Raw genomic sequence first — 112,232 nt, 5'->3', positions numbered from 1 at the left:
GTAGCTTTACCACCCTGGGTTCAGTTTCCAGAGCTATCCTTGAATTTGTAGTTTGTAACTCGTACATTGATTTACATTTATAAATGTATTTTTATATTTGCACATATTTAGACATAGGGTTAGGAAAACCCTAACCCTTTAATCCCATATGTTCCATCTATAGCAAACAATGTTTATGTATTCCAACAAAATCAGTACCTTGGAGCTAATATTTTCCAAATCTGGAGAAGTTGTGAGCAAAAAAAAAAAACGAACGAAACTCAATGCAAAAAGGGTTATACAAACATATTGTGGGCCTACCTCAATGAAAATGTTTGCACGTTCCCCGTTCCACATAATCACTGCTTTATAGTTACACAAGAATACCCACACAGCGTAGTTTCGTTTCCAGAACTCTCTCGATAATAACACGATGCACACATTCATCTTTATTTGTGTTTCACTCTGTTCTGTTTTCTCATACAGAGTGGACGATTAAAGCATTGACTTGCTTACTTCACTTTTATTAACTTCTTAACTTTTGCAGTACAGTACGTTACTTCAGTCTGTTGACATAGGGAAAACGTCACTTCCTCTTTCTTCCGTTCGTCACTGTAATCCGCCCCCTAAGCAACATAACATAACTAAGAATAATATTGTTACAATTTGTAAATGGAGCGTGATATTCAGTCTTCGTGTGAGTGCGTGTGCTTGGGTGTGTGTGTTTTAAAGCACCGCTGCTTTGCTTTTTGTCAGGAGAGGTCATTAGAACCGACGTGTGAAATAATGAACCCAATTCCCAAAACAACAAGCTCAAGTAGTTCAGTGCCTCACAAAAACGTAATTTACCCATCACTACCAATCACCCTTCAGAAATGGTGGAAGGGCTCTAATTGGGTAGCTTGCCGTCTTTGGGTATTGCGCTTATAATTACAAACTTAAGTAGGAAGGTAGCTTTAATGTAAAAATCCACTGTGGTTTTTGTAGGTCTGTATTTAGTAGTTTGTCCTTTTCGATCTGGCTCCATACAAGACGTAAATCCTGTGACTGCGGCATTCTCCTTTAAGCAAGACTGTTTTCCTTAGTTGGCACTATCTGTCTAAGTTTGAGTCCAAAGTCCTGGGATGATATGTGATAATATTGGTATATTGTTATCACACTCACACTTTATTGTCACCGAGTCAGACTCAAGGCAATCTGTTTTGCGTCCACTTCATTCAACATGGATTCTTCTGAGGAAAGCGTGTATGAGAACCCAATGATCATCTACGAGAACCAGACATCGGGCATATATGAGATGCCATACGAGGATCCCTCAAGTCAAACACCAGTGTACCAAAACACCGGTTGGGCCTCTGGAGGAATACCAAACCCACCTGTGGTCCCAGCACCCCCGCTTCCGAGCAAGGAATCCCGCAAAAATTCTTCTTCATCATCATCTTCATCTTCATCATCCTCTTCACATGGGGATGACAAAGGGAATGAGGAAAACACTTTGTCTGGTGAGGAAAAGCCAGAAGTTGTAGCGAGTAGCAAACAGTCCAAATGGGGGAGTGTGTCTCCAAAAATGGTGGTGGACTGTGGCAACTTGGTACGTAGAGCCTCATCATCGTCAACATCATCTTCATCTGCATCCGAGCAAGAGGGACCCAAGTTGAACCTAGTGCCTGAGAAGGACAAAACTAAAGTCACCCTGTTTGCGAAGGTAGGTATGATTTGAGAGGATTTTTGTTGCATGTGTAGGCCGCTGGTAGTGTAGTGCTACACATGGCTGATCAGCTTGCGATTGATTCTCACTTAAGAACTTATTGTAGGCGTGAATGCTTGTTTGTCTATCTATGCACCTTGTGACTGACAAGCTATCAGCTGTATTCACTCCCACAATGGCTCAAATGCCCGTTTGTAGCTGCGCAAGTCTATGAAAATACCGAAAGAAAGAAAACCCCACCTATGTATACATTCTAGCTTGATTTCATGAACCCTTAATAAGTGTTACCAACTATCAAGACCCCCTGTTAACATATTAAACATTATGCTATAACTATATCATAGGGAGTTGCTATGAGTCCAAATATAACTTGAACTGGTGAGAATGTTGTGACTCTTTCAAGGCAGGTTCCTGTCCAGTAGCCACGAGAGCCACGTGATCACGCAATAACGAGGCTAACTGCTGTCATTGCCGCATCAGCCCTTTCTGCACTAAAGTCCAAACGCACCGCCATATACAGGACTTATAAATCTGACACTTTGAACACTCCAGCGTTGTAAATGAAAGTAATATAATGGGAGGTTACATTGCATTGGAGTGAAGATAAGTCATTTGGACTGTTGGTAATACTCATGTTGTAAAAAACAATGAGCTGAGGTCAGCGCATTGTGGAGCAAAATGAGGAGTGTGGTGTGGGTGAACCATAGGTGGGTCTGATGAGGATTCATTTAACTTTGTTGCAGTGACATCTGCTCGTCTTTTGGTGGTTGAGGCCCACCCTGGCCCAACCCAGGGGGCTATTTTTGACCCGTACGTCATGCCCCACTGCTGAGTCCATGGGTACAAACTGAACACCTCTCTCCTTCTCTCTAGCGCATGCACACACACACGCACACCCCCGCACACACCCACATCCACACACACACATACACACGCAAAGAAACCACCCCTCTCTTTGGTTCTGTCACACACACGTCGCTGGCAGTCATCAGCTGACTGTGACAGAGCTACTATAGCACCAAACAGGCGACAATTAATGGACGTGGAGTCCAATTTGCAAACACAAATATACATTTGTGGAGCCGGGACGCACAAGCAGCATTTTTGTGTGTGTGTTTGACTATGACAGATATTCCAGCAGAGGAAGATAAGGACCCAGACATCGAATTGTTCGTCAAGGTGGGGTGTTGATAAGTGTGTGTGCAACGCTGCAAATACAAAGATAATGTAGGCTCTGTACAGGACGTAATTTTGTTGTGTTGATTTGCCCCTGTGTGAACATGACACCCACATGCATGGACAATCACTCTCTTGCCCTCTCACTGAATTATTAGCTGAGTACTTTCCTTGTGGAGCGCTGCAGCTTTAATGGCCTTGGGTTTGGCTTATGAAGATTTTACAAGTGTTTGTTTTCTGACTTCCGACAAATGGATTATGAAAACCGATTAGACCACATCAGACCCACATCACCTCGCACCCTGTTTCTTTCAAGGGATCTTTTCTTTTGGCAACAAATGAGGTACATCTGCATAAGATGAAGGAATCAAATACATAAATGACATAATTTATTCAGTTTTGACATTTTATGAATCTATGTAAGGGGGCAAAATATTATGAAGAGAGCAGCACTTGGTGTAGTGCAGTGCAGTGAAATATTACTGCAAATGACAAAATTATTGGGAAATGACCAAGTATAATAATCAATATTAAGACAGATAACTGATACAGCTCTTGAAATGAATCTCAAGTAATTGTGTGCCTACCGGTGATCTTGGTGTATTTTGTCAGGTGTCCTATGAATATTTCTTGAATCATATTAAGAGTGGATTCTGCTGCTGACAGGAATTTCTCTGGTTTAGCTAAAGGGTCTTGTTTTATTAACCATATTGCAACATATTTACTGCATAACTAAAACAGTAACTCATTTTGTCTTTATTTATGCATCTAGTATGAAGATGATGATAAGATTTTGTTTCTTTCCATTACCTTTTTTACACATGTTTTATTACTACCGACAAATGAGTTACATAATCATTCATGCAGTGCAGTCTATAAAATACACAATACTTAATATTTTGTGTGATAATCAAAGAAACAATGGATGTGGTCGAGTTAAGGCAAAAATAGCTATTTCTCATTAATCGAAAACCGCAGGAAAAAGTGGTAGGTCTCGTTGAGCAGTCAGGCAACTAATGGAAGCAATGTGGATTATTTATGCTGGGTTTAGGCTCGTATTACGTGTCCTATTGCACACACTCCAGCAATGACATGCACGCCACCCCATTTCCCTCGTGCAAAAAAAAAAAAAAGGGCACTGATTCTTTTTCAAAATATTCTGTGTGGCCTGTCAATGCTACACCAATTTGTGAGACAAAAAAAGACACTCCCTGCATTGTGTCTTTCATCTATTACTGTAAAAGCTCAATTGTGTGTATATGTATATGTACAGGCTGGCAGTGATGGGGAGAGCATTGGAAATTGTCCATTCTCACAACGTCTTTTCATGGTCCTTTGGCTGAAGGGTGTGGTCTTCAATGTCACCACAGTTGACCTCAAAAGGTAGGAGTCATGATGGCACACTATCTATCTATTACATCGGTGAACATACCAGAGGTGGGCATCCTCAGTCCATACCTGTCAACTTATACGGTTTCCCCGTATTTTATACGTTTTTTGACAATTTCTAATCACATACGGCATATAACGACTTTTATACGGGAAACCACAAAAAAGTTAAACAAAAAAAAATCCCAATGACGTTTCAGTCCAGACCGATATCGACTCGCCATTCGGATCCAACCGGTATCGACTGACGCTTTTCGGATAAAAAATGTCTCGTCTCGTCTCGTCTCGTCTCGTCTCGCTGGTCCCTGACGACGATTGGCGCAGCGAACCAGCGAAAGTTAACACAGAATTTTGGCCTAAAATCTTTGAGCTGAAAACTGGATTTGGCCAAGAGCGTTTCCCCCTCATCCGACAGCTCTACCAAGTGCTCCTGTGCCTGCCTCATAGCAATGCTGACAGTGAGCGTGTGTTCAGCAACGTCAGAAAGATTCACACCGAATATAGAAAGACAATGGGCACTGACACTCTTACAGCTCTACTCCAGGTGAAGTTAAACTGTGATGACCTATGCTTCAAAGTTAAACCATCTCGGGAGCAGATTATGTCAGCAAAATCATGCACATCGGAATATAATAAAAAACATTAAACGTTAACACTGACTATGAAAATAAAGGTGAAATTGTTTATTTGAATACATGCTGGGCCTGGAAGTACAATGCAAGAATGTTATGCAAACTGCCTTTATTATTTCCATTACATTGTCTTTCTTGCTAAATACTTAATAGTGATAATAAAATATAATTAAAAAACGCCGCGATTGTGTTTATAAGGTTTTTTATCCATTTATAAGGGGAACTACACTGGTTTATAAGGGGAGTCACTGTCCGAGGTTGACAGGTATGTCAGTCTGTCACTAAATTTCCGTCAGTATTTCAATCCGTCCCTCGTCTGCGACAGGCAATCGGCATTGATAACATAATTTCCATGTCTCATGCAGAAACACTTGGAAACAAATGAGATACACGCACACACACGCGCACACGCACACGGGAAAATAGGACCCAGATTGTATTTTTTTTTTGCCCGTATGTGACCTGTATCTTTTTCTTTTTATGGCAGTCTGAACGGCTAAATTTAAAAATGTTCAAATTCGACTTCGGCCACTTTCATATAGGGTCCTAAATTGGAGACGTAGGCTAAGGGATTCTTTTGGGGGACGTAACCACAGCCAAACGGCGCATCCTTCATTGACGTCATCCGTTGCCCAAATTGCGCTCCGCGTGGGCGGAGAGAGAGTGCTGGCAGTAGTTTTGAGCAACGGCATTGACTTTATATTTGACTTTAATTTAAATATCCTCTTGAAACATGAAGAATAAAATGGACTTTTGTGGTGTTCGTAAGAATTCAGACATTATTTTTTTTTCTCACGGCAATGACGAGGCGTCTCCAAGAAATGAAATTGAAAAGCCTGGCCTTATTACAGTGTATTTATATCTCCTATCGAAATGCCCCGACACGCTGGACCACATTTACTTCCGCAAACACCACGTGGTGAGTGACGTAATCTCTTCTGCACACGCGGGTCACTGGGGACGCATATGCAAAGTCGATTTGTAAAGTAAACATAACCCTTTTTCACATGATGGCCCCACTTCTCAGCGGTGTTGATTAGTGCAGTATTTTTTATTTTTATTATTAATTTTATTTTAATAAAATGGAGTATAAAACGTGTATAGATATTTAGAGATTCGGGGAGTAATAAAGGGTTAATTCCATTTTACACGAAAATTCAGGTTACATCGCCAGCAGAGAAACTTAACTCTTTTGTATTATATTGAGTAATATGTGCAATAATACTTTTGTCATGATTGGAAGTCAAATGTAATTACAAAAATGAAAACTGCAGATGCATCGTGATTAAGAACACAGTGTGAAGGAAGTGTCTTCCTCCCCATTAGGAAACCAGCTGACCTTCACAACCTGGCCCCAGGGACACACCCACCCTTCCTCACATTCCAGGGGGAGGTGCTAACTGATGTCAATAAAATAGAGGAGTACTTGGAGGAAATGCTGGCTCCACCAAAGTAGGCCTTGCATAGACACACACACACACACACACACCTACAAACACACTCCCATGCACGCATACATGATATGAAGCAGGACTCCTTGGTCAAAAATGGTTCAAGCATTTCCGTCCTCTTCTCCAGGTATCCCAAACTCGCAGTGAAAAATCGTCTATCCAACACAGCAGGAAACGATGTGTTTGCAAAATTCTCAGCTTATATTAAAAACACAAGTCCGAATAAGAATAAGGGTAAGTTGAACCACTAAGGTTTGTAAGCATTGCCATCCCTGTGCTTCTGTTATCTTTTGACCTTGTTGCCCATGTTTTTTTTCAGCATTAGAGCAGAGTCTCAACAAGGCTCTGGCAAAACTGGATGAGTATCTGTTGAGCCCCCTACCCAACGAGGGTCACCTTGTTGATAGAGAATCTACACGCAAATACCTGGATGGTGATGAGCTGACTCTGGCTGACTGCAACCTCCTTCCCAAACTTCATGTTGTCAAGGTAATTTGTAGCAATTCACCGTCCTTGGTTGCTGCTTTGACTGTTGACCATGGTACTCCAACTAACTCACAGGTTGTGGCGAAGAAATACCGCAATTACGACATCCCCTCCCAGTATAGAGGCGTGTGGCGTTACCTTGGTAACGCATACAGCAGAGAGGAATTCACCAACACATGCGCAGCTGATGTGGAAATCGAGTTAGCGTATAAAGACGTTGCTAAGACACTCGGGAAATGAGCCACAAAATCTCTGTCATACTTTTCAAAATGATAAATTGATTAATTGAGCATCTAACACGATTCAGTGTTGTCATTAACTTTTAACTCTGTCTGTAATCAGACTAACTTGCTAGTGTGATGCCATGCTATTTCTTGGAATAAAATTTGATGAATTCTTGTTTTCCCAAGATTAACTAAAAAAGAACATGCCTCGTAGATTACTTTTGTGACCTAACCCATCATCTCTGGTCTTGTGAAGGTTGCTTTATAACTTTGTAAAATGGAACCATTAATACAAAATGATAACATGTTTGAGCCATCACTTTTGCGGTTAACATACTGTGCTGTAAAAACCACTCCTAAGTTTGTATTTAAACTAAAAAAAAATGGTACAACATTCGCACACGTCCAAATAAACAAGTACATTTAGTGTATGATCTCACAGCATCACATTTTATTGCTTTGTGTCTGGCTGGACATCAAATTTCCCTCTTTCTATTGTACAGCAAATTATTATGTATTGTTACAGTAATGTGAATTTAGCATGCCTGAACTTCTGTGTGACAACAGTACTACAAATGCCTGTGACTAAATGCTTATAAATCCTTTTTCATGAAAACCTCTGAATGCAGTGCGCTGTATGTCTCTTTTTTGAACAATGTAGCTCCAGTATTTTGTCAAAGAGGTTGTAGGTTGTGGTTGTACCCTGGAAACTGGGCCATCTTGGGTATGATGTGATCTAACATGTAAGTACCTACATGTTCTAGGAAAAATACACAATGAGAATGAGCTTTGTCAATGTTTTATTTGTAGAAATTCCTTCCCCCTTACAGTACATCACACTATTCATCCTCTTTTTGAGCCTCTTTGAAATTAGCCAGATGTGAGAGGACTGTCCTGTCTCATGCAAATGACCCAATGCTCACCCTGCAGCCGCTCCACTACGTGGTGTGCCAATTTGAGGATGGCTTTTGTGAACATGGTAACAAAGGGCGTGGCTAGGGGTGGCCACCTGCTGAGGCTGGACTGGTGGCCAACCACTGGCTGGACACACAAAGACAAAGAACCATCCGCAACCATTCTGGTGCAGCACTTAGAAGAAAAAACTCAAAGTAAATTGATTTTCATTATACCTCTCTATCTAAGTCCATCGCTCCTTTAAAGGGCGTCGACAACAGACTACCAGAGTGCTCTGTCTTGCGCTGCACTTTCAAGTTGATTCCATGTCTTTCCCATCCTCTTGAAGATGGCATCGGGGTCGCAGCAACACATGTTTCTTCATTATATCCGAAAAGTTTGTGGCTCCCATAGAATATTTCATAAAACGGTCCCTATGGCAATTTAGTAGCTGACACTAATACAATGCATCCCTCTTCACTTGCCGTACAGTTAAGCATCACAATCAGAATCAGAATCAGAATCAGAAATCCCTTTATTGTCATTGTACTCTAGTGTGCAACGAGATTAGAGAACTCCCCTCTCCAGTGCCTGAATAGAGTATATAAAGTACAGTGGAACCTCGGTTCTCGAACGACTCTGTGGTCGAACAAATCGGAGTTCGAACAAAAAAAAAGAGAAATTCTTGCTTCGCAGTTCGAACAAACCTCGGAGTTCGAACGCCGGTATGACGCGTGAGTGCGCACGCGAGGGTGGGGGCTGAGCGGCGTACGGGTGTAGATCGCTCTCTTTCTCTCTTTATGACCAACTATTGTCGCGTGCGGACGTGCTGCGTTTTGCTCTCGCGTTTTATAGAGGTGTACGAAGTGTTTTAGCCCCTAATCATGCCTCCAAAGAAAGTCAGTGCAAGCAGCAAAGGAATGGTTTCGGTGTTCGAACAATTCGCTTTTCGAACAGGGTTCAGGAACGGATTATGGTCGAGAACCTAGGTTCCACTGTATATAAAAACACATCACGTTGCTGTTCTGCAAGGTAAGGGTGGTCTCGTGTGTGTGTGAGAGTTCAGAATGGAGATGGCTCTCTGAAAGAAACTGTTTCTCAGTCTATTGGTCCTCGATTTGATGCATCTGTAGCGCCTGCCAGAGGGCATCAGGTCGAACAGGTGTGAGTTTGGGTGGGTATTGTCTTTGACGATATTGAGAGCCCTGCTGAGGCACCGGGCGGTGTAGGGGAGAGGGCAGCCAATAATCCTTTGCGCTGTTTTGACTGTCCTCTGGAGCCTCACTCTGTCCGCCTCAGTGCAGCCGCTGTACCAGGTGGAGACACAGTACGTCAACAGGCTCTCGATGGACGAGTGGTAGAAGGCCAGCAGCAGCTTCCTGTCCAGGTTGAATTTCCTGAGGACTCTCAGGAAGTGCAGATGCTGATGGACCTTCTTTACCACTGCTGTGGTGTTGTGTGTCCAAGAAAGGTCATCGGAGATCTGTACTCCCAGAAACTTGAACGTGTGGACCCTCTCCACACACACGCCTTCGATGCAGAGGGGGGGGCGGCACCGTCTTGTTCCTCCTGAAGCCTGCTGCCCGCTGTCAGCCGCCTTCTGCCTCTCGAGAGTTGACCCAACTTTGGCATGGCTAAATGTCCGAAATATAACCAGTCAGGGTTCGTGCGCGCATTCATGCTCTTGTTCGCCTCAACCTGACTAAGTGGAGACTCAATCGTCAAGGTATTTTGCATTTTGTCCAGGTAATCACTTGAGCTCACGTTTGATGTCAATAAATTCTAACTATTGTGCAAAACGCTTTTATACTTTCACAGGTTGACATGGACAATGGTAGCAATTGGTCGCTGTTTTAGACAACAGAAATGGGAAAAAGAAAGCAATATGACCTCGAGTTCCTCCCTGCTGTTGACTCTTGAGACCGGAAAAAAAAATAACAAGCCAAGCAACAAAAGGGGGCATGTCAATTTATGCAAAATTTCGTCACACAAAAAAAATATTAATAATACAATCAGAGCATTTTCGGAGCGGGGGTCATTTTAGTATTGTTGTAATTTTTACATGCAAACCTATTATATACGTGCCATTGTTAAACTAATCCAAATGTTCCTTTCAGGGGAAAAAAGGGGACGGAGGATATTGTCACCCTTCACGTTCCCATATTTTGCAAAGCAGCAAAGAATAGAACAATCCAGACAATATATTTTCCTAATTACAGTAAATATTTGGTCGAAAAAAAATAACTTGTTGGCAATAAATACAACATAATAATGCTGCGTTACAACACTGCGCAAATTAGTCAACTGTGGGCAACCCGCAGTAATTTATTTTAATAGTAGGCCAGAAACCCCCCAACATTCGCCCGTCACACATTTTGGATTCCAACCCACCAATTAAACTTAATTTCTTTATTTGTTTGCTGTCAAACGCAAGAGGGCCCACTTCCCCGCCTGATGCAGGTTGTAGTCTGTTCCCAAGCAGAAGGTGGCAGTAAAAACAATGCATTCATTGAACGGATTCTCAGAGAGCGTCTGGTGTTTTTCGTCGCCATTTTTATGTTTCACAGATTGCATATTTAATGCACAACAATACCAATTATCGTCATAATGCAAGAACCAATAAAATATTTTCAAATAAAAACCTTGCGTAAACATAAGAGAATTCAAAATTTAATTGGTGTCGAATGTCGTTTTACGCTTTAACGGGATGTCGACACTTGCAGACGGTTCCTACACTCGATTTTTTTTTTTGCTCGTGGGCAGAGCGAGCAAGGGAGGCTCGTGCGTTGTATCTGGAATTACAAGCCAGGCAGCCAATTCATGATCCCCTTCGTCCATATTTATGTATGCTTAATCAATTCCCGATCGAGCCGTCTTGCAATAGACTCCCAACAAAAAGTGACACATGGGGTAAGTTCGTGACACTCCTGCTCGTTCTGCGCTTGCTTACTTGTCATTGCGGGGGTTCTCGTTTCGTCATGGAGTGAGTGGTGGTCGACCGAGGCCACTTTCAGCCCCAGACGTTTCTGTTGTCGCCCTAGAAGGCTGCACCGGAGCTGACCTGGCACGCCTTTGCACAACTAAAGGGGCTGCAGACCACTGGCGAGCTAATGTTAACACGAGCTCGTATTCACTGTTTGTTTGGCGTCGCGCGTAAGGGCTCCCATTGTTTTTATACAGCAGGTGTACTAGCTAACGTAGCGTATTTTGAGATTCACCCGCAGTAGCATCTTCCGATGATCTTGTCGCAGGGAACGTCACCGTGCTCATGTCGTTGCCGTTCAAAATTTCTCGTATCATACCGCAACCAACCCTGTTATTCTACGGACACGTTAGTACATCGTTCTTATGACCTCTTGTGCTATTAGATCTCTCCAGCGCGACTTGCTACTTTCCTCTCGTGTTTATGTTGATATTTATGTCCTTTCCCCAACTAGAAACAACGTTCAGATTTTTATGTGCGGTTGCTGTCACCTGCCAGGTGAGCTGTTAGATATGTGGTAGGGCTGGGCGATATGACCTCAAATCCATATCGCGAGAAATTGAGCAATTTTACCTCGATAACGATAAATGCACGATAAACTCCCCCCGTGGACTAAAATCAAAATAAATGCAGGAAATTCATATTGACTGTTGTTTTTATTGACCAACTGGTACACATTACTTTCAATGAAAAATAAAAGTACAAAAATCATTTGTATAAACATTCCAAATGGCTTGCTTTGCATGACTTGAACAATGTCACAAAGAAAAAGGGTACCTCTTGCAAAATCTTTTTCTGCAAATAGATTGCGCCAAGATGCTGTCATGATGTAAATAATGCCAAATTAAAAAAATGCTAAATAAAATGAAAGAAAATGTCAATGCAAGCCAAATAAACAAGTGTGCATCATCTGGGAAAATGTGCCGTCTCGAGTACTCTGGTGCGCAGTCGCCACTTGTCATCTATGTAATGCACAGTCAGGCTCAATCAGGGATCCATGTTGCGACCCGACCACAAGTCGGATGTAGATGCAAAATGCTTGACATGTCTAAGCTCCCGGCCTAATGTAGTCCATATCGGGAAATACGGCTTTCATGAAGCGTTTAAATCCTGTGCGCGCCACTGGAACTAGAGGAGCTTTCTCTTTAGCCATGTGCTAGGCTATCGCGTCCACCTCTGAGATGTTCTCTCGTTTGGTGTCGCCTCCGTTAATGGGCTGTTGTCACTTGTCGAACCTTGCTTCTCACTTTGAACTTTCAGCACAGCATGGTTGTGTTGTGGGTGGTGAAAAAGCTTCTGGATTTGAATCGCCAGCTACGACCGCGTGTCTGTTTTCTTTCTCGATCAGACGGGTGGAGTCACGTGACTAGAGGCGCTGTAGTCGTCTTAAAGGGGCATGAACATTGCCGCAGACAGAAAAGGCTTTTCTTTTTTTTTTTAAACACCGAATTTACCGTCATACCGGCAAAATGATTTCGGTCATTGTAATAAATTTCGGTAACGGTAACTTTTCGGTTTATCGCCCAGCCCTAATATGTGGTCTTATTCCTTGAATTGTCGAACCTGCTTTTTGGGTTTGTGGTAGCCTTTACACTTCTTTTGTTTTGCCGTTTTACGTGCATGCTTCCCATGTGTTGGAGAACACGCAAGACCAGCAAATCACGAAAGTCATATCAGTCTACAAACCGGATAAGACAGATAATTGAACTCATACAACTTTTTTTTGGCATTGTAACAGGAACAATCCCAAAAGCACATTTTTATGTTTTTTAAGAGTTCAGACTTTAAATCACAGGTACTTATTTATATTTGTGTCATTAAACTGCCCCCGCCCCTCAAAATGTTAGTGTAAAGGAGGATCTAAAAATGGCTGGCACTGAAATAGTGATTTACATAGAATTTTTGCATCTCACCCCAACTCGTGGATGGGAGCCGTTTCTAGCATACAGTAGGCTACTATCCATACTAAATTAATGAAACATATTAGACACAAGCGAATGCTACAGTTTATCATGAGCATTTATAGGTTAAATGGTTTGTATTATTGTATCATTCAGCGTCACCAAGCAGAAACCTTAAGCTGCAGGCTGGAAACTGATGCAGAGAGTAATGAACATCCAGAGGTGAGCTGCCATCAACAGCACTCCTGGCTTTACAAAGTGCTCTTTCAGCTGCCGAAGCCCTTGGGATTATAAATCCTGGGGAAAAGGAGCTTTGCTTCAGAGGCATGCCTCACTGGCAAGAAATCATAGCCGGTGTGCATGCGTGTGAGTGTTAGGCTGGGCTAGGTTGGAGAGGCAGAAGAAGCCGTGTGGGTATGAAGATGATGAAACGAGGGGGGGCAGAGGGCTTGGCAGAGCTGATGGAATCCATGCAGGGATGTGGAACACTTGGCTTTTCTTTGATTCAAGGGCTTCTATTCTCTCACGTTTGCTCAGAAATGCACCAATTTTGTCGCTTTTAAAATGAGAGAGGAACTGCTGCACCTTCAAACTAAGTAACTGATCCCTTTACTCAACATTTTATCCCCAGTGTTATCACTGGCAGGGCATTCATACAGTAGTACAAAGGTTCACCCGAGGTATGAAATTAAGAGAGGATTGCATTATCTGTGACGTATTGTAGCTGTAAACCTTCACTCAACTGCTGGTGCTTGAATCTCTGTTTTATCACTCCGGTGTCCTGTATGCTTCTGGGTCCAAATTCAGCTCAGATGAAGTTTAAGATAAGGTAGTGGCCCACCACCTTCCTTTTACATTTTGATTTAAAGTCCCTTTCTGAAGCACCCGTGGTTGTCAAATTAACATGGGGGTATCCTTTCAAAACATGCAGTACATGTATATTTGTTTTGATATGATCGAGAATAGGGCTGGGCGATATGGCTGAAAAGTATACAGTAATCCCTCGCTATATCGCGCTTCACCTATCGCTGCTTCGAATTTTTTTTTTTTTTACAGTGGTATTGTGCTCTGTGTAGCGGCCCCTTGGATTTCGAATAAGGACGCAGAGAGTTTCAAACGGGTGTCGATAATCTTTTATCTCTGAACAAGCATGTTCAGCATTTTGCACCATGAAAACAACAGTAAAACACAAATTGTAATAGTAGTTTCACAAATAATTCACATATCAATCATGTATACACAACACTTTTCTCATAAGCTTCGTTAATCAGTGTGGGCAGTCGAAGTTCGATCTGACTCGTCCGTAGCGGCACATCATTTTATCCACAGCTTTAACGTTCATTCAAGTACTCACACGGACCCAAAGGAACTCTTTCGTCTTCTTGTATTAAAAGTTACACAACCCAGTACAGATCTCGCCACACGCGCATGCGCAGTCAATCACAGATCAGAATTATCAAATTAACTACACCATTATTTACAACACAGTAAATTCTAAATTCTAAATCCCTTAGTTTACCTATAAGCACTAAATCTTTGTAAATTCCTAACATAAATTCCTAAAATAAAATATAGCACAATAAGAACTGGCTCTTACAGCTCCTATCAACTCAATGCAAAGGAATGAAGAAATGCAAATGAATCAAATGACACCATTTCAATTTGTCACCCAACTAATAATTTACATTTGTAATATATTTAACATTTTATACACTACCATACCTCATTGCGCGCTCCAAGGGCGCTAGTTAACAGTTCCGACAGTCAGCTATCTTGCCTTAGCTTGGGATACACATTGAGATTCTGAGCTACGGACAATGTAAAATAACGAAAAATCACAATGTCAATTCTTTCCCAAAACAATCAAATGAATGCTCAATACCTAGTGTGTGTTAATATAGATGGAATTTTTACCGCTCCTCTGTCAACACATGTGCACACGTCTCAAAGTGAAGCAACCCGCAAGTTGAATAACAAAAAAAAAGATAAAAGAAGAAATAACAAGCTTAAAAGGAATGCAGCAATGCCACAAGGTGGCACTGCAGGACCACAACTTCCCATCTACACACACAAACAAACCGCAACAATGCATCAAATCAAATGCATTGTAAAATCATTAAAAAAATGAAGCTGACTACTTGGCGGATTTCACCTATCGCGGGTTACTTTTGGAACGTATCCCCCGCGATAAACGAGGGATTATTGTATAGTGCAGTGATTCTCAAATAGTGGGGCGCGCCCGCCTGGGGGGGCACGATGCGATGCTGAGAGGGGCGCGTGGGACCCTGGGGAACATGTTTTTTTGCATGGTTTTGGTACCGAAAAAGGCGGTCTCAGAGAACCCGAGTTTGAGCTCGTCAAAGCTGTTTGTGCCTTTGTTCACGCAGTACTGGTTTAAAAAAAAGTGTCACCCTGTCACGAAGTACTGATTAAAAAAAAAGCTCGTTGACCCGGAAGTGATTTCTTTCGCCGCTACTTTAATGCACTGCGCCAAGCTATCTTGCGTTGTAGCAGAACAGACTTTATTTGAACTATATGTCAGTCCGCGCACAGCAGAAGCAACAAGCTACGTGATGGCAAATAAACGACTCCGCAAACAAGTAGCGTGCTAAACGAGGAGGCGAGCAAGGTGACGCTAAGTGTGCTAATCGCTAAAATGAATTGCTTCGATGTATGTTCGACTTTTAACAGAAGTCTGACTCGAACCGCGTTTGGGCGGAGAGCCAGCAGCTATGAACAGAAATGTTGTATTGCAACCATTACTTGACTAAACATAAAATAAGACGACGGCTACGTTAGCAATTTAGCAGACGCTCTCAGGCTGGAACACAGAAATGGCTGACGTCATCACAACGAAGAGTTTCGACGTCAAACATATTGTTTACATAAAAAAAACGTACAGTAAACATTAAAACTGTTGCTTTATGTTATTTATAAAGAATTTTTGTTTAAAATACCCCTGGCTCTTTTCGTCTTTTCTATATTACGTACCTATTAATAACTGTTTGGTTTGTTCATGTTAATAAAGTTAAAAAAAAAAAAACATATAGTACTGACTACTGAGTTTCGAGATCCTCACAATAGTCGCTCTCAAAATGATATCTTTTTTCTATAAATTTAGCTTTGTTAAGGGATATTTTATTGACAATCTAACATTAATATACAAAGAACATGTACATTAGTACGAAATGCAAAAAAAAAATTGTGGTGGGGGGCGCGAATTGTTTTCTTTTTGGTATGGGGGGCGTGACAGGAACTAATTGAGAACCACTGGTATCGTGAAACATTTTTCAGCTATAAGTATTTCATATCAGTAAATAAGATAATTATTTTTTTTCCTTACCTTTAACAGTTTTGTGTACATTGTAGTGTAATGTGCAATGTCCACTGTTGCATTAATGCTTTTTTTGCATACGATGCTACTCTAAAACAATATTGTTAATTATCCTTAATTAATGTTCATACAATGTGTAGTGAACTAATCCTCTAGCGGTGCATGCATTAGCATCGACCAACCACCTTAGGACTACTTTTTATTTTTTTTGCGGACGTGTCCGTTCATATTTTACTGCCTTATTTTGACTTATGAGTGGGGCGCCGAGCGTCGGACATGGCTAACACTGGCGCTAGCACGTCGCGATAGGGATTTCCTTTACTTGTACACCACGTCTCCACTCTGTGTTTAGTCGATCGGATTAATGGGCATAATATTATCGTATTGTACCGAGTCGACTGGTCATTTATTCGAATGAAGTTACGCATAGGTTCCACCGGAACTAATTCCCGTGCATCTTCGCCTCCTGTCTCATTTCAAGAAACGCCGAGTCATGGCTGGATGTTACTAGATAAACGTCAAGAGTAATCGTTGACGGCGTCTTTGTGGAGGAGGTCAAGTCTGCGAGGTAAATTTGTGAAATACGTCAGCAAATTGACTTTTACGTACAAGTGTCATTTCTTATACGGGAAATTGACGCTGTTTGAATGACAAGGGCTTAATAAACTACAGTATGCGCCTTTGAGTCGTTTGAATGCGTCGCGCCTTTAAATATGCGCGTGAATGCGTTCATTTGTAATTAAATAACATGGTGTTTGTTTAAATGAATGGCATACGGCAATAATAATATATAATATATATGTACATATGTATAGTTCCCTATAAGACGCGCGCCTGCGCCCTTGATGTGTTATCTGAAAAAAAAATCTTTGTTTTGTCCCATTTCCTGCATTTTCTCCTGATCTCACAAACTCTAATATTAGTTCATTTATTTCTCGTCCTTTTTTCTATGATGATGTTACGAGGGTATCATTTGGTTGTCTTGTAAACAGCCAAATTCATACATTTAAAGAGTTGTGTTGTGAGACGTATATGAGACATTGTGCTTTTGCTAATTTTTTTGATTGTGCTTCTTGATAATTTTCATCTGAATTCCTGTACACCTATACATCAAGTGTCAAGTGATCGTTGTGGGGTATGTAACCAAGTCTATTAAGATACAGGGTCTCCATTGCAACTTAGCATCAGCTGCGTGTCTCCCTAAACCAAAAAGTAAATAAAACAGGCTAAAACTCAAGTCATATCAATTTGCTTATTTTTTTTTTTTCATTTAATTTTTGACTTTTGTTTTTTTGTTTTTGTTTCAATATATAGCTACAACAATGTTACAGCAATTATCTGCACCGATGCCTAACAATCACTGGCTCAATTACCTTGACGTATATATTTGATTGTGTTTCTGGCTGCAAACTGAAACTGGAGAGTTTCGACTGTTTGACAAGACATTTAGTTCATTATTAACAGTCGCCTGTTCTATGAACCCACCTCTCCCGAGGAAGGTGTTGTGAATTCACGTGAGACAGACATCAGCCACTGTGACGGGAAGCCTATTTTATATTGAGGTGAAGAATAGATATTGCTTCATAGCTGCTGCATAATTAATGCAAGAACCTGCACCGAGAGCACTTTTACCGGTAGGGTGGCCGAGAAAGGTCACAGCAGTTGCAAACTCCACAACACAAAGCAACAAACGGAAGTGACCGAGCTTTCAACTGGATGTTGCTCCGAGTTACCGTTGACTTGTGACGTTTGTAATCATGTTGTGTTGTGACTTTTGCAATCGTGCTGGCGTTCAGTGTTGTTGTGCTGTGGAGTTTGAAATTATTGTGACCTTTCTCGGCCACCGTACTTTTAGCTTCTACACGGTGCTGCTCGGCACCAAGCTCTTGATGCAGGCTGTTCTGGTTCATGTGACCGGAGACAGATCTTTTTAATTTTTCTTTTAGTAAAGAATTGAATTGGCCTGATAGGAGTCAGCAGCTTCAAAACTGTTTTCTCAGCCATTAAAATGGACTTGGGCCCTCACTTTCACTCAGCCATCAGGCCTGGTCCTGGGAATTGCGTGAGAGAGAACAATATGATCAGGACTCGACTGGAAAGATCTAAAAGCCTGATCATTTGAACAATGATGCACTTCTCTTTACATGCTCTCAATTCTTTTGACACTAACATGATCCAGTTTTGTTTTCATGTGCGTGTTAACATCCTCAGTTCCATAGTCGTTGCTGCAGGTCAAAATGGATGCCAATCAAAATGCTCATGGCTGAATTTCAGGTTGCCAAGAAGTAGGGAGGTAGTGCTTGGGAGGGAGACTATTATCGTCCATTAATTTGCCCTGTTGTAATTAACGGTGTTGTAATGTGTAGATTTGACTTTAATTTAATCCCACTCAAAACATGATTTATAAAGTGAACATTTGTGGTGACAGTAGTTATTCAGGCATGCGCTAGTGTTCCTTTGACTTACCACATCAACTTGATGTCACATGCATACCCATCATTGTTATTGAAGGATGACAAGATGACAGGAGATGTCCCGCTCATTCATTATTTAGATTTTTACAAAATCAGGGGATATAATTTTCATGTTTTGGGGATTTTTTTTCCTTCAAATGATAATTCTGAGTGTCAGTTATTGGTGGCGTTTTGCTATTTGTGATTGGCCTCTGTCTCTATCCCTGAGAATTGCTGTGACTGATTGACAATAGCGCTGTTTTATCAACGATCAACTAACCTGGCTTCCCTTTTTCTTTTTTGCTGTAGAATGAAGAAGTTTGGATCCTGAGATGCTGCGTTGTCATCAACATGGGCCAAAGAAAGAAATCACATTCGTGAGGACCCGCGCCCAACAAAAAGCACCATTGACTGACAGCCATGCCGTACTGCCCCCCTGAACCCCGTGTGGACCGTTGCAGCTTTCCTGTAGTTTAACAATAGACCCCTCACTTGCTGTCTAGTGAGCATGGCTACACCTTTCTTGTGGAAGTTGTCGTCCCAAAAGCTCGGCTTCTTCCTGGTCAGCTTTGGGTTTATCTGGGGCATGATGCTGTTGCACTTCACCATCCAGCAGCGAGCTAGCCATGAGAACAGCGCTATGCTCCGGCAACAGATCCTGGACCTCAGCAAGCGTTACATCAAGGCACTGGCTGAGGAGAACCAAAGTGTCATGGATGGGCCTTACGTGGGCACCATGACTGCTTATGGTGGGTACTGTCCATAAAAAGAAAATGTCACAGATGATAAGGGTTTATATCAGTTTTATATGACATTGTCCACCCAAATCTTTGGAATGCCAAATTGTACTTTTGGGGCTCTTTACTTCGGTTAAGATTCCAATATTCTTCCAGTGGGGCAACCTTTACAAAGCTTTTGCAAAGGTTTGCGCAGAACTTGATATGGCCGAATATTTGTATCATGGTAAAAAATAAATCACATCACAGTAAATGTATATGGCCCAATTTAAGCTAAAGTGGAAAAATAATGGACATATTCCTGAATGGCTTTTACAGCACAGCTGTTCTCTCTAATTTTACATTCGTCGGAGGATTCACACTCCATGAGCATTCCTTGGTAGAGGTGTCCCAATACAACTTTCTGATACGATACAGATATTGCAGACTAGAGTGGTATCCGATATCAATCTTATTGGTGGGAATGATACATGAAGTTATTTATTTTTTAGTATGAAATGGAAGAGATTCAAGTGATACTATTCAAACAGAGAACAATAATCGGCAAGAGAAGGTTTGAGAAAACATGACCAATTTATTCCAAATATTTGAGTTACATAAATACTTTAAGTAACACAATGTCTCGTGGTGGTACGATAAATTATTATAGCATCTACTATGGATGGATTATGAAGGCATTTGTCAGTGAACTCAATTTTATTTAACAACCAAAACGTAGTTTTTGCTTGCCCGTGGTTGATATCAAACAAGAGCAGCACAGCACACACGCTATCTCAAAGTCTCTCTCCATTCCCACACTCGCAACCAGACTCAAGCTCAGAGTGTCGCGTTTATGAGCTCAATCATTAAGGCATTCAAAGTAATACATGACATATTTGCCACAAGTCCTCAACGGCAACACAATAAAACACAACCCAGATCATTCCAACTTTGCGCGAAATCTGGTTGGGACTTCCAGTATAGTAAAACTGACGTTTTATGTGGAAACTGTAAGTGCAAGTCCACTTTTCACGCCAGTAGCTGCATTTTATAAGAACATTGTTTTTTTAATCCTGCTTCCTGCTAATGTAGCGGTGTAGAAGACGGATATAAAAAAGAGTCCAGCAACATGGTACAGTCACGTTCTAGTTTCTGAACTCTGTTGCTTCAGACGTGAGACAATGAGCAAAAGCTCTGAGGTGTATCAGTGCCTACGCAGTGATGAAGTTGGCCGTGTTTTGTTAAAAGCGCTGTTGTTCACAGTCGCTGTCAAGCCATAATTGTTGATGCAACTGCAGATTTATTTTGGGGAGAAAATTGTCAAATTATTGTTGTCGGAAGGAGATATGATTTATTGCTGCTTTTACTTTTCAAATCTGCTTAATTTCTTATGCGCTTATTATGGTCTCCTTCGTCTCCTTCTTCGTCATTTTTATTCTCCATGATCGTGCCCTATGCAAGTAAGTACGCACTGTTGGTGTTGTAGGAATTGTTGTATTGCCACCCCTCTTGTAATAGTATGCCCCAGTAGCAGGTGGGAGGCACGGGTTTACGTGATGTAAGAATAAGGAAATACAGGCACGCTTGAACACATACTGCTGTCTCACGTCTGTTCATACAAACACAGTTGGTAGTGGCGCTTCTGACACAATCGTAGGCAATTTTTTTGCCATATGTTTCGCAAGTAGCTTCATCACATGCACAAGGGCTGCATCATGGGCCAGACTAAAATCAACCCCCGGCCTTTGTTAATCAAACCCTTTTTTTAAATTTGTCACACACACCCCAACCCAAAAATGGGCATCTGGCCGGGCTGGATGATGGTATTCATATATTATTATTCCATATATTTGAATAATGTCAGCATGTATCATAAAATAAACTAAGAGAAAAGTATTTAAATGGGGAAGCTTGTGGGCTTTGTCTTAACAATTTTTTTTTCCCCCAAAAAAGTTCCCACGTCTTTAATTTCAGTCTGTTGCGTTTTTTGCGCGCAATTTCCCCTGCTGTAGAGAACACACGCTCACATGGCACTGGTCTCATTAGACCTCAATCAATTCCGTGAACCCTTCACTCTCCACAATGCTGAGGGCCTGGCGGTCCTTAAGTAAGAAGTTCAGCAGTGCCTGTTCAAGCAACTGCCTCCTAGAAGCTTGATTGTCGAACATGAAGTGGAGAATAAATCAATAATTACTGATTCCCAATTAATTATCAACAAAGCAACTATGAGAAAGTAAGAGAATGGCTGCTTACCTGATGTTATCCTGAGTGTATCTGGAACTTTTTTTCATTCTTGGCTTGATAATACCTCAGCATTGAGGAGGCGCTTCTGTTGGCAGATGATAATTCTGTGAAACAAATGCAAACATTCCAGATGCAAAAAAATGCGATGAGTAAACTAAGTTACCTTGAAATTAATTTGAATTAGAATGAAACAAAACAAGTCAAAAATCGTGATAGAAATAAATGCCTTATTAGGAGAGAGAACGTACCCCCTGGAGCTGCTCCATGTTACACTTGTATGTCCTCAAGGGAGCGTGAGATTTGGATTCTTTACTACGTGTACACTTCAATGATGACCGTACAGTGTAGTGTAAGGATTTGGCCTATGCCTTATAAAAAAAATAAAAAATAAATATATATATACCGTATTTTCCAAAGCGCCTTGTAAAGCGACGCGCCCATTATATGGACTGCACCACTCTCGACCATCAACCCTTTTACTCATTGGGCTGTACGGAGTGCATGTTAGCACACCCTGCTGGTCAAAGTCTATGCTTCAAATTGACCGTGACTTATACATTATGTGACTATGGTGTTTGGGTGATGGTGTAGGAGAAAGCTGGACAAAAGGGCAGCTGTCCACAATGTTGTAGTCTGTCTTATCATTTATGTTATTGCAAGCAAGAAACGTCCCAGGTTTAGACAACAGACTGCAAAAAGCCCAAAGCACAACAGCACATCTCTCTAAACAGCCATGTGATTGGCTGAGTCTGAGTGGCTCCCAAGAAGCCATTGCTATAATCTTTTTGTGTTATTTTTATTTCTTTTGGGTATATAAATGGCATGAGAGATACATGTTTTGTGTTAATCTTATTTCTTTGTTTCATTGTTTGCTGTATGCTGAGTTTTATTTTTCGGTTTTGATTTGAAACCGTGACTCTGAGGAGTGTGGTGAAGTCCCTCCCCTGACGTTGTCTCGTAGATTATTGCCATGACACCTTTTATTGGTTAGAGTCAGTGTTGACAGTGATTCCTTATAGTTTCAGGACATCTGTCATTGAAACAGAGTGCTACCTTTGGCAGCGATCCCTTAGGGGATTGAGTCCTGGTGAGCTGGCATCAGCTAGCGCGAGCAGCTAGCGCGAGCAGCTAGCGCGAGCAGTTGAGCTAGCGCGAGCAGTTCGCTGAGCTAGCGCGAGCAGCTGAGCTAGCGTGAGCAGCTCGCGAGCAGCTGAGCTAGCGCGAGCAGCTCGCGAGCAGCTGAGCTAGCGCGAGCAGTTCGCGAGCAGCTGAGCTAGCGCAAGCAGCTAAGAGCAGATGAGCTAGCGCGAGCAGCTGAGCTAGCGCGAGCAGCTGAGCTAGCGCGAGCAGCTGAGCTAGCGCCTTGTAGTGCGGCGCGCCTAGTATATTCATAAAATACGGAAGTAGCACCCTCAACTAGTGCTTTGATGCAGCGCGTCTTATGGCCGTAAAAATACGGTGTGTGTGTGTATATATATATATATATACATATATATATATATATATATATATACATATACATATACATACACAGTGAACCCCCGGTTATCGCGGTTAATGGGGACCGAGACCACCCGCGAAAACTGAAAATCCGCGAAGTAGCGTCGCACCTTCAAAAAAAAAAAAACCAAAAAAAAAAACACCGTGTGTGTATATATATATGTATATATATATATATATATATATAGGTGCAAAGTAGCGGCACACCTTCAAAAATGCTTAAAAAAAAAAAGAAATATATATATATATATATATATATATATATATATATATATATATATATATATATATATATATATATATATATATATTCTGGTAGAGAGAGACAGAGTGAAATTCATGTTATAACAAAAAAACAAATTATTATTAAAACTTATTATTTTTTTATTCCCCAGCCATTATCTTTGTATTTATTCAATTACTTCTTTTTGTATTTATTTAATTACTTCGACTTTTACCTGCTGGTACGCCGTCCGGTGTGCCCTGTGAATGTTATGATCCTCCAGCAGAACTGGAGGATTGAACAGGACTCTCCAAACGCAGACCCGGGAAAAAAGGTGGTGATACAAAGATATTTATTATAATCACAATATAGTCAGTGTAATCAGCGCGTCTCGCAGCAGCTGACGGCATGGCGCGAGACGATCGCTGGAGGAACGCCCACACAGCTGAAAAAACAAAAACACACGCGGCATGACAGGCACGGATCATGACAGTGAAATGAAAGGTGGCATTCTTCATTTATTCATTTATTCATTCATAACTGACAGCCTCGCGCTCCGCCGGTGCCCGGGCGGAAGTTGTTTCTCTTCGGCTTGACAGCCACACACGCCGGCCGGTCTCCTTCGGAGCTCACGCACGGTCCCGAACGAAGTAAAAATGTCGCCGCGCGAGTGCCCGGGCGGAAGTTGTTTCTCTTCGGCTTAACTGCCACGCACGCCGGCCGCAGCTCTGAGACGGTCCTAACCGCGCGAAACGTCGCCCCCGATCGTGTCCGTCGCCACCAATCGTGTCCGGGGGAACCTGCTCTTCTTCGTCCACTCTCTTCTTCGTCCACTATCCTCTTCGGCGCACGCCGGCCGTCTAACCGCTTCAGCGCCCCCTTGTGCCGCTCGGCGAAACTACAATGCCCCCGAATATTTTTTAGACCCGCGAAGCACTGAACCCGCGAAAGGTGAACCGCGAAGTAGCGGGGGTTCACTGTATATATATATATATTTCCTGCGCTTGACTTGACTTGCTTGATTAACTATGTGTTAAGTTCCATGTTTGGTCATTGTTATGTCTTTACTAGGAATGTAATGATTAATCGGAAATCAATTTAAACTGCTTAAAATATGCATCGATGTATAGAATAAAAAAATCGATATGGGAATTTTGATCACAAAAGGATTTGTAATAACAGTCGTATCTATTGTACATTTATTTCTTTTCATTTTTAGTTCTGGCACTAACAAAATGATAAAAATGTAGTTAAACGGTCACAATTATTCATTCATATTCAAGTTTTTTTTAATTACAAAAACAGATTTTTGTTTTAAAATTACATATTCGTTAAAAAAATCTAATCGGATCAAAATGGGGAACTGAAAATCTAATTGATTTAGAGTTTGAGTTTTGAGTTACATCCCTAATCTTAATTGAACATCTACAAAACAAATCAGCGCAACATAGGCAGTAGAAGATTTCGTTCTTTACACCAAGTGTACATGTTCAGTTGGAGTTTGTAAAAAAAATAAATAAAAAAAAACTTTGCTGGAGGAAACATACTGACAGCTGGTCACAAAGTAATCCACCTTCTATGGCAAGCATATCATCGCCCAGCTGTAGTTCACTGTCTACGTTTTTGTTGACTCTGACATGACTGCTTGCAGTGTTCCACTGGATGTGACGAGTCACCTGTCCTGCATTCCTTTTTTTCTGTGGTGCGCAGCAGCAGTTGCGCGTCTCTTGTGACTTGGATGCTTTTGTGCCTGTTGTAGCCTCAAGAATTTACATCATAATTGAAAGAGCTTTTTCAACAGGGCATTGCACGGTGTAAACCTGTATTACTGCTCCCGTGTTGTGATGAGGAACATTATCTTGTCTTTGTAATGATGTATGGCTGCAATAGGGAGGTCACTATCGGGCAAGATGGTGTTACAGATAAAACAATGAATTTCTAGGTACTATGTCCCTTCGTCAAGGGTCAAGGAGGCATTTTGCAACTGTTGAGAACAAAAGTTTCTGTTAGTCTGTTAGTATAATGTGTCATTTTACTTGGCAGGAGTGTGCACAAAGACAAATGGAAGAACGAATCACAAACAGGTGTATGTTACCCTGAGTAAACAAAGCCTTCGGGCATCCTATTATTGTCACACATAAAGCTTGTCTATTGTTGTATACCGCTTCGTTTGCATTACATGTACTGTCAAAGCACAGAGGAAACGCTGAAACTTGACTAGCATCAACAACAACTTCTGTATGTACTTTGGCACATTTATATATATTATATTTATATAATAGTAATAATACCTAATATATCTATATATTAGGTAATATGCATAAAAGGGACTTAATTGAGACAAGATCATCATTTTTGTTTTGTGGTTAACTGGCATTCAAATGTAAAATAGGTACATTGGCTCAACTAAGATTGGAAAACACTAATCTTATAACAACTCCTAAATACACGCTCATTTGATGCATATAGACTGACATGTTTGTATAAACATAGTGAACTCAAATGAGCCGTAATCTCTCCTTTGCAAAATCTATGAACAATCGATCTTGCATGCTCTCTTGCTGCCGATTGTGACCATTGAGATGTGTAACCGGCCGGCAATCCCTGCCAGGTGTGGCAAATATGCGCGGAACCCGTAGTGCATAAACAAGCAATGAAATAGTACACAAAGAGCAGCAAAGAGGTTAGCTGTTCGAAGATCCCATCGTTGCACCGGCTAGCATTAGTGCTTCTTGGCTGCCATTAGCACAACTATACACTGATGTGCCTCATTAATACGTGAGATACAAAGTCTGGAGTACCCTTGGACTGACAGGACACATACGAATCAAACTGAGAATGTCAAACCAAAGAGTTTTAAAAACTGTTTGTGTGCAGGCTGAGCAAACTTAGCTCATATTTTCGTCCTTTCCATCCCATTTGTACCCCGTTCAAATGCTTGGCAGATTGTTGTGTTGCCCATTTTTGCACATCCGAATAATTTACCCCATGTTGCGTTGGAAATACCACCACATAACTGATGGCGGGTATCTTCTCTTGTCAAGCTTCATCTTTGGAGGATAACGCCAGCTGCTCTCATTGTCTCTGAGCGGTCTGCTACCAAATGGTGGTTTGTCGCCATTAAAATTTTGCTCAAAGCAAACTGCGATGAAACTTATTGTGACTATTAAAACTTTTTGCAAATGTCTGGTCAACGCCTTTGTAACCTTTTGCAACATTGAACGAACCATGACCCAAAAAAGCAACATTCAGGCCGTGCGCACACACTCCCCAACCTTCGCAGTTCAGTGAGATATGGGCTTTAAGCTCCAAATCCGTCAGTGGGACACATTTTGTATTTCATGTTATTCTGCTCAATGTCAGTCACCCTGAAACCAAAATGTCTGTAGATGACTGAAGTTGCTGTTTCTGGTTTTGTGATGTTTGCCATGGCCCGCTCCACGTATTATTAATCAACACACATCACACGCTTTCACAGCACCGGAACTTCAATTAACACAGTGCCGTTCGGCAAATTAATCACTTCCACCTCAGTTTCAATGAGATGTATTATTATTATTATTTATTAATTGTATAATTGATTTAAGAAAACAATGCCTGTGTTTTGCCTGACTGCAACGATGCCCATTTCTTACAGACTTGAAGAAGACACTTGCAGTGCTGCTGGATAACATCATGCTGAGGCTGGCCAAACTCGAGTCCAAGGTTGAGAACATCTACAATGGCACAGGAAGTAATCTGACCAATGGCTCCAGCACCTCGACACCAAGCTCCAACAATCCTGAAAAAGTCAATGTGGCAGGTATGTCTCACACTAGATTGCGCGAAAGGTTTATAATTTTCTCTTTCCCTCTTTCCTAAGTGAAAGGCTACATGATGCTAAGCTCTTGCAACTTTCCACAATGCACACCTGCCATAGTACCAGCCCACATTTCAGAACATAATTGAAATAAGATATTGTATGCGCCCTGCAACCTTTTCATCGAGTACATTGTTTTTAATTCTGTTAGATTCTAAAGGATGAAGTCATCATTTGTGGTAAAAGGCCAGCTATTGTAACCGTTGAGGCTGAAGTTGGCGTACCTTATTCAAAGCTTGACGCTGTTTAATTTAATATTTCTTAATCCCATTTGTTTCTTCTTTAATGAAACATGTCTCCTTATTGTGGCCAACAGAGTGGTGTAAATGCAGAGTGGACTAGATTTTTGGTACAAGATGCATTTTTTTTCAAAGTGGACATTATGGAAATTTTTCATTTCTGCAAATCAGTCACTGCGGCAAACAGAAACCTCAGCAAGATTGCACTCGACACATCAACTTTGAGTGAGATCAGGTTTTGTTGTAGTTATTGTAAAGCTCCAACTAACTATTATTTCAATAATCGATTAATTGGTGAATTGGTCAAAAAACAAACAAACTCCATCCCTTATTTCAAAAAGGAATATTTAACTTTTTTTTTCAAACTGAAAGCACCCACAAATGCAGAAGCAGGTTGTTACATGAACATCCCGGAGGCCTTTAAGTAATCATAAATGTGTATGTATGTATGTATATATATATATATATATATATATATATATATATATATATATATATATATATATATATATATATATATGTATATGTATGTGTGTGTGTGTGTGTGTGTGTGTGTGTGGGGGTGTATGTGTGTGTATATGTGTGTAGGGGTGTGTATATGTATGTATATATGTATGTATATATATATGTGTATATATATGTGTATATGTATATATATATATATAGTTTAAATAGAACTCATTTTATAATGTCTAATACTATAGTCGGTGGACTTGAGTTAAAAATGTGAGCGTTCTATTGAAATTGTCTATTTAAATGTTACAACAGTTCTATGGCAATTTCTGAATGTATTGCAAGTAGGGCTGTGACGATAATTCAATATTGATATGTATCCCGATAGTTGGGTGAGTGATATCAATAGAAAATGGTATCGATACATTATCAATCCAATAAAAGAACAAAAAAAACAATGGTGCAGATTTGACCTATCACTGCCCAACTCGTCACAAACTCCCTCCCATTGAGGAAATACAACCTAAGGCTTACGCATGCGCCGCTGAGTTAGCGTGACTCAAACAAACAAAAGAAACGGGTGTCGAAAGGTGGACTTACCGGCCGACTTGAGGAAACGTCCCTCAGTTCCATCACATGGGAGCTCCGGAGGAGAGAGCCAGGCTTGCTTAATAGTTAAGCCGCTAACAAGCACCCTCCGTGGACACGCAAGGGAGGCCAGCATGCGTTGTACATTTAAAAAAAAAAAAACAAATCAGAATTCAACCCTTTTCCGTTTTTTATTTTCAATAGTAAAATAAATAAATACATAACAATAATAATTCGATATATATTGATATCGACCGATATGACATACATGCGTCACGGTATAGTTTTCAGTTTCTTTATATAAGCAAGCCATACTCCAATTCATACATTTGCACCTTTTTTTTTTTTTTTTACTTTAAAATGACTCGTTTTATCAATAATCCAGTCCAAAAGTAACTTGCATAATTATAGTGTTTCAAAGAAATAGATTTGTCTTAATAATAATATTGCCCTGGCGAGAGAGCGATTAATCACATTCTTCCTTTCAAGTTTGGTATTGATCGGCAGCTCAAGCTATCTTTGGACAATCATCTTGTGAAGGGAAGTAGGGGGTGGGGGAGGAGACACATGCAGCCGCTGGCAGACAGCGCATGCACGCGCACACACATAGATACATTAGAAACTTACTTCTATATTAGCTGCAGTTGAGAGACCACAATTTGCATTCAAGTCATAACTACATACAGAACTGTATATACGGTGCCCATATATTATGTTTTACAACATGATGTGACCATGTTTATATTTCACATTTGCCATTGGATCAAATAAAAAAAGCTTGTGGTGTAAAAATGTACGAGCATTCCGCGCTTTGCCGGTCCATGAGAACGAGTTACTGACGACCCTACTCCTGAACATTTATATCTCTATTTTCACTTAGATGCATCTGTTCATCATGTACTCAATTCTATTTATATGTTTTTCTAATCTCCTTTGATTGACATTTGACATCAAAGAGTTGATAATCCCCTCATAAAATCAAGACATGTGAATGTGTACATGATGTGGAATAAAATGTTTTTCTGTGACACAAATGGCGAACTGCTTCGGAGCCTCGTTAATTGTGTACGCAAGAAAAATTCCCAATAGGGATGGGCACTGGCCAGAGGGCCCAATTATTAAAAACTGGGGTATCGATAAGATCCACCCTCAACAATTCGTTTTAGCTTTTGGAGAAATTACTCAAATTAATTTTCAATGAATTTAGTGTATATGTTCATTATTTTTGCACCTTCTACCTCTCTGATCTCATTCCTAACTAGTAATAAAATTGTGTTTGTCTGAGACAATTTGAGGCGAGCCCTCTCGCCCCACTGCTGCGTCATGCACAAGAGACACTTGTGACTCCTCGCGCCAGCGTAGTGATGTGTGATAACTTTAGGGTACATGTAACACATACTCATGCAGCGCAAGTTGACTTCCTTCACATTGGGTTAGCTTGGTTGCTATGAACGTACCATCTGAACGTTTCACTCTCTTGGCATGACTTATCGATTTACACTCAATGCAACCATTACACTGATGTAAATGTTTGGTTATTCTTGGATTGAGTGGTCATGCCTGCAGAGGGACTGAAGGATTATGTCATAATGTAACTGCTCAAAGCAAGTTGCCACAAGTAAAATTAATCATTAAAATGCCACGGGGAAGCACAAAAAAGGCAAACATAAACGTGCATCTCACCTCCCAGCAGTGCTTCTCGTAGTCCAACTGCATGTTCCAGCGTTATTGTTGTATTTTACACGGAATAAATGTTTGTACTTATACAAATATTTGACAGTATAATAGTGATTTGTTCAAATAATTTATTTTCATTTTATATAAGTACATTTATTTTTTTTATTTATTTATTTATTTTTAAACTTAGCTAATTCTGATTTATTTTAGTGTTTTTCTAAACACTATTTTTTAAACCTTTGCAAACTCATCAGGCCTGGAGAAAAAAAAGTTATAGTGCCCCATAGAGTGGTTTAACGAAGCCCTATCCTGGAACGTTTGACCCCGGGCTATGAAAATTGGGAGGCAAGTGTGGCAAGAACCCCAAAGGCGTAGAAAAAGTCAGCAGAAGCCATATCCTAAAATGAACAGAGAGTGAACTATGATTTCTCTTTTTATAATTTTGTCCTATTTTTGCACATTTACAGGGGCAATACTCTTGCGGCCACGTCATAGAGGTTTCATGGGATTGACTTCAAACTTGGTCTGTACTGTCTCAAAACCTGGGACATGAAAAGGGGGACAACATTTTTCGCCACACTATATGATGGGGGTGAAGCATCAAATTCAGCTTTTCAGATTTCCTTCCCCACCAAAGAGCAAATGCATAATTAATAATTATTTAATTATTACTCCCCTGTCCAGTGTCAGAAAACTCCTAAATTTCAAATACCAAACTTAATTTATATTAAGATTTGCGTCTTGAGAATATCTGTATGACAATTTTGTCATACAGTTGGCTGAGTGGTTTGCGATGTCTTGGTAGGTTATTTTGGGTGCTTGAGGCGGCATCAATGCGGCAAAAGAAGCATTGGTAATGTTCCAAATGTTTGTGGCTAAAGTGTCATATTGAGCAAGTTAGTCAGTGAACAATAATACTGGCGGAATTAAAGTGAGCTGATGAAAATTAGAAGCTTTCCTTCAACTGCTCTCTGTTTAAATTTGCTCAAACCCATTTTTAGCACTTCATTCCAATCACCCAATGAGAGTTTATGTCAACTGATCAGAAATTGGATTGATGAGTAATATTGACACTCAAACCGTAATGGATTAATTCTTATTAATGTCATGCCTCACTGCCGAGCCACTGCAATATTTTGTCCCTTTTCAAATTAATCTGAGAAGCTCCTAATGGTCCAATTTTGGCCCGCAGGCTGTATTTTTCATAGCACTGTTCTAGCCCATTAAGTATGATATTTTTGCAGGTGCTGATTGTTTGTGGTCCATCAGCTGTTCCACTGCAGCCTTGGGAGCAGGAGAAGTGGAATATTTAGAATTTGATCTGCCAGGAAAATGCTCTCACAGGGCCTTCTTAGATTTTATATGATAGCTTCATTATGTTCTGAAAAGCCTGTTTACTTTCCCAGTGTCCAGATCAATAGTAATAACTACACGTACAAAAAAAAAAACCCGGACACTCAGTGCCAATAAATGGCTCAGCACCAACCCCACACCCATTCGCATGAATCCCATCAATCCACCGCGTACTTTAAAATTAATAGCAGCATTTCAAATGATTTTAGTTAGAGATATGTACACAGCTCCGTTAGTCTGAGCCAACTACTGAACCACAGTAGGTCTTTATGATTTCCTCACAAACTTAAATTGGTCATACAGAGGATATTACCTTGACCGTAAGTACTGTTATACTGTCTGACTTCATCATACATGGGCAATGTAAATGCTCGGGAGGCCCACAATTTTTCAGCAGTGCTACTGGGGGGGGCCACATCGGACTACACACTTCCTAACCAGATTTTTGACACGTTCTTAATGTATTTCATTATTGAAAATACTTTTTTAAATGCATGTTAAAAAGAGCCACTATCCTAACCAGGCAACTAAGCGTTTGACACAAACAAAAAAAATAACCAGTGCAGACGGCTCCCTTCCATAAATATTACCATTCAAGGAGGGTACAAAACTCCAGAACAATAAAGCAACATTATGTGCAAGAACTCCTTATTCGCAAGACTCAACTTTTAATATTATTATGGGACCATGTTCGTCCTGCATATCCCTCCTAAGCCACCCCAAATAATTGGCTTACTCATGTTGTGGCATAGAGCAGTGTAAGACCCAGTAAAAGTGAGAGTAAGACATGTCCATTTTACAATCTGGCACCCAGAGATTTGCATAATCAGAGATACAATACAATACAATTTTTTTTATACAGCACATTTCACAATTATAACACAGCTGCCAACCCGCTCTTTATATATATATATATATATATATATATATATATATATATATATATATATATATATATATATATATATAAACAATATTGAAGTTATTTTTTTCCCCCATTGGGGAAAATTTAATGAAGGCTCCACTCAGTGTGGTCGCGGGCCACCAGTTGTCCATCTCTAGCTTAAGTGTTCTTCAACTATTTACGTTCAATAAATTGCTTAAAGCGTTGAAACACCGCATCATGCATTCTAATTAACGTGAACGTTAAGCTTGTTGGCCCATTCTTTTGGCAGTTTCTTGTTACCGTTTTACATAAAAAGTGTAATTCTCTTTGTTTTATGTTTAGTTTCACAGTTAACTTCATCTCGGAATAGTGTGAAAGAGGTTGAAGCCTCTTATTTGAATAATTGTGTATGACTTGCCAAACTGCTGCTTATTGTAAAGTGTGTTAAGTTGAGTTCACTGCCTGCATTGAGTCACTCAAGGCACCACTGTATTTAGTGAAAAAGTGTAGTCAGGAAGTTGCAGGTGTGCCTTTGTTTAAGGGTAGCCTAATGACAGAATGGGGATTTAGTTAGGCTATAAATGGATTACAATGGAGCCCAAAACTGCCACATGTAAAAAATAAATGCGTCAACCATTTGTTAATTTTTTTTAAGTCGACTTCGTCAAGTTTTTTCCTCCCAGGCTTAGATGTGATGCCATCTTTATTAATATCCCAAAATATTTCTACCTCCTCTCGCCTCTTACCTGGCAATATTAGATGTTAAAATGAGCCCCTACATGCGGACCATGTTTACCTGCGTAAACATTGTACCATGTGTACAATTGTTTTTTTTTTTCTTTTTTTGTGGACTGGATGGGAGTGACAATTTAACACTTTTTACATGTTTCTGGGGATATAACGTCCCAACAAGGGAGCATATAGAACTTTAAACATTGCAACAGCACTCGTTCTCTTGTTTTTTCCATTACAGATTTTACCAAAGCCCCTGCCAACATGGCCGCCACCTTTATCCAGGCGTTGCCTTCACTGGGAACGTTGCCCGTGCCACAATGGTGGCTACGTAGTCACGTCTGTTAGCATGATCTAGTCCGTATTGTTTACTGTAACTGTGTCAACAGCTGTATAACCCAGAAAAATGTGTGCTTGTCACAAATCTGTTGATTGTGCCACAGCGCCAGGAAACGACAGTGGCCAATTCTGCAACTAACAGACTTTGACAATAGGGGTGGGACGATACGGGTAACTCACGATTCGATACTGTGACGATATGTGGCCCACGATAATGATAATATCACAATACACAATGTCTACGATATTCAATATATAATTCGAAATCACTTCAACAATATATCACGAGATATGTGACTAAAAAAGAAAAAAATGGCCATAAAAATTAAAACATAAAAAAAAAAAATTTTCAATGCCAATACGTGTACAAAGTAAAAAGAAAGGTGCATTTGCAAAGTACCTCACTCCCGCTGAGTCTTAACACTGTAGCTACGGCTGGACGAATTAAAGTGCACAAACATTAATAACATGTTTTATGTAAACCAAGACACTGCACTGCTTTCTGAACCTGAAATGTCAGTATCAACTGTCATTAAAGTGCTTTACGTTAACCCGCCCAGTCGAAACATCAAGGCATATTCTTCTTGAGGAACACGAACTGTACAACATGCTCCGACGTAAGAGCACACCAAAGGGAAACTTTGCTTTAAAAGCAGTAGTGATTGTCGGCTGTCTTGGTTCGCCTTTTTTTATCACCTGCGAGTAATAACCGTGATAGCGAACCAGGTGGAACGAGGCTTTGCAGATTCGTAGTGTTGTTATATTTTACCTTCGCAAAGCAGTCCTTGCAGATTGCATACTCTTAACCAGTGTTCAATGTCAAACGACACGTTTGCATAAACAATGTGAAAATAACGTGCACAATGCCATCATTTACACTGAAATGTTTATCTGTACGTCATCTCGTCTGTCGCATTTCTAATCCGAGGTTGTCTTCGCTTGGCTGGTCACAGAATGTTCACCACCACTGCATTTCTCTTGCACCATTTACAGGAAATACATGTTTCCTCAGTACAGGCCTTAAAGAGGAACCAAAACATTTCTCAGGAAGGTTAATGCATTGTAAAATATGTCCATCAATGCCCTCAATTTAAAACCTACCACAATGATTTCCTCATTCGCATGATACAAGCCCCACTTTGTTCGCATCTCTGCAGCTTCCTGTAAAAATGGAAAATGAGTGAAACGTGAGTCATAGCTTAGCAATGATTGGACCAAAGCAAGATGTTCGTGTCCCTGAGCTCCTCTTGTTTTCAGCTCCTGCATCCACCTTGTGGATCTATTTTCAAGGAAAAAAATGTGTGATAATGAAATTGCTCTTGCGGAAACGCTGATTAATTTTTGACACATCTTAACAATGGCAGCAAGAGAGAGAGAAAAGGAAACCCAACATTATTTTTGGTACAGAATCCTACTGAGTGTTTTTTTTTTCTTTTTTTTCCCTATTATTCGGGGAAGCCCCTCTGCTTTAATAAACACCAAAGTATTTGCCGTCTGGACTGATTGCCTCAAGTAGATTCTATTGCCTGTTCATGATTTCAGTTAGATAGGATCAGCAACAGAACTCCTCAGCCTTCCTTTCCTTCCGCTCCCACCCTTAAGTGCCTCACAATATTTGCCGTTCATGGCTGTTGATGTCATGTCTTCAGTCAAGCAGCCAGATTTGTTTTTAACTGCTGAGCTTCTCCCAAGGAACAAAACCGAAGGTTACACTGGTTGTTGCAATGCGCATTTAAAATTAGCACTGGGTGTGAGAATATTAGAGAAACTTTTCAAGTGTGCGCCTTCCACCCCAGATTTTATGATGTTGGTTGGGTCCAATTGTATTAAACCAACTGATGAAAAGACTGCTGCCAAACCTGTAATATTGACACGTTGGGTTATTCGAGGCGAAGGTTCTCACTTCCGTACAGCAGCTGCTTAGTGTGCGAGGAACACAAGAAAATAAATAGCAAACCAGATTTAACGTAAACCAGATGTCCAATTTGGGGTTTGACAAATATCAGATTACCTCATAAACGTAAATGAATGATCTCATCTGTTTTCAGTTTTTTTTTTCTTTTCCTGGACTGCTAAATCACTGTTTTACTCACACATCCTCTCTCTTTTCTCTTCCTCAGTTTGTCTTAGTTTTTATTCTTTTTATCATTTGTATAATTCTCTACTTTAGCTCCAACCTGGAATTGTGGTTTGTTTTACTTATCTTTGCATAGACACCCTTTTCAATGCTAGCAAGCTCATTATTTTTCTCTTTTTCTGAACAAGCTTTTCGGTGGGTATTATAAGCTATCAGCCATACACCCGAGAGAGGTGAAGGAGGAGTATTTAAATCTGCACCACCTCCTCCATATTTAAATCTGAAGGGAGCTATATTTAGCTTCTTCACAGCAATGGTCCCTTCTGCTTGATTAAAGCGAGGAGAAAATTTCAAATTTCCTGGTTGACTGGGCGAATGATGGAGCATATAGCATCATCTTGTTCTTTGCGTGTTGCTCTTGTCTGCTTCTACTTTAAAAAATCATGACTCCAAAGTCAGTTATTTATGGACAACATTGAATAACCCAACAGAAAAAATGATTTGCACACAATACATATTTTGCAAAATACAAAAAATCGTACACATGTGCCACGTACTTGGCACATTTTTTTTCTGATCCAAATGGGGGCAAGGTGCAGTAGTATCACCAAATGACAGCTGTGCAGCAATTTTGAGAGTCATAAGAGTAGAGATAAAGTGACCCGTGGTGCGATACTACGCTGTTTTTTAAGTTCCCAGTAGGAGTACATGTAATGCAACTTTGACGGTGGAATTATGCAGGTAGTCCTCAAGTGCTGTGGAATATGATAATCGACAGTTGTTCAAATTTGTAGTGAGCTGAGGCAACAATTACCCGCGTGATAATAATGCCCCACAGGGGTGTGCAAAGTTACCAAATATTTGTGTGTAACGATTTCCTCAAGCCCCGATTCAATTCAATTTTCAGTTCCCAATATCAATTTGATTTAAATCGCTGCCATGCTTGCCACAAACGCAATACGCATTGATGTTTAGCGCTAGTGAGGACTGGAACACATGGCGAGGCTGCATTCAGCCATTCTGGTCCTCGTCTATGGAATAGCCTGCCGGAGGACATCAGGTCCGCAGAGACTGTTGATATTTTTAAAAGGAGGCTCAAGACTCACCTTTTTAGTTTGGCTTTTAAATAATTTATCTTAGTCTTTTAATTTAGGACTGTCATTTTATCTATTATCATTGTCTTTAATTTTATTTATTTTTTTTTAGCTTCTTTGTCTTTTAGTATCATAATTTTTCTGATATATTTTAGCTCCGTCGTTTTATATTATTGTCTTTTAATTTTTAGCTTCTTCTATGTCTTTTAGTATAATAATTTTTCTTATATATTTTAGCTTCGTCTTTTTATGTTATTGTCTTTTAATTTTTAGCTTCTTTTTCTTTTAGCATTATCATTTTCTTTTATGTATTTTAGCTCCAGTGTTTCCTCAAGGGGGGCCTCCGCGCTGGGAGGTGTGGCTGGCCTTCTCACAGGGGGTTTCATCCCGGAGGCTCCTTAGGCCCGGCGGACCGGGGCCCTCTGCACTATGTGTAGGGTCTACCCCGGTCAGTCTGGGCCAGGGGTCTGTGTGTTGCCGGAGCTCCCTGTGGCCGTGGGTCGTCATCCCTCTCAGCGCGGATGACCTACCCTGGGTACATTTTCTCATATGGCTTCTCTGTGCCTTGCCATGTCTTTCTGCCTTTCTACTAAGATGGTTTATGAAGTTGTGTGAATGCGAGTGTTCTGTGTGTATGCGAGTTCAGGCGTGTATGTGGATGTGTCTTGTGTTTATGTTGAGTGGGTGGAATGGGTTTTAGTTTTTTGTTGTATTTTGGATGTTCCTATTGTACAACACTTTGAGCTGCATTTTATGTATGAAAAGTGCTCTATAAATAAAATTTGATTGATTGATTGATAGTGTGTAAATGTTTAATGTATTTTAAATGCAACCAAAAAACTATGCACTATGTTGAGTTGCACTATTACTATGAAACACTAAAAGAAATACTAGTAAACATTTCTCACATTGCTTGGGCAACAATCCATTATTTTAATGAACAAAGGACTGAACTCATGAATAAAATTGGCGAAATGCACTGTGCGAAAGAAAACCAAAATAAACACTTTAATTATAATTTTGTCTTTATTTAACCTTAAACATTTTGTTTTGCTACTCTGGTATGAATAATATAATTTACTCATTCAAAATGTGCTATGTGGCTGATAAAAAAATATAACAGTTTTTTTTGGAACGCTCACTCTCACATTCATTCTCACTCTCTTGCTCGCTCACTCCCTGCTCACATTCGCACACCCGCCCCGCGAGTCACATGATGCATTCATAAAACGAGGAAATAACCCAGCTCAGCAAAACTTAACTGTGACCACAACAACACACGTCACCCATTATGTTACTATATATTTTATCACTGTAAATTAGTATATTCTAACAACCTAGGTAGATAATGTTTTATTGTTGAGTGTTGCTGTTAATCGCTTGTGGCAATTAGTGTTATTTTAGTTTGAGTGGTGATATTTCCGTGTTTTATATTTTTATATATATATATAAATGACAATGACAACATGACATAGTATTGCTTGTTTGATGCTAAAAATACATTCCGTAGTGAAGATGTACAGTTTATATATGTACAGTTTATATATATATATATATATATACTCTCAAAAAGCTACTTTTTGGTATTCAATGTAAGACGTTGCGTTGCTTTCAGCATGTATATTTTTTTGTTGTTCATTTTAGTAATTACGGTGTACTACTGCTAATTTATCATTTTGGTAAGGATAGTCTTGAAGTTAAATTCTTGTACTGTTACTGAGACTTGAGCAGTAAGCTCATTGACATTCCTTGATGAGCAATGGCGACCACAGCCTCCTTTCATTTTTCTGTAAAGGTCAGTGATGGTGTCAACACCTCTAAAGGTCATCAAAAAAGATCTTGAATTGAAAACTGCTTTTAAGGCATGTCCATCGGCCATTTTAGCTTCGTCAGAAACTGAGAGTGTACCACGACTGGATTTTTGTTACTTTTCCAAGGCTGAAATATGATGCTCATTGAATAAATAAATAAAAAGATTTGTACCCAATCCTCTTGACCTTATTGATTTTCTCTCCCTTGCCATCTCTTACTCTCATCAGATCTTCTTAATGGAGCACAGGAGAAGTGTGAGCTGCCACCATTGGATGGATTTCCTCACTGTGAGGGCAAGCTGAAGGTAAATTAAGTTCACACATGTAACTCTGTCACTTTGACAGTCATTGCTGGACGAATTATAAAAACTGAAATATATTTTGAAATGATTACTTGATATTCCAAATCATGCTTCACTGGTCGTTATTTTATTTTTTTTTAAGTTGAACTTAATATAGTCGTTGGTGTCCCTCAAAGGGGAAATTCAAATCACACTCAGATGAACACCATACTTTGTAATGCACACCACATTTAGAACCAAGTCATTCAAGTGGACAAAATGTGCTGCACCAATTGATCTGGGATGGTGAGCAACAGCAGAGGTGGCAAATTTTGGTCCAGAAAGTAATAACCCTGCCACAGTTTGGCTTTAGTCATTGGTACTTCACCCATCAACTGGCAGGTAAACAAACTCCAACTCTTCTAGATGGTAGACAGCAAGCTGACCAACCAAATTTTGTAAGGCTTGAAGCCCTTTGACTTGAGTCCTTTCCCACAGCTGTCGCCCTGTTTTTCAGTCCCTTTTGTTTTTTTTTTTACTTAAAGGGGAACTCAACCCAAAATTTCAGACTTTACCGTTAAATTGTAAATACTGCATGTATCTTGTATGTACCTCTGTATCTTCTTTTTCTAATGCTGCAAAGTTAAATCTACGAAGTATTTATTATATAAAAAAATACTTTAGAAACACAGTTGAGTTAATAAATATACAATAATGACAAGCTACACATCATTCAGGACAGTTAGCGTTGATGCTGACAGCCTGGCATAGTTGGAACCGATCCATTTTTAACAAACCAAAATTACTTGTATTTTTCTTTTGTTTTTTCTTGACAATCTTTATTGAACGCTTACTCTCAGGCTACGGCAGTCGTTATTTCACCAGCTTGGGTCTCTGATTTATGACATTTTCTCCAAAATGGCGCTGCTCATAAATTGATGAATTATTTAATTTTATTCTTATTCCACTAATCCACTCATTTGCCAATGCATCGTGTTTTGACAAGTGTGGGGCACAAAGAACACATTATTGTAGACATTTTTGCGATTTTGCCTATTAGTTTGTAACAAAAGAATCATGCAAGTCAAATGTTCTTCTTCTTCCTTTCAATTCCTTACTCTAGTGGATGAAGGAGATGTGGCGCTCAGACTCTTGCTATATCAATTATGGTGTGGATGGATCTACTTGTTCCTTCTTCATTTACCTCAGTGAGGTGAGTACACAAGCTGCATGATTGAGAGAAATGTAACAGGTGCAATTTTTTTGGACTTAATTCATGTCCACAAAAGATGATTTAAAAAAATAAATAAATCTGTGTGTGTTGGCATTTCATTCAACCCTCCAAACATCCTTCCATCCATTATCTGAGTCACTTCAAATACGCAATATGCATCATGTATAATTCACGGTAGGACTGTCACATGACCCTAGTTATTGGGGCGATTGAGCAAGGACAGGATGTTGTGATGGATAACGACGAATGGCCTGCGTTGGTGTCAGTGTTGGAGATTGAAGGATTACGGTCATCACCTGCAAGTCAATCTGCTTCATTGTTTTTTGTTAGGTGGAGAACTGGTGTCCCCATCTGCCTTGGAGGACGAAGCGCTTGAATGAAGACATGGACAGGAGAGGGCAGGTATGGCACATAAAATGTTGCTTTTATGAGAGCGCTGTTAATTTGGTCACCCGTCGTTTCACACTAATAACGCATATGCAAAAGTAGTTCATGGGAAGACTTGATCTATAAATGGAGGAAGTGTAGTGCTTTTGCCCCACTTACTTGGAGTGGCCATCCTGTTAAAATGAATGCAAGAGCGCAAAATGCTCAATAAGGTAATGGAAAATCATTGAGTCGACTAAACGCTGACAGAAATTGCTGACACACACTCACATCCCTTTTGTGAAATCTATTATAAGTACTAATAATAAAAAAAAAAAAGGTTTAACAGGACTACCATATTTTCATTAGAGGACGAAGCGCAGGAAGCCAATCTGTCCAAAATCATTGCAACAAGTTTCAAGTTTGCAATGGAATTGTGTCTAAGTGATGCCCTTTCTTTCCCAGCAGCAGTTAGAAACAGTAATCCATGCTTTCGTTGCATCTAGGCTAGATTACTGCAAAGCACTTTACTTTGGAGTCAGCCAGTCCTCCCTCAAGCGCCTCCAACTGATCCAAAATGCTGCTTTTCACTGGATCTCGTAAGACGGATCTCTTAACCCCAATCTTGGCCTCTCTTCATTGGCTCCCAGTGTACTTTAGAGTTCGCTTAAAGATACTTCTGTTCTTCAAATCTTTTAATGGCCTCGCCCCAGCGTACCTCTCTGAGCTCCTCCACCCCTAAGCACCTGCCCGCTGCCTCAGGTCTGCGGACCAAATGCTTCAGGAGGTGCCGAGGACTAAGCGCAGTTTTTGTTTCATTAATTTCAAACATTTTATTCAACAGTACAACAAATGTGGAACAATACAAAATCATATGGGTGAACTACGGAAAATGGACCCCTCAGAAATAATGAATGTACCTTAAAATGTAATTCAGCGTTAATATCATTACTACTTGCAATTATGCATGATCAAAACTGACACGATTGATTGCTGCTTTTGTCCAGTGGCAGCTTGCTAGTTATTAGCGGATAAACTGCTATTGTTTATGTGGGCAGGCTATGCAGTCTGCTTGTATTATCATGATTTCCACTTCATCACTTGGGTGCTACTTGTCAAATGGTTCAACAGGTTTCTTGTCTTGCTTTGTTTTGAATGACATAGCTTTCACAACGGCTTCATTTTCCCTCTCGTCACTCTGGAGATGCTTCTCCTGTCAAAATAGCTCCATCTTTGGAAGATTATGAGAAGTCATGGCTGCCCAGGAGCTGCGCCTTTTGCTGCATGTTCATTGTCACTTTCTGTTACTGCTTCTTCTTTCATATATTGGTGGAGTCTGTTGACTTCAACGGGCCTTAAAGTCAGTCCTTCAAGGCTTCGAGGAGTGAGGTACACTCAAGCAGCGCCAGCTGGCATCGTTGTGTTGCGTTGTGTTACACTCAATGTAACTGTTACACTCATGTAAAAGTTTAGTTCTTCATGGTTTGAGTGGTTATTCCTGGAAACTGGAGAGGAATGTCGCAATGTTGCTGCTGAATACACGTCACAAGTGCAATCAATCATTAAAATGTCAGGGGCAAACACAAGCGAGCTTAACAAAAAGAAAATGTCACCAAAATTTTATTTGTTGTTTTTTTTTTTTTTTTACACTTAATAATTGTTGATATAATGTTTAGCAGCATAATAGCAATTTGTTTACATCATTTATTTTCTGAAAATTATTGGATTATTATTTATATATTTTTTTACATTTATGTTACCTTAACAGCCAAGTAAAAAAATGGATCTTTGACTTCTTTAGCCGTCAATGGTAGTAAATGAGTTAATGTCATTGTAGTTGCCAGACAAGCCCATTTATTAAGTCGCGTGACTTGTGTCATTTTTCTTTGGTGTTTTTCAAAGGAAAAAAGAAGTACTGATAAAAATTCCGCTAAGGCAGTATCGTGAAGCGCAGTCATATCAATAACATCTTATTGATACCATCCCGAGATGGGAGTAAAAATCCACTCGTGTGTCACCCTCTGATCTGGACTGGTCATGTTGCCTTCATCTGGACGCTCACAATTTTTTTTCACGAACCAATCCACAGATCATGTGTGGTCCCAACCATGGTGCATCAAAGATGATTCGTTGTATCACTCGTACCGTTGCAACCTTGATCTAGCCACCTTAACAGCTGACAATGGCTCAATATATGTTTATGATTCTATTCCTGTCTTTCATTCAGTCTCTCAACTCATTTTATTTTTGTTTTATATTCCTCAGGAATTAGAGAAAGTCGCAATGTATTCCAGGGCAGTTATAAAATGCATTTATGCTTTTTTAATTTTGTTACCTTTCTTTACATTGTGTAAAGTCAAGCTATTTCAGTGAACTCTGCACCTCACCTATAAAATACTTGGATACATGTTCACCTTTTTTGGTGGGGATCAATATTGTTTCATATGTGTTTAGGCGGAGATCCGGACCAGTTTTGAGGAGCTATACCGTGTGATGTCACAACGGGAAGAGTTCCGCTGGATGATGCTGAGGATCAAACGCATGGCTGAGCCATGGGTCCGTGCTATTCGATCGTTGGCTGCCAAGCAGAACCTGACCAAACGGAGGCGAAAGAAGGTAGCTGCTGAGCAATCTGATAAGGGGTGTGGGGTGGGAGGCTTTTAGTTATTAAATAAATTATTAACATAAATATTGCTCTGGTTATATGCTAAAAGAATTCACATTGGTTCCAAGGACTATGTGGGACTGAAAACTTGAATTGTGATTATCATATCGGAAATTGAGATTTTTATTCAATTCTCTGCTCTTGACACTCAAATGTTTTGCAATTCTTATAACAGAGCACTAATGCAGCGTCAAAGAATTGCACGTTTTCCTCCCTTCCTGGGTTTGTGCTTTTCGGTCCAATAGGAGCACCAATCACACACGCGTAGATGTGTTTATAAGATTACTTGCAAAAAGTAGAGTGTTACTATGACCACCACCAAAGGAACAAAAAAAAACAAACAATACGTCAGCTCTTAGTTCAGACCAAACAATTGATTGAAAGACTTTACTGGTGTGAATACAACCTTAAACTGGTACAATGAAGCAAGAACTACGGCTTACTGTCACACATAAACTAATACGTAATTATGTAATATTGTACATTAAAATCTATTTTTGTATTTAACTAAATACCTATTAGACTAATTTACATGTTCAGTGTACTTAGATGTACAATCATATACAAATTGTTCTTCAAACATCTTTGAAGTGTTATCCGTTTGATATCATTTAGGCTCTAATTTCTCTGCCGCATGCTCACAACTTGACATTTATGTTTCATGACCCAGTCCCAACCCTGACATTGTACCTTTTTGTCATGGATGACTTATTACATTTTCTCATATCTCTTTCAGGTGCTGGTGCACTTGGGTCTGCTGACGAAGGAGTCAGGCTTCAAAATAGCAGAAAATGCCTTCAGTGGCGGCCCGCTGGGTGAGTTGGTCCAGTGGAGTGATCTCATAACCACGCTTTACCTGCTTGGTCACGATGTCCGCATCTCTGCCTCCCTGGCTGAGCTCAAAGAGTAAGTATAGAAAAATACACTCATGGACAAAATTGTTTGTGTCCTTCTGTTAAAGAACGTGCCCCACGGTTACTGCAAGATGACCGTAAACATTTCTCTCCAGGATCATGCGGCGAGTGATGGGGAATAAGTCCAGTTGCCCCACTCAAGGCGACAAGGTTGTTGAGCTCATATACATTGATATTGTGGGCCTCACCCAGTTCAAGAAAACACTTGGACCTTCATGGGTCCACTATCAGTAAGTACTTTTTTATTTTACAATGAAAGAACCTATCTGAGCAAGGGTTCATTATTATGACAGTTTCTTCCTCGATAACCCTGTCAAACCAGTTTTTAAAACAGTACCGGTAGTTAAACTGTGCCTGAACCAGAAGGAAAAAAAGAAAACAGACACTGATATTTGCAGTTTTTTTTTTATTGCCAAGAGGGAAATCACCACTCAGGGTCCAAAAAAGAAAAAAAACTACACTTGAAATTCACATTAAATATTATCTACACTTGTTTGAAAGTGTAAACAGCTCGGGAAGGGTAACCCAGTTTGTAACATAAAAATCCATATGTGAAAAATATATGACACATCTCAATTCAGAATCAGATGAATCATCATCATCATGTAGTGTATCATAACCGAGTTCTGTCCTCAATGTTCATTTTGTTGTAGTTGCTCAAACTACTCTTTCCTTTGTTATTTTTTACCATACGTAGCCAATAAAGATGATTCTCATTCTGATTCTTATTTAGCACACAGTCAGCTATTTTTGGTGAGAAGCATTATCTTGCTTTTCCTGGCAAAATGCAACATTTCCCCTGACTTCCATTTGGCCCCAACAACAGGCAAACGTTAACAAGTATATTGGCCCGCTCCACTACTTGTATGAATGGCAATTCTTCAAACTGACTGTTTTCTTTTCACTCACCGCATACCTGCTCGTGTCGCTGCACATTTTCAGACAAGAATGCTGCCCATCTCAGCTATAAACGCCAGTTCCCTGAACTTTGGCTCGCTATTGTTTTGACAACCAACACGCCCGCTCACACTGCATGTCAAGGTGTGACTATTTTCTTACATAATGTGTAAGTCACAGAATTTGTCTTGTTGGCAAAATAAAACACACGCGCACACAATTTTGACCGCTTTGGTTTCACTATTTATCAGTCTAAGTCATACCTAGTTCCACATTGGAAATTGAGTGGCACCGAAATGAGTACAAATTCATATTGTTAGTTGAATAGCTGTACCAAGTGGCTCCTGCAGCATGCTTCTTTTTTAGAATGTTCTTATCGTAACATATGCTCTTTTTGTCCTGGCTTTATTTAAACAGACACAAACTAGGTAGCCCACGGGCCTGTTGTAAATATGGCTCACTAGTGATGGGACTTTGTGATTTCGTGAGATTGTTGTAGAAGTGATGATTTGAAAATGTCAACATTGGCAGGGATTTATAGAAATAAAGTGTTTCCTATTGCTTTGTTTCTGAATTATCATAACATTAATATCCAGTCATTTCAGCAAATTTATTATTTCACAAGAATGTATCAAATTTTTTTTTCAAAAAGGTTGGTGATCCCTGTTGTTAGGAGGTTTTTGACTGTTTATTTATATATCCCTTAATCACAAGAAAGTCTCAAAGGGCTTCACATTCCCACAGTTGACAGATATTAACGACAACAATTCGAGTAATTTTTTTAAAGTCCTCGTTGCCTGTTTGCAAAGAATTGTCTGGAAGCATTCGCAACTTGGCATGGATCTCGGGGCGGCATGGCTCAGTAGCAGAGTTGCCCGTCGTTGTCCGTTTGCTCCCTGGCCATTGTGACCATGTCAAAGTGTCCTTAAGCAAGATGCGATACCCGCAGTTGTTCGTCATCAGTAGGTAAATGAGGAAAACGTGTTAAAGCACTTTGACTACCTAAGGTTGAAAAGCTAAATACCAGTGAAAGCCCATTAACCATCTGTACACTTATTGATAAGTGTAATTTAGCAACTTGATGTGCCGCTCCGAGTGTGACTATACAATCGTTAACTTTTTACAGGGGCTCTCTTCTTTCCTCAAAATCTTAGTCAGAAAATGTTACCACGAAACTCGCAATATTTTGGATGATAGTCACGTCGAAAGCATTGCCTGATAAATATACATATGCATAATAACGTTTGCGACGTGTCTATCTTCCAAAATATTGCAAGTTTCATTCTAACATTTTCAAACTATGATTATCATATTTTCATACAACAAAATGCTGCCACTCAACAAGGCAAATATAAGACAGGCAACCTTACCACGTGACTGTCATCTAAAATATTGTGAGTTTTGCTCTAATATTTATACTTGAGCACATAAATTTTGGTGATAATCAGTTATGTTTTATGGATGTAGATTTGTGATAGAAGTGCATTGTGGAGGCTTGCAGGCTGACTGCGTTGTCAGCCTTTGCACTGTTAATGCGTCTTGTTGTTTTTTCCCACCTTTCTCCTAGGAAGAACATAAAATCTGACACTTGTAGTGATATCTAAATCATGGGAATACTTGACGATGCCATCCGGCATTTTTATTGCGCAATAGACCGCAAAACAAGTCCGAAATGAACAGTCTAACGTACAGCATGCGTGACGTCATAGGGTCTACGTGAAGCGCTGCAAAAATGTCCAATATGGTTGCGTCCATTGTTTTCATACCTAATTGGCTCAAACCTTTTTTTCCCAGGAAATCAGATAAATCAGATGCTGGAAATTGAATTTTGACCGGTCTGTTCTTTTAAAACTAAACAACAGAACCTCAGGTTTATTAGCAATCTACAACGGGGTGTACTGGAGACAATGTATCTATTTTCTGCACATACGTCACAAAGAAAGCCAAAAAGCTGTAGGTTTGTATGACAATTCTATTTTTTATCCACTTGGTTCATTGAGAATTGTTGGTGAGGTCAGTTTGATTTTGTTTTAAGCTGACAAAAAAAAAGCATGAAATCCCGGGGCACGAATGGCCCTTTGGTTCCTCCTGTTTCTTGCCAGGTTTTGTTTCACTTTGAGAACATAACTTATATCCGCCTCCATTGTCAGAGTCAGGCGTTATCTAAGGTCCAGATGTTGTTCACTTTATGATTTCCCTGACTATTTCTGTCTAAGCACTCAGTTATTGCATATAACTGTAACAACAAAATGTAGTTGAAATTCAATAATGCCATTTTTTTCCTGGTAGTTATAGCACTCAAGTGTTTTTGACTGTTTGTTTTCCCACTTTCATGAATAGAGCAGGAAGTTAACAGGAAACTAATTTCACCAGCGAGATTAAAAGTGCGTCACAGACCTGGTGCGCACAGTTTATTGTATTTTGTCACATTAAACATCGCCGTTGTCAAATTCTTAATCTTGGTTCTTAAAAAGTGCCAGTATCGCTTTACCACCTGCTGAGGAAATCTGCTGGGACAAATGGAGATGTATTTTTGTTGTTGTTGTTTGAATTTTGGACGTTTCCCATTGCATCATGAATATGTCTCAGTGCAGTTGCAGCTGCAAACCATCTTTGTGAAAATCAGTGATGGTTAATGTCAGGTTCAATCACCTAAGTATTCACTGAACATAGGCTAAATGAATGGAAGGAAGACAAGAGTTGATCTTTTACTCGCGAGAAGAACGAACGGAGGTGTGCTCAGTTACATCTCCAACTTCGTTCTGGAGCACACTCCGCCGAGCCCTCTATTTTATTAGGGAAGTCCCTAACAATACAATGTATTTGCACTAAGGGATGAAGGGGGGAGCACCAGCAGGAATATGTAAACATCTCAGACACAAGAGGAAAGACAGACATCAATGGCAGTCATCCACTGATTGAAAAGGCAGATATGCCCTTTTAGTGCTCTGGTACTAAAGTCTCAGTCCTTTTGTTTCAGAGGTGTGTCTCGGCACACCTCCTTTGATGTTGCAGACGTTGATCCAGTCCTCAGGCATCCGCTTCTCTGTGAAGTCTTCTCATCCATATGGTCAAACATAGGTCACGCTGTGGAACAATTCTTTTGCAATACTAATAGAGTAAAATATGGGATAAAATATATCTTCAATCTAACAGTTAATTAAATCAGCCATTTCCCTGAGCACATACTCATGTGAAATGATTTTCCCTTTTATATTGTTTTAATTATCTAGAAAATATATAAAATATCTAATCAATACAGGGCATAGCTGCATTCTGACAAAGAAGAGGTTAAAACACCAATGTTGTATAATTTGTGTGAGTGAGAATGAGAATGTGTGAGCGACTAAGTGAGAGAGTGAGATAAAGTATTCTTATTGCATTACTAAATACAGCCCTAACCTAATTCAATAAGGCTTAAAAAAAAAAAAAAAAAAAAAAAGAAAATCATGATCTGGAAAAGGTTTCTGGTGGGAACATACTTGTACCAAAAGGACCATACAATAATTGCTACTTATAAAAGTTTCAAAGACATGTTCGGTTGGTTAATTGAACACACTGAATTGTCCCTATGATTGTGAGTGTGAATGGTTGTCTGTCTTTGTGTGCCCTGCAATTGGCTGACAACCAATTGAGGGTGTATCCGGCCTACTGCCGGATGGCTGGGATAGGCTCCAGCACGCCCACGACCCTTGTGAGGAAAAGCGGCTTGGATAATGGATGGATGGATTTATTTGGCCTTCACCGAACTGTGAACAGTTCCTGAATACAGAAGGACTTTATATTTTCTTTTGTGTCCAAAGGATCTGGCCTTTAATCGTTAAGTGCCGCCACCCGATTCTACCAAAGGCATTTTCCGTACAGAAATAGAATAATGAGCAGGCAATTTTAAAGTCATGTTATCTATGCTATGAGAAAGGGAACAGGGCTGTGCAAAAGCGCCAGACTTTTGAATTTTACTGTTTATCTTAGTTAATATTTACAGATCTTTGTAATTTGCATGATTTACATTCGCACAAGTCTCTTGTTTCCACCTGGAGTACAACTCATTTTTTCCCATACCAAGAGACTAGGCACTCTTAGACTCAATATCTCTTAACCTTAACCTTACTATTTTGTACTTTTACAGGAGGCACCACTAACTGGACTCACCAATTATTCTTTTAAGCCTATGACATGAAAGCAGGTCACATAAATGCTCTTCAGTAGGCACTTTTCTTTAGCTTTGCAGCCTAATATTTGTTGTAATGTTACTATTTGTCACCAAAATGGGCACGTGATCAGCGCCACCCCACCTTATAGAAATGCATGTCTCCCTCACAGTGCTTGCTGTGAACTACGGAGCAGAAGGTGTCGAGCGAAACAGTTCTGTGTTTGTGTGTCAAACGTGAACCAATCTCGTTGTACACTTTGACAATAAAGGGCATTCTGATTCTGATTCTATATTTAAAACGAGCGCATCGCTTTCTCTCGCTTCCACCAGACATGCACCTCAAGCCCTGTTCACTGCCGTAAATAAACACATAAAAATCTAAAAGGTTAATTAAACACTCTAAATTATCCATTGGAGATTAATTTTATAATTTTTAATGCAGGTAAATATTTTAACTCGGGTAACTCCGTTTTATTTACTTAAAAAATAATTTGTTGCATACTTTGCAAAGCCAAATTCAAATACTGCAACATATTAGCTTTACATCTTTAGCACATCATCTCAGAACAAAACACCGAGCTCAAGTTACCACTGTTCCTTGCAAACCAACATTGCTGGAGTGTGGTGCTTGTTTGCAGAACTAAATGTGCTGGAAAAGTTTTGAAAATTGTTTCTAAGAAAAATGCCTGTCAAGATGACAGATTGTATTTTATGTTCAAAGAAGTGCCTTTGTATTAAAATATACTTTACGTTTGGTGATTTTACATTAATTCTGAGATATTATTCAATAAATATCTGTTACAAGCGTCACAAAAAAATGATAGTTGAAAATTGAATGAATGTTTTTTTGGTTAAAGATGTAAGCCTTGGTTGCACAATAAAACATTTTTGTCACACCACAGGTGCATGTTGAGGGTGCTGGATTCCTTTGGAACAGAACCAGAGTTCAATCACGCCCATTATGCCCAGTCCAAAGGTCACAAGACACCCTGGGGGAAGTGGAATCTCAATCCTCAGCAGTTTAACACCATGTTTCGTAAGTCCAAAGAAAGCCACACATGACAAAGTGTTCAACATAAGCGCCTCCGATTTCCAGCTAAATAGTTTAATGAAGGCTGGTCTGCATGCAAAAAATCAATTCATGTTTCGTTTTGATAAGAAGCGGGACTGATGCTTCAGAGGCAGGATTAATAATGACAATAGTCTTCATTCCTACATAGTTGATGTTTAATTACTGATCTAGTTCACTTCTCAGTCATTTCAAATTAGGTCAAGATATTGGTGTCGGCTCCTCAGATTAAATTGGTATTCAGTCCCAATGTTTGATTTTTGCAACGCACGTTTGTACTTTGTATATCCACCACTGTACTTCCCAGTACATCATCTTGCAGATTAAAAAAAATAGAAGCTTTTTCCAATATCCATTGACACTAATTATGAATATTATGGGCCATGTCATTGTCTTTTGGAAAACGGTTTTGCATAAATTAAGTTTGTCTGGCTCCCAGTCAACAGTTTCTGAGCCAGAGCTGTGACTTAGGCCTTCCTTTTTGTTCTCCCTGCGCCGGGTGACTTTTCCCGAGTTTCTGCGGCTTTCCCCACATTCCCAAACCATGCATGTTAGGTTAATTGAAGACTCCAAGTTGCTCACAGTTGTGAATGCGAGTGTGTCTGTTTGTCTTTCTATACTGTATGTCACTTGCGATTGATGACCAATTCATGGCCATCTGGGAACAAGATAAGTGTTTGAAAATGATCAAATGGTTCTATGTGGGCATCGCTCCTCATGTGAATGCCAATGTGTTTGGGCACTATAGTGGAGTAATGAGAAAGGTGCAGAATAGTTGAGTGTTGGACTCATAATACGTCATCTTTTTAAACATGAGAATTGAGCAAGGACCCATTCTCTTGTATGCTGTTAGAGATGTCTAACGCGCGTATACAGAAACTGTGTTTTGGTTTTTAATAAATGTGAGTTTGCTGCCGCCATCATCCACAGTACTTGTTTATCACTCCTGGGCTGCTCTGAAAGGGAGCTTTACATCATATTTAGTAATTTAGTTGAACTACCGCTATGCACTCAACACAGGGAAGACACTTATATGTACTTTTGGTGCAACTATGCAGTAGGGCTGGGCAATATGGACACATTACCTTGATATTCCTGCCAGATAGCTCTATCAATATGATAACGATATTACAATGTTCAATGAAAACATTTTTTTAAGAAAAGGAAAAATATCAATCCAAATGTATGTACCTGCAAAAGTGCAGTTTTTCAATTATAATAATTGCCAGTCATTAACATTAACAAAGTTGACAATCAATAATTGTATGCTACAACAGACGAAGTGTGTTAACTGCAGCATTGTGTGTGTTGTTTTCCACCAATTTTCCATGCATGTGTGGCTTGACGCATTATATACCTTTAGTCCTAAGGACCACCCCAGAGGGCACAATGCTTCTGAACCTGGCTTGGACCGGTCCATGGCAAAAAATAAGTTAGCTACTCACTCCCAATGTAATGTGTGGGCTGCAACGTGAACTGTGCCAGCCTATAAAGTATTTTGAGGCTCCCCATGCAATTTGTTGCATTCTATCACTTTTTGTTTTTAATCCACAATAAAATAGCATCACTCACTTGCTACAGAATTAGGACATAGGCAATAATCGTGAGGAAAGATATATTTTGAAAGGCGAGTCTCACTCCCATTTAAATACATGCTCTTAGATTTTTACCACAAGCTTTGCTATATTATCTACTGGTAAAAATGAAATTAGAATCATCATTGACTGGCTTTGTTTGTCCATCTGCGGCAAACTTTAAAGAAGGTATGTGGTATGTCGGCCTGAGCTGTACATGCAGTGCGAACAAGGAAAGTCCACATCACTGATACCGTCTTAATTCTCAACATTGCTATCTTGAATGTTCATACCGAGATATCGGAATGATAACAATACATTGCCCAACCCTACTGAAGGATAAGGAACATTTCATAATGTAAACCGGTCGGACCATCCACATTTTTACGATGGTCGTGCATTTATAAATTGGTACCTAACAACACACGTTGATGCAATTACTCGCACGCAAACACAACAAACACTTCTGTTGTTGCATAAAAATGTTATTTATCATTAAAGCACAGTTGCAGCACAATGTGAATTAAATTACTTTGTATTTATTGTTGACTTTGTTAATGTTGATGTTTGTCAGTTAATTCTAATGCCTTCCACAACCTTTGGATTGATATATATATATATATATATATATATATATATATTTTTTTTTTTTTTTCTTTGAAAAGATTCACTGACCCTATCGTAATATTGTTATCGTATCGTTATCAAGATATCTGGCAAAAAATATTGACACATTTTGGCCATATGGTCCAGTCCTATTATGTATGTATTTATGTGTACGTACATGTCTTTATGTACAGAGTAGGGGTGTGTATGTAGGTGTGTGGGGGTGTGGGTGTGTGTGTGTGTGTGTGTGTATTTATTTCCCCGGGAGTGTTTTCTATATTGAATACATTGCACATTTTAATGTAATGTAAAAAGTTTCCTAGCAGAGTCAGCTGTTATGTGGGAATGCATTTAGAATACTAAATATTTTGCCCTTACTGTCCAACATTGTCACATCAAATCAGATTAGTTTACTCTTTGCTTTCATCATCTTAAAAAATGGTTGACATGGCTTTTCTGCGTTCTTTCAAGTTGTGTGTGTGTAGGTGGGCTGTATTGCAAAATCTCGAACAACAATGAATAATTCTGGTGAGGTTGAACTAAACAGCAGTTTGTTATCTTTGAACCGTTGTCACATGCGGAAATGACTGTGAGATCTGTCAGGCGAATACAGCCTCCGACACTTCGATTGTGCCACTCGTAGACTTTCATTTACATAAAGCAAATTTGCAAGTGACAACTGGCTGTATTTTCCATTGAACCAACAAAATCAAAGCGTCAATTGCTAATAATAACACAGCTCATATTCCAAGTCCGTATCTATATATTGTATATTTGACTGTTAACTAATTTCCAGTGCAACTGTATTCTGTGATGTTGCACATTCAGTGATGGTCTCTCTCATATGCAAAGTGTTTTTTCTTGTCACGTGGGTCCATTTTGGCAAATAAACTGAATGCTATCTAACTTTCTCATCAGCCCACAACTCTGTAAAGCTTCTCTTACGCAAGCTTAGCATTTACTTCAACTTTAAGAAACATGAAGAAAATTGTATGATAGCATTGAGCAAAAAAAGTCTAAATTGGAGCAGGGGCCTTTTGCAGCCGCCATCCATGTTTTTGCAACCTTTGACTTATACACGACACAGACATAAAAACGTGTGTGTTGAGAAAGTGTTATGTTGTGACATCCACATTGCTCATGGATGCCACGCTACTACCACTGCTACTAATAATGGTAACAATAAGATGGCTCTCATCGTATCACTGATTCGAGTCATGGGTCAGATAGTTTTTCAGATCAGAAAAAAAAGATAAATAAAACGTTGCCTTCATTTATATTATAAAACTCTATAAAACCGGACACCTTCATATTTTATACATGGACTGTGATTGAAAATAACCTCAAAGTGCCATTTAAAGCCCATCCTCTTCATTTAAACATGTAGGGAGAATCACAAACTAGCCTATGTCCACATTTTTTGAGGAAAAAAAAGAAAGAATGCGAAGCAACAACTGTTGGACGAATTGCGGGTTGCCAGTCGGGCAATCGTTGGTAGCATCAAGCGGTTACTGACTGACTGTGGACGCTGGAGACTTGCAATATATCATAGAATGACGACATAATTAATTGTTTCTTAGCGTCCTAAATTACCAATTGAATAGGATTTCGGCATGGCGTTGTGTTGATGTCATTACTAACCATGTAATAACAATAAAAACACTGTAACAAGGCAATCAAAATTGTCTAAAAGACAAGTTAAGATGGCTGATGCTACCACGCAGGCCACTGTATTATTTTGAATGCTTTTTTTTTGCCAGCCTTAGCGTTGGCAGCGTGTTATGTTATGAGGCAGAGGTGGTACCATCCTGACCATTAGCCATGACGTGCATGTATTCTGTTAATGGCCGTTTGTCCCTGTTTTTTTCTAGAATTTTTGGGGCCCTGTCCCTATCCGCCGCCAACAACAGCGGCCCATTCTAATTACTTGATGGATTGGTATTAGATATTATTATGTCGTAAAATTTCAAAGTTGCCCATTGCACCTTGTGTCATTCTATTTTTCTGTATGTGGCCCTTGGAGGAAAAACTCAAGAAACCAGGGCTTTAAAGCATCAGAAAGAAGGCCTTTCGGCAAAGCCAGCACAGCGTTGCCTCTGGTATGCCAAATTAACATGACAGCCTAACCTCACTCGGCTGGGTTTGACTTAACCCTGCAACCAGGTCGAGAACTGTTCACATAAAATAGGTTGCCGATAATAGGTCGATTTAAGGTATTTTGGCTTCATAAAGTTCAGCGACTCATAAACGGACTTGAGAAATCAAAGTTTCTAAAATCACATGTTAGAGCAGATAAATGGCTCCACTGTGTGCAATATTGGTTTGAAGTCCAAATAGGGAAGGGATTTTGAAAGCAGCAAACTGATCTGCAAATAGAATGCACGCCACCCTGGCATTATCACTTGCAGTGTGAAGACTGCCTTTGTTCGTGTTTGTAACATTTTTATGGCACCCTGCCCAGAGGGAGAGCAATGTGCCGTATGGCCTGCCGTATATCCACGCCAACATGTGCAGACAGGAAGTGTGTCAGACTGCTGTGTTAAGACAGGCAGCCTGACAGTTGACCTTTTTGAGAGATATCCGAAAACAGCATTTTACTAGTGAAAAACAAATATTATTATAAAGCTCAAAGCACCAGGTGTATTTATGTAATGGATATCTGTTGCAATAATATTCTAATAATTAATATTCCCTTTATTAGTCCCACAATGGGGAAATTCGAGATTCGAACCCAGGCCTCCTGGGGAGACTGGGTCCTGAACGCGGCGCCTTAGACCACTCGGCCATCCTGGCAATAAATACGACATAATTTTCTTTATTGCTTGTTTGTAGATTTAGTGTAGTGTTTTACCATGATGCCGGACATATGTAACTGCCTTGTGCTATATAGGTCCCATCTTTATTAATATTTTCTCTATGGGCAAAGGAGCAAAATGCATTTTTTGCTTCAAACGCGCCACCCAGCGTGCAATTGCACCTGACCACACAAACCTCGTTGGTCAGGAAGTGCGCCGGCAGAAACACTCAGATCCCGTTCAGTCTGACTGCCGGATTAGGTTTTGTACAAACCACAAATCCCTGGCTGTTGTGCTCTCAAAAACAAATTATTGTATTTATTTTTTTCTTGGGCTAGTCCAACTGAATCAGCCATTTGTACCACATATCCTCATTAGAGTCACTGGTGTGCTGGAGCCTATCCCAGCTCATTTTGAATCAAGGTACACCCTGGACTGGACGCAGCCTGGGCACATATGGACAAACATAGACATACAAGCATTTATAGTCACATTCATACCTAAGGACTATATACAATTTTCAATGAACCTCACATGCATGTGTTTGAAAGTTTACAAAGAACATAACAGTAAAGTAAGGACCTGCTAGCCATAAGGCTTCAGACGTAGCTTTCTCATATCACGGGTTCCCTTATAACAAAGCATCAGTGTACAAGGGGAAACAAGGAGAACAAAATCCCAGAGTGCTGGAAGAATGTTTCTGCGTAGAGTCCTTAAACTTCCTCTGTCATAAATGAGTAAATGACTTGTTCTTTAGACTTGTGTGTAAAAATATATCTGCGGCATCTTTTTATCCTTGGGACATTCCAAAGTGCCAGAGAGCTTCTGCTTTGAGGCAACCAACACAATAATTACCAATGGATAAATTCCTTCTTTCGTTTGTGTGTGAAAATAAAACACTGCTTTCTCCCTTTACCTGTCACAGCTCACACTCCAGACAACAGCTTCCTGGGCTTTGTAGTAGAGCAGCACCTCAATGCCAGCGACATCAGACACATCGATGACATCAAGAGACAAAATCAGTCTCTAGTCTACGGCAAGGTTGACAACTTCTGGAAGGTACGACAACTTATCCTTCACACATCACTGACACCCTGACAAGCCAATATCCAGATCTGTAAGTGCTCTAAACTCATCGGGACAATATTGGGTAAAATTGTGGTAGTTCAACTATTTCTTTTTGCATGACGTTCAGTATGCTTTGCTTTTGTCAATCCTCTAAAGCATATTCTGCAGTATGCAGTACTTCCCCTCAGCTGACAACCTTTGAATAGGTGTGCCATGGCAGGGCACACAGCACAATTGTTCTTTCGCATACAATGGCATAGACGTCATGCAGTTACTGTAATGCTTGAAAGATATTCTTAAATAGGTATTCATGATAACTTGCATGATCAAATTAAGTACTGCGATTTGTAAGTCCTCTGCACGCTCAGGCATGTACATGTATGCGTCATATAATTACGTCATCTACGGTCATTCATGATAACGTTCACTTTGAAACTAAAACGACTCAAAATCATCCTGTCAATAAGTCCATGGCATGCTTGGACATGTGCTTTCATGAAGTGGAAACGTTACTGCATAGTAATGCAATCGATCCTTGTCACTTATCAATGATTAACGCCGCCTTTCACTGCGTAAATAATTGCAATGATGGCAAATAATTAAGAGTAGGAAAAAAAAAGTCTTCTGCCCGCTAGGTAAGGCACGGGCACATTCACACACCTACACAATAGATTATTGTTGTTCACAATGACCACAACTTTGTATATTAGAAATAAGCAAACAACTCTAAAGAATCCAGTCATAAATGTCCCTGACCCATTGGGTCACTTACAGGAACATGTTCATGTTTCTATGATTTATGCATTCACTCCATGTTAGTTATTCATGATAACCACCCCCTCTTAAAAAAGTGAATTAAACAAAATGCGACATTGTACAAAGAAATGCTTAAAGAGCAGTGCAGGAGACAGAAGAGGGAAGGAGACTCAGCCAAATTGCAGTCCAAAACATCCATGAGCCGTCGGATCACGTTGAGGAACATGCTCAGTTTTTTGGGGATAATTGCAATCACTCCTTATTTGTTATTAATGATAAGCTCCCACCTTAATAATGGAAATAAGCAGAATGTTACATTGTACAATGAAATGAAGCCCAAATGATTAAAGAGCAGGATGGGAATTAGGAGAGTGTTGGGGAAAACCAAATTCACAAAGTTTGATTGGCCTTGTGTGAGCACGTTATCTGACTCCAGTGGACTTTCAAAACATTTGTAGAAGGCCTTCACCCACGAGTGGAAGCTGGCGCGGTGGCCCGGGTGGTCATTTTCACCTCCTGCGAGCATAATGGTTAGGTGTTGAAATTTTAGTTCTTCCCACCCAATAACATGATCAGAAATGGTCGATGATGTAATTTTCCGCTGACTGGTATTGGTTGAAAGAATGTCTTGTTTTATTTTCTCACTTCTTAAATGTCAAGATGTAGCAACTTGACAAATAGCCGTCACCATGGTGGAATTTTCCTTAAGAAAATAAAACAAAGATTGATCACAAACTAAAATTCTCCATAGCAAATGATACCCTTTATGGTTAGACTTGGTGATAAAACCAAGATGATAAGATGGCCATATACAAACACCCTGGTGTTTTAGTGTGTGTTTTTTATTTATTTTTTTGCGTTAAGTATGCCTCCTCAAGCTCTTAGACCTGTGTAGAACTAAACATAAGGAATGTTTACATCAGAATGTTTTTTTTCCCTGTGGACCTGTTTCCATTTTTATTTTATTTTTTTGCACCTACTGCGGACTTGATCCATTTTTTTTGCCAAAAAAGGGAGGCGCAGTAGAGAGGGACAGAGTTGGTGTGCATGTGTGACTCGACTCCATGAACAGACATGAACACCCTCACCTTCACCAACGCACACTCACTCAACAACAAAATGGATGAGCTGGTGTTGCTGATGATAAAAAACAAGAACTTGTCCTTCACTTGTTTTTTTGTGCTTCACTGAGACAGCTTTGTGGGCAGATGCTGGACAGCACATTATATCTGGAGGGATTTTAGTTGTTCCGTGGGAACGGTAATGCAGCAGAACTCTCCGGCTAAAGCATCGGTGGAATTGTCAGTTTTTATATTGTCAACGCCTCGTGCTCCAATGTGAGAGTGATTTACCAACACGGTTCTCTTGCTCTGTAATATATTTTCATGTACTGCAAGCCAGTCTACTCCCGGCGTGAGTTTCCGTCTGTCATTCTTGCCTCTGCGTACATCCCGCCTACCATGGATGACACACACGGGGATCTGTGCAGATCACACTTGCGGAGCGCACATTTTGGTAGTGGAACGGACTTTCCCGTTCCCCGGGGTTATTGTATTTGGCTTTAACAAGAGGAGTCTCAACCGTGAACTACACAAGTGTGAACAGTTTATTAAATGCCCTAGAAGAGACGAGAACATGTTAGATCACTACTATCTGTTGCAGTTACTGAAGCATACTTACCCAACCTTGGAATATCAGAGCATCTGGTCCACCTGATCCCTGCATAAAGACCAATATGGGACCTCTGTAAACCCATTGTAAGGACATAAAAGAGATGGTTTAAGGATCTATGCACATACTGAGAGGTGTTTAGGGCTCCGACAGACTATCTGGATGAGTACATGAATTCTGTGACCCCATATTTTTTTAATTCTGTGAATTCTTCGCATTGTACCACTGCGCTCCATTGTGTGTTAAAACAAGGACAACCCGAGTTCACAGCTAAGCTCAGACAGATTTGTCGAGAAAGAGCAACAGCAATCAGAAGCAGAGACAAAAGCAGTTAGTTGAAATACAGGTTTAGTTTGATTTAGATAGGTGAGAAAGGCAGTTTTTGTTTATATTCAGAGAGACTCCAGTAGTAATTCACTGCCAATAAATCTGCGGTTGTTTTGAGAGGGCTTAAGGCCTTTTTGTACTCCTACATACATGAAGTTAACGATTTAAGACCCGTAACGCTGATGTCTGTAGTCATGAAGTCCTATGAGCGCCTCATCCTCCCACACCTCAGGTCGATCACTGCCCCCCTCATGGACCTGCCGCAGCTTGCCTACAAAGCTAACAGGTCTGTAGACGATGCAGTCACCATGGCCTTCCACTCCATTCTGCAACATCTAGACTTCTTGGGAAACTATGCCAGGATCATGTTTGTGGACTTCAGCTTTGCCTTCAACACCATCCTACCAGCTCAACGTGCCAGGACATCTATTCCAGCTCAACCTGCCCCGACTCCCTCTTCAGGTGGATCACAGAATTCCAAATGGACCGTAAGCAATGTGCGGCTGGTCAAGATTGTGTCTTGGACGCAAGGACCATCAGCACTGGAGTCCCTCAGGGATTTGTCCCTCGTTCTTTTCCATATACACTGTCTGCTGTACCTCCAGCCATCAGTCTGTAATACTGATCAAAATCCTCATCGGGCTTATCTCAGACGGCAATGAGTCTGCCAACAGGATGGAGGTACACCGATTGGTGTCCTGGACTTCAGGAAGTTCACAGCCCCTTGGTGCAACCTCACTGTCACAAAATCCTCTATCCCCATTGTTGGACATTTCTGCCACCATCACCATCGCCCGGGACCTCATGAGGGAGTCGACTATCAGCTCCCTCAATAAAAAAGGCCCAGCAGAGGATCACCCTCCTGCAGAACTTGAGCAGAATCAATCTTCCAACCAAGATGTTGGTGCTGTTCTATACGGCCATCATCATCCCCATCCTCAATTCCTCCATCACAGTGTTGTACACTGGTGCCACTGCCAGGGACAGGCACAGACTTCAGCCCACTGCACGTGTTGCCGAAAAGGCGGGAGGCTCTAAGCTCTTTTTACATTTAAGATCTTTATGACTCCAGGACCCGGGGGAATGCGGGTAGGATTGTATCTGACACTGCTCACGCTGAGCACAGCCTCTTCAACCCTCTAACTTCAGGCAGTAGACTGCGGTCTATTCGGATCACCTGCCACCCAAATAGTTTCTTCCTCTCGGCAATCCCTCATGAACACTAAATAACCTGGTATCACGGAAGACTTCTCTCTTACACCTAATGTATATTGCTCAATAGAATCAATTCTGACTCGTTCTAAAATCAGTTTTTGATTTCTTTGATTAGTTGAGAACACTGTCGCCCCACATTATAGCCATAGACACATTTACAATCAATTTTCTAAATGTACTGTAATGTCGAGGTATCGTATAGGGACATAGTATCAGCTTAGTCAAAATCAATTGAATGGAAATGCAATGGGAGGGTTTATAGTCAGTAATGACTATAATGAAATGAGTCGTTTGGGTGTTAATCCATTTACGCCAATGTAGTTTTAGTCGTGCTGGTGCAGGTGGTTTACACAGGAGAATGTGATCCAACAGGCAGATTTCATCTGGGACCAGCATCCCAAGTACTGAGAAGCCAAATTCCAAATTTTCAATGGAAATAAAAGCCTTAATAATTGTATGTCAAAGAGGTCACTGGTTTATGGGATGCCTTGGACCTTTACTTTCACACTGCAGTATTCCATCCACTGTAGCTTTCAAAAGGCCAACCAGGGAGACCCATCAATTCACAGCAAGATGCATTATCTGCTAATCACTCTCCCCAGTGTGTTCATTACCTCCTGCTTTTAATTAAAGGGCCATTTTGGGGCTGCCTGATAACTCGCGGGATGGCTTGCTGTGCCTCCCTCCTGCTATCTTTTAAATTGGGTTCTCTCTCCTTGACTTTGTTCATGTTGGTGGAGTCCTTGTCAGAGGATTCTCATTTCCCAATGATTAGTTGTAAATTGAAAGTGGGGCAAATGATTTCCTCCTTGAAGGTGAAATCCGTTTACTTTTTAGCTAACTTTGCTAGCACCTCAGATAAAATTGAGACACCAATAATCGACACACTTATGTGGAGGAAGGTGTCACTGGAGTAAAAAAATAGAGGTGGGCATGCCTTGACAAGCGGAGAAAATGCTCTGTCCTCCCGAAAATGGTGTTAAAAATTTTGAAACAGCCAGGTACGTGCATGAGCTTAAATGCCTTAAAAAAATCTGGATGGTAGTAATGGTCAAAACATCCTATTCTGCCACCAGTCAAAGTTGCACGAGTCTGAAGTTGGTTTTCTTTAGTACGCTGCCCCACCGACAATAACAACTGCACCGGCATCAATGGCTGGCCATGTCTGTGACCTCAAAGTGCGAGTGTGCGCTTTCGAAGCTGACCAGAAGCGTGAGTGGATCCAATTCAAACATGCGCTATTTATAAGAATGCTCTGTCAAGACTATCCATATCCAATACCCTCGTCATATTCTTGCACCCATTTAACATGTTCATGTTCTTGTTCAAGCCATTCCATATTTAACCTGACGTGCAAAAAATGGCACGCTAAAAAAATCAGTAATGATTAATTTATTATTTTTTTTATTTTTTTTAGCAAAAACATATTGATTTCATCATGTTTATGAAATTTTAATGCACCCGATGGGGCCAGTGTCACGGAAATTTGGGTTGCCGACACTGCCCCGAGCCAGTGGTTATGTTGAAAACTAATTTTGAGACTCAATTAGATTTTTTTTTCTTTACATTAAGCCCTTACAGTAAATAATTTTAGTAACACTTACAGCAATACAATTTTAACGTTATGAATATATGAAAAATATTTTTCCACTGCTCATATCTTATTCAATCTAGGATAGAGTCACTACCCATGTAGTAGTGGAGGTTATATGAGAGCCTAAATACATGCTTGTTTATCCAAATTGTTCTTTACCTCTGTAAACAAACATTTAATCTAACATATTATCTTTCTAAACGCTGTCTTGAGCTATTGGTGGTTATTTTCAAAAAAAGACCCCAGTATTTGACAATAAACACAATGTAGATAATTTCAATGCAGAAATAAAATGATCTCACCAACTGAATAGAGCGGTTTCCATGGTAACCCAATTCAAGCATTGGAAAGGAAAGACGAGAGACGAGAGACGCTTTTTGGCTTTCAGCACCACTTTATTCATTACCGTACATCGATAATAGAGAAAACCTTCAAAAGACATCTCAGGTCTGTGTATGCAGTAGGTCTGGACAATATTGCAATATCAGTGTAAATCGCAGTAGATACTTTATCAATATCAATAGAAATTGTGCTCAATATAATATTGATTGAAAAAATAAAATAAAATCAGGCATTCTTTGGCCTTCTGTAGGCCAGAAGCAGCAGTATGATGTTAGATTTGCGCCACAATTACAATCACCTAAGAGGAAATTTGGAGCACAAAAGTGTTGAACCATTTTTGTGCACCTTGTCCGCCTAACTATCAAAGAAGTGCATCCACGTGCACGTGAGTCTGTGTGCGTGTCAGGGTGAACCCCACCCACTGCCTGAAGACAGCTGGGGTAGGCTCCATCACCCCGTGACCCTCGTGAGGAGAAGCGGCTCGGATAATAGATGGATGGATATTGTTCTCATTTTTAATGGGTAATAAAAAGATCAGTAATTATCAATATTGACTGAAATAAATTATTTATATTTAGAAAATTTTTTCAGCCATATTGCCCAGCCCTGCTAAGCAAGTTTAAAAAGATGTTTATCTAACCATTATATTGACCCAGTTTATTTGACTTTTTCATGGTTGTGTTGAGCTCTTATTAAAGGTTAACTATTATATGTTGAGATGTTTTTTTTCTCTGGTCCTTAATAGTAATTTGAATAGTAAAGAAATAATAATTCAATAGCTATCAAAATTGACCAAAATCAAATCCTTTTATCCTGTTATACTTTTCAGCCATATCGCCCAGGCCTATTATGATGTTATACACTGCATTTTTTAACGGGGTGATGGGTTGTTGAATTGGTAGCATAAGAAAGTTGTATTTGCTGAAATCAAAAGCTCTTTCAAGAGGTCGAGTTACATTTTAACATTGGACCTCTTATTTGATAGCAGCTTCTTGCATCCATTGAACTTGTGAATTTTTGGACCGCTTGACAGATGCTTCATTTGACAGCAAAGCGAGAATATATCCAGATGTGGATGTTAAGCAAGAGCAAAGTGTTTTTAATCACACCCTGTGTCTGAAGTGTAATACACTTAGCATTGCTGCCTGCCAGGGAAAGCACAAATCTGTAACCAGTCTAAATAAACATACCTAGAAGTTCTACAATATATGTGATTGATTCCGTAATCAAGCTTTTGATCTCTGTCCAAACAGTAGATTTAATAGCGGGCAGGCTTGTGTGTCTGCATTATTTGCATTGGATTATGAACAGAATCTAATCTAATTCATTTTTGGAACATTTCAGGGTTGAGGTTGTAAGCCGTCCGGCCTCATTCTGCCCTTCACCTGTTCTGACTGAAATCAGATGCCGCCTTTCCCATTGCTTCTTTCTGCCAGGGGTTACCCATCTCCTCTGATTTATACGATCACTAAACTCACCTCCCTTCGCTCCATTTGGCCCACTTCAATCAACCTCTCCAGCTAACGCAATTATTTTTATTCCTCCTGAAATCGATCCACTTCCTGGTTTCATATTACATATTGCTTGTATACACAGATGAATGGTAAAGTTGCCATTATTTTTCTTTGTACGTTGATATCACCAGTTTGATTTCTCTGCGTTTCGATTCCATTTCCTTCTCTCTCTCTGTAAATCTGGTGCATTTGTAAGAGAGCGATGCTTCAAATAGCATCTGGCGAATGATGTCCTCTGACCGTGAAGCTTTATGTAAGGACTGCTTTGAAGGCTCATGGGCCGCCTATGCTCTTCCACTGCACGCAGTCGAGAGGCCACAACAAACGCACATCATGCATTTGGAGACTTGAGATTGGGAATAATTTTTTCCTGCATGTTGCGGTAAACCTATTCACCTGCTTAAATGTGTATTTTTGAAATAAGAAAACATATGCAATGTACATGGGATAATTGTGTGTTCAATTACACTGTTCAACTCATGACTTTCTTTATAGGTCCTCATGCACAACCCTCAATACATAGTTTTTAATTTAGAGACATGCTTCTGTATCTACCTTATTCCTGGCTCCCATGAGCCATTGTGTGAATTCTGGGCGTGTGACTTACAGGTATGAACTGGAACCAACATTTTGTTTACATGGTCACCTTTGGCGTGAATCCACTTTCTGTGGTACTTACAGACTTAAACCGTGTGGGCACGCCATTTGAAAGAGAAAGCATTGTAATCCCGCTTCCTAAATGAAAAACAAAATGGCCAGCGACAGTATAGTGATGTTTTTAGCTACTTTCTTAATTGTGTTTCTTCAGAAAGTGAGGCGTTGTGAATCACTAATGCTCTGAGGCGGGGGGCGTGATCATTTAGAAAAGGAAACGCAATATGTTCAAATAAACTGCTCCAGGAAATGAAAAACGCTTAGAAAAAAATATTCACACCTACGTCCAGTGTCTCACAGTAAGTTGCTCCGTAATCGTTTCTCCATTAGATCCCCCGGGAATAAGGTGGATAGATATCTGCTGTCAACCACACCTGCATGCACACAAATCCTCAGGTCCACTGAAGGAAATGATTAGCGGGGAGTGATTTCATTTTCTAATTGGTTTCTCATATTTTCTCTCCTTTGTCAAATCTCTCACTCGTTCGGTCACTCACTCACTTGCGCACAGACACACACGCATACTTGCCTGCTTTAGTTACAGCAAGATGGCTGGAGGCATCTGATAGCCTGGCCCACTGGGAGTCTGACGAGTGGCTACCTGAAATTTAAGCTCCAAGCCCTGAGCCACACATGGTAGAGAGCAGACAAAGGTGTTGGAGGCAGCCTTTTTTGGATGGTTACTTTGTGTTTACATCTTGTATGTAAACTTGGCAGCATTAAGCAAAAGTGAAGCATTATGCCACAGAATTCTTGAATTTACAGGTAAGCAATCAATCGTCTACTATGGCTGCGACTGCATCTACACGCACACACACTGGTAAATGCTCGTGTGATGCATCGTGTTGTTATGGATTTGAATTTGCCAAAGGTTTTTGGTGTTGGGCTGCCCTTTGTCACCATCTAAATAACCTTTATGGAATAAGAATATTATTTATTGTAGAATCACGCAAGAAATTTGTCTCCTGTATTTTGTGTAACACTAATCTTACATTATAGGCGACTATAACAAAATGAACATGCCGGGCTTAACACATAAGTCTAGAGGATCTTTGCATTTCGCGATTAGCGTTGACTTCTCCATCTCCATGTCCTGTCTTACGTGGTATTGTTGCATGCTAAGTACTCCGCACACCCATTTAGTGATAACGATAATTGATAGAAGTCTTTCTTATATGCCGCCACATAGGTGAGGATTAGTCACTTCAAGCAGTGGACCCCAACCACCGGTCCGCGGGCCAAATTGGTCCGGGCCTCACAGATGAAAAAAAATAATAATCTTGCGGTACATTTCTTTATTATTCAAGGCTAAAAAATATTGTAACGACTTCAAAAGATACACCGTTAGTTTAAGTTATCTCCTGTTTATGATTACAACACAGCTACTATGGGCCCTAGCCAACGCCAAAAACAGAGCACCAACCATTTTTAGTCAGGAGTCCCACGGAACTTCCTGTCTCCCTTCTCTCACTCGCACACCCCTCCCGTGCTACGAGTCGCGTGATGAAAATACCATAGCTCAGCATAACATATCTCTTACCGCAACAATACTTTACCCAATTCGTTACGCTATTTTCATTTAGAAAAGTGACTCGGCTTTTCTCCGTTACATTGGACTCATGAGGCAAAATGAGTAAAAAGCAGACCACGTACGAAGCACAATTTGCGGCGAGCACACACAGGAGAAGGAGGGGAGAGTGAGATAAGAGAACACAAGCGACCAGAAGTAGGAGTCCTCATCCAGTCTCATAAGGAGTAGTTGCACTCTGAGAGCTGGGTCACTTTGTTTAACTGATACTCCCCTGGATGCGTTCAGTCACTGGTCTTCTGGGGAAGGTCTTCTCCCTCCACTTAGTCAACAATATAATCTAGCCAGTTGATAACTCTCTTGCCCATTTGTACGCCGACAACGCAGGTGTTTGTATTTCTCGCTCATACTGCCCTGTCTACGCTAAAAATTGTGCGGGAGTAACAGTGTGTGCATGTGTTTGTGTATGCGTGCATGTGTGTACAGGACACCCCCCCAAACAAATTACACCTTTTTCTTGCGCGTGGTATACACTAAAACTGCCGTTCAAAGATTTGCACGTTATAGATACGCTTCAAAAACTCCACAAGCTGGATACCATATAGTGCATTGCTTTCCACAGTCACCAGTTTTTCCTTTAACACCCACCACTTTGACCTCTCCTCCCTCTATAATCGGTCCTCTCTTCATTCATGCTCACAAACTCACTCATTCATGGACTGTAGCTACAAAAGACAAAAGAGTCCGTGGCAAGTTTTTACAGCGGTTTTATTAACCTCTTCGGCCCCAAAGTCTGCACCACTTTTGGTCGATCATTTCAGTTTTCTGCCCTCAACAACAAGAACACTCTGCAGCAAAACTCACCTCATTCATCCCAATATAATTGTTTAAAAAGTGCTTGACCTGTCCTGAATGAGCACTTTTTTTCCCCCTCTGTCATAGGACAAGAAAAAATACCTGGACATCATACACAGCTACATGGAAGTCCACGGCACTGTCCATGGCACCAGCACTGTCCACCTACCAAGCTACGTGAGGAACCACGGCATCTTGAGTGGACGAGATTTACAGTTTCTCCTCCGAGAGACCAAGGTCAGCTCATCTCGCCGACTTACATTCATGAACATCAAATTTATGTTTACGTGGGCCAAAAACTAGGTCTCTCGCTGAATGTGCGTCACTTTATTGTTAGAAGGTAAAGACGAGGTGTTTTCCTCATCTTTCCTCCCCCAACAGACAGACTGCCTGAGCTAATTGGCCTCATGCGGCTGAAGCTTGAGCTGTAACTTAAAATTTCCATGGAAAACATGCTTCCGTCAACTATATGTTCCCATCTAGCACTTAAATATTTACTCTTGGTTCTGGGTGTGCTCAGTGCTTCTCCTATTTTCTCACGTAAGGTTATCAGTCTAGTTTATTTTCTTCATTTATTTCAATATATTTGTCGTGGGGCAAAGTACAACTCTGTGGATGATGCTGTTGTCGTTTTAGTCTGCTTTTAATATTTGTATTCACAGGAAATTTTTAGATTGGGTACTAGTGGAAGTCAGTACATGAGGATGGCGCTATTCAAATTCACTTAAAGGTCAAGAGAACTGTGACTTCAATAAAACATGTCTGTGACCATAATTGGTGAATTTAACTGCATTCATCTTAACATTTTGCACAAATGTCACAGTAAGATCAGGAAGCCATGACATTTTCTGTCAAAAAGGTTAGGTACATTGTTCTGCAACAACAAAACACTTGCTGTCATTCATCATCCTGCGCTATAGAGCAAATCATGCCGGGTCCTTTGAATATTTCAGCGTACGCGCCTTGACTCGTCTCAGCTACAATAGCGCTCTCAATCTTTCTCAGTGAGTGTCTTTGTTCCCCTTCCTCTTTATTTCCTATAAATAGAGGTTGACTGTTCCTCAAGGTTGAGGAGCTTTTTTGCCTGCATTTACACAACACAGCTTAAGTGTAGAGAAGTGATGTGCTTTGCTGCCACCTGTCGTTTGAAACCTGCTATTAAGCAGGTTTCTGAAATGATGCCAGAAACTCAACAAGCTAAAACATGCCAACTGGGGTGTGTTGTCAGTGTGGCATTAACAGGTCTGGACATTAGGATTGGCACTCAAATCCTGGGCCAAACTCAGTTTGCATGGGAAAATGCGACATGTTTAGAGGAAATGAAAATGTTTTTTTTTTTTACATCCTCGTTGTCTCAGAGGCACGACCAGAAGCTATTATTGCCATAATGGATTTGACATCTGCTCAGAAGAAACCGCCCCAAGACACCCACAGTTTCTCAGAGGAAGGCAAAAAAGGAAAACCATGAATGGAAAATAAAAGGTTGAAACCGAAAAGAGTTTGGTGGCAGTAGCGATTAAAAACTCAAAATCATGCATTGTGCGACTTCAAGATATTAATATCTTGAATTTTCATGTCTAGATATTACGACGATAATGATAAATTGTTCAGCCCTAAAGCAAATCTAACCAGCTTTCGCAGATGCAGTTTAAGGGCCACGTGAGAACTCGGGACAAAACAATCCAACATGTTGATGGAATAGCCTAGATTTAACATACTTTCGAGCGGTTGAGATCAGTCTGAACACACCACACATGGGAGGAATATCTGTTAAGATTGTCTTCTGCGCCACTACGGTAACTGGAGTGTCATTAACATGGACAGGAGAGGACATTCAAGGCTAAAACCGGGCTGATAATCCTGCCGTGTGAATATCTCAAATCGGCGATATTCAATGTGTTGGATTGTTTTGGCTTGACTTCTCACTGTGTGCGGTGTGACTCAAGGCCAAACGAACATGCAGCCTGTTGACAATGTAACCACTTATCAGAAAGGAAAAGAAGCACTGTGGGGGATCCAAAATCAAATAGTCATGGCGCAGCAGAAAGTCGACTCCTTTGACCAACGGCCCTTTTTTTTTTTTTGCTTAAAAAAAAAAAACTAGCACCACTGCCCTCATTTTTTATCTGTTTACATTGTCACATTTAATCGTGAGAGGTTTTGCGAGATTTTTCACCTGACCTGGAGATATTCGTGTGCAATTTAGAGGGTGCATTGGTATCATTTTATTTATTTATTTATTTATTTTTTATACAAAACTGTACTTTAGACATGAAAAGTTACAAAACACAATAGCCTGATAGCTTACTTGTTAACATTAAAAAAAAAAAAAAAATTAATTAATCAATACGAATAAGTGTAGCCAGCTCAGTACTGTCAAACCAGAATGTAAAAGTTCCAAGTGCTGTATGTTGCTGTGGCATTCGAGAGAATGTCCTTTATCAACTCTGTTTTCTTTTTGGACATTTGGACTTGTTTATTTTAGCGAGCTAACTTCTGCAGAGGCTCCTCACACTCACACTACAGACTTTCTCACCAAATAGCTTCAGTAGCTGCGAGTTGGCTGCCACCACTTGCTGCCTGCTGCCTTCCTGCGTCGGTGTTTGAATTACTTCTAGTTATCCTCTTCTTGAAATTAGAAGTTCCAATTGTCTCAGGGAGTCAGGGATGCTATTTTTAATTGGCGACTACGAAGTTACATAGTTAAGCAAGTGGTATTTTTCAATACCTTGCAAATATCCTCACTAGGAGTGGTCTACAAGCAAAAGGGGTTCTGGAATAGACATATTCCGACTCACACTGGCATTGTGGTTGTGAAAGTTTGGCTTTTGTTGTTCTTTTTTTTTTTTTTTTCCGAGCATTGCATGACTACTGACGTGAACCGTGTCAATATTTGACCTTTGTTGCAGTTATTTGTGGGTCTGTCCTTTCCCTACGAGGGTCCTGCCCCCCTGGAGGCCATCGCAAACGGGTGTGCATTCCTCAACCCCAAGTTCAATCCACCAAAAAGCAGCAAGAACACCGACTTCTTTAAGGGAAAGCCCACCCTGAGAGAGGTGCCACTTTTTTTACAGACTTAAAATGAAGCATTTCACGCAAGCCGTTCCAAATGTGTTGGAACTTAACATGTTCTCTCCACCTCCATGTGTGAAGCTGACCTCTCAACATCCCTATGCTGAGGTTTATATTGGTCAACCCCATGTGTGGACTGTTGATATTGATAATGCCGCCGAAGTCGAAAGAGCAATCCGCTCCATCCTCAGCCAGAAGGTAAACACATCAAATCCCCCATGATTCTTTTTTTCTTTTTCTTTTTTATTTTTAAATTGACATTCAACCGAACGACCCAAGCTGTAAATACATCAGACCTTGAATCTGCTGCTGCTGCTGCGTCATTGTGCTTTGTAAGCTTAATAACAATGGCTTTGTTCATTGCACCAAGTCTTATATGCTTTGTGATCGGAGTGCAAACCAGGCTCCAGCTTGCCTTCGCATACAAGCCACCCTGTCCTCCTTCCTGTCGACTGCCCTGCACAAGGACACACTGAATGAGTTGTGGATGATTTGGTGCAATAACAAAAGCCATTTGTTGATCTGCCGTGCTCAAAACAATTGCAGTGCAGTTCAGTTGCTTTCAGGATGCTATAATTTTTTTTTTTTTGGTTTCCTTTAACAAAAGCACCCAACGTCAGAGGTAACCATGCAACCTAAAAGTGTCACACATCACATCACACACACTGTTACAAGATACGTTGGTGAACTGCACTGAGCTGTAGCATGTGGCAATTCAAGATTAGTTTTACTGAAGGGAACTGGGATTTTTATTTATCGACCTGGACTCGCTTTTGTTGACTGGTGTTTACTGGCTACAGAACAAGTTATGGCAATATGGCCCGTGTTAGGGCAACGTCGTTAAGAAAGGCTCGCATTGAGAAATACACCTTGTGGTCTGTTGGACCCGGTAGAAAATCCGATCCAACCAGAATGATGAGCCACAAACATTAGTTCCGCCTTTTTGTGTTGGGGCCATATCACAATTGCAAATAATGGCACAACTGTGTGGGTGTGTTTGTGTGAGCAGATTGAGCCTTATTTGCCGTTTGAGTTCACCTGTGAGGGGATGCTGCAGAGAGTCAACGCCTTCATCGAAAACCAGGTTCATTACTCAATTCCCTGATCAGAAACTTTGATTTCACTCGGAGTGTTGGGCCACATATTACGATGGACAGTTCAGCTGTGTGATGTTGTGATCTGTCATGTCGTCAGGACTTCTGTCACGGTCAGGTGATGTGGCCTCCGCTCAGCGCACTGCAGGTGAAAATGGCAGAGCCGGGACGCTCCTGTAAGCAGGTGTGTCAAGAACAGCAGCTCATCTGTGAGCCGTCCTTCTTTCAACACCTCAACAAGGACAAGGACCTGGCCAGGTGGTGTACAAGCACAAAACCGCACATTTGTTTTGCCATCATGCTGCGCTTGTCTGAACTGCGGTGTTGCAGTGTGCTCAGTTGTCGTGTTGATCCAACAGGTTTGGCGTGGATTGCCAGACGGTGGAGTCGAGCGCTGACACGGTGGTCCCGGCCTACAGCGACAGCCGCCACCACTGCATCTTTCAGTCCGACCTGCTACTCTTCAGCTGCGCCGGCGCCCACCAGTCGCTTAAGCGAGTCTGCCCCTGCCGTGACTACATGAAGGGCCAGGTGGCGCTTTGCAAAACCTGCCTATAGCAGCGGCGGCACACACCCGCAACCTTCTAAGAGGACGGGCTGCTGTGTCTGATTAAAGCCAGCCAGATTCCTCTGCGGGAAGCATATTAGACAGACAAACACAGGACTGTGTGTGTTCATCATATTTATTGTTTTGTCGACTGCTTAAAGAGAAGCACCTTTGCTGGAATAGCCCAGAAGCGGTGTAACATTACTTGAATCAACAAAGGGAGTCATGTTGGACTTTAAAAACTGCAGCACATATCAGTGAGTGGCGTCCCGTTTGTCTCCAGGTTCAGCAGAAACGCAAGCCAACTGTCCCACCTTAGCAGCTGACCCGCTCGCACCCTCGCCAGCCCGTTCCTGCCATGCTCCGCCCCTTCCCTGCTTAATCTGAATCTGTTCTTTCTTTAGGTAGACTTACACTGGAACGCCCACACCCCCTCTACACAAACTAAACAGATGGCTAGTTTTACACTGTAACAAACTTCTGTACTAAAGTCATGAAAGCCAATTATCGTATAGAGATCTAGATTTTTATTCTGGAGGTATGATCATTTTCTGAAATGTCTAGTTGCAGATATTTTTCCCCCATTCACACATTGCACACTTAATTTAAAGATATCTATTTTGTGAAAATATAAAGTGGACAGAGATGTGTATTCTTAATAGAGGCCAGTAGGTTGTAGGAATGGCCTCACGCATGTCATCCAGTACGAGGAGAGTCCCAGTTTGTGTACCTAAAACTGCCACGGTGTCGCTGCGTTGCAGGATTACGATTATTGTCATTTTCATGATTTTTGCATTCATTTTTTTTTTCATCACTCATCCTGTTCAGGGTCACTCGGCGGCCTGAATTTATCTCTGCGGATTTAGGACATGGTACACCATGGCCAGATTTATGATCATTATTATTGTTATGTCATTGGTAATAGATTACCGTGGTCAGTTAGTGACACCGCCAAGCCAAGGTTTGTGATCAAGAACGAATTGTAATAACATGGAAACCTTGGAGAAATGTTGTCTTGATCAACGTTGACTTAACCTTGAAAACAAATCAAATCCCCAAATCCTCTGATGCCAACAAAATAATCTCCGTTTGCTTGCAGTTATGCATTCAAGAACAGGTAAAACTCCAAAACGTGGGTTAAAGTGCACTACATTTGTATTTGTATACGTTTAACAAACTATTATTAACACTGTACATTGTTTGTATGGGTTTCTAGAGTTTATATTTATTTTGTATACCGATGTTCATCTTTGTTTTTGCTCTTGACCTTTGTTTATTTATAAGAGGGGTGACTTTTATTTATGCAGAGAAATTTGTAAAGCTACCAGAACGTCCACATGTTATGTCATGTTTGACCACCAGAGAGAGGCATTGTATGCTTCTGTTCCTTTGAGCAGTAATGAGAGGTGCAGGAGTTGGAATCGATCAATAAAAATGCTCCCCATATGGCTGATATCACTCAAGGATAGTTTGGCAATGGTGGGTTACCTTCATTCTTCTCATCGCTGTCTTTTAAAAAGGACATTAGTCGCCTCATTACGCTGCGACAGTCAAGCTAAAAAAAAAGGAAACAAAACATTTGATCCCAAATTTATCAGCCTTCAACAACTAGAATCTGATCTTCCGAGGCCCTCACCAGAATCTGGTGTTTTGATTTCCATTGGTGAATTAAGATGAATCACCTTTTCTCATGTTTTAGTTTAATATATTTTAAATCTGTAATATAATCATTGTATTCGGTAACGTTTGTGATGTTGAAAGATTTTGGAATGGATTAAACTGTTAGTTTGCAGCGGTTTGTTCACAGTGAGCCCCTCTGCAGTAATTTACTGACGTCCATCCTTCCTGGTTATTTTTCCAAGTACTACAAATATCTTCACATAGTTGAGTAAACATGTTCACGTAAATGATGGTATTGGCTTGTAATGAATAGGATAGAAACAGTTGTCGATGCTGTCGCACTGGATGGCATCTAGTTCAGTGCTTTATAATATCAGTGGACCAGCTTGGACACCTCATGTTGCAAATGTTCACAGTTGAGTGCAGTGGTGTGAACTGTGTGAGACATTATGTTCTCATCCAGTGAAGTTGAGTTACTGTTTGCCTTATACTTTTGACCATGCCTTTTAAGAAACGCATGTATATGTCTCTCCATTTCAAGTGACCACCGTGGCTTAAATGTAGATCTACATTTCACATCTGAAAGGGGAAACTGCAGCAGTGATTCTTTCACAGTTTTAATGAGATTCATCCAATTTACGTAACCTCAATTGAAATGGCCTTTCCATTCTAAAAGAACAAAGCGGTGGAATTGTCCTTTCATTTGAGGAAGCAGCTGATATCAATTTGTGTAGCAAAGAGTTAATGAAGTGTTACATGTTGGCCCAGATTATGCGTTGTTTTTGTCATTTTTACAAATCTGTCCTTTGTGCAAATGGGCTTCAATGGTTTTTTTTTGTTTGTTTGTTTTTTAATGCTGTCAAATATCATCCCAAGAGACAGTGTTTCCCATTGGCGAAAAAAAGAACACAATTGCATTTTTGTGTTAACAAGTCTCAATGAGTAAGCGGGAGATGATTTTATTTTTCAATAAACCTTTTCTTTTACTGTGAATAAAAAAGGCTCAGACTGGTGAAATAGTTGACATAGCAAAACAGATGACTTATTTACTGTTGAGACTCAGCCGCATTGTTCCCAGCAGCTTGGTTGTCATCATACAAAAGTAACTTTCATGTCTACATTTGGAACATGTGCACATAACAATACAAAATATACTAATGATTGTCATGCAGTTCCAATTTAATACATTTTGTATCCAAAATATACAATTGCACAAGATGAGGACAAAAATACTATTTAAGCAAGTTAGATTCACCTACTTTTTCCATCAAAAGTCCTGATCTTGTTAAGCAGGATTAACAGCAGTGTATACATTCAGTTACAGTCACTGAAGCCACAACAAAAAAGGAATTCTTTGAAAGTAGCAGACCATTACAGTTCTTCACATTTCTCTCGCAGTTTCACTCCTACTGTGGGCCGACTCCAGGGTGACCTGCTCCACTGCCACATAGAGGCACTGACTGTGGGAAAATCGACATGTCAAAGTGGTTTGTGTAAACTCGTCCAAGCAGCCCCGTCTTGGTCAGCAATTTAAGGAAAGTCCCCTCGTCTTATTTAAATATGGAGGCATCATGATCAACCTCATCACGATAGTTGAATACACTACAATCTAAAATGACCAACACCCTTTAATGCAGTTCAAATCACTGAATGGAGAGGATGTTGGTATTGACACACATATTCTGTAGAGAGTCTCTGGCTAGTGGGTGGGTTGGGGTTGCTGTGTAGACCGCTCCGAATTCACATCTTCTCCACTCCGAGTCAGACGGCATGGCGTTACTCAAAGCGCTCGTAGTTCCTCGTTTGTCTCACTCGTGGGATCATGTCCAGCAGCAGCCTGCAGATTAAAGGTCACTAAGGTGAGAGCATTTTTTTTTTAAAGAATCAAAAGACCTGTCACTCACTTGACTCCATAGGCAAAGATGGTCAAGCCAATGAGGACACCTATTGTCCCATCCAGGTACCACACCATGGGTTCATGCTTAAACACCTCTGCACTGATGAGGATGGAGAAGCCCATAATGCCCCCCACTAGAGAGTTAAAGCCTTGAAAGGGAAACAAGCAGATCAATCGCTTTTCCTGTGATCACCCGCATGTCCAGTGTGAATGGCGTACCGTCAGTAATGAGGGCGCGACTCGTGAGCACCTTTCCCAGCATGAACTTGAGCACGGCCAGGAGGATGCACACCACGCCGCTGACAATGGAGACGCTAAAGAGAAAGTCATCCTGGCAGGAAAAGAACATTTAACTTTAGCAGTGCAATCGCAACATTTCTCAGGGTTCTGAATTAGGTGCTCGCTCTTTTCCTCTTTCATTACTTTTTAGTCAGATAGCTTTTGCTTCTTGGAATTATACTATTTAAAGGGGCTGCCTGAATCTTTTCAACCAATGTTCAAATAATCTGGTGTGTTTTTACACTGTGATGTGTGCACTCAAGGATAGTTTAGAATGCAAGAGCCAAAGATGCACTCAACACGGTCCACGCACAAATAGCAGAACCAATAGGAGTAATTTTTGAAATATTTCATGAAACACAAGTGATACAGTGCAAGCAACTGAAAAATTCCCCCATTGTAGAAGGTCAAATGTCTCAGATCTGACACTGGAACAAAGTTTATTAAAAATTTGCTTACTAAAATAGCATCAAACTTGAGACGAAAGCACTATATTCACCACATCAAAATGGCACTGAGAAGCGCAATTGGTGCACGCTATTTGACACGGGAAGGTGGATGCTAATCGAGACTGCTCTTCCAAAGTTGCCACGCCAATACGGTGGCTTAATAGCATGAGGTGCCTATTTCTGGACAATTGTAGGCCCACTCAACACACTTCCTTGATTATAATAAATGGACAAACCTCATCCACCTCTGTTAACCATCATCAGCAGGTGAAACACACACCTGTTATGCTTCAAATGACTATCCCATAATATGACTTGGAGTCAAAGGCTCCCATACAACAGGCACCCATGGGTACACACTCACTAACAACTGTGGTGGGCGCATTTCAAACAGTGTTTCCATACACCCTGGCACCTAATTTGCGCTGCTACCATTGAGCCTGCCCACGCCGACAACGGAAATTTATAGTGCTAAATCAAACCGCTGTGACGACACTCAACAATCAATTAACGTTGTTCAACACCATGTGCAAGACCAAACACCTCGAAAAGTGCAATGTGACTCAAGCTGAACTCAGCGGAATACCAAACACCCAAAGTGATTTGTGGGAGGCCTGCTCTCAACTTTTGCTTGCATTGCTTTTAATTTATCATACATGCCTCCACAGTTAACGTTGTTATTCGAAACACTGTCAAATTTCAAATTGGGAAACTCCAAGCCTGTATCGCTCCCATCCAACAAAGCATAGCAAAACAAATCGGCAGTCTAACATCTCACGGAGAGATGAATAGTAAAGAGGCTTGACATGTTACACGAAATTGGTTCGTCCATAGATTGCTTTGCTGAGACAAGGCCTTCCCCATCTGCATGCTCCCTCAAGTGCTCCCTTCCGCTTGCAAGGACAACTGAGAAGAGAGAACATATCTGAATTGGTTTTGAGTCTGAGGAAACAGCAGTCCGTTTTCACCCGGAGCAGAGAGGTTGGTGACGCAGCAGTAAAAGCAAGCTACCTAATTGCTAATAGCATCATGATATTCCAACAGTACGTGCGTTAAAACATGCATGCCGAAAGCTGCAGAACTCATGTGTCTGCAGAAGCGACAAGCTTTTAACAACATTAGCCTGATGAGGAATACTGTAGCGGAGATGATTCCGGAACTAGCGGCAGATTTGGCCAGCCAGGGGAACACAACGTCAAGTCATTTCTGATGCAATTAATGACCGCACCGATATTACAGATATTCATTATTCGCGGCGCTAATGAGACATTGACTGACACTGAGTAGTTCCTTATGTTTAGAAAGGAAAGGAGGAGGAAGGAAGGGAAAAAAAGAAGGGAGGGAAAAAAAGGAAGGAGTGATGAAATAAGGGAAGAAGAAAGGAAATAGAGCTAATGGATGGATTGATGGATGAAAAGAAAAGGAGAGTCAACAGTCAAAACAAATTAGGTCAATACGACCCAGAAGGGTTTATTTGTTTCAAGTTCATTTCATTTTTTTCATTTTGTATTTGTACAAACACTGTGAGCAGATAAATGATAATCAGAAGCAAGTTGCACATGTTTGAAACTGAGTGAGTTTAACACCCCGACATTTGAGAGTGACCAGTACGAGGATGAGAGTGATAACACCAAATCGAATATACCTGCCTCCTCTTCACCCCTGGGACAATGTAACAATAACGATACCAAAATGAGGCCATAGAGGAAAAAATGGCTTATTGGCCCAAATTTGGACATTTTCTCATCAGGGGTGTGGTCATGGCTGGGTGCATCATGGGTGTTGTGCACTAGTCACCCAATTGCAAGACTCATGGTGTATAGACAACCAACCATTCCAAATCATGTTCACACCCGCGGACTATTTGATCTTCCATTAACCTTAGATGCATGTTAGGGTCTTGAGTTTGTACGTTCAGAGCCAAGATTCTAACCCTTAACCTCCCGACTGTAAGACATTGTTCTAACCACAATTCAGAAAGTAATAAAAGGATTGTGTTGCGCGCAGAGATTGGCATTTCGTTCCAGGTTAAACACTGGCCCTTTAACGAAAAGTTAAACTGCGAAAAGCAATCGAGAGAGACTAAGTGGCCAAAAGCAAAAGTGACACATGTGGCTGCGTGAAGAAGCAATTGAGAGCCAAAATAAGCATCTCAAGTTGCATTTCATTTGAGCAAAGGGATCAAGTGCAATAAATACAGCCATCTCTACAGTGCGACCCTGGTCTGAGTTCAGCTGTGAATTTGGCTCTTTTGACGAGTGAAAAGCAAGGACGGAAGCGCTGTAAAAGGATGCAGGATCCTTATTTTATGAATATGGTCGGAGGGGTGATGGCCAAAGTGCCCAGGTCACAGACGGAGGACTGACAAAAATCTCCGGTTGTGCGAGTTCCCTTTTCGCAAGACTTGTTCCAAACAAACGAGGAGCCACACCAAAGTGTGTTAAGAGAAGACGAAAGTAGAAAGAAAAATATACATTGAAAGAAGCTAACCAACTGACAAATGATTGTTTTTCCACTATAGGAGTCTGCACGCGAACCCAAACCCAAACCAAGCCCCAAGAGTGACCTTTAGCGCATTGAAATTCAACGCATTGACGGAGTCTGAGCTTGGGTCGGTATTTGGGCCCATGGGAGGGAGAACAACACGGGGAAAAAAAACCAACGTGTGATATAGAAACCTTGCACAGAATGTGAATTATGCTTTGACATTTACTTTTGACACCCAAAAGCCTTCTGTGGAATTGAAAAAGCTAAATCAAAGCAGTATCAGCAAGTGGGGATCATATTTAGCTAGCGATTTCAGTGGCCAGCAGTTATATAAATCCTGGTGTTCCACAAACCTATTTGGTTCTGCACACTGAGTGAAATTCTGAGTTTGTCTTTGTTGCCATTATTCCCACACCCTCCACTCTGTCTTCACAGAGACAACCATTACCAGGCAAAATCCGTGCAAAAGCTTTTTGAAAACATCCAAAGGCTCCAAACTCTTCACACCTTGCGTCATTCGTCAGCAATGACACCAATTCAATGACACCAGCACTGCTCACACACTAGCAAGATGATTGTTTGGCTTGATTTGAAGAGCTCGAGAAATGTCGTACAAAGATCCAACAGGTAGCGCTCCTGTGCAAGACGCCAGGTATGACTTGTGTCTGCTCTCATGTGACCCAAGTAGTAAAATATTAGGCAAATGGATTGAAAACAAGCAGTGTGATTTGGGGCATTTAATTAGATAAAATAACTTATGTTGTATAACAAGATCTTCCTCTTCAATTGGGATTAAACTCTGAGATTGCAGCTAAAATTAAAAGGTGCTGTTTTATCAGCTGCTTGTGTTGGAACGTCTGCTCTTACCACTTCAGGCAGCAGCTTGGTGGCCAGGTCATGGATGGCCTTACCCATTATGCACAAGGAGGACAAGATGAAAATCACACCGAGGATTATGCAGGCTCTGTGGCGGGAAAGATGCACATTATTCATTGTAGAACCTCATCTCTACAACATTACAATGGAACTACTTCTAATCAAGTACCTTGAAAGACTCCGGAAGCATTTAAATGATTACCTCGATACGTTATTCTTTTCTTTTTGTTTTGCAAAAGAGTAATATTGATGGTAAATAAGTATGGTGACAACCATAGAACCAGACAAAAACCAGTGGTTAATATCTTTTTACAATTGTTTGGACTTTCAGCCATACATTTTTTATTGCACTTGTCAACAGATCGGCAGCCAATCACATTTGTATGACAATTAAGAATGGTAAAAAAGTTATGAAGGTAGCGTTAATATAAGTTTTTTGATGACAACAGTCTGAATAGGCTGCTTCAGATTAAAAAAATGTTTGGAAATTATAATAAATTAGACATGGCCCGGGCGGCATGGTGGCCCAACTGCATTCATTTTGAAAGGGAGATTGGTAACAAAACATGCTTGCCATATCTCAGCTATTTTAAAAATGAAGACAATTTCCAGAGTTGGTATTTTAGCAAGAAACCTGAAGTTGATGCACATAATTTTCTTTTGCAGGCTACATAAAATTATTTGATGAGCAAGAGCTGGTCCCAGAGCCTTGAGTCTGATTGGGTATTGGTTGCCAACCACAGGGACGTGGACCAGTGACGGGCCACAAGCCACTTTGAAAAGGGACCGGATTCTTTCTGTTACATCCTTCTACGACGGACTCTTGACACGTCAAATTTCGGTTGCATATTGCTAATATTGAATTCACAAGCTAGCAAAATATGTAAAACCAGACCAATTCCATATTAATATGTTTCTTTGCAGAAGGGAAAGACTCAGAGATGAGATGAGACAATACAATAGCCAATGACCAAGAAGAAAAATAAAGGTGCGCTTTACAGACAATAGCAGGAGACCTATTAAAATATGGATTTCTTTGCACAAAATTCAACGAGCAAATCTTGATTTAGTGCTACGGTGAGTTATTCACGGACTTAATATTTGTTCTGTGATGCCTTTAGTTGGCGCATTTCAGGAGGGCACTGCTAATTTGGTTACATAAAAATCTGGCTTTACATTTCTACAAAAAAAAAACAAAGGTAGAAACGGATTTTGTGTTGCTCGTATCATTCATTCACTTTATATTTGATCTGTGATGTCTGCTGCATGTTTAAGTGTTACCATAGCTACCATAACTTGGTTCATACAAAAGTAAAATTAAGGCTGATTTCCCTGGTAATCTACGAAAAGTTTGGCATCGCTGGGACAGACGGGCGAGATGCTGAATCCCATGAGGACATTGAAAAGAGTGTTTCTAAATGACTCCACGTGAGCAGATTAATCTCTCTTATCAGTGCCTGTCCTATCTTGCAATGTGGCAGACCAAAGGAGTGCGTCTTCCTTGTGCATTCTTGTGGTGTGAATTATAAGAGGGGTTCAAAAAGGGTTCTGCAAATGTCTGTTTATTGGAAAGATAAACAGTTGTGTTCACGTTAAGAGAGAAAGGTGTCCTGTTCTTTGCACTCCTCGGGGGACAACTGGGCTGTTGTTGCATGCCGTCTCCGAAACGCAGAGTGGGACTTTTAAATTCCTGGGTCTTTGTGTAACTTGTGTTTGAAGTGGGGTGGGAGAGAGCCAAAGGAATTTGCATGTGTTGTTGGGTCGTACCTGTTACAAGAAGCTCTCATTGATTCATACGAGCAACAGCGTTTTCAGTGAAAAGAAAAACGGCCATTGTCAGTGACAGTGGTAATGTAAAATGGCTTCTGCTACAAGGAGTTGGAGGAGGAATTTTGGGGTGATTCAAATACAAATCTGTGCCTCTGGTGCCCAACCAACCAGAAATATACATGCAGAGATGAACAAGCATGGCGACACTCACACAGCACAGAACGACACTTTTTGAGCTTGAAGGAAACGGACTATATTATACGACAGTATCAATAAGCTCCACCCTTAACGGTTGTGTTGACGGTCTTGGAGGAATTGCTTCGATTATTTTTTTATTTATTTAGGTCACAATCATCACGAGCTGTGGGTTATGAACGAAATAATAAGATCCCGGATACAAGCGTCCGAAAAGAGTTTCCTCCGCAGGGGGGCCAAGCTCTCCCTTAGAAATAACGTGAGAAGCTCAGTCATCCGGGAGGGCTACAGAGTCGAGCCGCTGCCGCTGCGCAATTGAGAGGAGCCACATGAGGTGGCGTGGGCATCTCGTCATGTCGCCACCCGGACACCTCCCTAGTGTTCCACTGGGAAGAGGCCCCGAGGACAAGCCAGGACACGCTTAAGAGACTAGGTTTCCCAGCTGGTTTAGGAACACCTCGGAATCCCCCTGGAGGAGTTGAATGATGTGGTTGGGGAGAGGGAAGTCTGAGCTTTCCTGCTTAAGCAACCTGGCCTCTGGTAAGTGGCAGATAATGGATGGATTCATTTAGGCAATAAAATAATTTTGCACCTCATACTGTACCTCTCTGATCTTTTATCTCACTCGTAATAAAAGAGTCATATATGGGTTTTCTTCAGGTTCTCCGGTTTCCTCACACATTCCAAAAGACATGCATGGTAGGCTAATGGGACACTCTAAATTGACCCTAGTGTGAGTGTGACCAAGTGTGTGTGTTCATCTTTGTGTGCCCAGCGATTGAATGAAAATCAGCCCAGTGTGTAGTCCGCGTAGTGACTGACCATAATGGCTGAAAGATAGCAACGGTCAAAAGTGTGGATCCATTTCTCGAAGACTGATGGTGATAATGCAACTTACCATAAGTGCAGTTCATTAAAAGGTTAGGGGGAAACACAAGCAAAGCTTTAACATTTAGAAAATGTGTATCTGTGTCTGCAAGTGCTTTTTGTAGGACAACTGCATGCACCTTGTTGCTCTGAACAAGTTTTCTTTGACATGCATATATAAAATGGTGATTTGTTCAAACCATTTCTCTTCCAATAAATGTTTGTTTTTGTTCATTTAGTGCCGTAATTGCAAGACAAATTATATATAAAAAACTGTGAAATAAAAATACCGTTAAGGAACCAGATCGATGAGCACTATTGTTATGAATACTTAAAATCTTAATGATACCGTCCCTATACACGATACTGCACCTCCACTTAGTGGCCAAAGATCAAATTACACCCCAAAACATACAATACAATTGAGTTTCAACTGGACCAAAAAAATCTGCGAAATAGCAGGAGTGCAAACCAGGCACCCGCATTTGAGAGAAGTTTACGGTAGACACACTCACACAGGACTCACATGTATTCCCGATGAGCAGAGTGGACAGCGGCAGCATTGCTGTAACGCCACAGCACAATGACTGAGGACAGGACATCCAGCGCGGCGTCAAACTGAAGACACAGAAATGAGATTTAAGAACGTTTGTGTATGTTTCAGACACATTTAAATTGAATTCCACTCACAGCAAATCCAAAAGCGGAAGCGCTGTGTCGCATGATGGAGACAGCTGGAAAACACCAGAACAATGGTATGAAATACACAGCATTGTGGAACAGTCTTTATGGTTTGAATTACCTGCCTGAAACAGTCACTTTGAAATAGCAATTTATCTGGACACATTCATTTAAAGGGATTATGTGGGAAGAACGCACAAACATTGTCTGCAAAAACTTTGTAGATGAATAGTGCATGGGCAAAAAAAAGAACATCATTTTACATGAACTAGGAAAAAGCTGAGCAGTGTTTTGTCACTGAACTTCTGTGCTCATCACGGATTGGCAATAACGAACACCATGTTCAAACAAAAGGGTGTACGTATGCGCATTAGGAAACAGAACACCCTAAGCCGCAGTTCGATGGTCGTATTTTGTGGTTGTGTCATTGAATTTGCGGCCACATGTTTTGGACACTCAGGTGAAGAGAGGGGCGGAGCTGTCAATTCATCGCGTCCATCTGTGTGGTTTTCGTCCTAGCCGTGGACCAATGGATGAGCTCGACCGGTGTCAAGAGTTTGGTCGCCATTACCAGTAGTAAGTCGGATTTGGTTCCAGTGAGGGATGATCATCGCCAAGGTTGCCCTTTGTCACAGATTCTGTTCAGAACTTTAATGGACAGAATTTCTAGGCGAAAACAAGGTATTGAGGGTGTCCGGTTTGGAGGTCTTAGTAATACATCTGTGCTTTTTGCCGATGATGTGCTACTCTGTTCTTCTTCTTCAAGCCGTGATCTTCAACTCTCACTGGAGCGGTTAGCAGACATGTGAAGCGTTTGGGATGAAAATCAGCACCTCCAAATCTGAGACCATGGTCCTCAGTCAGAAAGGGAGCAGAGAGGAGTGGATGAGTTGGACGATGTTGCTGGGGAAGGGGAGGTCTGGGCTTCCCTGCTTGAGCTCCTGCCACCGTGACCCAACCTCGGATAAGCGGAAGAGAATGGATGGATGTTTGGTTACATGTAGGATTCCCATGGGCTCACCCCCTTTGTGGGTGCAGTGTGAGCTGCGCTGCGAGACGACTTCTCTGCTTAGGTTGCTGGCCCTGCAGTCGGGTTCTGCCAATAATTGGAACGGATGGATGGATTTCTGCATCAATTGTGCATGATAAAGAAGTGCTGTGATGGAGGATCTTTGACTAGTGCATTTCAATGAGTATTCTGTTGTTTTTTTGTCTCTTTTATTGTTAGATCCTCGAGTAAACCTGCGCTAAAAGACCAATAATGCATCGTACCGGCCGTAAAATGTTCCACACAGTGGTTTACATGAATTGCAGTGAATAGTAAACACTGCTGCATGTTTTCTTGCCCTCCTGCAATGGAGTGAGCGGGAAGAAGACACTAAGGGGGAAGGAAGATGCAAATGAAAAGTGGGGAGGGTTCCTCTCCTGCCTGGTTTATTTTTAGTAACAGTCACTAGTGGGGCTGTCAACCCTCCCAGCCAGGCACGCAAAGAGCTCTTTTTTCTCATCTCATGTTATTTGTGCTGAAAAAAATGTGAAATCCTTCATTACCACCTTCTCCAGCAACAGTATCATCAACCTGCTTGACTAGTAGTGACCAAAGTGTGGAGGAAAAAATTGTAATGCCCAACCTTGTGTCAATCATACTGCTACACTGTGGTGTTCTGCACTGCTGTGTAGTATACATCAAACAACTACCACAGTGTCAATTAAAAATGACATTATTCTTTTTGATGCAGATTTAATATCAAACGCAATTAGAGTGAGCTGACGTTTTCCTATTATTTGTCAATGATTCCTCTTCTGGTAAATGTGCAGGAGAAAAAAACCTCAAGCTACTGCATATGGCAAATGAAACGTGACAAGTGTAAATATGGAAGCAAACGTATGAGTGGGTGAGTCTGTGTTGCAAGGTCACACACCTCACACAAACCGGTAGAAAGTCTCATGCTCATGAGGCTTGTTGCTATTATTTGCATGCTAAGGCACATGGCCCACTCTGTTCTTTAATCCAAACCACCAAGCATTTACATTATTAAGAGTCCTGTGATAGTTGTGGACTTGATGCATGATTTTCATTATCCAAAAATTGGTTAACTTAAAATGTCATTATTAGGTCAGCACCCGAATCTGTAGTGACTTGAATGGAAAAGTGAATCGGCTGTTAAAAACAAACGTCTAATCAGACTTTTCAGACTCAAGTCATACCAAAAACAACAACACTAAATGATGCAGCTTACAGTGTAATTTCTACCTTTCCGATTCCCTGCCCTCCAAAGTCCTCTCTCTTGGTACCTTCACAGCTGTCCCAGACAATAACGAAACCGCAGAACTTGTGAAGGTTGCTACGATATGTGGGGCATGCATGTTGTGTGTGAAAGCTCGGTGCGTTGATGAGCTTTAAATTCAACTGCTAAGCAGTCAGTCAATAAAGCCCACCTAGGCAGTGCCTTTGTTTACTCACTGTTGACCTCTTACACCATACTAGCAAGGGATTTGCCAACTTCCACGCCAGCCAAGAGACCAAAATACCCAGGTTAGCTTAGCACTTGCTAGCACCTGGTACGACACTAGTGGATGGATTGAAAAATGGTAAAAAAAGAACACCCAGGGTTTTGCCGTTGTCCATTGTACAGCGAGGGATCCTGGATAAGATATTTTAAACTAAAAGGAAAAATCTTTCCATGAGTTTACACGGCTGAGTTAGCGAGTCGGTATACAAAAACTTTGGACAACACATGTTGAAGATAAAGCAGTATGTAAGTGCACTCCATTTGCCATTATGAAATTAGAGTTTACATTTTTTTCAGCGAAAGTACAATTAGTAACCCATTTATTAGTAACCCATTTGAATTGATTTGGGACTAGATGTTGAAATGGTAAAAAAATAGCAAAGTTGCAGTCATTTTTTAATTAACTCATCAAATTAAGTAATTTGTTGTTGATTTAATCCTAATAGGATTTTCAAAACTCTAATAAAATGTCCTGTCCTATCTGTCTAATTTTAAAAATCAAATGCGGTTCTTGGGCACTAACGTTTGCCTATATCTAGTCTAAACCCTGACACATGTGCCTGAAATGTCATTAGCTGCAGACAAGATTCAGACGTGTCGAACTGTTCCTCCTCACTTCATGGTTCCTGGTTCCTTCATTCGGAGCCGATGGGAGAAAAAGGCATAAATAAGTCTACAAGATAAGCCCACCAGCCGTTAATTGGCTCCTACTACATGCTTGTCACATCTGCTCATTTTCCCATATTGCTAAAACTCTTGTACTACAAAGGTTGTAGAACATACACACACTTAGATTTTTACTCCATTCTCTCCAATCGCTCAAAATCCAACAAGGAGCAACAACAAGACATGGGACGAGCAGGAAGTGCAATTCTAGGTGCCCCGTGAACATGCCAAGAGTTACAGTACACCAGTGTGTTAAAGCAAACACAGAACTGCTGCACATGACAAGTTTCTCACGCACATACATTGCAATGCTAATGGTTGACAGAGAATGGATCTGTCAGGGAATGGCAGCACATGGTGATGGACCCACATCCAAACTGGCTGAGTGTTGGATGATGACATCGCATTTACCAACACTGTGTTACAATTTCTAATACTACACGTGAAACAGGCACGCTAAAAGACGAGAGGCCTCCTTTTGGACAACAAAGTTTGTCAGAGTCTGGCATGCAACACACAGCTCCAGAAGTTTAACATTCACATGACACAGAGGCCAAATATGAGACTGGCTGGCCCGCCACTCCAGCAACCGTATCAGGAGGTAGACAGCATGTTGTTCAACAACATCAACTGGACTCACTTTCAAGTTACAGTAAACTGCAATAAATGAAGACACAGAGTGGAACCACACAAACCTAACTACTGAATTCTAAACTCAAATCATGTACTCCTTATCACAAGGGACAAAATGGGTTCCACATGACAGCAATCTTAATTCTGTTGATCATTATGGTAGTGCTGCACTACGTTGTACCGAAATGTGTTTCTAATATCATCCTTACCACATTTAACTACATGAGAGGCTTAAAATATTACAAACAGTTGTCAGTATTATGTATTATTATTCTGCAAACTACAACCATAATAATGAACATATTGTATATATAAATCCATACATAATGCAGCTATTGAATTGGATCTCACTAATTTGCAGGTCTTTTGAGACATTTCAAAGTCCAGTCACTCACTGAAGGCGGCGATGGCGAGGATGATCGTCGCCCCGATGGACGCCCAGGACACCCACAAGGCCTTTTTCCGGTAGCTTTGTGCTTCGTGTGGTTTCAGGCGCATGCTGCTCTCCAGAAGATCTGCAGGCATAACAGGGAACAGTGACATTTGAAGGTCGTCTGCTGTTAACTTTTTATCTAGCAGTTCATCATTGTACCCAAGTCAGACAAGAAGCTGATATGGGGACACTAAATTGTGAGGCTTTGTTGCCAACGCCAACTAACTTGGGAAGAGTATGGCATCCAAATTTCATGATTTTTAAGATTTGCCTTGAAAATGAAGGTGTGAAGCCAAGCTTGTGGCTGCTTTAATGGTGACCTTAGTTTAAAAAGATATCAGAAGGTAAATATAACATTAATTAAATATATAAAAATAAATATGATTACGCTATAAGTATTTAAAACAACGACAACCACTGGAGTATAGGCTTTTTCTAATGGGACGTGGAAAAACTGTTCAAAACTCTGCATTGTTTTTCTAATACAGGACATGACAGTTTAGTTTTATCCATTTAACTTTCAAATACATTTATATGTAATCTTTTAGAGCAGTTTCTTTTCAAACATTCACATTTTATTATCATCATCATTATTTTTTTTTGTTATGCTCACTACATTTAATCGGACCATATCCTTGAGAGGCTAAGTGGGTTGGAAAATTAATCACTAGATAAAAATTCACTCTTTTCTGAATATCTCTTAAGATTAAAAGTTTTTGATGAACACTTAGCCCTACTACAGTCCTGTATTTTAAGGCTGGTCGTCCGGCTGAAACTTGTGGAGGGAAATTATTTTTGGAGCTAAGACTTGGTGATGTTTTTTTTTTTTTTTTTTTTTTCTAGACTTGGTGATGTATAACGCTGGTTTAAAGTTAAAAAGACGTATCCCACAAATGTTTTCTGGTCTCTGATATTGTCAAGTTCGGTATCATGAGTTGGCATTAACCTATTATTTACAAACCGTAGAGTTCTACTCTAAAGTGCCTAAAAATGTCAAATGTTTCCCGTGGCGGTTTGCACAAGCTCAAAAGGAAAATCGTTCCAGTTGACACTCAAAATCTAGGTCGAAAAATTAAACCCTGCCGCTGTGTCTTTAGCCACAGGTGCTTCTACTCAAGCGCTCGTTTACCTGGCGGTTGAGTAGGAAAAAAACAGTGGCACGGTTTACTTTCTGAACCCGGATTTGACACTTCAGTCAAATAGGAGAATTAACATTTCGACCGTCTTTATGTCCTTGACGCAACGTATCAACTTTACCTCCGTCCTCGATGCTCTCGGTAATCCTCATCTCCTGGTCCATCTTGATCAACTCTCCCTGACTGCCGTTGCTGGCCTGGTGACGCTGGTGGTCTTCTTCTCGCTGTTTGGATGGGTTTGCCTGCTCGCACTGACCGTTTCCCCCCTTGGGCTCCTTTGCTGTTGCTGAGTCGGGGTCGGCGTTCGAGTCCGGCAGTTTGGAGTCCGTCATGTCCGCACGCTGCTTTGCGACTCCTATGAGGCGCTCGGAGAATGTCACACCCGCGTGAGAGGTGCGGACCGAGGTAGACCAGGAGGCACGGGGGGTGGGGGGAAGTGGACTTGCGAGACTTCCTCTCTACTTGCACCACATTATGCACTCACTATAATTGAATCGCGGTGGAGTTCTCACATGGCCTATACTACGAGACGTTCCCCTTCGAAATATGATCAAATGACTCCTGCTAGACATTTACATTCAATACCTTCTGGAGGTTCATCAATGTGTACACAAGTATCGCACCGGCTATCTTCCCCCGTTTATATATTTATATTAGTGTGCTTCTGTTCCCAGGGGCGTGCCTAGATTTTTCAATGGGCGATATGGGTAATCGCCCGCAAAAAAAAATAGTTTTCTAGACTCCCACTACATGCCGAATATACGGAGTAGGCACTGGAGTGCCCAGATTCATACATACATAGGTTGAGTGTGTCTGGAGGGGTTGGGGGGTCAATTTGCAACTGCAGAGGTTGGCAGGAGTAGCAGAGGCAAGCAACACAAACTCCTTCCAAATAAATTGTATTTTATAATTAACACAGACCCGTACGTCTACAAATAATTGATTGGGCTATGGGACAAAAATAAATAAGTAAATCCAATTTAAAAAAAAAAAAAAAATCATGTATGCAAATTTGTCACGTGATTCCGGTTGATTGACAGGTGAACAGACGTATTGGCAAAAGGTAATGCGAATGTTTTCATGGTTTTGTTTTGTTTTTCAGTCTCAGTGGAATTGGAGGGCATGTTCTCTGGTACCCCAACTATTTCTCATTCTCCTCAGTGGACTTTAAAAAGACTGCGGCGTTAACTACCCGCTCTGATTTTGCATTGTTGCCCGCTGTTTGCGTTTTGTTATTTTGTTTTTTCCTGGCTTGGTGTTGCCAGTGCCTTTTGTTGTACTTTGTTGCCATTTAAGTTTTTCCGTAAATACATTAAATTTGTGGGATCCCCTACTTTCTGGTTACCACCAGAAACATGACAAAAGTCCTCATGACCGTCATGTTAAGATGACAAGATTTAAATGAAGATTATAGTCAAACTAAATGACCAAATAAACCTTTAGGCGTCCAGTTTAGAAAAGCAGGAAGAGGAGAAATAGGCAAGTGAAAAGGTATGGAGCAGGCATGACGCCAGGATTTGTTCTCTCCCGGGGCTAGGAGGGGGCTTGAGCGATGTGTGTGGTTTTGGTTTTGAGGGGAAAAAATGATTTACATTATTTCACTTACAGGAGGGGTTATCTTGTTATTTTCTTTAACAAAAGTATAATACACACTACAGGAGTGGTGCAAAGTAGAGATGTGTATTCAATATAAGGTATGAATTTGCCCCAAAGTAGAGAATTGGACCTTAGCGTCCGCTGTTCTTATTGGGGAATGCTTGTCACATACTATTTCAAAGCCTCCACACTTAAGCGTTGTGGCTGGTGCTCCTTTTTTTCTTTTGTTTTTTAAATACAAAGCCATCCATGGCTGAGACTGACTACAAGCTACCTAACTATGCACTTCGTAGAGTGGGTGTGTTCGGAGAGGAAGAGTGCGCTCCACTCTCATTAATATCCATACGCCGCCAGCGCTGCCGCACTGTGTTCCCAGTTGGAGCACCTATAGGCGCATTTCAGGTGCTCTCTGATTAGCCAGGCGGACTAATCATTTGAGCAACTCTCTAATTTTCTGAATGGTCGCAGTGAACCTGTATGCGCTCGAAGTTTGCTTAGTTTTGTTGTCATTGAGTTTCCACTTGTGGACCAATATCAGTCGTCCTGCAACAGCTAATCAGGGCTCCAATGCAAGGGCTTCCTGACATTTTGTTGTTGAAGTGCCTGTAGTAGTGCTCTTGTTTCCTCACCAATTTGGTCCAATGTCAGTCAGCTCTCGAGGGCCGCCTTCAGCTTGGTGTCGTGGGCCTTTGCCTGGGTTGCTTTGCCTGTTGTGCAGCGTGCCATAAAAGTTGCACGACAATCAGTTTCTGATGAATTCAGCAACCCTTTCCCAATGATTAAGAACACCCACGCAATTAACTTTAGGGTATTCAAAAGCCAGTTTCAAAAAGATCAGAATGAAAGGTGATATATGCTGTAAATCTTAGTTACTATTACTGCTGTTATAATCCATCCATCCATCCATCTTCTGTCTTGCCTATAGGGCCACGAGTGAGCTGGGTCCTAGCCCAACTTTGGGCAAGAGCTGGGCCATGGGCATTTAAAGTAATGACGGAAGTGCTTTAAAAGGATGAAGAAGGATGACCAGGATCAATTATTTTTATAAATAAAGACTGACGGGCGATGGCGGAAGGGTGCCCAGGTCGCAGATGGAGGACGGACTGGCAAAATAGGGTAAAGTGACCAACTATGATCATTACAAGCTATCATTGTTGCTGAATTAAATTGTAGATGGCAGTTTATGTTAAGTAGGAGATAGCTGATACTTTTTTGGGGGGGATAGTGAGGAAAGGTTTTCACTTGGTCAGAGATGCACCACAATCCTCAGTTTGAATTGGAATTGGAGAATATTGAATCCTCATGACCAATAAGTGTTCTTCTCTTTCATAAACTTGAGAATGAAACTGCATTAAAATGTACAAAACAGTTCCATTTATCTTGCCCAACCGGCAGCTCAGCACTCCTAACCTTCTGACCCTCGAATCACCCCTGAGGATAGGTACTCCCTTGAACTGGGTTGCCAGCCTGATAAACAATTATTCACATTCACATTAACTCAATTTCTAAGAGACATGTTTTTGGAATGTTGGAAGAAGCCAGAGTATACCAGCAGATAGCCCTAGCAAAGGCAGAACAACACACATTGTGGAGGGAAAAAAAACCTCAACATTCAATAAACTGTTGCGCTCTCTATTGCGATAAATAATTGATAGCCTGACGGCAAGAATCAATATTTTATTACAACACGCAATGGATTTACCACGTTGTCACTGTCAGTTCTTAATCACTTCTGTCCTGTTTGTGGGGGCGCTAATCCCATAAACAGTGGGAGCAGTGGCCGGTGAGGAGTTGACAATAAATGAAGAAGAAAATGCAAGAATGGCGGAAAATGTGAACAAAGAAAAACAAATCAGATACCAACTTGCGAATTTCCACTTTAAAGTGTGGCGACACTGCGGCTTTTACGAGACAGATGACGGGAGAATGATACATTGAATATCGTAGACGTCGTGCATTGAGATATCATTATCATGGGCCACATATCGTCACAGTATCGAATCGTGAGTTACCCGTATCGTCCCACACCTTGTCACACAGAAAGGCTGCAGCCTGAATAAAAGAAAAACATGTGCTACTGCTAATCACTCACCCACCATGCCACCCTGTTGTTATTGGTTCTATTTTTTCTAACATATCCGTTTTTTTTAGTTTGATGTGTAAACGTTTGCACAATACAGATTTTACCATTCATTGTAATTTATAGCAATACGTTTCAGAAAATAACTGAACATAACCCTTCGTTCATGAATATTATTAAATATATTGCTATAGTACATATTATTATTATGAAATGGCGTGCTAGAAGAAAAACCAAGGGCAGATTTGGAAAAAGCTTTAAAAAAATCTAGAAAAGTTTACTTGCGTCTCTAATTAAAAAACGCTAAACATTTGTAGACTAGTCTTATTATTGTTATTATTTATTATTATTGTCATTATGGTAATTATACTACTGTATTAGAAACAGCTCCCGTGCAGTCGGTGGTCCATTTATATTGTGGCGTTATAAACAGACAAAAATCAAACAGATTCGGATCCAGTGTGGGATTTGTGACCTCACACGTGGTTTCAATTAAAAATGAACGCAGTAAAACACGTAATTAATTTAATTTGATAATGCAATGAGGTCAAGCAGTCATCTCATACAACATGTCTAAATAAGGCCAACATTACTGTTACAAAAAACTGCTGGAAAATGTTTTGTCTCAGCAAACGCAAGGGTCGGCTTCCCTGGCGCACAAGTGGCGCTCTGGTGATAAAACATCACATGGCCACTAATGACACGGGCTGACGAAGTCCGCGTGACCCACCCGGCGGGCTGGCACCAGTTGCCATAGTGACCTGTCCTCGTGGGGCGCGATGCTTCACGTCAGGTCGCCACTTGTCATCAAACACGCCCAAAATTGTTAAAAGCATTCAAACCAAACTACAATTCACCTTTATATAACTGCTGCAGTCTAGACAAAACATTTTTCAATGTTAGGGCGAGCAGCACTTACACTTATTACTGATTGAAGGAGACGAAAATCACAACGATAAGTGATATGCAACTAAAATGAATTGCATTCAATTAAAATTCATGAATAAACTGTGAGTGTTAAAACAACCAATAAATAATCATATGGGCCATGTAAACAGGTTGTATATTATTAATGTCATATTGACCAATTATCAACATAATGTTTTAAGGATTTCTTTTGCTGTAATACACATGTAATAAAACTTCTCAAGGGCGGGGATTTATGTCTGATTTTGTAACTTCAGCACTTGAAATACAACATATCAAAATACATTGTTTGCATCAAATTATGTCTTTTGGTTCTGTCATGGTCACCTCTGGCCAAGTGAAAGCTATGATTTATTGTTTTAAATTCATTTTAATATCCCGGATGGAATCGCACAATTTGTTTTTTTATTTTCTATCCAATACCTGAAAATAATTATTGCTTGTTCTCTACCAATTCTTCAGGTTACAAAAATACATCTAATTTTATACAAGAGTCAATTTTTGTGTATTCGCTTTTCAGTTGCGGTACTGTACAGTATTCATTCAATGGACGCAAGTGGAGATAGCCCTCTGCTGACCATGGAGATGAATTACATTTTCATTTAGGGAATCGGAAGCTCACCTTACTGCTGCAGAAATGCAATACCTGCAAAACCTGGGCAATCCAAAAAGTGGTATATGTAACGAGCTTAAAAAATACGCCTCATGTAAACAAATTATAATAACGATTAACATGTTTTATACAAATCAAAAGAACAGAATTGTGTTGGTTAAACACTTTAGACTCTATAAATAGCAAACGACATAATAAATCTAAAAAAAAACTTTCATGTGGCTACTATGTCTATGGGACAAAAATAGCCACGAACAAGCGAAAGGAGTCGAACAAGGCGTGAGAGTCATTTTAAAATAACTATTTGCACTACCTCCCGCGACCCTAGTGAGGAGAAGCGGTACAGATGATGGATGGATGGGTGGATATTTACACTACCAGTTGCTAGGGGGCGCTGTGATTTTGCCGGCTGACCGGTTTGGAAGCCGCTTGGGCCTTTGTTGACGTTCTTCCGGTGCTCCAGTCACCTCACTCCCTTCCGATGCTACCCGGTCGGGCTTGGCTGTGGGAGCGTAATGGCGGTGCACCGGGGACCCTCAACCAAATGGCTCTTCACCCGGGAACAGCTTGAAAACACGCCGTCTCGACGCTGCGGTATCGAGGCTGACAGGGAGCTTTCTTACCGACAACAAGCCGCCAACCTAATCCAAGACATCGGCCAGAGACTCAACGTGTATCCTTTGAGCCAGGGGCTACAAGCTAGCTTTGTTTAGCATTAGCTTATAAAACTGTTAGCGCTGCTTATATTGTTATTTCCTGCAAGTCGCGACATACACATACATAAACCATTCTTTATTTTCGTTTACACTTTGGCAAAGGTGTGTTAGTTGAATGCCCAACATGCTCCCTGTCTCTCCCATTAACATATTACTCCCAATTTGCCGGTGGCGTCTGGGCCTTGACGCTAGCTTAGCTTTTGTTTTGTACCTTGCATTGTTAGCATACACAATGAGGTTGTAATTTGTAATCGCCGTAGAATCAGATCACGAGTAGTTAAATCCTCTCATGTGAAACCTTTTTCTGATTGCTGTATTTGAATAGGAAGGGCTTCTACGTGTACACGTGCCGACCACTGTACTGAAAATATGGCACGTAACGTGTTTCTTTGTAACCGTTTTCGTGGTGTCATCATCCCCCCTTAACTGTGCACTCAGCTCTCAACTGATCATCAACACCGCAATAGTATACATGCACAGATTTTATATGATTCACTCTTTCACCAAGTTCCACAGAAACGTAAGTACTGCATACGAGTAATGTTTTATTAAGAAATGCTTCTGTATGGAAAACGAAATTTAACTGACTGACATTTGTCATAGATTATCTCCCAAACAACGTTGTTTCTGGCGGCTAAAGTTGAGGAGCAGCCTCGGAAACTGGAGCACGTCATTAAAATAGCTCATGCCTGTATAAACCCCCAAGAGCCTGCCCTAGACACTAAAAGCAATGTGAGTATGGCATCTGGTTTGTGTGGTGCGCTTGGATGTTTTTGTGCACTTGAAAAGAAATTGTACTCTTTAGCTCATTCAGACGTTTAGAGGAAAAAGGTTAATTGTAGCGGTGCAATGATTGATAGGCGACTAATCCATTATATAATTATTCAATTATTTCTAATAAATATTTCATTGTTTAGTTATTGTTTCTTTATTAAAAGTTGTCTAAATTGTTAGAATTACCGCGTATCAACAATAAAACCTGATTTTTGTTGTCCTCCATGGAAGCGTACTGATTGCAGCGCTGCTATAGCTAAAGAACATCACTTCCATAACAATATTTCTCAATTTCCATATCGTTCACATTTTGTCAAGCACATTACCGCAAATGGTTATTGTGTTAAATAATTATGCATACTGTTTAATTGCACAACACAATAATTACTCTAGAACCAATAATTATGAATTATGGCCTCAATATTTGTCATAGTAATGTATTTATTGCAACAAGCTTGAAACAGTGCACACAGTTGTCGCCTGAATCATAGTATAAATAAGATTGCAGTGTGTTGTCATCAAAAATATCTGTGATTGAATTAGCCTTTTCTCATTCTATTTTCAACTTTAGTAAACTAAAGCAAGTCTATTAAATCACATTCATCAGATTTATGTCAAAACTCAACCCCCCTATTTTGCAAACAAACCAATAACTTTGTTGATAGAAGGGGTGTTCGATTCAGGCTGAAATGGCTAGATTGGTATTGGATTATTTTTATTAGAACGAGTCCGATCCAATCCATCAGCCCAAACAATATCACAGCACTACCTCAACTTCACTTTGCGCAACATCAGGGGCTAGCAGGCCACTTAGTTTTTGTCATTTCTGAACAAGAAGTACTTCCTGATTGCATGACTTAGAATCATGGGAAATGTAGTCGTGCTAGCCTATTGCTGTGGTCAGACCAACGCAAACTGACCGTTTCAAGGCTACGCGTTTCCAATATTACAATATGGGACCAGCACCAGGTAAACGACGCAGCCAGCTTCCAATAACTGTCGTGACAGAGGGGAAAAAAGGTTGCATAATGGTGATTGCGTTGACTTGTTTACACTTGCACTTTAAACCAAGATAGGAGTTAGCATTAGCCACAGTAATAACTAAGCTACCTTATCACCAGATTGTCAGGCAATGTTAAAACTTTATTTTTGTCTGTCGGAAGGCTCCATACTACTCTCCTCTCAAAGCAACCCTAGTGTAGTTGCACGGCGAACAGAAAACAAGCAAGACATTTTGTGTCTGAATCTAGCATAATAGCGCTAATTATAACAAAAACATGGTACAACTATTTAACATGCATGCTTAACAAAGATAATGTGCCTTATAACTTGGGCTGCTGAGATTAGTCGACTAATCACTCTTGATGCTCAATCGTCAAGAAAGAAAGCATGCTGTGGCTGATGCCTGATTTCATTTCTGACACAGTGAAACTAGCTGTAGTTAGCACATACAGACACTTTACGGTGTGTGTTTGATGTAACTAACACCAACTTGATGTCCTTTTTTATATGCGAGCATATGGTAGTGTCTACTATGGAATAAGGAGGTATTAGTCAGCGAACTCACGTATGCGTTCATGAACTAACAGAACATGACATATTTTCTACAAGCCCTAAGTGGCATCCCCTAACAATAAAACACATATTTATCTTTGTTGCAATATACTGGGTTGTAGTGCTAATAAAAATTACAAATTTTGAAGATTTTTTTGTAGCATTGATTGTCTAGACCCATTTATTACTATTAAATTAGCCATACTAGTGAAGAAAAGGTTAAATGAAATAAATAAAATCAAAACCCAATACAAGTGTTTATTTAACTTTTCTTTAAAACATTGCATTTTCCTTATTTACTCCTCTGTTCACTACCTTCTACGTTAAAAAAAATGCTTGGTGCCCAAGAAGAGTGAAATTTGTTTGAGTCTTTCTTTTGGTTTTTATAAATAGTTTAATTGTATTTCCTTGTTTCACTCTGCAATGTGTACCAAGCTTGAACAAGGTGTCTCAATAATTTTGAGCAGACTTGTGATACAAAGTAGGCGAGTGATATTGCGCCTAATAATACTGTGCGCCGAATGGGCTGTAAAATATGGTACACATGATTTGTGTGTTTTCCTTCTTTCTTTGTTGGACCAGAATAGTTGTACTGTAAACGTGGTATTTTTAGATGTCAGCATCAAGAAAATTAGATGCACATATTTGTGCTAGGCGATGTGGAAGAAGATATTCAGGATAAAGGCTAATCTTGATGACAATAACGCTTTACCACAATAATTTTTCGGTCATTTTACAAAAAGCTTAGTTTGACGCACCCACTTTTGGCCGAGTCAAACTACCCTGCTACAGGTAGCGTAAGCAGCCCAGTGAAGCTTTGAGGGATGATCGCTGCCATTCAGTTATTGGGAAAAATGTGTATAGTCTTATTTATTCTTTTTCTAAGAAGTAGTATTCATTTATTTGCATTCTCCCAACTCATTTATTAATTTTCCATTTACTGTTAATCTTAATTTTGCACAGTACGTTTGTAATGTCGAATGACTGTAAGCATAAGATTCAAGCTACTTCAGACATTCTTATTACAAGCAGTTTGCCGCAGATGACAAATGACGATAGACAGGATAGTGGAAAAGCTACGTGGTCGAATCTTTTCTATCGTGGTTGCACTGTATGTCTTCTTATTGCCCAGCTCTACCATATGAACCACTTTTAGCGACAAAAAAGGATCAATATTGGACAAATTGGTATCGGATACAAAAAAGTGTTATCAAGCCATCCCTAGTTGATAGATTTGATTAGATAGTTTAAGCATGGATAAAATTTTGTTTCAAATTAGTGTAATATACTTAATGTACAAATGAATTATTTTTACATTTCATGTATCCACTACATGATAAAACAAAGCCAGTTTCTACTTGGAGCGATGAATGGAGGTTATCTGTCAAAATATTGAATCTTTTCAAGTACTTTTGACCATATAGGCCGGTCTGCTTGCCTGGCATGCGTGGTGATGAATTAATTAATCTCCTGTCCCGAGTGGCGTTATTTTTAAGGCAGGGTGATATGGCCCAAAAGTCGTGACTGTGTCGATTGCATCATTGCACTGTCGCAGGTGCACGGCGGTGTCTAATCACTTATGTCACGGGTGCGGCCAACTACATCATCCTTAAGGTGAGGTCTTGCGGTTTGCCTGTATCATCGCACTTTGGGCACGCATGTCAAGGACGGTGTGTGCTTCACCCGCCCTGATTTGATTTGGAATGATTCAGTTGACCAGGAGTTAGCTAATTCCGTCCCACAATGGCACACGATTGCGCAAATGCCCCCTTAGGCACAATTCTGTCTGTGCAAAAATTAGGAAACTAGAAATGTGCTAAGTTGGGGCTTCTTTATTTCCGGTGGCTCTTTATATTTCTTTACAATTATTTTTTTCTCCAGTCCCTTACGAGTAAGTTGCCTGCTGCTTGGCTGGCTGTTCAAAGTTGCTTAATTTTCGCTGTAGCGTGGTTCTAGTCAGACTGATATGTCAAGTGTTCTGTATCACACAAACACATATTGCTGTGTTGTACGAATGCATTTCGATAGCTTAGCAATGGTGATGGTGTAATGATGCTTGCTTGTTTTTTCGCACCCATGTAGGTGATTATTAGTGACACCAGATGCAGCGTGAATGTTCCAGCCATAGCTCGTAGGGTGGTACAGGCTCCTCGAAATAGTGCAACAAGCAATCACCAATATGAACATCGGAGAACAGCGATGTGTTGAGGTTATATCGTCTTAAACATACACACTTTATTTCATGAAGGCCTGTTTCTTTTTATTAGCCTTACATATATGGCATTTCTGTCAAACAAACTGCGGAAGGCATGGAGGTTGGGAACATGTGCAATGTGCATGCTGTTTATTTTTCCAATTATTTTTTAAAAATGTTGAGTTTATTTCACCTAATTCTTTTTGTAAAATGGCTACTAGCCAATATTTTGGTGGCCCGCTCCTAGGGATGTTCTAATCAGATTGGAATTTGGGTCCGATCAGGTGGTTTTCAGCTGATCAGGCATCTGTGCAAAAAGATTGGATTTCTTCATTTTCTGATATTTTATAGGTCACAGAATAATTAAATAATCCAAAGATATAAGGAATGGAATAGAAAAGGATAGAAGGAAATCAATTTCCAAGATGGCGGCACGCATAGACGCAGCGGCTAACGGCTCTCCCTCCCAGTGCTCCTTATTGCTTTTTATTTGTTTTTGCTTGGTCTTATTGGCACCAACAGAGGCACAGCATCGATATACCCGCCAGGACATCGTGGAGCTCTAATCTCGTTGCACACTTGAGTACATTGACAATAAAGGGATTTCTGATTCTGATTGCTGATTTCTGATATGAATATCTTGTCAAATGGAGCAGTCTTAGTTTTATTTATATTACGCAATGTTTTATTGTGTTTACTTTGGGGGTGTAGTGGTCAGAGTGTGGCAGTAAAGCCACTCACAAGCACACGCAGACGCACGCCTGCTTGTTGGAAGTGGCCTCCCTCCGCGCTGCAGCAAAATGGTGTTTGGAGTAACAGGAAGACAGGAACCATGTGAAAACACCCGGGCTCAGCCCAAAAATGCTTTAAAAAATGTCTGTCTGCCTAGACTGCTAAACAGACTGAAGGGCACAATAGTTGAGAAAACAACGGCCAGACAGGTTCGGAATTGTGGTACGTCCAAACGATATTTCAGATACAGTGTAAATAATTTGTTGACAAGCAAACTTGCTTCCCATCTGTTTCATTTAACGAGGTCAGAGAAGTCACACGCGCGGCTACTTCTTGGGTGCTGATTAATGCGATGGTCTACTAGTCAGATACACACGTCTAAAATAACAAATTTGCTCAAATTATCTTTAATATTTTAATTATTTACTCTTGCAGTGCCAAAAGTTTTCCAAAAAGGCAACCCTTTGAGTGGCAGCCAATTTCGAGCGTTTCGACTTATCTTTCAAGGCTCACGGAATATTGCGTCTTTTGACCGAGAACAGGTGCTCTTTGTTGGAAAAAAAAAAACAAGTGTGGTTCTACCTTGTTCTGTTCTTTGGTAATCGCCATTTGAAAATTGTTTGGTTTCACTTAAGTCACCAATTTTGAGCAAAATAATCTTTTTTCTGCACAATTGACTTTGTTTAGTGGCATGTCAATCAACAGTTCTTCCCTTCGATAGAACATGAACAAAACCAATAAATGTGCTTTTGATTGGAACATTATTTTGTTACGCAGCTCCATTTGATCAACTATTTACAAACGATTTTCTCAGTTTACTTGACTTTGCAATTGGCTGGCAACCAGTTCAGGGTGTGCACCGCTTACTGCTGGTGTAGGCTCCAGCACCCCCGCGACCCTGGTGAGGAGAAGCGGTTCAGAAAATGAATAGATGGATGATTATGCATGTGTGCACACTTGAGTGTGTCTGCTTCCCCCCTTTAAACCCAAAGGTTTTTTTCTTATTAAGGGTCTCGTACTCTCCTATGTCCAGGGGGGGGGGGGGTTGCAGACATGCGTACAGGTTGGTCTCATCCATAATATTGTATTTTTTTTTCCAGCCAACCTCATGCCACCCAGAATTCTGAACCTCAACCTGAAATACAAATATAAGCCGTTACCATCAAATACCAAACAGGTGTTTTGATGTGCAGTCATTTTTGCCACCTGTTCCATCTTATTGGGACCATGTGGCTGCCAATTTCTTCTTAATTATTATTTGCCCAAAACAAAAGTATCAGTTTAAGTGTTAAATATATTTTTAGTGTATTCAATAAAATATAGGTTGAAGACCATTTGCAAGTCATTGTATTCTGTTTTGATTTATGTTTAACACAACATCCCAACTTGAATGGAAAATACTATTTCATTTATTTATTTTTACAATAGTCTACATCTATTTGAGTGCTCATTAAATGAAAGCCAAACGTAAATGATTCACCTGCAGTGAACCAAAATTGCTGATTGCGTCTGCATTCCGTCATCATTATATCACATACACTCAGACGGACTTTTTTACCCATCGGCAACAAGAGAGAGGTTCCTTGCCCACGTGCCTCGTTTGAATCCCGAGTTGCCTGTCGCGTTCATTGCTCTGGAGCGTGCAGTCAGTTATCTTGAATTAAAAAGGATATATTTGCAAAATATCAGCCAATTAAAATATACTGTGTGGGCGGATTTATATTTGACCTAGTTAATGATGTTTTACTACACGTCGGGGCTTCATCTTCTCACTCACAAGATTATATAAACTGTCATTTGTGAGGTTACGGGAGCGATGTTTTTTTTTTAATATAGTTCATGTGTGGCATAGCATTAATTTTTCTTCAGAAACTTTTTAGGGGGGGTTGTATACAGTTTAACATACTAGGAGGCAAGTAGCTCAATGACTAAAAATAAATTCTGAGTCATCCCACCATGACCCAAAATAATAAATGAAACTGTTGTTACAACACCAGCGCAATTGTCAATTTAAGAATTATATTTGAGAAACAAACACAATTTGAAATGCCGCACCCATTTCCCAAAGTCACAGAGAGCCACGGGTGAGAATTAGCACACTTTACCTTGTATTTGGAAAACTGAGCCAGAATTTTCGGTTTCCATAAAGTAACGTGATCTGGAAGTCATCTTGACAGTAAGCGTGAAAATAGATGAAAAGGATACATATATTCGTAAATGCAGCAGGTGTTAAGTTATTTTCAAACCTAGTTAACTAGTTTCTGTCTATTGTGGATCTTTATCTACCGTAGGTGTCTGGAATGTATGCCTCATGATTCATGGGCATCACTGTCGTTTCCGTCATCAAATCAATATTCCCACAACATAAAGACATTGCATCGAGGGGATTTATGATGCGTAGTCTACAACAGCAGATGAAGATGCTGCATACAGTAGTACATCATTGAACAAATGTATAGTCTGATGGCTTGCTGTTTTCCAGGCATTCCATCAGCAGTCACAAGAGCTCGGAATACTGGAAACCATCGTCCTGCAAACCCTGGGTGAGCTCAAAACACCTTTGCTGTTTTTCCACGCATTCAGACGAGGTCTGTGCGATATGGACAAAATTCACATCTCCGTATTCATGCTAGATGTCTCGGCCAGCTAACGATATTTCTTTGGGTTCAGCAAAAATTAAGCATTTTTGTTTTCAAAAAGGAAAATATCAATCCGAAAGGACGTGGCAAGTGCCATTTTTAATTAGAACTAATCGTCAGTATGAGCAAAGTCGTCAATAAATAAGGAATTCAATTAAAATTGTACTGCAACAATGTCTTAATGATAAATCATTTTATGCAACAACAGCAGTTTGTCTGCGTTGTGAAGCCTGTTTCGCGTTCTGAGGCTCCCCATACAACATGTTGTATACTGTACTGCTGTTTTTTGTAGAAAAAGGGGATGGAGTGTTAGTCACTGAACATGTGTGTTGCGACAGAAAGACAAAAACAGGATTATATTAAAGGCGGGGCTCGCTCACTCTCATGCTCTTGAATGGTCCAGCGAGGTGCGCACCACGTGCATATATTTTTAATATTGGCAATTTTATTCAGAGGTAGAAATATGTTTAAGTATTGTATATCTGTGTTGTATGAGTTGTACTTCTGTGGTTGGCGGCATCAAACTAGAAAATTTACATTTCGCTAGTGTCAAAGATTCTGTGTATTTTGATTGGCTGTCATTAGAGATGTCGCCCCATCTACACGCTTCTCTCAAGCCCTGTCAGAGGATTGTTATTGGCTGGCTTTAAGCTTTCGATCAACAGCAAACTCGAAAGGAAGTATGTGGTGAGTTGGCCTGAGTTGCATATTGCGCTAGCGTGGAAAGTCCAGATAGTTGACGGTTATCGTTCCAATTTTTTTTTTAATTTGGTGAATGTAGATATCGATACGATATCGACCAGCCCGGTTCAGACAGAACACAGTGACTGATGCTTCATATGACATGCAATGTGTTTCCTCTGCAACACAACAAACCTCCATCTTTTAATGACTCACTGTCTTGTTTACAGGTTTTGAAATAACTATAGATCATCCACACACCGATGTTGTGAGGTGCTCCCAGCTAGTACGGGGTAAAGCCTTCTTTGTGTGCTTTTATTGTTTTAACTTATGATTGAGTCTGGTAAATGTGATGTTTTTTTTTAGTGCAGGTGCAATTTGGGAACCAAGTTTGTCTACTACAATTGCATGAATTGTGACTTAAAAGTTATCAGGGGTGTCACAGGTTCTCTAGATTCAAAGCTCCTTTTGGTAGTAACGGCGTTACTCTCACAATTGCATTGCATAAAAACTTTCAGACTCGCTCACAGTAGTAGTCAGACCCTCTGGTCTGGACCAAAGAAAAGAAAATCCTGATGGGCACATTTGGTCTGGTTCGCCTGTTGGTCTTTTTAAATTGTGGCCACAGGGCTCTCTTTTTATTCTGTTAAATGTTATTTTGAGACTGCTCTCTGTCCTTTGTCAGTGTGGCGTTCACTTTTGAGTGAACCGAACCATACCAGAGTTCACTGGCAAGTTGAGCAAGACCACCATTTACGCATTCTGGGCTCACTTGTTGGGTGAACACCACTATTTGGGTGATAGCTTTTTCATTTAACCTAATGACCCGCACGAGCAGAGAAAGTTTGAAGGTTTCTATCTTTAAAGTGGACACGAGACTGTGAAAGTGAAACCGTGACACCCCCAAACACCATGACTGTGTTGCAGCAACCCATTAACTGGCTTCTAAAACCAACTTTCTCCTTCCTTTTGCAGCAAGCAAGGATTTGGCACAGACTTCCTATTTCATGGCTACCAACAGGTTATTATCCTGTTCCCATTATTGCACTTTAATGGCACACTATAGCTTCATGTCCTGCAGGACCCCTTCCTGTGACCATCACCCTGTGTGCACCTGGACCCCTGGGAAGCCAGAAGCGGCCAGGCTGCTGTATGCGGTGTATTGTACAAGGGCTTTGGCACAGAGGGGTTGATTGCACAGCGTGGAATGTAGTGGTGTCCTTTACCTCTCACGGTTGTTTGGTACACAGTGCACAGGTCGAAAACACTCAGATGGTAGCCTGAAAAGTTTTGAGAAGTATAGCCTGCCGCTTATTTTGGGGCATTTTGTCTTCTTTTTTTGAACCCCAAATGAACTAACATATACCCACCAAACTATACTGCAAACTGAATGTGGCTTTGATGGAGGCATAAATGGCCAAGACCGTTCGTGTCCTCAGTTTTGTTCTTTTAAGTGGTTCTAAAATGATGACGTAAAATACATTTTATGGCACCCGCACATAATGAGCGTGTCGACCCTCATAGTCTTAATAATACGAGTTAACGGCCTTTCTTAGTCTTAATTTCTGGACACCAAGCAAAAGACTCAAGCCTCTAATGTCACGATTTTCCAGTATTGTATGATTCTAGTCACTGAGGGAGTGTTTGATGACCCCAAAAATGTTTTTTTTTATCCAAGATGCACAGTGTATTGACATTTCTTAATTAAAAAAAATGTCATGCTCATTAAAACCGTGAATTTGCAAATGAGTTGACGGAATGACCTAAATAATCTTTGATGCCATCCGTAATGAACATTTTATGTACAAAATAAGCTTGTAAGTGAAATTAAGCACTTGTCCTCACTCATTCATTGCAAGCTATTAAAAAATACAGCAACAAATATTTCATCATTCTAGACCCTCGTTGCGTTCTCATCTGCCATCGATGGCTGACTTTCCAATTATAACAGCCATTCGCTCATCCTGTGGAGGGACAACGGGTGGTCCTTGTCCCGCTCCCGTTTCCTTTTTTTCCTCCCTCAGGTCCAATATCTTTTTCTTTTTAATATCGAACCCCTTTTTGCTTTGCCTGACAGCCTTTGTGATAGAGGCCCAGGTATCTTTTTGGGTTTTTCATTGACTCTCAGGTGGAAACACTTTGAGAAAGTGTGGTTTTCCTTGTCTCCGCCTCTGAGCCGAAAAACACAATTTACTACACTGTGAAATTTCTTATGTTCATTTTTGGGGCCATCAACTTTTAAACCTCTTTGTCATTTTGATGCACCGAATGGTTGATCTTTGGTAAACCAAAATAAGCCTCGATTCTGCCCGTGCCGAACCGCCACTATGCTGGTGTCCACAGTACAATGAAGGAGAGAACGTTTCAATGCATTTATTAGTGAATGAGGCGCATTTTGACTTGCCACTCATGTCCCCATATGAGGTGTCATCGAGTGCCTGGGCCCACTTGCCAATTTGAGGCTTTCCCAGTGCTTTGCTGACAGCACGTTTGCAGTGGAGTTTGGGATTGTGGGTGTGGGACTTGTGCCCATGGAAGGCTTCACTTGTTTTCTTTGTTAGCCTCACATTCCACATGACCAACAGTCCAACAAATTGATGTGGTTTTGGGGAGACATTTAACTGGTTGAGAAACATAATTTTGTAAGTCAGAATTGAAAAACACAAAGGTATTAACATTTAGAAACATGGAGGTGAAGGCTTTTGTATGTGATGTAGTATTCCTACCTTTGTATTTCTATTTGTTATTTTCCATCAAACACAACCGTTTGGTTTACTTTAGTACACTTTTCCCCCGTTATTAAGAATGTTAACAATAGATAAGACCCTTCTTTTAAGATAGAAAAGTAGTATTGTATGGTTCCAATAGTGTGGAGCTTGAAATAGTGCCTCTTGTTGATTAGCGTCCCACACCCTGTGACAAAAAAACAAGCCTCTACTGAGTATGCCAAACTGAAGTGTTCTGCTTGGTGGAAACCTGTTGTCACTTTGATTGAATGTGTGTTCTTTTAAAAACGTCAGCTGACCTTTGTCTTTTGTCCCGCTGTTGTCGTCTTTTACCAACAGTTTGCACCTTACCACATTCTGCCTGCAATATCGGCCCACCGTGGTTGCCTGCGTCTGCATCCACCTGGCTTGCAAATGGTCCAACTGGGAGATCCCCGTGTCGACGGACGGCAAGCACTGGTGGGAATACGTGGACCGCACGGTGACGCTGCAGCTGCTGGACGGTGAGGGCACCACCCCGTCCTAGAAATTGCTTGTCCGGGAGCTGGTGCCTGATGCCACTCTTTGTGTTTGCAGATCTGACACATGAGTTTCTTCAGATTCTTGAGAAGACGCCCAGCCGACTGAAGAGGATACGTAACTGGAGGGTATGTGGACCTTGCACATTTCCTGGATTACTTTCGCTCCAGTTTTTACACGTAATACTGAATTGCTGTTTGCTTTTAGGCCATTCAAGCTGCTAAAAAGCCAAAGACGGAAGGTCCTACTGTGGACGGGGCCTTCCAGGGGGCATCATTAGACAGCCTTCCTGGTGTCGCCGGTTCCTTCTTCCCTTCCAGCTCAGCGTCAGACTCTGCAGAGATGTCCCTTGACGCCATGGCCGGCTCCTATGCCTCCTACCAGCCGCTCAGTGACCCTTTCATGCAGCCCCCCCATTCGGACTTCACCGTGCTGAAACACGAACACAAAACTGCCGGCGGCCCTGCCAGTAAACCCCAGCAGCTCGCTGTAAATGCGGCATCATTTTTGCGGCCGCAAAAAGTCTTAACTCTCGAAAAGTACAGAGAGAAACATGCAGCAGAGCTGGCTCTGCAAAATGGCATCAAAGAGGAGGCAGGCACAGACATGTACACGCCACCCCCCGCCACATCCTCGCACCATCACAAGAAGCGCTGTCAGACATTGCCAGGCGGCCAGTCGGGTGATGGTAGGCGTGAGAAATCAAGCTCTAAAAAGACTCGGGTGTCCACTTCTTTCGCTGAAAACGGCTCGGCCACCAACGAGGAGCTCAAGATGAGGATCAAAGTGTCATCGGAGCGCCACGGTGGCTCAGATCAGGGCAAAGACAAGCACAAGGAGCATGCGAGCCACCGTCACGCCAAACACGGCCACGCTCACCCGTATTCCCTCAGCACCAATTGCCGGGTGGACGGCGCCTCCGTGTCCCAACGACCTCCCAGTAGTCACGGCGGAGACGGTGGCTCGGGCTCCTCTCGAAAGAGGCCTCATCCCGATGGAAGCCACCATCATCACCACCACTCGTCCAAGAGCAGCAGGAGCTCGAAGGCGGCCATCAGCTCTGCCCACTTCTCGGATAGCAGCCAGAGGATGATGGAGCATCACGGCCACGACGGTACCAACGGCCTGCTGACGGCTAACGGCCAACACACTGACTACAAAGACACTTTCGACATGCTGAACTCCTTACTAAGTGCCCAAGGAATGAATTTATAACCTCCAGTGTTGTCCATACTACCGTATTAACACGTTGAATAGACTTTTTAAAAAGAAAAAAAAGATTTTATTTGTCTTAAGTTATATGGATTTCTCATCTCCCACACTGCTGAAGATTCTTGTGAAGCTGTCCAACGTAACAGCGTTATGCATGAAGCTGTGTGCGACAAAGACATGTTCAATTTTAAATTTGCTTTTCATGATTTTAATGTACACATGTTTGAAGTTTCAAAACAAAGGGAAGCCGCAAAGCGAGATGCTTGCAGCCGTCACAGCAGTTTACATAGTTAATTTATGTTTCCCCAAATATACCCCCTCCACTCCCCCACCTCCCAATGTTCCACTAAAAATCTCAGGTCATGAACTTTTTTAATATAAGAACAAATGTTTGGGTTTTAGTACCTGCTTGTGTGGAGACTCACCGCCTCATCCAATATACAGAACCTTGGTACCTCCCTAGGACACAGTCTGCTTTCCTTGTTTTTGTTATTTTGTCCCGTAAAATCTCCCCAAAGCAGCACAAGAGCTCCACATGCAGACCCAGTTGAGACCCGCAATTGAAGATGTGACGTCTGTGAAAAGTGCATTTCTGGTCCATCGACTGAAATCGCAAGAGGCCTTTTGATTGTACTGCGAGTCGCGCCACCCTCTATGGGTTGTGAAACATGTAATTGTCCGAAAATACCGATGTCTGCTACAAGATAGTGTAAATAGGACTGCAGTTCACATTTACAGTTGTTGGTCAATGCCTTTGATGTCTCTTGGAATCTAATGCAGACGCTTCTCTTCAATTTGTGTATTGGGAACCCAAATAAAGGTGTTACAGTGACTTATTTCATTCACTGTGCCTTTTGTACTTCAAATGGGGTGACTGGTCGTGTGCTTGCATTAAAAAGAGTTCACTTCCCATCCTAAATGCATGCCTCATTGTGCATATCTTAAGCTCCTAATTTTGGCCCGGCAAGTGAGTGTGTGAGCACACGCTAAATCATGCAGATGGTTTAATCCTGGCCTCATAATGTTGGATTTACTCCCTATTGAATTTAAGCCCCTGCTTGCTTGCACATAGAAAATAAAACAACCTTTTTCACACCGGCTTCCTGCGCATTTTCACCATCAATCTTGAGCCCTACTTTGTAGTAATGGCCAAAAACAGCGATGGGCGACACACTTGTTTAATTTTTCAAAAAATTAAATGTTCTTTGGATTGCTTTTAGTTTTTCGTCCAAGAACCAGATTGCAATATCGCCAATCACCATGAGATCGCACACATGCCTTAATTACGCTTACACTGGGTCTTATACCACGTGAATGGGCCTAATATTTTTGGGCAGATTTGGACTATACGGGACAAACGTAGTACCTCAATATTAAAATTTTAAGTGAAAAATGTACAAAATGCGCTCTTGCACTTCATTTGGGGTTATTGTTCAGCAATTTTATGCCGTCCTTTAATGTTATTTATTTATGCGAGACTGGAAAACAAAATCCACCCAGTATGCACTTACTTTTGTCTGCTTTAAAGACTTAGTGTGAAGTAATTTCAGAAAATGGCAAATGAAATCAAATTGAAGCAATTAAAGATACAAAGATAAAGCATGAAAAAAATGTCTTCTATTTGATGAAGTAATATTTTTTATGAAATGAGTTCCTTGACAAGTGAAAAATTTGGATGTGTGAGGTCATTTCAAGACAATGGCAGAGTGTGTGTAATGTGTATGTACATATAGACAGTCAAATTAGCATTCTCCTTTTTGTCAATTTGATAGTACTAGAAGAGCATATATAATGTATATAGAATAAATCAAATGAAAGTGAATTCATTATGGTTGGCAATTTTCCAAGAGGACGTGACATGTTCATCAAACGGACACTAATTCTAAAACACCACTTGGTTTTGAAAATTGATTGTAATCACACCACCCTTTTTTGCTAACCCTTTATCATTGACAAAAGAGTTGAGAAAACAGATCTTCCGAGAGCTCATAACAAAGAATAATTGTTGACACCGGCGTGAAATTCCTTCGCCTTGCAAGAACCAAACTGGTCAATTTACATGCCCCATTCTTATCTTTTGGCCACTCAAACAACTGTTGGCCTGAATGTGAACAATGCAACTCCACAGAGCGCCGAGGCATTTCATCAAACAACACGATAACAATGACAAAGAGCAGTTAACGGGAGAATCATCAATGCAGTACATTGGCTGACTGGAGACTTGGCCTTCTTTATATAACACCACTCGCTGGAGATTGCCAAACATAAGTATTTTCATTGTTATGCAGGTTGCTATGGATTTAATTATAAACCTGGATGGGTTGCAGTGAAAAAAAAAATGAAAGTTTGCTTAAAATTGTTTTAGCCGTCACTCATATTGTGGTTGGCTTCACACATGTGAGATAGAGTAGGGGATCTTTTATACATGCTGTGAAAAGTATATAATCAAAAATGGAATATATTAAGAGCATGTAATATGTCCACATTTAAAGCATTTTGTCATACATCTGATTAGGAATGTAGCAAGCGCTGATGAAAAATTGTCGCTTCCTCCATCATTAAAGTTGGCCATCCCTGGCTTAAGTCACAACAACAACAAACAAACACCTCTGTTAAAATTTGCTACGTCCATAGTTATAGGGACACTTTTGAACTTTACGATGGCATTTGTATAATAGGTTTGCATATAAAAATGACATCAGAATTAAAATGCTCCCCTCTAAAAGACCCTGTAGTGATTTAGGCTGCTGCATGCAAGCAAGCTAATATTGCTCGAATTGCCCGTTCTGTTGTCTAAAACGGCAACCGATCGCCACCAAAGTGCAAATGCACATTACTACTCTTTGTCCACTTCAACCTCTGAATGTATAAAAGTGTTCTGCACAATATTTTGGATTAATTGACATCAAACGTGAGGTCATGTGATCACCGCCACAAAATCAAAAATACCGTGCCGATCGTTTCTCGCTGAAGCGGGCGAGAGCAAGAACGCGCACACAAAAACTGATTGGTTATATTTCGGACATTTAAGTATGCTAAAGTAATGTCGACGCTCAGGAGGCAGACGGCGACTGACAGCGGGCAGCAGGCAGCCAGCAGGCGGACATGAATCTTTATGCCGCCCTTTCCCTCCCCGGCGAACAGTAGGATAACAGCACAGCTAATAACAATTAGCTTCAGGCCGTTAAAATAAAAGGTTACAAAAAAATGAGCGCCTTGCTATCTATTTTACCTATTCAAGTTGCCTCCAAAGCAGTCGCATGCATTGCCCGACACTGCCTGCAGCCGCCAGCTTTGGCGTGAGAGTGGGCGTCGATTTCAAATATAGACACAGGGGCTGTCTTCTGGAACCGCGGAGAGGCATGTGCTCTTAGTCGGGGCAAAGAAGCAGTGTGTGCTCCTCCCAGCAAACATCGATGTACCGCTGCTCACTTCCACAGTTCCTCATTCCCATATAAGTCAGCCACGGAGAGGTTAATCCTATTGATATGTTGCCAACTGATCACCGGGGTCGGGGGGCTGACAATTTTTATGAATAAGGCCGGTGGGTTGAGACCTGTGCACTGCAACTGGCAGGCGACCAGTTCCGGGTGTACTTTGCTTCTCGGCCAATGACAGCTGAGATCATCACCTGCACGCCTGCGACCCACGTGATGATAAGCAGTTCAGAGCATGAATCATTAAATAAAAAAATGGTCATCTGCCTTTTTTTTTGTAAGGTGACGATATATACAGTATGTGAGTTCGACAATTGTACAATCCAGCGTCCTCACTTGTGGGTGGAACAGTAAACAATAAAAAAATCACCTACAGCTCTATGTATACTTGTATGTCTAATTTAAAGTGCGTCGGGAGAATAATCGGGAGCATTTTAATGCAATGAAATCCATCTGGACTTTTGTGGCACACTGGTGGGTGGCTGATGGTTTATTTTCAGAAAGCAAACACTAGGCGAACTTGACGCCCACTTCCCGCGGAAGGTACGCACAGACGGAAGAGTAAGGCCATCTGTAAACAAATTAATCGAAAATTCTATGGCAGCTCATGGAAATATATATACTTGTGTGTTGGGTCGTTGAGTAAAATGTAAATAAAAACAATAGACATTGATTTTCAAATATACTTATACCTATCTTCAATGGAATACATTACAGAGTGAAAAGATGTGATGAACGTTCAGTTTTCCCAACTAGTCTCTCTTTGGCGGTAACTGAGCAAATGTGTCGCCTAGCAACCTCTTGCCGCGCCGTTCGTAACCTCGAAGTGTCGTCCGTTGTTACGGTCATAAATGTAGGACCATATCCAGTACGTTACGACGGCGTACTCTCCGCTGAAAACGATTGCTGAAACACTTGCCATGTCGCGCTGTAGCCACTAGAGAGCACTGTTGTGTTTGCCTCGGATTTCCAGCGGCTTGGTGGCTTGTGTCCGCTAAAACTAATTTTCCCACTTAATTGAGAGGAATTTATATATAGAATAGTGTGTGTGTGGGTGTGTGTGGGCGCGCCCGCGCGCGTTGGTGGTGGGATGGGGGGTAGGGATAAAAAGTTAAGTAGACGCAGTGTTGAATAACCTTGAAAGACATGCTGGTTGTTTTTGATGTCATGAAGTCTCTGCACACGATCCGATCCTCGCTTGCGACTCGAAACATTTGGATGTGATCCATCTAATTAACACATTCTGAGCAGTGTCGTTTCATGAGCGTTGAATAGCAACCTTAATGCAAATGATAGCAAAGTATGAACAAAAAGCATAGAATGTATATTTGAATAATGTTCATTTTTTTCTGGTGTCTATATATGTTAGTTTCATTCATTTGTATTTTAATGTACTGCTTTCACTGTCTTTCGTGATTGAATTATTGCTAATGTGTTATACTCGACGAACAGCGCTTTTTTACGGCCATAGCTGTTATGAAATGCGCTGTACAAAAAATGTCTATTGTGTAATAAAGAAAGGATGAAGTAACTTTGTTGACTGTCCTTGAACGCACCACGTTTGACTCTGGAGTGATATTCTAACTTTCTACCTTGGTGGCTCGTGTATTGTATTTTACGTTCCCGTTAGCAATTCCCCAAAGTTAATGGCCATGTGTAAATGCCATAAGGTGAGACTGACACAACTGTTCACCAATGTAGAACGTAACTCCTAAATGGTCTAAAGTCACCTTTTTCAGAAATCACAAAACCTGAACTAAAGTTATATACAGTCATATATAGCTTTATAATTTCGATTCAGTGCTATATGAGTACATGTTTAAATAAGATGAAGTTGATTTGAGCAAAGGTGGTAAAAATGATATTCCAGAAATGACTGGTCATTATTTTTGGAAGGTCGCAATTAGTCTGGTGTGAAGTCAGTTTCTTTGGTTTTGTTTTTGCTTATAACGTCTTAATATATGAAGACAGAGTTTTTATGGAAATTGATGAATACTTATAGGTACTAATAAATGCATAGTTCCAGCTTTATTGATCTTTATCATATATACAATTATAAAAAATTTCATCAGGTTTCTTTATCAACCTGTTTGGGGAAAAAAAATCCTGTGGTCGTATTTGTCGTGGGAAGCCCAGAG

At 40.7% G+C, this 112,232-nt stretch overlaps 4 protein-coding genes across 6 annotated transcripts; 3 read left to right on the top strand and 1 right to left on the bottom strand.

The window, feature by feature from the left end:
• Nucleotides 1-1,201: 1,201 nt before the first annotated feature.
• Nucleotides 1,202-7,530, top strand: LOC148340699 (chloride intracellular channel protein 5-like). Of its 2 annotated transcripts, none has more exons than XM_088290452.1 (6): nt 1,202-1,684; nt 4,137-4,246; nt 6,211-6,336; nt 6,463-6,569; nt 6,655-6,824; nt 6,897-7,530. In XM_088290452.1, the coding sequence occupies exons 1-6, from the start codon at nt 1,202-1,204 to the stop codon at nt 7,059-7,061; spliced, it is 1,161 nt and encodes a 386-aa protein (XP_088146578.1). In that variant the 3' UTR covers nt 7,062-7,530. The 2 variants fall into 2 exon arrangements, with proteins under 2 accessions (XP_088146578.1, XP_088146579.1); XM_088290453.1 differs by lacking the exon at nt 1,202-1,684 and adding an exon at nt 2,698-2,866.
• A 3,128-nt stretch (nt 7,531-10,658) lies between these two features.
• Nucleotides 10,659-73,813, top strand: mgat5 (alpha-1,6-mannosylglycoprotein 6-beta-N-acetylglucosaminyltransferase). Its single transcript, XM_088290120.1, has 17 exons — nt 10,659-10,849; nt 18,920-19,359; nt 26,931-27,095; nt 38,630-38,706; nt 39,806-39,895; nt 40,247-40,318; nt 42,737-42,898; nt 43,684-43,853; nt 43,957-44,091; nt 49,814-49,947; nt 55,881-56,014; nt 66,567-66,716; nt 69,389-69,535; nt 69,633-69,749; nt 70,561-70,635; nt 70,746-70,903; nt 71,005-73,813. The coding sequence occupies exons 2-17, from the start codon at nt 19,119-19,121 to the stop codon at nt 71,201-71,203; spliced, it is 2,226 nt and encodes a 741-aa protein (XP_088146246.1). The 5' UTR covers nt 10,659-10,849; nt 18,920-19,118; the 3' UTR covers nt 71,204-73,813.
• On the bottom strand, nt 73,756-88,578 carry LOC148340697 (transmembrane protein 163a). 2 transcript variants are annotated; one of them, XM_088290122.1, is made up of 8 exons: nt 87,816-88,578; nt 86,521-86,640; nt 82,323-82,366; nt 82,159-82,250; nt 78,792-78,888; nt 74,929-75,040; nt 74,717-74,858; nt 73,756-74,666 (listed from the first exon to the last, which is right to left on the bottom strand). In XM_088290122.1, the coding sequence occupies exons 1-8, from the start codon at nt 88,024-88,026 to the stop codon at nt 74,657-74,659; spliced, it is 828 nt and encodes a 275-aa protein (XP_088146248.1). In that variant the 5' UTR covers nt 88,027-88,578; the 3' UTR covers nt 73,756-74,656. The 2 variants fall into 2 exon arrangements, with proteins under 2 accessions (XP_088146248.1, XP_088146247.1); XM_088290121.1 differs by having other exon boundaries at nt 73,756-74,649; nt 87,816-88,567.
• Nucleotides 88,579-93,329: 4,751 nt separating this feature from the next.
• On the top strand, nt 93,330-107,489 carry ccnt2b (cyclin T2b). The gene is made up of 9 exons (XM_088290904.1): nt 93,330-93,583; nt 94,065-94,146; nt 94,230-94,358; nt 101,363-101,423; nt 102,431-102,493; nt 103,176-103,221; nt 105,266-105,429; nt 105,503-105,573; nt 105,653-107,489. The coding sequence occupies exons 1-9, from the start codon at nt 93,426-93,428 to the stop codon at nt 106,658-106,660; spliced, it is 1,782 nt and encodes a 593-aa protein (XP_088147030.1). The 5' UTR covers nt 93,330-93,425; the 3' UTR covers nt 106,661-107,489.
• Nucleotides 107,490-112,232: the final 4,743 nt, after the last annotated feature.

The sequence above is a fragment of the Idiotropiscis lumnitzeri genome, chromosome 3 (genome assembly GCF_059441095.1).
Source record: "Idiotropiscis lumnitzeri isolate Australia: NSW breed Sydney's pygmy pipehorse chromosome 3, RoL_Ilum_1.0, whole genome shotgun sequence".
Lineage (NCBI taxonomy): Eukaryota > Metazoa > Chordata > Actinopteri > Syngnathiformes > Syngnathidae > Idiotropiscis > Idiotropiscis lumnitzeri.
Note: the sequence above shows the minus strand (reverse complement) of the source record. Positions and strands in the feature narration are given on the sequence as shown.

Coding starts and splice junctions, on each gene's coding strand:
- LOC148340699 (XM_088290452.1), top strand. CDS start 1,202: ATGGATTCTTCTGAGGAAAGCGTGTATGAGAACCCAATGATCATCTAC. Junction 1,685..4,136: donor AAGTCACCCTGTTTGCGAAG/GTAGGTATGATT, acceptor GTATATGTACAG/GCTGGCAGTGATGGGGAGAG. Junction 6,570..6,654: donor AAGTCCGAATAAGAATAAGG/GTAAGTTGAACC, acceptor GTTTTTTTTCAG/CATTAGAGCAGAGTCTCAAC.
- ccnt2b (XM_088290904.1), top strand. CDS start 93,426: ATGGCGGTGCACCGGGGACCCTCAACCAAATGGCTCTTCACCCGGGAA. Junction 94,147..94,229: donor TCACCAAGTTCCACAGAAAC/GTAAGTACTGCA, acceptor CATTTGTCATAG/ATTATCTCCCAAACAACGTT. Junction 102,494..103,175: donor GTGCTCCCAGCTAGTACGGG/GTAAAGCCTTCT, acceptor TTCCTTTTGCAG/CAAGCAAGGATTTGGCACAG.
- LOC148340697 (XM_088290121.1), bottom strand. CDS start 88,026: ATGACGGACTCCAAACTGCCGGACTCGAACGCCGACCCCGACTCAGCA. Junction 82,251..82,322: donor CTTCCGCTTTTGGATTTGCT/GTGAGTGGAATT, acceptor CTGTGTCTTCAG/TTTGACGCCGCGCTGGATGT. Junction 78,889..82,158: donor TCTGCTCATCGGGAATACAT/GTGAGTCCTGTG, acceptor TTCCCGCCACAG/AGCCTGCATAATCCTCGGTG.
- mgat5 (XM_088290120.1), top strand. CDS start 19,119: ATGGCTACACCTTTCTTGTGGAAGTTGTCGTCCCAAAAGCTCGGCTTC. Junction 19,360..26,930: donor GGGCACCATGACTGCTTATG/GTGGGTACTGTC, acceptor CATTTCTTACAG/ACTTGAAGAAGACACTTGCA. Junction 70,636..70,745: donor ACGCCTTCATCGAAAACCAG/GTTCATTACTCA, acceptor TCATGTCGTCAG/GACTTCTGTCACGGTCAGGT.